Consider the following 141,975-nt stretch of genomic DNA (forward strand, 5'->3'; position numbering starts at 1 on the left):
AAACATATATGTAACACTTTTTGTCCCCTGGGTTATCTTCAGAATAGTTACCATGTGGTTCAGAGGAATAATTAATATTCAGTACGAGTTTTCATTTCCCTTTGAGGAGCTTTGTCAAGTAGATCTCCGGTGACGTCACAGCAACGTCACCGCGGCTCGCCGTGCAGCTGAGGATTCAGATGTTTTGATAAAAAATTTAACACGGTTGGGAGTTGGTTTTTCGTGCCAGAGATGAAACGCTGGGTATCTTTGCCTCTGCTCCTTTTCTCTCTACATTTTTTTTTTTTTTCTTTGAGTCGGTCTCTCACTGGTCCCTCTGATTACATCACTCAGACGTCAGAGATGAGATGATGATGAGATGAGATAGCCTTTGCCCATAACCGAGATGACAGACCTTGCCGACCGTACATACAATACACAAACATCGCATTGGGGAGACAGGTAGGTAGCGAGGAAAAAAAACATCGAAATGTGTAACACAAAAGGATAATACAGGAATGCACAGATATCAACACACCATAGCACAATAAACACAGACAAGCAACATAGGAAAGTGTTCCAGTGTGTGCATCTGATCTGGGACCGCTGCAATCTTCGACTGCACCTCCAGCTGACTCGATGTCCACATCAGAGGGGAGGTGGCGTTGGATCCGGGGTTAATGATGGAAATAAGCCTTTTGGTTCTCGGAGGTGCATCATTTTACTGTTTCATATAATGTGGTTCATTTCACTTTCAGTCAGTGTGAGTGAGTGTACTTCAGCGGTTACACACCCACACACACATTAACTGATAGTTTCAATATTGCATACAACAATTCCCATCATCCTGCTATAAATTCATCTCCTGTTCTTGAGTATAACCGGTGGTCTGCACCCTGTCATTCTTCCATTAATGAAGATGTCTGGTGATTATACACTGATAATGATACGCCTACTTCATCGAGAGTCTAGACTTGGTTAGATGTAAAGTTATTTCTCTTAACCATGGAAATAATTCTGTCATCATCCACTTCAGTCGTCCTCTGTGGTTTTTCAGGCCTTTCAATGTTGCTGAATTGTCCAGTGCGTCCATTCTTTTTACAAACATACACCAAACATCAAATTTATTTATTCAGATAATTAATGACAAAGAAAAATGTGATTCGTATAAACAATGTACACCAATCAACTTTTATTTGACCTGATTCGATTACATTTGATATTGTACATGTATAACAAAATTTACACATTTAATTTAAAGTGAGGATTTTGAGCTCTTTCTCTTTGAGCTCTTTTTTGCTCTCTCTCTCTCTGATGGGTTTATTTGATTTATTTTGGTCTTTCAGCTTAACGATGGCGTCCCTCATTTGTGCTCTCATTTGTTTGAACCTCACATTGAGAATTTAAGTGAACATTTACCAAATGCAAGCTTAAACCCTGAAATCAACTCTTATTTTGTCACTGAGTAATCAGGGAACCAAGATTATTATTGTGATCTAAAATTAAACTAAAACTAGATGTGAAAAGAGAAAACTGTCAAAAATTCTATACAGTGACCAAATTTCAGATTTTAAAGTGGTTTTAAGTGGATGAACAACTTGTATACTTTTAAGTAGAATAATACCATTTTTCACCTGTTTATTTTGCGCAGGCACATCGTAGATTTTTTAATCTGAAACCCTTTCTCAACCTTATGCAGTCGTAGATTTCATATCGCTGGATTCAGCACAGTTGGACCTCTTCATCAAACCCCGGCTGGTGTTTTTGTGATGGTCCCAACCAAATCTGCCTGCAAATAATTAAATTTTTTTTTATTAATGACAAATATGTTAATGCAATAACCAATTTCACATGTGGGAGAGAATATGAAATACTATGTTATGCTTTGTTACACTAGAGGCAAAGTCAGGTGTGTGTGTTTAAATCCATTGAGTAGTTGTGAAACTTTGGCAATAAAGGTTGTAATCGAATAAATAAAGTATGCTGCACCAGTGACACCCACACTGGAGCAGTTTTTCAGGGTGGCTCTTGCACTAAAGAGGATTTTTCTTTCTTTGGTGCACTCTTGGGCTCATGAAACATCACAATGGGACTTTTCACTGCTGCCCACTCCCAAACATGAGCTCTCACCCACACGAGTGTCTGGAGAGAAGGGAAATATACTCGAGGTGCAAGGTTGTGCTCTTTTACTCCAGCTCCCTGTGGCTCTGATGGTCACATGACTCCTCTTTGACTTTTAGAAGGGTCTTGTCATCCCGAGTGGGCTAAAAGGTCACGAACACAGACAGCGCTGTGCGTTAAGAGGTGAAAGTTAGGTCATGGAAATAATGGTGTGTCAAAAATAATAAAATATATTGATTAGTGTGCTGCAATAGCTCGCACAGCAGTAGGCAGGGAACCATCCTGCTCCTCTCAACCATCGTAGAGGATGAACCAGGAAATTTTGTAGAAATTGCTCCCTTTGTGCGACTGCAGAAGACATGGTGCTGCAAGCAGGACAAGGATAAATGTCTTTTGCATAATTCTCTATTCCCGTGATGGCATATTTGACATTGTTCCTGTGCCCTCTCTGGTGGAGAACAGGGGTTGGCCTCCCCAGGCGCTGTGGCTTCACATCGCCCAGTGGAAGACACGGGGAAGGATAACCTTGCATAATTAATGATGTAAAACAGGGAACGGGCTGAAAAAAAAAACATCCTGTTCTAATTGCACTTATCTTGTTGGTTGTTTTATTCCGTCCCTGGGGGGATTAATTAAGCAAGACAAAAATTATACTTAGTAAAACACACAGTGAGGTGCATCTCACTGCTTTTAGTGGCACTCTTCACTGTAACGCTAATGACTTACTCTGAGTGACTAACATCTGCAGTCAAACATGTAGGCTTGTTTCATATTCACTTAAGTGACTGTAAACGATGCCATTAAAGCTTCTTGAGCCATAGTGTAACAAAAACATGGGAGGAACACCTTCATACTGTGTGTAAATGAGTCGGGCTGACAAATGTGCTCAGCTGCAGTAAAGACAGCAAACCGATGACTGAAAAGTGAAAAAAAAATCTTATCAGAGATTTCAGTTTTAGTTGGTTTGATTTAGTCGTTGGATATTACACCACACTCCACTTTAAAGATTAAAGACTAAAAGTACTTTTAATTTGTCTTCAAATTCAGCAATACTCTTAATCCATGTCGGGGGAACTGGGTGTCTGCATGTGTCTACATGCTTACATATGTCGTCCTCATTAAATCTGCTCTACCCAGCAGCAAGAAGAAACCAGAAACACAGCAACATATAATATAATCATAGAGTACCGTGCAAACGTCTGGAGCCACCCCTCATTTCTGCATATTTTGCTGGGAAAATAGGAAACGGGTGCAGTGATTTATTGAAATGTGCAAACTTCCATAATGTTGAGGACCAGACTCTGGGGAGGCCAATCGATGACTGACAGTGTCCACTGTGTGTTTCCACTGTGTGGTATGGTTTTATTGGCTGAAAAATGAAGCTGTTTCCAATCAGACACTTCCCAGATGGTTTTGAATGCTGCATCAAAGTTTGATGGTACTTTTCTGCATTTATGATTTCATCAGTTTTGACAAGATCTCCAACAGTGCTGGCTCAAACTATGACAGTGCCTCCACTGTGTTTTACAGATGGCTGTAGACACTCACTGCTGCACTTCTTGTGATCTCCTTCGTACATATCAATATTGAATTGATCTAAAACATGTTGAAAGTTTAATATCTACATTCATCAAACCTGTTTCCACTAATTTTCAGCGTAATTCAGCATACCTCAGCCTTTTCTCCCTCTTTCCCTTCCTTAAGAATGGCTTCTTGACATCTGCCATAGATATTTTTGCCTACCACTTCTTCTTTTGTCCTCCAAGGTTTTTTAATTTTTGGACTTTGAAGTTTTGTTTATTTAAATAATCTATTTCATTTCTGGTTTGTTCAGTGTTTCCATTTACTTCATGGATTCTTCTTCAGAGTTTTTCTTCCTCTGTCTCGTCAGCTGTGATTTAGTCCACCTGTGTCTCGTCGTCCTCAGCTGTCTCCACTTCCCCTGATTGCTCTTCTGTATATTTATGGTCTCTATCTCTCCTTTTATTTATCAGAGTGACCTGACCCAGTGTTACTCTGTTTTTGGTTTAAGTAAATGTATAATGTTCTGTTTTTCTCATTTTGTACTGTGTGTGTTCAGTTGAATAAATGGCTTACTTTAGATCAGTCTTCACTTTCCTCCAAGCGTCTTCATTGAGGTCCTCACTGCATTCAGTCAGTAGCCTCCACTGACCATAACAGTTTCCTCAAATTTAGTATGAAGTATAAACTGTAAATCATGCCAAGATATGGTTTTCAGCTAATAGTGCTTTGGGAATCGTCTTCTTGTTCCAAAAATACTATTATATCCTATATATTATGTTATCATTAGAATTTTTAATTGATTCAACTAAAGAAATACAACAAAAATGGGTTTTTGTGACAGGTTGCTAGTAACACAGTGATTAAAGATATAATTTGAAATTGGTTCTTAGCTAAGTTGTCTGTTATTGTGTATAATCCCTTGAGTTAGGTGAATTTTTATCCTAGAATTATTCTTAGGTCAGTGTTACGTAGCTTAAAATAAGAAAATGGTCAGGTACAAGGACTGGAATGCAAATGAGTAAAAAAGCAGCCAATGTCCAAAGACAAACTTCTGAAAGCCTCCAGAAAGCCTGAAGAACTCCAGACTGCTTTTAAGAAATTAGGAAAAAGTGACTCCTTGGAAACAAAATATGAAGAAATGAGGGGTGACTCAAGACTTTTGTACAGTATTGCATGTAGCATCAATTATGTTAAGTTCCCCTTAAATATCAGAGCAGCCACAGTTACAGATGTGGATCTTATTAAGCTGTGTGACAAGGTGTAGCGTTTGGAAATCCCCCGGTATGATGATGTATGCGTCTGCCACATTTCTGTCTGCTCTTTCCCCCCCACAGCAGTTTCTCATTTTAGAGTGTGTTGTCATTTTTTATTTCATTCTTAGTACATAAATCACATACTGGCTGTGCGTCATAAGGGGCTGTTGGTTTAAGGCTATTACTCAGAAGACAGCAACACCGAATACTAATTTTAACTTGACTCAAAGTACATTATCTGATGAAAGTGAGCAGCGCTGTCTTTTTTAATAATCTGTGAAACGGCTTCAAACACGGGATTATGTACGGGAGTTAATAATCCTGACCAGGACTGTTAATGTAGTTAACTTCCAGCAGAAACGCTGACATTTATGATGACAGTGATGAAGAACCTGAATGTTATTTCAGTCATTCAAGTCTGGCAGTACAGACCTGCTTATTAAAGACAGGTCCCTACTGCTGATGCAGCCGTTCTTATGTGTTGCACCTCTGCATCAAAAGAACTGTGAATTTTGAAGACCATCTCTTACAGTGAATTTGCACAAAGGAAGGAATAACATAGGAATTGTTTTGGTGTTCACATGTGACATTATTGTGCATTTTTCAATAATATTCACATGCAGTCTAAATAAAGGATGCACTGGACTCCATAAAGATTGGACACCGGTCCAGGTTAAAGTGGACCATCTATGCTCATTTCGCAAGTCTTCTAGAGTAGCTTTGTATGATTTTAAGTATCACAAATAAGCTTCTTTGTCTTATGCTTGGCTTTGCTGCAGCACCTCAGGTCAATCACTGTCTGAAACAAGCTGTTTGAGCTCCTCTTTGCTTAAGCAGAACTGTCTTGTGGTTTGCTGCCGCTCACGAACAGAAGCTTTTACCAACAGGTGGGTGGGGTTTCTGTGCACACAGCTAGGGTTGTGCCTTCAACGATCACATTAAGGATATCCTCTTTCTTTGAAGTCAAACAGAGTCAAAAACAGAGCGCACACAAGGATTTCACATACAATGATCTCATTATTTGAAGCTCTTTCTCATGATGGTACACCTCTGTAACGGTGTGTATATGACACAATACGAGGTGGAAATAACTAATTACAGGGAAGAGATTATTATTTACAGCTCTGTGTAAAACTCTTGAGTCACCCCTCATTTCCTTGTATTTTGTTTCTAAGAAGTCAAACTTGTAATTTTTAAAATGGTCTTGAGCAATAGCTCTCCAGGCTTCTGAAGGTCTCTCAAAAATGTTCTTTGGACACTGAATGATTCATAGGTCAGCCCAAACACAAAACTCTTGACTGTTTTAGTACACATGGCACTTTGTAACAGGCTGCCAGTAACATACATATCATTTGTTTTAGTTATCTTTAGTCTTTAGACTTGAGAGATGCATCTGACCCTTCAGCTGATCTACTGTTTGTCTCTACTGACGCCTTGTCAGAATTGATCTCAGTGCTGGTGGCTGTCAAGAAGCTGTTCTTAGGGAAGGGACAAAAGGCTCAGGTATACCAAACTGCACCATAACTGGACTGAAAATCAGTGCCAGCAGGTCTTGCAGAGGGATGAATCCAATTTTGAACTTTTTTTCTTCAAATCATCATCAATATGTCAGGACACGGTGAAGGCTGTGTCATGGTTTGGGGCTGAATTTCAGCCTGTGGCGTTGGGGATCTTTTCAAAACAGATGGAATTACACTGTGTAAGACCATCTGGACAGAGTAACACTGATCTCAAACACACTGCCAATGCAGTAAAAGCATACAATGCTTAACAGGTTTATTAGACCCATTAGTAAATAACAAACGCATTCTTTACGTTTCTGTTGAGAAACATAAAGCATGTGCAAGCTCTTTACCTAAAATCATTTTCAAATTTTCCATTTTATCAGTCATGGATTGGCCTCCCCAGATCTCGGATGTCAACATTATTTAAGCGGTGTGAGATCATCCTGACAGAGGAGAGAACAAAAAGTCAGCCAACATCCAAAGAAGCGCTTTGAATGTCCTTTAAGCAGCCTGACAAACGACAAGAAAGCTTGTCTAAGAGAGTTCAGGGTGTGATGAAGTATAAAGGTGGTCATACCAAATATTGACATCCAATTTCCATTTATACAGAAATGAGGGTTGACTCAACACTCAACACAGAAGAGTACATTTATTCAGTCACTGCTCCCTACATAAATGACTCAGTGAACTGATTATAGAGCAGGGGAAAAGCAAACGCTGCTATCAGATCAATACTTGGTTTATTCAGATTCCATTGGCGGACTGGTCTGAGATATCAGGACAGGAAGAATCTCGTGCTGTACTTTGATTATTTTAACTTTAGCAGCTGCTACACGAGTTAGAGGTGCCCTGGTTTGGATCATTTGTGATGGTTTCTGGTTTCCAGTTTTTTGTTCTGCTTCCCAAACTCGAATCGGGTTTCCGAATATTCTGGTGTCTCTCAGATTTCTCCAAGTTGTGTACCAAATAGGATTTAAGTTTCCAAAAAGTGGGCCATGTGATTTAGAAGGGTTTAGAGGGAGCATATTAGCATCCAATCAGTCGGATTTAATATCAGGGTTATTTAAAGCAACTAATTGCATAAAATTTTACATAGTTCCCCGCTGCTTCGTGCTTAATTATAGGAGACAAATGATGATCTGATACCGAGGAGAAACCTGATACATGCTGACACATCACAGAGAAGAAAACCTTGCGAGTGTCCTTCTGACACTTCACATTCTGCGGTGAAGGCGCGAAGACCTCAGACCACCACTTCAGCAAGCTCCACATACATCTGCTGAACGGCTTAGTACGTATTTCAATATCTGCCATTGATCCCAGATGAGATGTATGAAAACAACTGCGAGGTGTCTGGCCCCAGGGTCCACTTAGTACTAAGTCCAATAACGGTTAGACAGGCTCTCGGCTAATGGAGAGACTTATCAATGCAGAAGACTGCTACTCTCTGTCTGTGAACTCAAGCTCCCCCCACTACTGTCCTCTTTATCCTTCGGATGTGTTTTTTCTTTTTGCTGCATACCCCTAATGAACAATCAGTGCTGGTCACATTATTGCACATATGAGATTAATTTACTCCCTGCAGTACACAGAGTGATGTTATTACAGGAAAATCAATGTCCCTCTTGTTGTTCTCTGGGGCTGGATGGGGTGTATGCACATCTGCTTTCATAATGCAATTGCTGACCTTGCTGTCAGAGAGCGAACCAGTGAGAGAGGCAGAGAGAGGCTGCGGCGAAACGTCCGACCGTGTTGTTTATCAAAGCTTTATCGAGCCTCTCTCACAGACGTGTGACATCAGATTGTGGGTCAGCCAGCCAGCCACGGTGCACTCCAGCTGAGAAAACGCCAGCATGTGTCGACAGAGGAAGATAACCTTCACAGATTCCTGCAGAAAACAGGACTTTTATAAATGATAGTGTGGATTCAGATTCAAGAGTATTTAAAGTTAATACAACATGGCCGTCTTTAAATTAGAAAATGTAACGTCTAAACATCCTCGTAGTCAGATTTCATTAACTCTCACAGTGCCTGGAAGGACAATGGTGCTCCCGAATGACCTCTTGACCTTTTTCAAAAGAAAGGGCCGTATTAAAAAGGGGGGGGGAGGGGAGCTTTGGGAGAGGAAACCACCCTTTTTACCCAGTGAGTTTGCCCTCTATTATCCCACCCCCTCTCTCTAGCTGTGTGTGTGTGTTTTCTACTGCAAACTTGATGGGAAGCCAGTGAGATAGATGAAGCAACTGGAGTGCCATTTCGTGCCAGGAAATATCAACTGAGGCCATGTCAATAACCACAAAAAGATCTAAGCCATAAATAATCAGACACATGAACTGATGTAAATGTAATTTTGGAAACTGATGACTTCTGCTTGTATCCGTTTTATATCCTTGTAAACTGAATATGTTTGAGTATTCTGGTGGGTGGCTGGATGGAAAAAGCAAGACATTTAAAGATGTCCGCACAGAATTTTTGAACTGATTTTCTACAGGAAAGTCATCCTGACAGGTTTTGGCTTTGCTACTCTTGACTTAAAGTTGTGGTAATGCTTGTTTAAATGTCCCGTAGTACGTGTGACCTCGATCAGATGCTTTCAGTTGCCATCAACAAGCTTCTGGGATAATTCCGGCTGGATATTTGACCACTCTTCTTGGCAGAATTGCTGGAATTCATTTAAATTTGTTGGCTTCCTGTAATCTTACAGTTGCTCTTACACGTAGTCAACAAATCTTCAATATGGTTGATGTTAAATTTGAGTCTCTTTCATCCATTTAAAAACTGGTGTTTATGTGTGTTTTAGATTATCGTCCTACTGGAACACCCAACTGTGTCCAAGTTTCAATTGTCTAGCTCAGAGGTGTCAAACATAAGGCTCGAGGGCCAGAACAGGCCTAGCAAAGACTCCAATCCGACATCCAATTATGGCTTTTACTTAAAGTTACATTTTATAATTACCTTCCATAAAATTTAATTAAGACTTTCACATCCAGGGGGCAGCGTTTTGCCACTTGGTGTGTTGAGATGTGTTTAGAGCTATCCTGCTGTTTACGTTTTGATATTCTTAGATACCCCCATATTTTCAAGAGGCATTGACATTTGAAAGCCAGAATTGAGTATTTCTTTCTATTCTGTTAAAAGAGGGTTTTTGCTTCCAACTGTCACCAAGTTTTTGGTTTTACATAGTAGTCCAGCACAGATCAGCTCATACATAGTATGAAACATGATTGTAGCGTTATAGCAAGCGGTAATGATCCCAAGTTCCAATTATATAGAAGTCTATGTGAAAATTGTCCTCAGGTCTTTTTGCTCTGAACTGTTGTAGACTGGTCATTTTTATTTTGAATTGTAAGTATGATTGTTGAGGATATGCTAATTAGCAAACGAGGGGGTGGTTTCACAGTTGCATCTACCCCTCTCTCACCACATCTAATTTCAAAGGAACAAGGTGGTGATGAAAATGCTGAACTCATAAACTCATAATGAAATTTCCCCAAATAGTGAGAGGCAGCAGAGTGACTATGTCCATCATTTATATACAGGCTATGCTTTCAGTCTACTTGGTGCAATATATGTAAGTCAAACCAGGGAACTGCAGAAAAAAAATCTTCCTTTAAATCCAAACATGGCAATCTATATAATTCAAGAAAAAAAATAAAAGAAAACCCTGTGTAATTTTTGAAGAAATAACAAACTAGCATGGCTTACATTATATAACAAATAAAGCTGACCCTTTAAAAAAATATATAAACTCCATCTCCAAAGGTTGACTCTGTTCATCTGGAAGTAGCGTTTTCACATTCAGATGAACAAAATCAGCCTTTGGAGATTTACTTACCTGGATGATTGAGAATGCATCAAGATATATAAACTCCAGTTTCCTTTTAAAAAAGTTTCCCATACCCTTTCAAATAGTTATAATAAGGCTTATAGTAAAATACAATAAAGAAATATGGATTAAAATAATTTCTCTTATTTAGTGTGTAACATTTTCTTCCTTTTCAAAATAATGGTATTATATTTTAGGCATTTAAAAGACTGAGGTTGCATTTATAGTCAATGGTAGCTACTTCATTGATGGCTTTGGATCATTTTAAATTATACAAAAAATACCTCAGAGGGTATAAATGCTCACCACAGTTATTCAAGTTATTCAGTACAAAAGGAACTCTTGTACAGCCTTGCCTTATATGTATTACATCTGTATCAGGCCACAGAGCTGCTCCATTGAGCTCTATTATTGTTATTAATATTAATAATAATACATAATAATACATTAGTTATTAAGACGATCTCAAGCTGCAGCAATAAAATGAAATGTGCATTAATTAATTAATATAGATGATTCAATATAATAACGTATATAATTCTGAAAATAAGTGCACTTGGTTTACGTAAGATGAGGTAACTCTTTATTGTCATTGCACAGTCATACATAGTACAGTAGTACAGTGAAATTGGAAAACTGCCCCATGTCAGGAAGACTTGGAAAAACAATTAAAAATATAAATAAATTACACATGGCGATAACATGGAGTTAAGATTAGTGCCATTTCTGATATGACCTCACAGTCTAAATACTTGTTTAGTCACTTTGTAAAACAGTTGTACATGTTTTTCTTTCTATTTTCCTTTTTTTAATACACTGAACAGACCTGTTATAATTCTTTAACAAAATGATGTATTTAACACATGTGTATGGGGGGTGTTTTTCAAGTTGTTTGTTAGATTTCCTGTGGCCCCCCCCCCCCCCCCCCCCGCCGGCTCTTACGCCCCCCGTTTAAAAAGCTGGGGCCGCCTCTGCAGCGTTACCTGTTCCTGAAGGAAACAAACCTCACAGACTGTGTGAGACAGACAGACACGCGAGCCGACAGACAGGAGGAGAGACAGGCGAGAGACACCCCCGCATAGTTTCCGTCAGCCGGGTGACGTCTCCGCCTCTCGGCCGTGTGCAGCGTGACGTTACGGCGCTGTAGTGGAGCCTCTAGCTGCATCTTGTTGACGCTCCGCCAGGCTTTTCCAGTACTGAGAGGACCCCGGGAGAGTGAGGACGGCCGATACACAGCGTCCAGGCAAGTGCTCGCTGTTTCAAAGGACGGAGCCGGTTAAACAGGCCCGTTAAGGAGGGACGGGGGGTTGGTTTGTTAGTAGCGAATCCGAGCCGGTGAGTAACGGTTATGGTTGAATTCCTGCGTTTGGCCGACAGTGAGTAGCGGAGTGAAGGGGGGCGAAGCTAATCTGCTTTAGCCTGCCGTATCGGTGTCTATCTGGGGTTAGCCAGTCGTCATGTTAACGCTTTCCTTGCTCTCGGTAAGCCTGCTTTATTAATCTCTGCGCGGGGTTAGCCTGCCTTAATATGGTGGCTGTTTATCCCCCCAACGGTCGCGGTCAATGCTTACAATGTATATGAGCGCTGAAGTCGGTTCTGCCTGCTTTACTCTGGTTGTTATTGCTGCTGGGGGAGGGAACTGGGCAAAAGTGAGCCCGTCTGTACTCAGGGGAGCTGGGTTAGCCTGCTTCACAGCCCTCTGAGCTGTTCAGACTGCTATACGAGCGGCTGTATCGGAGCAAGGCTGACTGGGGTGGTCGGGCTAGCTAGCGCTATGATGATTTAGTGTTAAAGGACCCGAGAGCTGCTTCTCAGCGGGTTTCCAGTCAAATGCGCACATTTTTTACACTCAGAACATATTCTTGTTTTAAGTAATCTAGCACTCATATTTTTAATATTAAACGCTTATTGCAAGTGTTTTGACCCTTGGTGACAAGTGCTCTACCTGTGTTTGGAGGGGATTGGAGAGGGGAGATTGCCACGGGTTTAAACCTCACCGAGCCCTCACCAAAATCGGCGTGTGCGCATAAATGCCCAACCGCGGTGCCTTCACCACACCACACCAGACTGTATCGCAGACAGTGAATGTCATTATCAGCACTGTCTGCATACCAGTGCCGAGCCAGCAGAGGAGGCGAGGTAGAGGCTGCAGACTGGAGGAGGAGGGGGATAGTTGGCGTTATACGCGGTGTCCTTGCACCAAAAAAAGGGTATTAAGAAGTAGTGCGGGTGACGTGAAGAAATAAGTCCAGCTCGGGCGAGAGGCTGCACGAGAAAAGACGGTGTGTGTCTTGGGGGAAGTAAACCGAGATAGATTTGTTTAAAAAAACACACGAGAAAAACCGGGGCAAACGCTCCTTTATGTCAGCCACTGATTTGAATTTTGCCGTGTTTATGGCTGTTTTGCCAATCGGCCCACGGTGGTATTTGCCATTATTACGCCCACAAACATCCACCCGTTTCAGAGGTTTTGCACCGCGACAGCTTTTTTTCTTCTTCTTGTCTGTCGGTGGAAAAAAAGAGAAAACACCGGGATGCTAAAATTTGCAGAAGCATGCAAAACCATGTCTTGTGGTTAATTAACCGAGTCTGCCTTTTTACCTTTTTGACAAGCCAAAATTTCCGTTTGGCGTGAGTGTGCGTGTCTCTCTCTCTATGCGTGTATATATAGAGAAAAAGCATTTCGTTACCACACCAGAAAGCGTATCATCAGAGCCGAAGTGCATGGAATCTGCTGTCTCTTACTGTCATATTGCAGCACCATAATGCAGCCATTACCAACTACAAGGCGTTTTAAATTCGGTAAAGCCGCTCGGTGTTTACCTTATTAGTAAAATCCGAGAGTAAAAAACAAAAAAGGGAGACGGAGGGGGAGGGACACATTGGTTTCCACAGTGATGAATGTCAAGCTGTGAGAGGATTGAGGGAAGGGGATGACTGCTGTTAACGCTTTTATCAGTTGTTTTTCACGGAGTTGATGGGGTCAGCGTGGGGTAAGCACACCTACGGGAGCGTACAATATGGCTGGGAAGGGCACTTTCATTTGCAAAGTGAAATGTTTTTGAGCATTGTGGATCAGCCGCTCATTAACAATGTAATGAGGGGGGGGGGGGGGGGCGTAAAGGTAGGGTGTTGGTGGTTGTGGTGGTGGAGGAGGATTTCTGTTTGTCTTGTGTGGTCAACTGGTTTGGCTTGTTAAAATTCTCACTCAGTGCTGAAAAGTTTTCTCGTTTGAACCTTTGGTGGATGCAAATTTCTTCCTCTGGGGTTCAATTACAAGAGCCAAAAGAAAACCCCCGTGTTTGTGTGAAGTATGGTAATGGCCATTTGGTATAGCGGCCAAGCTGACAGCTTATGACTTGTTCAACAACCCCGCAGGGACACCATAAAACCTGTAATGCTCCAGATATTTTTTCAGTTTGTTCATCTGTCTACAGGAAAGGTAGAAAAGACTGTGATTAATTTTTTATTTCTATTTTTTCCTTGTGTTTTCATGCTCAGGGAACAGATCAGACGATAGAAATCTTCAGTAACAATCATGCATGTGTCTCATCGCCAGAAGATTTGAGAAGAGTTAAGGAGGAAAAGAGACCCAGAGGAATACGAGAACTTGGTCAGCTCGCAGAAACGACAATAACCCTGTGCTTAGATATGGCCAGCACCCAGACCAGCCTGAAAACCCCTTTCAAAGACTTGACCTCATTCAAGGGCAACATGAAACGGCTGTACAGAGAGCGGCTGGAAGACGCGCCCATCAAGAAGCGCGTGATGGCGGAGATCAACCTGAAGCGTCGCAGCTTGGACTCCCTGCCCTCCTTCCCCAAAACTCCCAAGGTGAAGAGGGAGCAGACTGAGGACCCACGCCCCGACTGTGACATGGACATGGAAGGCCGGGCTGAACTGCACATTATGGGCTCTACTAAAGCCCTGGACCTGAGCCCTGGGCTTAAACACACACTGGCCCAGTTCACCCTCAGCAGTCAGAGCTCCCTCGGGGGCCCGGCCGCCTTCTCTGCGCGCACGGGCCACGAGCATTCCCAGGCCGGCATGCCCCCCCTGCCCTCCCCTCCTGTTTTGGGAGGGGGCCCTTTGCTGGTTCCTTGCGACAGCTCTACTGAACTCACCCACTCCCTGCTGGAGGGAGAGTCCATCTCCTGCTTTGTTGTTGGAGGCGAGAAGCGGCTCTGCCTGCCCCAGGTGCTCAACTCCGTGCTCCGCGACTTCTCACTGCAGCAGATCAACACCGTGTGCGACGAGCTGTACGTCTACTGCTCTCGCTGTGACGCCGAGCAGCTGCACATCCTAAAGGTGCTGGGCATTCTGCCGTTCAACGCGCCTTCCTGTGGCCTCATTACACTGACGGATGCACAGCGGCTCTGCAACGCTCTGCTGCGTCCTGGTGCAGCCCTGCCTGCTGACCCCAGCGGTAAGCTGTCAGCCCAGGGCCTCCTGAAGGAGAGTGAAGCCAGCTTCCAGGTGGAGCACCAGTGTCTGGGGAAGTGCCAGGGTCTCTTTGTGCCCCAGTTCTACACCCAGCCCGAGGTGCCCTGCATCCAGTGTGTGGAGTGCCAGTTGCTCTTTTCACCGCAGAAGTTTGTCATGCATTCGCACAAATCACCTGATAAGAGGACCTGCCACTGGGGCTTTGACTCAGCCAAGTGGCCCTGCTACCTGCAGCTTGCCAGAAAGTACCAGGGGACCCCGGAGGAGCCCAGACTCAAGCAGCTGCTGGACGAGGTCAAAGAGAAGTTCCACTATCAGCTCAAGAGGTCGCTAGACAAAGTAAGTGCACCTGTTAGTGATACCTGTGTAAGCTGAGTGTGTCTTTGCTTGCTATAAATCCTCATTCATCACCATTCTGCTGTTTGACCGGTGAAAGCTTTTCTGTTGAATTAAAGTCTCCATATTGTTTGTCTAGCTGACACGTCCTCTGTCCTGCCCTCTTCCAGACTTGTGTTTTGTGTGTTGGGCTTATTTGAATAAAATGGCTGGTGTTTTCTTAAACCAGTGTTGACCTAGTGTGTGTGTGTCTGAGGCCTGGGACAGGTGGTGACATCTGCCTGGCCAGGTCTGATCAGACGAAGTTAGGCCAGCTGGCCACAGCTGAAGGGGAAGTGCATCATTTGTCCCCCCGGGTCACCTGGAGGTCGGTGGGAATGTCACTGAACAAAAGGCCAATATGCGAGGCTCAGGAATCAACCCTGAAACTCTGGTACTGGAGTTATCTGTCAGCACCAAGGTTATTATAGCCAACAAAGACTTTTAAAGGAAAAAGAAAGAAAACTAAGTGACACAATATTACACTTACAACTAACTGTAGAGGAAATGTTTAGTTTGAATTATTGTTTAGTCAAATTTGGTATCGGAACCTACCTGTATGAGGGTACATGTCTATGGGACAGAGTCAGCTGCCTTCAAAAAGTGCTTTATTCATATTGTAATATCTAATCTGTACTTCTGAGAGAGATGCCCATGGCAAAAGCCCTCCATTTTATAAACCTAACTAGTAAAATGAATAAATCTAAACTGAAACCTAACATTTTCAACTATTAAAAACTAAACTGAAACAGGGAAGCCCACACTGGAAACTAACTGTAGCTAAACAGAGTTAAAAAGGAAATAAGCTGGTCCCTTTTTACTGACTAATAACTGGCCAGTTTACCCAGGTTTACTTCATCTCCATTCTTTCAGCACAGTCTGAGATAATGGCTGATGGAAAGGAAATCTCGTGCCGTTCACAGCTTAGGAGCTTTTTGGCTGGTTTAAAAAAATAAATGTTGGAACAGTCTACACGTACTGAAAGCCACACTTTCAGTAGTGGAACATAAACCGATGTTAGGCAGGGCTGTGCAGTTAATTGAAGCTTAGTTTCAGTTATAGTTTTGACTGGCAACATTTATTAAAAGAAATTTATCTTATTTTAACTTTCAGCAGACCGCTTAGCTTTATTTAGTCACTCCCAGTACATTGGAATGGGTTTATATTTGATTTGATTGTGATTTTTTTTTTTTTTAAATTTGTTTTACTGCTCCTATGTATTTTTTTTAAGTTGCTGTGTAGAAAAAAAAAAAAAATCATGCCAGTGCAATATAGAAGCCACAAGGGCAGCGATCCTATTGAAAGGTCAGTGTTTAGAAGAGGAGGAGGGGGAGAAACTCCAGCTCGTTTCACTCCTATTAACTGGTTTATGTCGTCTCATGACCTCTCTGTGACCACAGCGGACTACCCCGGTTTGCACTGTATTCTGGGTGAATGGCTGGTTAGCTCACACGCAAATCTATATGCATGTTTTTGGTGAAGTTAGCTGTCATTGTCAGGATTTATATGTCACTACTTGGCAGCTGGTTGCATGCAAGACTGAGCAGAGTTTGTGCAGAGTGTGAGGTTTGTACGGCTCAAGACACACAACTTATGTGTGCGAGACAGAGGAATTTTTTGCCTTTTGCGAATGCATCGGAAATAGCATCTACCGTCTCGCCCAGCGTCCTGACCACATTCCTGTCTCGTTTCTTCCCAGCCGGTATGCATGTTGGAAGCCACAGACGTTCTTTCTGAAAGCCAGAGACATTTTTGTAGCTCAGAGGGAAACTAGTGCACAAACTACTGCACCATGTACCTAATGTCGAGGGGGCTGATGAGTCCCGCAGTGTCGGTGGTGTGTGTGTTTATGTGTGAGACACATTGCCCCTGTGTGTGTGTGTGTGTGTGTGTGTGTGTGTGTGTAGGCCAGTATGACACATCTTTGTTTCTCTGTCTCACACACTCACACATTGCCAGGCCCTCTGGAGCATGTGTCTCACCACTGTTTCAGGTGCTGTCTCCTCTGTGAGGTGATGATTTTTAAATTTATTTTTTTCTCAATCAAAGTTTTTTTTTTTTTTTCCTCTCATTTTCTTCTTCTAGTTAAAACCCCACAAACACCATGTTCTGGTGTTTGTGGGGTTTTGGTTTCAGTGGAAATGGTTTTTGCAGGGTTAACAGCAGTGGTGAAATTTTATGTAACAGTTATGCTGGTGTTGACAGAGACAGACAAAGTCAAAAATGGCTAAAATTCCTGGAAAGATGTTTGCATGAGAGTGTCCAGGAAGCAGGTGACTTGATAGAGGATGCCAGTATAAACTTCACACCCCTCCCTCCTGAACAGATTTACGAGTGTGTGAAAGGTCAGTGACCGGAGGAACACGATGACCTCGTACTGAAGTCAGGACACAGGGGCTCTCCCTTCACGTTCAGCCACTCTCTGTTTGTGTATTCCTGTAATGAAAGTGTGCGTTAACTGAACAGGAAGTGAAACAGACGGACGTGTCTCTCACCCTGAACATCCTCCAGACTCTCTGTGTCCAGCCGCCTCCACCGCACTGGCTGCGTGACTCATAGTTTCCACATCCCAGTGGATGTTGGTGGACGGCCAGGCAAGCAAGCTCATAGTTGCGTATTCTTTTTAGAAAGATGGCTCACCTTCGTGCGTGTTGGTCTAACCCCAAATGTATACCGTTACCCAATGTCCCTTATTTACACACAGTGTCAATGTGCACATTTACAAGCAGTTTTAACAGAGATTTCTGGGACCTCATAGAAAACAAGAGGGGAGCTTTCTGGAATCCCCCCCCCCCCCCCCCACCCCCCCCCCCCCCCCCCCCCACCCCCCCCCCCCCCCCCCCCCCCCCCCCTTCCCAGTCCCAAATCCTGCTCGGACTGTTTGGTTTAAAAAGGTGCAGTTAAAAACTCCAGGACCTGCGCTCCATAAAGGCGCTTTGTGCCTGGAGGCAGTGCTAGCCTGTCTACTGATCCCTGCTGTGTAAACAGTTTACTAGACACAACCAACGCACACAGCAACAAGCTGAAACCTTATCACCGGAGTCACTTTAGTATTCGACAGACAATGATTTCATTTTGACCTCAGGGTTTGTTACAGACGCTCATTCTTTAGACTGAAAATGGTTCCTCATATTTTTAAAGCCATTTTCAAATGTATTGTGTAAATAAGCTCATGCTACTAAAAAGGTTTTTTACACTATAAGCGAGAGAGGAAAGAGCAGAAACAATCTGATTTGATATTTTGGGCTTGTTTCCTAACGCTAATGAGCAGCCCCAACATGGTGGGTGTAGCAGTTTGCTGCTTTTCTTTTTTGCCTCAGCCTTGTTTGTAGCGTTGCGCTGGCCCCGAGTCAGAAGTGTCAGACGGAGAGAACAGCCTTCCTCTGTCTGTCTCCCTGGCCGGGTTGACACAGTGGCTGCGGCACAGACGGCAGACAGCTGCATCTTTCTGGCTTCCTCTATTTGCTATTTGGAAACCAGTGACTTCATTACCGCAGACCGGTGCAGCTGCACTCTCTGGCTGTCTCCTGGGCTGCTTGTCTGTCTGCTTGTCAGTCTTTCTCTTGGGCGGTATCTAATTGGATTTTGGCGAGCATGCTAATCGTTCGCTGCGCCTGCCTTCTTCATCTACCTCCCCTCGACATTCAAACTGCCTGCCTTCTCTTGGATTCCTGCCCTCAGACCCGCAGTCTGGTCTTCACGCTGCCACCCATTGCTCACCATTACCCCTTTTCTCCCAACTCAGACGTTCTCACATGTATCCGTAAACAGTCAATGCCCCCTCTCTGGCCCCAATTGGCGAACAGTAGCAAAGTAGGCAGCCAAATGACCCGATAAGTCAATCGTTACATAAGCAATAAGACCACTTGTGCGCTTCTGCGAGGTGGATGGGGAAGAAAGGCCAGCACCTATTGATCGGGTCTCCTTGATGGATATGGCGAGTTGCCGGGTGACACGGACGCTGAATAGAGTGGGGGTGGGTGGCAGGGGAGGGTGCATCAAGAGGAGAGGGAGGAAGAAGGAAACAAGAAGAGTGAAAGGAGCAGACTCTTTTTTTTTTTTTTTTTTTTTTACAGAGGGCACAGCCAGTGTTACATAAGTTCCTGTCTGTGTTCAGACATGTGAATCAGTGTCCCAAGTTCACTTCTCTACTGCTTCTGCTGTCGCATGCATTCATTTGAAGCAGAATCGGGCAACACAGTATCTTTGACCGCCTGAGGGCAAGACACTTGAGCAAATAAGAGAAGTAAAGGCTATGAAAGGATGTGAGGTTAGAGCCAGGACACGTCGCCCTGAATATGGTTTACTCAAAACTGCTCCACTTTTTTTAAAATGTATTTATTTATTTGGGGTGGGGGTTTGGCCTCTGGCCTCAAATTTCCTTTCTTCCAACGTGAAATTAACCTCAACCTCAAATGTTGCTTGTAACAGCCCTCTTTATTGGCCAATCACATGCCTGCTAGCTTGTATTTCCCCAGCTAACAAGAAGGACACACATACACATATTTCTGTCTGTTTGTGCATTTTCCTTGGAACAATTGTCCCCTTATACTGAATACATGGCCGCTTTTTGGACACTGGCCCACACTAACCTACAGTCTATTAGGCCTGTATGTAGTTTGGTGTGGGAGACAGTCTGTGTATAACGAGCCATGCCTTGGCCCATGTTTGCAGCCTGTTGTAAAAGGCCTAAAAGGGGCCCCTCAAGGTAGGAGGGGCTTAGCTGAGGGGCCTCTGGTATGTCATCGTCAGGTCAGTGCCAGTATCATAGCTCTATAACAGAGTTGCAGCTCGCTGGAGGAGTGCCCAAACCATTACTTCCTAGTCTTTGTCTGAAATACATAAGAATCATCCTTTAAAGCTTTAGGTTTCACATGACCACAGGCCTCTGCCACAGTTCATCTTTGCTTTGCTGTTCACCACACCCCCACACTTAGAAATGTACCATCACTGGGCTGGAACAGCTGCTGCTCTTTATTTTCGATAATAAAGTGAAAATAAGAGGAAACTGTGCTGCTCCGGGCCTGACGTGAGCCTGCCGCAGCAGTGGGCAGAACAGACAGGTCTGTCCAGATACAGCGGAGCCTCTGCCACGTCTGCCAGCACTCACACAGACTAAACACACTTGCCAAGCCCCTCCCCGCTAAACGTCCTGCAGGCTTTTAAAAGAAGCCTCGACTGATGGCCTATTTGCATGTTCGCTGCGCTCTCGCTCGCTCCCCCTCAGGGCGCCAGACCAGTTTGCTGCTTCTGAGGAAAACGAGATTGAGAACAAAGTGAGAATAGTGGGGCTACGAGTTCAAACAAGATGCAAGAAGAGAGAGGTTTCTGGATCAAAACACGCCTGACTCGTTTGCTTAGTTGGCTTTAGAAGAAAACAGAATAATGAGGAGTTTTGGTATTAATTAATCGATCTGTTGATGAGAAGATTAACTGTCCACTGTCAGGTCTTCCTGAAAGACAGCTGGACAAGCAGGTTGTGCGTATTGTGTGCTGCTACGCTGGTGGGTATACGGTAAAAGGGCTGTGTGTGTGTTGTGTGCAAGCGGAGAGAATGCGTTTGCATTTGAAAGACTCCTCTGTGCGGCCTCCCGGTGGGAACGGTGATTAATGAAGATATAAATGGAGAACCCCGGAGACGCCGCTTTCCATAGGAGCACCATGTACACATCAGACAGTACACGCAGACGCCCGACATATAGGCAGTGTTATAGTTTCTCCCACAGCCCCAATCTCCGAGACAAGCAGATAAACAACGGATATCAAAGGCGTGTCGTTGAATCCCAATGGGCTGCTAACCGCAAGCCTGGCCAAAACGCATATCAGTCATGCGTACTGCAGTTCTGTGAAAAGCAGGGGGAAATACTGATTAATAAATCCCCATTTATTTCCCTGATGGGTAACGACTTGTTGTTTCCATACAAGTGTGTTCCTGCCTGTTTGATTTTCTCTCCATTTGCCTCTATCAAACTGAACCTAGTTGCGACCTTAAGCTTGGAGCCTCAAATTGAAGCACAGTGAACCGCTTGCTCTATAAGTCCTTCACTTTCAGGCGTCACCTTTGCTCCACTTACATCAAACACTTTCCAATGGTGTCTTTCCCTTTCAGTCTGTATACCCTGTAAATCCTCATCTCCAGGAGCCTGGGCGATGTTGCTCCGGGCAAATCTGTGAAGTTAACAACTGGGAAATGGACTGCATTAATAAGGATGGGGAAAAGGGACATTTTAAGCTTTGCCCAGTCTCCTCTCTTCCCATTTTCTCTTGATGTGTTTATCTCTCCGCTATTCCCACCTGCAGTGACGACACTCATGGGACTCATCCATCTCTGGGATGTTTCTTAAGCCACTAGACATGCAAACATGCAGTCTTCTTTGTACCATATCCTCCTGGGGTCCAAACCAGCTCATCTAGATACTGTAAATGGAGGACTCCTGGATCTGGATTTCCCTCTGGATCTCCAACAGCCCCACTACAACTCTTCACAACCTAAACTAAGTAGCAGACAGTCCTTGAGGTTGTTGACCTCCAGATGCAATTAATTACTTAACAGCATCCATAAAAGGTATAGTGTGGGTTTTTATTTGAGTATACTTAAGCTATGGGAGCATAATTAAGGGTTGCACGGGTTGGGGCTTTGGAGTGCACTTCAGCATCCTTGCACGCAAGCTAAGAGAAAAGTTTCTCCATCGCCACCGAGCAATAAAGTGGCGTGTCTACAAGGTTTGACACTTATTCTTTGCGTGTCCAGCTCTTCTTTTGGGCTTTCATGTAAAAAAAACAACAACTTTGTTATTAAAGGAGGCTCAACCTTCATGGAGACTTATTGCCCTTGACTTTATCTTCTGACGAGTTCCTTGTGGTTTACAGTCTGGCCACAGTTTAACCAATTCCTGTGACAAGTGCACTTTGTTATGCCAGAAATTTTCTCTGTCATCACTATCAAAATGTGCTGTCTGAAACGCATCCTGATTCCAGATGAGTCCGAAAGCAGAGCAGTTCTTCGTAAGAGTGACTCACGCTGAGTGAAGATTTCTAGCCTTAACAGTGTACCGATGGCAAATTTTTTTGGCAAGGTTGCCTTTTTCTGTCAGCTGCTCTGGCAGACATCCAATCTGCCTCATTTTCTATTCTGTAAAGCAGCAGAGGAGCGAAGGCTGACCCTGAAATTTCAAACCCCAAAACTCTCAAAGTTTGTGGCATCGGAGATGGATGACAGAAGCCTCGACACAGGCTTTGAATGTGTTTGCGTGATATCTTTTATTAGAGGGATGAAAGCACAGGCTAGTGTTTGGATGACACAGTGCGGAGTCTGTGATTTAAAGGAAGTCAAAGGGTCATACTCAGTCAGAGAAGCAGCCAGACTCTCACACACAAACCAAACCAGAAACCAGCCACTTCCTCCCCCTCACCACGCCAACCCTATCCTGCAGCGTGAGTCACGGCGCTCCATCCGTGCTGCGGTCTGCTCTCCACTCATCAGCGTCACTGTGGAGCCAGGACAAAGATTTATCACCGCCCTGGTCTCTCACTCAGTCTGTTTGATCTGCACCCAGGTGTGTTCACTTAGAGCTCTGACTCAACCGTAATAAGATTTGCCAATCCCAACTGTGCTTTTCTTGGGCTGCTGTCAGAGCTTGCATCAGACATTGAATGTGTCTTGTGTGTTAATGAAGGAAGTCTGGCGATCGAGTTCACCTGTCATAGGCTCTGGTACATGAAGCTCGGTGCAGACAGGGTGGAAATTAACAGCAGCCTTTGGCCAAATGTCGGGAGGATTTCTATATGCAGGTTTCATCTTTTCAGTGAACCACGTTCAGGAAGAACATTTAAATTTTGCAAAGGTCTTCGGAGGGTTATTTTGAAAGCCAGAGCTTGTGAGGAAAAATGGAGGAAGAGTGATGGGAGCTGATGGATTTGCATTATGGGAGCTGTGTTTGTATGAAGGGGAGAGGGAGAGATGGAGAGGGTGTCGAGCCTGAGGGGCCCAAACAGCAAAGCCAAGCTGCCCATGCAGAGAGGGAGCAGTGGAGGCTTCAAACAAGCTCCTGCATGTAATATGGATGAGACCGGAGCTCCCTGCAGAACAGTCAGAGGACCTAGGGCCAGTTTGGATTTAACTGTCTGCTTTTCCATGTGTCTGTGATAGATTTTACCCTGCGGGTCGTTTTGGCCAGGTGGAGCTTTCTGTTTGTAGCGACTGGGATAGCCTCCTTACTCCATGTCTCTCCACCCCCCTATCCTTCCCTCCCCCTTCCCACCCCCCTTCCTCTGGCCTTGTTGCAGACAACGATGGCCAGCCAAGCACTGACATTTACTGCAGTATTCCATGTTACAACTGAGCAAGAAGTAAACAAACCGCAGATCGATACGTACGCATACGAGGCCCAGTAAAAGAGGGTTTTAGTCAGGGGCGACTCCTGCAGTAAAACCTTTAAACCTCTTATTTAAACACCTACTTCACTGTCAGGCACTTGTGTTTGCTTCCCTCTTAAAAGGGCAAGTGTATTTGTTTCTATTTTCACCAGACTTTTCTTCAAATGACAATTTGGGATAAATTAATGCAGGATTGTTTCCTACTTAGCTATCGAACGGCTGTTCGAAGCAGTCTTCAGCATGCATTAGGAGGCCATTCACTGGGTGCTGTGTAATTCATTGCAAAGAAAAAGGGTCGGGCAGTGTCTCCATTTTGTTTTTTTGTCTCTCTCTGTCTCTCTCTCTGTAGTGATAGCAGTGCAATGCTGGCTTACTGACAGCCTCTCTCAGCTTTCAGTCTGCTTAGCAACACTCGTCCTCTCTGCAGCTCTCTCACTCCCCTCTATCTCCAAGCACTCCCGAGTTGTTTCATCCAATATGAATAGTAAGCCAAGTTCCCTTATATAGAAAACCAAGCAGCTGATTTGTGTTTTTTGATGGCAACAGCAGAATGTGTGCATCTTTGTCCCTAATTGCAGATTTGAACTAGTAACCTACCTCTGCACAGCATCATATGGTGGCACGTTTCTCTAGAGTTTCTCTTTTGGTTTTTAAAGATGTTAAATCTCTGCCACACACACACACAGAGGCCCAAGTAAAGCTCACGTGATGAGTACAGTCATCCACAGAGACGACAAGGGCCCACTGGCCTCATTCTCAGTCGCTGCGTCCTCCTGGGAGAACGAACTGTGTCTGCTCAAGTCTGCGTGCACATCGGTGCGCGACAGTTTGCTCGCAGAAACGACGTCATCCTCCTACGTTTTGCTGTTTGAAGGAGCTGCTGTTTGATCAGATGTCTGCTCACTCGCGTGTGTATATGTCTGTGGCTCTTGGCTTGGTTGACTCACATAGGTGAGCCCCCAACAGCTTTCATAATTAACGTACTGGGGTGGGGGTGGGTGTGGGCCCTGGAGAGGAAACGTGTCGCACTGAGCTGCTGTGCTAGTGATGGTGAGCTCACGCGCGTTCAGTTTACCCTCTGTGTTTGAGTCGGGTGAAGATTGAAAAAATAAATAAAAAATCACACCCTCATTTCCAGGATGAATGTTACTAGTTACTAGACACGTTCACTACAGGCCTATAATGCATCACGTTAATCTAATGACTTACCTTGAGTAGATGGGAGTCAGAACCATCACACTCGCATAATATTGCTCTGAACGTGACATGAACCTGGTTGGAGTTTTGTTTTTAACGTTTTTCTGTCTCTCTGCAGCAGGGAGAGCAACTAAATTACATTTCAGAGATCATAGATCTTCCTCCGAATGCTACAGCCAGTCTCTCTTTTACAAGGCTGAATCATATTTCCTTTCTAAAACAGCTGTGTGATTATGGCTAAAATTGTATTATTTAGCAACACACACTGTCTGTTCATCACTATTAATCACTGTAGTGCAGGCTGATGATTTCAAGTGTGACATAATGCAGTTGTACTTCTTGCCACTGATGCAATGTCTGTGGAGAACAACCACACAATACCTTTGAGTGTGTTTCATCATTTCTTCTGGGGACGCTAAGATTATATATGGCATACCGTGCCAGATTTCAAAGGGATTTCTTATATGTATTGCACCTTTTTCAAAGGTGAGAATTTGAAACCCAGCAAACATTTTTGTAGGTGTTTGACCTACGAGCCGTTTCCTTATTTTAGCTACTCTAGTGGAGTCCAAGAATAAAACTAGAGTTGAAAATGAGCAAAATAGAGCTGTCCTTTTTGCCCAAAACGTTGAGATATCACTTGTTTAAGGAAAGGTAGATATCTACAGGTTTATCTGTTTCTCAGGGTATTTTTTGATTATGGATTGGTCGATTAAACAGTTTTAGGTCGTTTGGGGTTATACAATTACAGAAAAATCCAGTTTTCTGTCAGTTATCACCCTCCCATTTTGACCCAGGAAAACTGGTATTATCCACAAAGTCAGTGGCAAATTAATCATTTTCACCAGAAGTATATTTTTCACCCTCTACAATAATATATACAGTGTCATAGGGGCTGTATGTATGTGAGGTGTGGGGGTGGGGATTACCTTAGTCTGTGCAGCCTACATAGTGTATTCCAGTCAGACAATTTGTCCATTCATGAGGTAACATCATTACAACCCTCCACATACACTGCTTTGAACACACACTGGAAGCTGCCGCCTGGGAGTTGACGGTGAAACATGAGAAACGGAGAAAGGAGGGGAGGGAGATGAATAGAAAAATTGATCGAGAGAGCTTCAAGAGGCGCCTTTTTGAGAAAAATTGTAACATTTTCCCAAGGATCCCAGAGAAATAGTGTTGCCGCTCTCCAAATTAAACCCCCGTCTGCCGTAAAGCTACAGTCGGTGGACAGTAGATTGTGCGTTTATTAGTGGGGAGAGATGGCTTTTATAACTCGCTTCATTTTCTGCCATAGACTGCCCATTAACCGTTTCTCCACTGGGTCCCATTTGTTCTCGCAATCAAGGCTGCAGTGTGTGGATTGTAAAATGGCTGACTGGAACTGTAGCTGTTAGAGGAAGGAGTTCAGCATGTTGTCAGGGAGAGGAAAAGCTGTGTGACGTGTGTGTGTGTGTGTGTGTGTGTGTGTGTGTGTTTGGCGTGCATGTGACTGTCTAGACAGAGTGCCTTTGTGGCGCAAAAATGTACTCAAGGCCCGAAGCCAAACGCAAGTTGGGAATGAACCTGTTCTTATCTGTGTGTGTGTGTGTGTGTCGAGCATGACTGGTCTGGCTTATCAGTGTGCTTGTCTGGCTTTAGTCTTACTCTTTGTGTTTGGAAAGAGGGAGGAACAGGTGTGTGCGTGTCTGGGGGAAGGCACAGACAGACGAGCAGTCACATGCTGTCGTTCTTTCTCCTCATTTGTCTCGGCTGCCCCCCTTTTTTTATTTCCTGTTTCCTTCTGTCATCTGTTTGTCTCAGCGTCCACCTGTCAGACCTGTCCTCATGCGTGCCCTGCTCTGTTTTCTTTCCCGCTTATCTGGCGTTGCAGTGCCAAAGTGAATGAAAAATTTAGTTGAGCAATTACCCGAGTATCTCAACTTAAAATGTAACTGACATTTGTCAGGAACCGAACAGCCAGACTTCAAAGTGATCTTATTTCACTATGGTGAGTTAATCACAGAGCCTCTACTAAAAGTGTATTCCTTTAATTGCCCCACTTTGCTGCCCGGTTCCCCTGTGGGCTGTTATTGATTTGGCTGCTGAAACAAAGTGTGGCTCCCAGTCCGTGGATAAATGGCTTACTGGATTAAGACCTCCATATAAAACCCTCCAGCGCCTGTGTCTATGTATGGGGGCCAGGTGGGACCACCAGAGCACCCAGTAAAACCCAAATCAAACCCAGAAGACCAGCGTACAGTTGTCTGATCTTAATTGCAGGCAAAGGGATAAGCGGCTAAACCACGGCGGAGGTCGACGGATATCAAAAATTGTGATTTGAGTGGGAGCTGCACAGAGAAAGTGGTGTTGCTGCAACCACAGATTATTTCTATATTTTCCCAAATGCACAGTATGTTGTTTGATCTATTAAAAACTATGGACGCACAGCTATCAGCCAACCCCGTGGCTGATAGTTATCTCTCATACAGCTGAAAGATTTTAATATATGTCAGTTATTTATTGTAAAGAACACATCTTTGTTTCCTTGGAACACAACAGGGAAATGAAATGAATAAAAACACTCGACAGTACTTTAAACATTGTTCCTACCTACTTAAAGGATCAAAAACAGTGGAAAAGTCTGGGCTGTTTGGTGATTTTTGAGTAAATAGTGACTTTACAGAGATAAATAAATGTGCCTTGTTTTTGCAGTTCAGCCAGGAAGTGTATATAAAACGATGTATCTCTTGCTCGATCTTTGACACAGTTGACGACTACAGCAGTACAGGATGTGGTCTAGAAACAGACAGGGTGTGACTGTCTCTCCGAGTGTGTCTGCGTACGTGTGTGTTCCTAGTCCTCTCTCACCGCCTAAAGAAACGCGCACACACACAATTTTCACTTCCTCCTCTGAGAGGGAAAAAGGAGAATAAGCAGCATCACTTTGTCGTCCTCCTCCTCCTGCTGCTGCTATCCGTTCACCATCTCCATTCCTCTCCAGAATGCCAGGCACATTAATAATTGGAGGATGGGGGTGCACTTACATTCCTGTCCCCTGAAATAGGTTGTGGTGTTCGTTGGGGTTTTCTTTCAGTTTTCATACCCAGCAACTGATGTCACGGTTTCAGCAGATGTGAAGAGAGTCGTTCCCAGCTCTGTGTGTGTGTGTGTGTGTGTGTGTGGGCACAGAAGGGTTTTTAATAACACGCAAACACACTGCTGCTGTGGGATGAAAGGTCAGATCAAGGCTTGCCCACTCTTTATTATGTCCTAGATAAGATTGGCCATCAGGCATGTCAAGACTTGCTGTTGTGTTTGTATGAGCTTTTTATATCCTGGGCAGGGTTTTAAAGTTTTAACACATCTGTAGTGTTTTCTCTGAACAAAGTGCAAAATATTTATAATGAAGGCAAAGAAGGGATTCAGTAATAAAATTGCAGCTAATGTTTATTTGTAATGCAAGTAATTGTTCTTTCCTAGAAAATGGTGAGAAATATTACTCAAAATGATGTAATGCATCTTTTTTTAAAAGCTTTTCAGTAACACAGAAAGGGACAGTTTACTTTAACCTCCTAGGACCTGGCGTCCACATATGTGGACATCACATTTATTATTATTTTATTTAGACCAAAATACTCAATTTTGCTCTACAAGGGCCTGATATCCACTTATGAGGACAATATACTGCTACTGTTCTATCAAAATTTTAAATAAATATGCAAAAATCAGGTAATTCTTTGTCTTTACATTCATCGGGTCCCAATCAGCCCAAATATCAAAGAGAAATTAAAAATGCATGCCGTGGAAGAGTTCAGGTCTTAGGAGGTTAAAGGTGAAACGTTACGCTTTTCTTATTTTCTTCTCTGTATATGCTGTTACAATGCTGGACACCCATATTAAACATGGTCAGACTTTGAAATAATGAGGTCAGCGTATGTGCACATAATCCCTACGAGCCTAAAGCTCAGGCTTCAGACTGCTCTAAACACTTGGTTTCAGGTAGGATTTTCTACTTTTGGCTCTGTATATTGTCAAACAGTGGGTATATTTTATTCCGTTGTCGTCACGCATTCACACGGCTTTTGCTGTGAGCACACAAGCCCAAATAAACCTTCTGTTTGCAGGAGGAGTTAATACAGCTTATTTCAGTGAGAGGCTCGTGATAAGATAAACAGAGATTATTTTGATCTGCGAGTTTTGCAGACCTACTCCAGTAGAGTTCACGGAGCTGGAAATGAGCTGTAACTTCTTTCCTGAGTTCCTGAAATGGTTTTCTGTCAGCTTATCGTGCAAGTTTGAGCTGAAGTAACCTGTGACTTTCCTGAGATTTGTTAACTAACAGAGACCGCAAGTGCCAGTTTGCTCCATCATATGTGTATGTGTTTGTTAGAGGGGTAAGCCTGGTGTGTGTTTTACTATGCGTGTATGGGGACCGGATGTGTATTTATAGCAAAGAGTAACTGCACGCGTGTGTTTATGTGCACTGAGACAGCAGTCATTTAGTGGGTCCACGTGACAGGAGTGGAGTGACGCTTGACCTCGGGCTTGTTTGCTGTGTGTGTGTGTGTGTGTGTGTGTGTGTGTCAGTCTGCGTTGGTTCATATGTGGTTCATATAAATTACACCAAGAGTAGGAAAAACAGACTCTTCTTGTTGTCTTGTCAGGATGAGCTTAAATGAAGTGCAGTCCTCAGGTATGAAGAAATTCACTGTCAACTTTTGTAGGTTGACAGCCTTCACCCCAGTCAGGCAGCAGCTCGTTGGCAACGTGGCGAGCTATGGAATCTACTTCATCTTGGTTCTAGCAAAAATGAACAAAAACCTCAACCAGCTGCAAAAATGCGCAAAGTTAGAGCATCTTTTATTTTTTCCCTGCTCACAGGAGAATGCCATGCTCCCATTGAAATGCTCCTTTGCTGTGTGGGCTATTGCTTAAATACATTTGCTCTGCCAGACTGTGCATGCTAATGTACCATTAAAGCGTCTGCTGCAGAAATGTCACGTATGCTGAAAAAATGGGTCACTGTGAGTTCACATGGCTGCGGCTACATCCAGCTACACAGTGGTGGGACAAGCCAGCGTGAAGCTGCAGCAGCAGGCAGACTGCTGGTGATTAGGATCAACAGGGCAGAGTTCAGCCGAGTGAGTGTGTGGAATGCTAATCCACATTGTCATAAGGCGAGCTTCAGCCTGACAAAGGGTTGGAGACATAAGGGGGTTAGGTGTGTGTTTGTGTGTCGCAGAGGCAGCCCAGATAAGAGAGGTACTTCGTTATTGCAGATTAGGACCCAGTAGCAGTTTGGTGTGTTTTTAATAAAGCAAGGTGGGGGTGGGAAGGTGAGGAAAATGGTAGTAGTGCCGAAATGTGCAAACGTTTGCACTGGCACATATTCATCAAGGAAGAGAGAGTGCAGAGCAGCAGGAATAATGAGCAGGGGTGTGTGCGTGAGTGGGTGGTGGGCGTTAAGCCGTCAGCTGTCAGGTATGCAGGATCACTGGGAGCGACAGGCAGCCATTAGTGTAGCACACACGTGCATGTTTGTTTGGTCTGTGTGTGGATACAGAAGTAATGGCCCACCTGCAGCCTTGTTCTTTTACTGTGTTTTCTGGGTGTTTCTCACATTTATACTAAAACCCAGACCCTGGGAGTTTCCTTTTGAAGGGTGACTATGCATGTAACCACCATTAGTCACACAGACTGTATATTAGTGATTGCCAAAGTGTGGCCTGCGGCCTCTCTGTGGGCACTAAAAGTACTGCAGGTAGACCTAAAGATTTGTATTAAATTCTTAAATCATTTTTGAATTCACACCTTCTAAACTTTTATGTGACTCGATCAAATCAAAGATTGAATCAAATTATAATCCTTTTGGTGTAATTCTTATGAGATTTTATAGGATAACATTTATTGGGATACTTTTTCGACTGCGGTTTAATAAGTAGTTTAAAATTAGAAAACAAAGCAAAACTAATGAAGCAAAGCCATGGGTTTAAATTTTATTATTTATTTATTTATTTCCTGGTGATTTTCCTTTGGTGGAATTTCCAGACTTTTTTAGTTGGCGTCAGATATGAGGGGAAAACCCTGGACCTTAATCTGTTCTCTGTCCTTAACCATAAAACCTACAGTCTTGAACCTCAAACAGCCCCAAAATGAGCGTTGACCAAAATGTCCTCGTTTTCCAGTAATGTCCTCGCTCTCAAGGTCTAATTGGTCCTTGCGAATACAGACACACACACATGCACACACAGACAAAGGAGGGTTCAGACCTAGCCTTTAATGAGCTGTCAGTCGTCTTAGCAGCCAAACATCTGTCGTTGTAGAGGTCAAGCAGATGAAAGACCTCTGTATGACCTGACGTTACTATCAGTTTGGCCCACGCGCTCCCTCTGTATGTGTTTGACACACACACACACACACACACACACACACACACACACACACACACACACACACACCAACCATTCTTTACATTGGACAGACCCAGCTCACCGCCACACCACTGCAGTGGTTACATCGTGGTTTCTGTCAGTCCTCCTTCTCTCTGTCTCTTCCCTGTCACCCCTCTCTCTTTCTGAGCTGTTCACTCTGTCCCTTCCCCCTCCTCCACTCAGTGCTGCAGTGCTGGAAGGGGGAAAAAGGGTAAAAAAAACAACAACAAAAAATCAAAAACACACCTACCATAAACATTCACAAATGATCGAGGTCCCGTCTGTATACACACAGACTAACAACCACACCTGGCTCACACATACGGCTCCAGCCTTTTAACACTTGCATGAACATGCTCATTCATGCATGGCCTTGTAAATAAGGGACTATCCCCCTACATACAGTTCAGAAAAACTCTCATGCAAATCACTACTACTAATTGTTTTTTTGTTTTCTTTTGCTGATGAATATAGAAGTTGTGATTTGAGGTGGAGGTACAGAGCATAAAGTCACAGGTCACATTCACTTGCGCTGAATTAATTGCTGTTAAAAATAGATGTTGGTATCAACTAGAGGTGGGAATCACCATACATCCCACGATACGATATTATCACAATACTTAACGCACGATACGATATTATTGCAATTTTTAAAAATATTTTGCGATATTCAGATTCTGTACATAAAGGTAAACTTTATCAATATTCATTTTATCTAATATCAAAGTCTCACACTCAGTCTTTCTCTCATTTCAGTTTTATTGTTGACAAACTGAACGGTTTGTATTACAGTCTAGTCCAACTTAACTGAACGCAACCATCTGGTACAATTATAGCTATTCTGAACTATGCAATTTATGACAACTATGCAGCCCATTCAGCAACTGAAGAATTTGAAAGTAAATTAAAACAAAATATAATTTTACATTAAATAAAAAAGTTTTAAACTTAATTAAAATAAAACATGTCTTAAATTAAAATAAGTAAACTGTCATGTTTATTGCTGCAAAAAAAAAGTTAAACACATTTGGACAGTGAAGGAATGTCAGGATTCTTGCTCAGAAAAAGGATCAACATGCTCTGAAGTCAGAGCAAAATATCGATTTCTGCTGTCCCTGTATCGATACATTATTGGCAAACAAAATATCACGATACTACACAGTATCGATTTTTTCCCCCACCCCTAGTATCGACTGTTATGTGCAAGTAAGATGGCATTGAGAGGTATCCGTGTGTCACATCAATTCTTCGAGGGCCACATGTATTCTTTTAAGAAAGACGCTGTGGCTTCTCTAGGTAGCGAAACAGAAGGAGAATAGATAAATAAAAAAGATCATGTGTGCTTCGTGGAATATGTAACAGGTGAATAATTGTGTTTTTTGTAAATAATACATGCTTAAGCTGCTGAATGAGGCTGCTGCTGGACCGGTATAAATGATAAGCGGCTAATGCGTGGCTGTCACAGTTATTTGCTGGCATTGTTCTGAGGCTGTTTAGCGCTGGTAATGACCCAAGCTCTTAGCCGGTACAGCACAGAGGAAAATCCTTTAGTCCAGCTGATGAAAAGCTGCCTGTTTATTACTCACTGAGAGCTTGTGTGTCTGCGTTTTGTGGATAAACGTTTTATAGCGGGCTTTAAAAGGGTACTAAGTCAATTATTGATGCTTTCACACTTTTCTCTTCCCCTTCTTCTTTCGTCTCCTTCCTCTTCTTACCATCTCTCTTCTCTCTGCATCTCCCTTCTCAATCTGTCGTCGCTGTGGCCTCCCTAACGGCTTGCATTGCGATGCTGTGCATTGTTGTTCCTCTGCTGTCTCTGTTACCTGTCAGTTAGGTAGACCGTGTTTGTGAAATGCATGGAGCATGTGTGTCAGGCCTGCCTGTCACAGATAAGCATCAGCTACATCAGCTTGTGGCCTCTCGCCGAGCATGGCCTGGATATATGCGCAAAAAAAAAAACTCAACCCAAAACGAAACGGTGAGATAGACAAAACTAGAGGGTGCAGGCAGTTTTTACTCAACATCCTCTGAGGGTATGACGCTGACACAGGAAACACAAACGTACATTTTCCTGTACAGCGCGTGTTTTGATTCCAGCTGCGTTGCATGTATGCCGATGTCTGACACGCTCAGATGCGTGTAGCAACAGGCCGCGTCGACTCACAGCTAGGCTTTTTTTCCTGTTTTAGTCACAGGCCTTCCTCTACGGGCTCATTCGGCTGCGACATTCGGCTTATCCATTTCCTCGTCGCCTTCGTTTTCCTCACAGCTGCATTATGGCCAGCTCAGGCTAGTTCACTCACTTCTGCACACATTTGTATCCATCCTTTACATCTTGAGTGTCATTTGTCTCCATTTCCTATCGTTTAAGTGCCGTTTGTCTCCATCTTTCCCCCTCTGCGTCTGCGCCTGGTGTAATTTCTCTCCTCTCCTCGTGCTTCCTCTCATTCTCACACCTCCTGACAGATATGCTCATTTTGAGTCGTTCAGACTATTCCAACAAATGTATTCGGTGCAGCACTACATCTGTGTCTACCTCTCGCTCTCTGCTGTATTTAACCTTGGGGTGTCTTTGCTCGTCTATTTAACCACCATCTCTCTCTCTCCTTCTGTTTTCAGAAGGTGGTGGAGGAGGAGAGCCAGGTGAGGAAACCCTCGTTAGATATCTGCTCCACCGGCGACAAGTTGGCTGATGCTGACCCAGCGAGAAAGGTCAGTTATCATTTCCCTCCCTGTGACACCTTCCCCCATTCCTTTCTTCCCCCTTCCTCCACGCTCAGGTACCCCCACCCCCCACTGATAGACACACCCCCTGCTCACTCATTCATAGCGGCACGCTTCTCCTCTGTTGTACCAAGCTGCTCTGCTCCTCGCCCCCTCCCCCGCCAACTTTACATGCAGGGAAGAAGCTTTATCATGATTATCTCTTTCTCTGACTCGTGCGCACACAAGCACGTGCCCAGTGTCTCAACTGATGCCTGATGGATGATCCCCCTTTCACATGTATGCATGCATATTAACTATATTATGGCTCCAAGAGCACCACGTGCAGCACATTTCTTTCTCCTCCCGCTGTCTTTCTCCACGTATTTGTGTGTGTGTGTATGTTCATGCATCTGATTGCTTTTGTAATAATTTCTCTAATGCGCTGTGAAGGCTGTGCACCAATCAATATATGAGGATGGAAGATGTGCAGTTTTTTTTTTGTTTTTGTTTTGTGCCACACTTACCTATTTGTTTGTGTTTCCAACAGGGGAAAGCATCTCCACCGACTCTTGTGTTCAACCGGCTTTTCTCAGAAATTAAGGAGGAGCCAGGACACCCCACCCTGGTCCATCCCAGGTACTACACCTTATTAACCCTAAGTCAGTTATTCCAGTAAAAGCTTTGAGGCTTGTAACTATCATATTTCTGATCTCCACTGCACCAAAGAGATCAAATTTCTCCAACAAAGATATAAATTGGAGTCGAGAAGCAGAGAGCGTGTGGCATTCTGGTTTAATAAATGATGATTATCAGAATATTTTCCTGTTAATAAACAGCATTAATTAACCATCTCAAACTTAGTGCCACTTTTATTTGGTGGTTTTAGAGATGTAGCAAGATGTAGAAGATTCTTCCCTTGATTAGTTGTTTCATCTCTGAAATTATAATAGCCTGCAGCAGGCCTACCGTGTGCTGCATAAATAAACATATTCTGTGTGTTTTCATATAAAAGAAAGAAAAGCAGGAAATCAACATGTGTGAAGAGTTTTCTGGTTATTAGAACATTTTTGGACTTTGTTCAAAAATTTGAAATGTCTGAAAGTATGAATATTAACTTGCATAATCAATGAATGGAGCAGTTGTTGCCCCTCACATTGTTTTATTTTTCCAGTGTAGAGAACTCTGTTAAATCTAGCTGAAGGAGACGAGTGGTATTCACTTTAAAGTTGGCTTTAGTTGGTTGTCCTAGACAAAATTAAAAGCTGCAGTTATTTAAGAACTTATCGATACCTGAATCTGTGCCAGATGGCCTGGTGTTATCTGTAAAAACACGGAGAAGAGATAAGACTCTCCTTGCCAGATATTGTAGGTGTATGTTTTTAAGTTTTGTGTTGGCTTCGGTTTCTTCCTCTTCTTTTAATTTCTTGTGACTGCACTCCCTCGTCTCCTTCTCCTCCTCTCCCTCACTTGCTCCTTCCTCATTTCGTTTCCAAGTCCTCTGCATCTCCCTCCGTCTCTCCATCCCCAGGGGACACCAGCTCTTGTTTAGATGTGGCTCACAGTAATCTGACCCAGATTAAAGCCATAGCTACATGTGACTGCCTTTGACTTACTGACTGCGTCGAGGCCTGCAGACTCCAGGCCAGACAAATTGGAGGGATTATAGCTCTGGTCACCTGTCAGCATCACATGACTGCTACACATACAAACCAGTCAAGACCAGTTTGCAGTGTGTCTTTTGCATCCCAGAGTTGGTAATAATGCAGCGCCCTAACAGTTGGATGTCGTGCCAGACATCCGCAGCACTTAAAGTCGAATCTGGATCGCCACAAACATCCATTAGTGCTACACTTGTCACATACAAGCCAGGCTTACATTATTCAGTTGCTTCTGAGCCGTTTCATGTAGAGGAGTGGTTTTCATTCAGGCAAGCAGACAGACCAAGCGTTGTGTGTCTGCTCTGGAAGAAAACGAAGCACAGAGTCCCACTGAGCTGCCATTCTTAACCTAGTTCACTGTTCCAGCCTCAGCCCTGTCTGGAGGGGGCCGCTGATGGGGGAGGGGTTCAAAGCTCCTCTCTTCTCCTCCTCTTTCTTTTTCTCCCTCTCTTTAACTTCCCTTCACACCATCATGAAACAGTGTTGGTTTAGTGGCCTGGGAGTATCTCACAGCACAATCTCTCTTTCTCCCAGTTGTATCCACTACCTGAACATTTGTGATACGCAAAAGATGTGTTTAGGCTGAGATCCTGTAAACATGTGGCAGAGATTTTTTTTTCCTGCAGCCTTCCCAGCGTCCATTTACTTTGGGCTAGAGCAAACGCCACATTAGTTAAAGTAGCTGCCGAGTCAATAATTTGTTGGTACAATCATCGCTTCAAAGACAAGATTATGTAAAAGGTGGCGCTAGTTCCTGTATGCCTAGAATAAAAGAGCAAAGAACAGATGCTTAATTCAGACTTTACATATTTAGAAACCAGACAAATGTTGGTGTTAATGAAGAAAATTGTGAATTGATTCAAAATTAGATGATGTTTATTTGAGTGCTTAAATGCCTTCTTTTTTTGTTTCTTCCAGTTACTACATGTACACATACGATAAGATGGTGGCTCCCAATGTGTCACTGCGAAGGGAGGCGGAGATGAGCCCCGAGATGCTGAGCGCACTGCTCAAACACCACTACAGTCGCAGAGTGCTGGGCCACGACGAGCCGCCAATGGGTCAGTAATAATACACCCAGCAGAGCTGAATTATTAACCAGCAAAGACGCGTGTAAAGCTTTTTAATGGCTAAACATACATGCTATAACCACTTAAACACACAATCTGGTCTTCAAATTAGGATTAGAAATAAATCAGTGACCATGTTATTGTTGCCTTCTGCCTGAGGGATTTGATGTTGGATAAGCAGAGCAGGAACATGTTTGTTGTCGTGTAAACGAGAAGAAAAATCTGATCAGAGATGATGCGACTTCCTCCGACACAAAGCTGCCAAGATAATCTGACTTCATCATGCTTTTTGGAAACCATACAAATCAGCCAAATAGAACAACAAATAAGATCATACCCGGTCTTACTTGACCTTCTTGTGAAATTAAAAGCAACAGCTGACGCTCTGTAATTATGTTCAAGTGAAAAGCTGAAAATGGCAGAGCCGATAATGGGCCAAAAGGCAGGAAATTGCTTCCAGTTTATCCATTTAATAACAGGCCTTAGATCTCCAGCAGTTAATAAGAGCTGCACATCTGCAGAGACACAGAGTCTAGCTGCAGAACCCAGCGTGAGTGGGCAGGTAGAGGAAGAGTTTCTGTACACAGATTGTCTTTCTTTAATTAACGGTGTCAGACATGAAGATGGAAAGTTACTTGGAGTTTGACTAATTAAAAAGCATAAAACTGACTGGAGACACACACACACACACACACACACACACACACACACACACACACACACACACACACACACACACACACACACACACACACACACACACACATTCAGACTGTTTTAACAGTGCAGATTTTTTGGCTATAACAAGACAAAAAAAACATTTACATGGAGTGTGATAATATTCATTTCTGACAAAGTTGTGTTCCACTATTTTCTAGCTGAAAGTTGTCAAACTAGAGCTCGTATAAACGCTTTCCACAAACACTCAGCACGAATGATATTTGGGTATTACAGTAGTTTTCAAACATTTTTGTGTCATCAAAATTGCCTGAAAAATGAGCCATATTCACAGCTGTGCAGTGTCATGTGACAAATTGGCAGTTCAGCTTTTATTTAGAGATGCATCTGTGGTGTCTGGACTGAGCATGCAGCTGCGCTCCACTAACATATAACTCGCTCACATGTTCAAACAGTCTTCTGCCACTGCTGGTGATCGGAGTAGGTTAGGTTTCTCTTAGAAAGGTGATGTTGGTTTCTGAGTACCATATTAGTGTTAGCCAGTTTCTTCTCTCTCTCAGGCTGGGAGCTATTGACATCCCAAGCCCATCCAGTCAGGGCCATAACATGTGCAACTTTCACCAGCAGTTTTCCTCTTGTCATTCAGGTGGTATGTCACACTCTTGGTTGCTGTGTGGTTTGATCCATTACTTGTGTAATAATTCCCACCATCCTGCAACTGCACGAATGGACTCGGTGTTCCCTTTCATACAAAGATTTGTAAATGAAAATTCAGGGGAAAGAACTGGTATCTGTACTGCTAAATGAGTGCAGACAAAGTCCTGACACAATATCCTGCAACAATAATCACACAGAGTCTCAAAGAACACAATTTGACAACAGCTGTCTCTCTACATATGAAGTGTTACAGTCTTGCATGTGCACATCATACAGAAACAAGGCTGACACATGCCTGCTAAAAATACATGACTCGTGTATATAGCAGGCATGAGCAGTGTGCATACATACAGCATGAGCAGAAGTGACATGCATGTTCATCATGTTCATGCAACACGCTCGGCAAGCCGACACGTGCTGCACTCAACAGTGGCGCACACAAGCATGAGCTGACCTTCACAGAAAGACTCTGGGGACACCTCGTGTTGGCGGGGTGGAAACAGCCGTGACCTCCTCGTGTGTGTTTTCATGTGCATGCTTTCATGTTTTTCCCGCATTAATGAGATGTGTGTGTGTGTACTGTATATTTTTATATAATCTCTGTCTATACAGAGAGAGAGAGAGGATGAATCACAGGAATGCTCTCTGTATGCCATTATTTCACCACGTCTGACTGCCAAGCTGTCGCCCTCCCTCTCTTTCATTCCTCTCAGGCATTTTCCTCTTTTTCTTCTCCGACCAGTCTGTCTCTCCTCCCTCTTTCTCTTCCCATCAGCTGTCTCCACATCCTCCTCTCTGAGCGGGTTCTCCGTTTGCTCCTGCACTTCCTTCTTCTGCCTCTTTCATCTCAAGCCTTCTACCCCTTCATCATTTTCTTTTTTAAACATTTTCTCCCCTCATTTAATGCCTTCCTCCCCCTGTTATATCTGTGCCGTTCACTCTTCCTTTTGTGGTTGTCTCTCTCTCTGCTCTGTTTATTTCCTTTTGATCTACCACCAAATGACTCACGCCTGTTATTTGTGCGCTTCAGAGCATGGATCTGGGTGTGTGTGCAGGCACACACATGCACTAGCCAGTTTGAGTCAGTAAATGATTGTCCTCTCTGGATCCAACATGCTGTGTACAGAGCATCCCGTTTCCTGTCACGCACATGCTGCATGATCATTACCCTCTGTTCTCCTGATGTCTTTGTCACCATTCACCATTTCGCCTTCTTCATCATTATCTTCTTCTTGTTCCCCACCTTCTTCTTCATCATCATTTTTGTCTGTCTGCGAGCTTATGGTTCAAACACACTGCCATACCTAACCTACATTTGTGCACTTGTTTTTGTGTGTCACTGTGCCAGTTGGATCTTGGATCTTGTATTTTGTGAGTGAAGCTAAGCCCAGCAGAGCAGCACACTAGGGCACTTTCCGCAAGTCTTGTTGGGCAAAGAAAACAACTCTATCTGTAGTCTGTGCCTTTGTGTTAAGTCTCCTCGTGGCTTATGGGATAGTAAGATTACTGCAGAGAGGCTGGAGAAAGGCTGCTTTTTTTTAAAAAATTCCACCTTAAAAACACTGTTTTGTTTTGTGAGAACTCCACAAATGAACAACCTTGACCTCAGTGGATAAATGAAGTGCAAACGATATTTGGAAGTACAGCAAGTCTTTGTTTCTATCACCAAGCCTGAGGGAGATTCAAAAAAATGAATTTCTAACTCCACAGCATCAAAAATGTAAGAGAATCATTAAGCGCCGGTGCTGTGGAAATTCTGAAACTCACACATCACATTTGAAAACACATTAAGCGTCACTGTTTAGCTTTATAGCTTCTTGATGCTTTTTGTTTTTTAATTCATACTGATGACTTTACACTTGATAGCACATTTTCCTCCAAGTTCTATTTCTTATTAGCCTACATAGTGGCTAAAGAGACATTGGGCACTAAACATCCATAGATGCCCAACACCTGATTCTTTTTTTTCCCACATCTCTCCAGCTCTCACATACATATCAATTTTAGCCATTATGAAACAAGTTATATTTCAAATTACATTTTCACGTCACAGTTGTCTCACAGGAAGCTGTCAGAGAGGTGCTTAAATAACTCTAACCTCACCCACATTACAACCAGGTCAGCTGGAACTGAACTAGAGATGAAACTAGTCTTCTCCTTCTCATTTAAGCGATTGGAATCAAATTAAATTACGATACTGCCAGAGATTACCACCCTACCCACTGTTTCCCATGATGCTCCTCCTCACAGGCCGCAGCGAGGGAACAAGCCAGGGTTTGAACAGTGGAGGAGCCCACACAGAGCAGCGCGGCTCCCACACACGGCCCTTTATTCCTCTCTATTCTGCATGCGTCTGAGGGCAAACACACAGAAAATTTGTGGGCGAGTGTTTGGTTCGTCGGCTGTTGCCGAGCCATACTTGTGCGCTGTGTGAGTGCACTGGTGCTGAGGAAGAAGTACAGGCGTTTATGAGGTTGTGCGAGGGTGTTACTAAGCGCGGGTGGCAGTGTGCATTAGCACGGCTCGCACTTCCTGTCTTTCACCCACCATTCTTCTTCTTCTTTTTCTTTTTTTTTATAAACTTCTTTCTTCATCTTCTTCATCTCCCTCCTTCCTCAGATCTTCACGCGTCGCCTGCTGTCGCTGCTGGCGCCGGGGAGGCCAAATCCCAATGTGCTGCTGCTGACTCGGCCACTGAGAGGGAATGCCAAACCCAGGCAGTTTCCATGGAGACGAGCAGCCCAGGCTACAAGAAAGCCACCCACATCACCGCCCACACCCCTCTTCCCCGTCCTCCTCTTGCGTCGCTGTTGTCATCGGTAACGGATGTAGCAGCTAAGGACGTGAGCTCTGCCACGAGCGGCGTTGTGGCGGCGGTGGGGGGGCTGGAGGACGACAAGGACAGGATTGTTGTGGAGATCATGCAGATGTACAGCAGGCAGCAGGAGAAGCTCAACTCCACCCTGCACAAGCAGCTGCAGCTGGAAATGGTGAGTCGGTGGTCGGAAAGATAAACGAGGCCGAGATCAACGAGCCGATAACTGTTTCCGCCCATTAGAAGTGTCCTTGATGTGGATGTGGAGGTGATCTTCACCTTCCACTAACCCCCTCTATTACTTCCTCCCATCACGTGGAACGTGTCAGTATCAGATTGTTCCACCAGTTTTTAACATAAGTCAGCAGAACAGTTCATATAAATCAGTGTTTCAGTCGTTTAGCGTATTATTAAAGCACTGGGTTTAATTTCAGTTTGGATGCATGGAAACGGAATTGAACTAGATTATGTTCTCCAATAATGGGATTTGGGGAAAATTGCATTTGTAATCTAAAATGAGATGCCACCATTAAAGAGTATTGGTGACAAAATGTCTGATGAAATAAAATGTAAGCAAACTGAAGCAAACAACCTCCTTGTGGAGCTTCTGTAATGTGGCGGTAGAGCAGGTAGTAGTTGGAAGGTTGCTGGGTGCTCTAGCCTGCATGTTAAAGTATCCTTGCAAGATCCTGGACCCCCAAATTTCATCAGAGTGTGAATATTAGATAGAAAGACTATCGGTCTCGGCGAATCGGTCCATTTACCATTTGCAGGAGTCACTGAAATGTGACTTTTTCTTTGTGCCCCCAGGAGCTGGAGACTTTGCGTGGTGGCGAAGCAGTGAGGCTACGGGAGCTGAGCGCCGAGCAGCATGAGCTGCGCAGCGAGCTGGAGGCGGTGCACAGCGAGCAGGCACGGCAGCTCAGCCAGGCCCGCCAGGAGCAGCTGGAGCTGGAAACCCGTCTGGAGCAGCTCCGACAGCAGGCCTGTGCCTGCGAGCCAGGGGCGCAGCGCCAGCAAGAGGCCCACTACACAGCACAGGTACGGGCTTACAGGGGAACACATGCATGCACAGACTTTTGCATCAGAGTGAATCTCCGTGACATAAAGTGTGTTCACTGGCTTGCATCACTTAACATATGGCGTTTTTATCTTAAAGACATTAAGATTGCAAAGCTCCAGTGGGACTCAAACAAAGCACACTTTAGCACAGCACTCTGCATATTAATATTAAAGTTGAGCTCGCTAAGCATTTACAATTAGTTCTCTTTTCATTTTCATCAGCATGTATGTACAAACATTTATCTTTGGATCTGTAGTTACTAGAGTCATGATTAAATCAGGTTTTTAGGTAAAACTATTTGGAGCTGCACTTATTAAACGTACCAGTCAAATAGAAAGAATTTACTGTGATGCTGTGTGAGTCTCTGTGCGGAGCACATACTCAGACGTCTGTTTGGGTTTCAGTAGACCTAATCTTAATCTCTGTTACATCGGCCTGAGCCCTTCCACCTCCTGCCCTTGGCATCAAGCTGTCCCTCTGTTAAGAGAACGGGTGTGTGTATTTCTGTGTGGCTCTGAGAGTTCAACATGGTTGTTTTTTTTTTTGTTTTTTTTAAAGGTTTGGTGCACATTTCTTTGTTTACTGCTAAAAGGGGAAAAATGGTTACTCTGATGGTTTAAGAGCTCTCAAAACACAACAGTAGTTATTCTGTCTGCACCACTTTGCAGTGTGTGTTGTAAAAGCCTCTGAGCCAGCTATGTCTAAATGCAGGGTCTCTGTTGGTTTGTTTTTGATGGTTAACACCTGCCTGATTATGGGGATTTTACTGCTTTTTGGCCTGTGGCCGGAACAAGCCACAGCAATTTGATGATGTCATGTTGGGCTTTAGTTAATTATTTGTTGGGAACATTTCTTTAAATATTTACGACCAAAGTAGTTTGCAGAGGAATGAACAGTTGCGGGCCTGCTAAGAAAAATCTGAATTGAAGACTGTTGACAGATTACTATTAGATGTGGAAATGTGTGAGAGTAATGTGGCTCTTGTCTCTGTGTCTCCTTTCAGTTGTCCGACCTGCGTCAGAGGCTGGAGCGGGCGGAGGCTGACCGGCAGGAGCTGCAGGAGGAGCTGCGCATGGAGCGGGAGGCGCGCGAGAAGCTGGAGCGCACGATCGCCCAACTGAAGCAGCAGATGGCCCAGTCTGGCACGATGGGAGGCAGCCCCTCTCCTCCTCCTACTCCCTCCACCGGACCCCCTAACGCCCACTCCCCACCCTGCTCAGAGGCCCCAGCGGCTGGCCAAAAGTAACTGCCGCCCCTCCGGGCGCCTCCCCTCCCTCCCCTCATTCCTTTCCTCATCCCCCGCCAAGTGTACAGACACAAAAAGATCAGCCCAAAGCTGAAAGGAGCGTCACGTCTCCTCAGGCTGATTTGAAGTTGTGCATTACGCTCCCCTTTTGCTTAGTGTAGGACTGACTTTTGTTTTTGTAATTCAATGATCATTTAAAAAAAGGGAAAAAAAAAAGTGTTTTTTTTTTTTTTTAAATTTTCAATTCCCTCTCTTTAAACAGTATTTAAAGGTTTTTGGGCATGTATGTTGGGTTTAATTTATAGTTTTTACTGAACAAATAGCTGCTTCACAGACTGGAGACTGGTCCACTGAAGACCAACTCAATCCTTCACTATAACCCACCCCGACCCTCCCCGTTCTCCAATCCATATTCTCCGATCCTCCCTTCCTGCTTACTGGTTTCTGGAGCTAATAATGACTTTGACTTTGAGATTTCAGATACAGATTCGCTGCTCCTTGTGGATGTCACATCACGCTACTACCTGGCACAGCGGCCAGTACTCCCGAACACATGGCGCTGCCTGACCCGTGCCCCTACTCTGTCTTTCTGTATGTAAAGCCCAAGTACCAGCGACCGCAGGAAACTGCACGGACATTTTATTACATTGTGTAACATGCGAAAACATCGAGTCTTTATGGGGGACAAAGACCTTTACTGTACAAAAAAAGAAAAAAGAAAAAAATGGACCTCATGAAAATATGCCAATAGTGATGCTGAACTTGAAATGAGTGTTTTTGGGTGTGATCTCTACAAGGTAGCTAGCTAGGGAGTAGTGTTTCCTGCACTACAGCTGCTCCTAGCGACAGACTGGTTTTCTCCTCTCTCTGCTGGGCCACCTGGGCTCTCCTGATGTAGACCAAACAGTCTGCTAGATGAACCGCCTCTGAAGAGCCCACACCTTCCATTGTCCTCTGCTCGGAAACTCTTTAACACGGTGTATTTTTATGTTTTTATTTTTTCACCTCTAGTCTGTCTATCTTCAAGCTAGAAAGGAAACACTGCTGTTTTCAGGCTCGGCTTGAAGAAGCTCACTAACAGTGTTGTGCACTCCTTGCGCCCTCCCCTTCAGATCCCTCTGGGAAAGGAATGCGTCTGGACATGGGGGCCATGCCGAGCCGAAAGAAGAAAGGCAGAGCCCTCGCGCGTGGTAGCCGTGCCGTGTTACTATACTTCGTGCAACATCCTTACGGGCCTGCACACACTCGATCGCGTCGGTGCAGTGCAGGCATTCAGGCAGAACAATAGCCCCAGAGTTCCCAGCAGATGATCAAAGCTGTAGTCTGCCCCTCTGCTTTCAGGCTTCTTTATTGTTAGCAGACCGTTGTATCCCCACCCTGCTTGCATGTGAGAAGTGGGTCGCAGGTGAAGGCAGTTAGTCCAGGGTGGTTTGGGTCCTGCTTTCCGTTATTCTGCCTGACTGAACAAACAGGACTGGGCAGGCAGGGAGAAGAGCGGGAAGGATTGAGGGCCCAGAAGACTAGCGCACTCTCCCCCCACCTCACCCCTGCGGCAGGCTGGGTGGCCCGTTTGCTGGCGGTACCGAGGGAGGCTTTTTTCTTTCTTTCTTTCTTCTTTTTTTTTGTGCCGTCAGAATCGGGGGCAGCTGCTGTTGTCTGAGGCCCTCTGCCCACCCCCGAGCCAGACTGTACTGGATCTCCCAGCCAGCGCCTCCCTCTCTGCCCCCTCTCCCACAGTCACTCGCTCACACAGCCCGTGCATCCGCCTCCTGCGTCAGATCAGCTGGGGGTGTGCGGCGTTTTTTTGTTTTTGCTTTTTTTGTTTTTTTTTGTCAGAGCCCAGGAGAGCTTACAGACGTCCAGCCAGAGGAAGAGAAAACTTTTGTGTCAGTTGCCAGGCAAAGGAGCTTTTTATTGCCACTAAGAAGAAGATCCCGGTTAAGCGAGCGGTGTGTGTGTGTGCGTGTAAATAATCGTGGGGGGGGGGGGAGGTGGTTTGCCTCGTATAACTCTGAGCGTTTTTTCTTTTTCTTAATGCATCTGCCATTAATGCAAATTGATAGACATTCCACTGTGCTCCATCCTGTTTTCTCACACAGCTTCCCTTTACGATGACAGAGCTGAAGAAGCGGGCAGTTGTGGTTTGTTGACAGTCAGAAAAGCAGGTGCAGGTGCACAAACCAGTAAAAATCAACCCCCATGCCACAAATGTACACTCTACTGTTGTTCCATTTAAACCTTTATTGAAATTATGAAAGAAAATATTTAACGTATTAACTAAAAGATTTATATTCACTTTGTAAATACAGTAGTCATTAATATATTAACTGTTCTTATAAATAATCTTAAAAGGTTATAATATTTGGATCAGAACCGAGGCTTCAGTCTGCCCCAGTGTTTGTTTATTTTTCTTTTTTGCTTTCTTCATGAAAACTGATGTGAGAACTTGACTTTGTGTGGATGTGGGGGAGTGAAACACGTGGTTTACTGAGATGCGATGCAGGACAACGGCAAAAAATAGGAAAATATTACTTTGTTACACACTCCCCTTTCTTCTTTATGAACTGATGGAAGTACTTTTTTGTGGATTTCATCACAATGGACTGTTTACTGTGTAATGTAAGCTGTTTTCCCTTCCGTCTCCTCTGAGCAAAATTGAAAATGCTTTGTGGATAAAATGAAAACTTTTCTTTTCTTTTCTTTGCATGGTTTACTGCCCCTTTACTTTTTGTATCTGTGGGCCACTATCGGTCTGTTTAATGTACAAAAAAAAACAAAAAAAGAGAAAAAGATTTCCCTGCGCATAACACACAGATTATTGAGTTGGCTCATATGCATGAATATTGAACGTGTGCAAGTTTTATATCGCGAGTGGATCAGAGGCTAGCGGAATATAAAGTCAGAGTCAGATCATGAAGAGTATAACCTGTAGCCTAATTTGTTTAGAAAGTGTGTGTGTCTGTGTGTGTGTGTGTGTGTGTGTGTGTGTGTGTGTGTGTGTGTGTGTCTGTGGGCAGGCCTCCAATGTCTGACTGAAGCACAGCAGCTTTGAAAAGGGAAACGGGAGAAACTTGCTCATGTAGCTCTGGATGTGCGATTGTGTCCTAATTTAAGATCATATATTATCCTCGTCATTTCTCACTTAGAATATAATCAGTATTAGTTCACTTAATTACCTCTTCAGCTGAAAAATATATCAATACATATATATAAATAAATATATATATATATATATAAAAATTCAACACACGAGCAGATATCTAAGGGAGGTCTGTACTTTCTGAGTAGTTTGCATTTTATACACATGGGGGCGCTGTTTAACTTTTTTAAACTACATCACAATGATTAAAAAAAGGACTAAAGAATAATGGGGCGTGCTGGGCCTTTTTGCATTTTGCCTGTTATGAGAACTTGGATCTAGTTTGTACAGTTTTTACAGGTGTGAACTTTGCCCAACTGACTTAAAAAAAAAAAAGGAAAAAAAAGTGGAGGTAGCTGTGTTTTATTTACCACATGAACAGATTTGAATGCAAGATTTGCATAACCATTCGCCTATGTGACGAGAACTTGTAAATGGCTACAAGTTGACCTTTGAAGTGTTTGAAGGTGGTTTGATTTGTAGTTGGGTGTGTGATTTCTTTGTTTTCTCTTTTCTTTTCTTCAGGCTGTAATTAGCCTTTTAAGTAGAGCTGATCACACTGATGGCCGGTCACTAAAAAGAATACCCTGATTTCGTTGATACACATCCTGTAATAGATGGAAAAAAGACAAACCTTTTTTTCCCCCCTTGATGCTGTTCTGAAACATGAAACAGTGTCTGTGTATGACCATTGCATACTATGTTGCCAATACTACAGTGTGATGAGACTTTTGTTCTTGCATGAATTGAGACACTGTTCTCCTACCTCATGTTGTGATATATATATAAAAAAAGATTTTTTTAAGCAGAAGACACTGCATCTCTGTTTATCATCATAGATATTTACTAGAAAGATTACATACCTGTAAATGCTTTTAGCTAATACCTCAGTTGTATCTAGTGTTTGTTTTTTTCTGTTTTTGCCCTTTCCTGATTTCAGATCTTGTAAATAAAACCCTGTATAGACAATGAACTTGGATCAAATTCAAGTAAAGTTCTGTAGTGTCAAAATCAGTCATGTCTTTTTTCTAGACCGCCTTTAAGTATAGAGCTCACCAACATTTACGGTCCTGTACATCCTTACACATAACAGTCCGGTGCTGATAATCAGATCCACTTGATCAACTGATGAGCAGTAACTCTGTGCTCTTCTGTAAAAGCAGGTCAGTGTGTTAACTCAGTGCCAAGGAAAAAAAAGAGGGTTATAAGGCCAGACAAGTCCATCATTCATATGTGGACATCTCAGCAAATTCACCCAAGGTCAGATTGTGCAATGTTCAGAGAAACTGCAAATCACCCAAGAGCTATATGTCAGGCTCTACAGGCCTCAGTTCACATGTTAAATGTTAAAGTTCATGACAGTATATTTAGAAAAGTACTGAACAAGTATGACTTGTTGGAAAGGGCTGCCTGGGGAAAGCCTCTTCTCTCTAAAAAGAACATGGCAGCATGGCTTCATCTGAACAAATTTCATTTGGGCAGATGAGAGCAAAGTGGAGATGTTTGCCAAAAACTAAACACAGCACATCAGCACAAACACCTCATACCAACTGTCAAGCACGGTGGTGGAGGGGTGATGAGTAGGCCTAGTCTTACAGCCACAGTCATTGAGTCGACCATAAACTCCTCTGTATTCTAAAGTCAAATGTGAGGTCATCTGTCTGACAGCTAAAGCTTGGGTCAAACTGGGACAGGACAACAAACGGCAACAAATCTACAGCAGAATTGCTGAAAAATGTAAGTGGTCCAGTCAAAGTCTAGACCTCAATCTGATTGAAATGTTGTGGAGAGATCTTAACAGAGCTGTGCATAAACGGGCCAGAATTCTTCCACTATGATGTGACAGACTGATAGAGTCATACAGAAAACAGTTATTTCCAGTTATCAATGCTAAAATAAACCTGTCGCCACTTTAGAACACCAGGAGTGACATACGTGTCCAGCAGCTATTTTTGGACCTCAACCCTGCTGAAAAATGTGCAGCTTATCTAAATTATTTCTACACTGCTACATCTTAAAGATGATCTTAAAGAATGTTCTACCTTTTTATACTTGTTGGTGTTGTACCTGCATAATGTCACCAATGTTTTTGAGTTCAAACTGGTGCTACATAAAAGTCAGGGAGTTACCAAAATCATCGAGGTCCTCTGGAGATCTGGGATATGATAATCAATTCAGCTAAGCTATTGTGATCAAAGTTTTAAGCCAACAGATAGTACCTCTCTGTAGTTTGTTACAGGGAAATCCACATTATTCCAATAAATATGTTTGTTTTTTATTTATTATAATGTAGGTTCTTTAGTAAAATGCTTTGTGCAGTCATGTTTTGTCCTCTGCAGCCAGGCTAAAATTAAATCTCCAACCACAGAAGCTGTCAGGAGGAACTGCAGCCAAGGCAAGGCTGGGCAGACGCTATCAGAAGGCTGTTGAGGAAACGCAGCCAGACCCCGTTCAGATCCAGGTATGAGGGTATTCCTGCGGGTAGAAGGAAGAGAACAGCCAGAAAAACCAGGGAGGGTGTCCAAGTGTTGAGAAATATACACAGAGCTTGGTTGACAAAATTCCTCCCAGACTGAGTGCAAATTTATTCTGTAGTTTGGGGTTTCAAAGGAGGATAATTCAGATATATGTATGTAGCAGCTAATCTCAAGAGGATGGCGAGCACGCAGTGCAGCACAGAGTCAGGACAAGCAGCATGGCAATATGCAGGACCTGAGAGGTGTGAAAAACTCAGCACCTGTGCATGTGGTGGTGGGAAACAGGCAGTGGGAAGATGGAAAGAACAGTCTACCAGCAGGTGGATGCCAGTAGGCTAACTAATAAATAGATGAATCATTTTGGCTTGAAGGTGGAAGCTTGTAACCTTTGAGTCATGATGTAAAAATGAGCCCAACCAGCCATGAGTGCAGTGGGCCATTGCAGTGCTCTGTATGCTACTCTGAGGATTTTAACCAACAAACAAACACCTTGTCATCATTGGGTGAGGTGATGATGAGGTGTCTAGGCAGAAAATAGAGTGAAAGATAACTTAACACAGATGGAGCAGGGAGTGTACACAATGATAGGGCAAGAGAGGGAAAAGTGACTTAAAGGTTTTGTGGGGATGAAAGAACTGAATAAATTCTATGGGAGGATCACACTTCAACGCATCTGAATTAGGGAACGGCTTAAGCCTGACAAGCAATTGATTGCAGCACTCAATGTTTTAGAAAGATCAATATTGGAAAAGCAGCCAGACCTGATGGATTAACTGGTAGTGTGGAGGGAAGAAGTGGGTTCCCAGAACCTGGAAACCATCATCAATAGCTCCTGCTTCAAAAACGTCACAACCACGGGTTTCAAATGATTATTGTCCAGTAGCATTAACTTTTGAGAGAATGGTGTTCTCAATGACATGCAAGAAAAAAACTGGACCCACAAGAAGGAAGAGTACATGGTGCATGTAATACACTGTCATCTGAACCAAAACAAAAACATATGTATGTGCTCTGTTTATGGACTTTCCATCTGGATTTCATAATGAAAGACCACTGTAAGACCACACAATGCAAAGGTGGTCACAGAAAAAGGTCAACAGCACAGCCATCATAAGGGTTGAGTCCTTTTTCAATGATAGATCATTGAGTGATAAATAAGATAAGTATCACCCACCATTAGCACCGACACTGGAGCCCCACAAGGGAATGTTAAATCTTTAGTCTTATTTACTCATACTAATGAATGCTGGCCTGGCTCATCTGATGTCTTCAATGTTGGCTTTGCTGATGATACAGAGATTGTTGGTTTGTTAGTTGGTGTAAACACCAAGAAAACTAAATAAGTTATTTTTGCGCAAGCAGGAAGACACATCAACAGATACCCAGGAAAAACTCCTGTGAGAGCCAACAGAAGGTAGCTGTGGATGAAATGTGAGGCAAACTCACACTTATCTCACGTGGGATCACAGACTGGTTTCTTAAACCTGTGATGATCACTTTATTTAAATGTCTTCCATAGTCTCCACCGAAACACGTTAGGGATTTGGTGGAAGAGGAAATTCACATCATGGATTTGAAGCCATCAAATCTGCAGGAGCTGTGTGATGCTGTCATGTCAACATGGACCAAAATCTGTAATGAATATTTTGAGACGTCGAAGACTTCAGGCAGCTCTGAACGAAAAAGGGAATCCAACCCTGTACTATCAAAGTGTAGCCAATAAAGTGTCCGGTGAGTGTATTTTTAGTGTGCATTATGAGGGTGTAGTACTGTCTTTGACCATCAGAGGCAGGCTTGGCGCTGTGGCTTTAAGCACACTCAGAGAGCGGGGGTTGTAGCGCTGTCTGACAAACGGTGACGTCACCTCCCCGGTCACGCGCCGTTCTGTAACGAGCCAGCTTGTACTCTTTGACAGCAGCGCTTTCGTTTTTAAAATACACCCTCGGTACCGTCTAAATATTCCCGAGCCGTGGTGAATTAGTAACGACATGTGGGCGTTCGCGTGTTTGTGACACAGTAAGGCTTCGCTTTGTTAAGTTTCACTGCCGGTCGGACCCGTTAGCCGGTTAGCCGGTTAGCCATTGCTAGGTAACGGTAGCTGTCAACAGATCAACGGCTCCAAAGCCGTTAGTCACGGCAGGTACTGAGGTGTTTGTGTGTCTATGTGTGTCTATGTGTGTGTCTGTTAGTTTAATTTCTGCGAGTGCAATGTGTTATAAACGGACGGTTGTCTCAGCCGAACTGGGCCCAAAGCCACTGCTGGAAAATAAGGGCTGAACAGAAAGTTGTACAGCTGTGTTTTCTTGACGTATATTTCACCGGTTAGGATGGAGAAGTCCATATGATTGAAATGATCAGTCATTATTTTTCTAATTAACCTGCAGTTGAACAGAGACGATTTATCAGTCAAGTAAAAATGTTTTATTTGTGATTTGTTAGGATCATTTAGAGGTTTCAACCTCTCAGGTTGAAGGATTAGCTGCTCACTAAATACATACATATACTGGTTTACTTTATCAGGCACATTTAAAAACAATTACGTCGTGGGACTCTTGAGCTTTATAATTTATCATCATTATTATTATTATTTGGCCTTTATATGTCTGTCTGTCTGGTATAGGCGTTGCTGTATAGGGTAGAGAATGGCACTAACAATAAGACAGGAGGCAGAGCTGACCAGGATGGACAGGATTAAAAAAAGAGTACATCAGAGGGACAGCTTAGGTTAAGTGGTTTAGAGACAAAGAGGTGAGGCTGAGATGGTTTGGACATGTGCAGAAGAGTGATAGTGGATATACTGGCCAAATTATGTTGAATGTGGAGCTGAACAGCGGAAGACCTCAGAGAAGATTCTGAGGACAGAGAAGGAAGACATAGAAAGGGCTGATGTGACAGAGGAGGATGCTAGGGACAGGGTGAGATGGAGGCTGATTATCTGCTGTGGTGACCTCTAAAGGGAGCAGCTGAAAGAAGAAGTCTGGTATAGGCAAAGCTTCCTGTGGTCTGTTCAACATGTCACAATCCTAGGACATGAAATGTATAATTTTATAAAACAATAAAAAGCAGCAAATCCTCCTCTTTGAGAAGCTGGAACCAAGTAATAAATAATGTAACAAAGCATTGGGTAATTTTTATTTCAAATAGTCAGGCATTGTCATTGTTTCCTTTTTTTGGGGGGTGGTGGTGGTGGTGGTGGTGGTGGGGGGGGTTGTTGGCTCTTAAGTATTTCAGTGCCTCAACTCAATGAGTGCCTCCCACCTGAGTGCCTCAGTCAGATTTCTTTGTTTATAAACCTTTAATATATTTAACAAAGCTGTGCAAAATTTTACCTTCGTGCTATGAATAGCTTAAGAATTACAGATGAAGTGCACAGGGATTTGGTAGACATTGGGAATTACTATATTTGAAAAAGTATTTAAACTTAGGAGATCATGACTAGAAGATGAGCATGTATTGAAATGTTGGTAAAAATTAGACATTCCTTATGATATAATATGAGGACTCAAAAATGCCTGAAAAATTGATGTAATTTAAAATGTACTCCAAGATCTTGTGACTTGGAAGATTTTCATAGCATGAGGGTAAAACTTTGAATGGCTTATTGTACCAAAACCAGTCACCTGATTCCTGTGTTGTCAGATGTGAACTTTACTCAAGTTTGACTGATTTTATAAGAAATCATCCAAACCCAGTATTTATGTTCCTTGATTGCAGGATGGAAAATTCAGAGACCGGTCCTCCATCGAGGCCCCTGGCAGTGCCGGACAGAGCCATGTTGCGACCCTCCGCCCCGCTTGGTCAGATGTCAGAGTCACCCAGGGCCTCTAAGCACAGGGAGCACTCGTCCAAGTCACCAAGGAAACGACGGGATGGGAAGAGGTCGCAGCGACGGGGGGGCGATCATGAACAGCTGCTGTGGGAGATAGAGCGCCGGAGGTTGCCAGGCCAACACGAGCATTTGGAGCCCTGCAGTTCAGCAAGCGACACAGCGGAAAGTTCTCCTAAGAGGTTTGCACTGCAGGTTGCCAGCTGGTCCTTCGTGCCACTGGCACAGCTCTGCTGCTTGGGACGTGAAGTGATGTTCTCTTGACTCCACTGTCTTTCCTTGTCACAGAAGAGCCCACTTTCTACATGGACCGTATCCAGCCACTCACTTCGGACCCAAAGCCTGCATTCTTCCCAACCCAACTTCAGTCATGTAAGCATGAGGGTGCTGAGTGAGTCGGACTTTGTGTTTGTTAGGACATTGACACAGATGAGTTTGTGTAACTGAATGAGATAAGATAAATTTAGAATGCTGTGATTGGATATTACCTGAGATGGGAAGGCTTACAAAGTGGGCTACAGATAGTGATCGTCACCTGATCGTAAAGAGTTTCTTTGGCCTTGATTTGTGAACACGCATACAGACAGATTTACCTGCACAATGCCTGTTATCCGCCACACAAAGAAGAAGGGAGATAAAAGGTAAAGGGACGAGGAAAAGAGCATTTTATTTATTCTTGTGTTTGGAATTTGACCCCAGCCTGTACAGACATGACCTCAAGGTGTCATCACGGTTAATGAATGACTCGGCTCCTTCAGAATATTGAATCATGTTTATTTAATTGAGAAGACATGGTATCAGTCGGATTTACTGACCTAAACTATCAGTACAATGTGGTAAGGTTACGTTAAACTCATTTAAATATATTATATGTTATCATTTCTTCTTTTTTTGTGTGTGTTTTATAACCTGCCGCAGAGAGACGGCATTTGTAGTTTTAGGTGTTTGTTTATTCACTTGTTTCTCTATGTCTGTGTCCGTGTCCCAGGCACATCCAAGACCCGGCCAGCCAAAGGCTCACCTGGAACAAACCTCCAGTGAATGTGCTCGTCATCAGGAAAATCAGAGATGAGAGCCTGGCTGAACCTTTCAAAGAGCTCTGCAGGTTTCTAGTAGAGGTACAGGACCCAGCGTTTATAGTGTCGTATAGTTGATAATGTACTGCACTCCCATTTTCCACAACAATAAAACTACTGACACCGATTATGTTATTACCGTGTCTGCTGTTAAGAGTATGTTAGTCAGACAGCGATCAGATAGTTTTCAAAGTTCATGTGTCAGCGAGATAAAAGCTTCGATGCTAGGCTGCTGAGTTAGAGCATCCCCAAAATGGCAGGTGTTTTGTGGCAGTTTGAGTTAAGGGTCTACAGGTGACCTGGGGCAAAAAGGACAAAGGCACCCGAAGCTTACTGATGTTTGTGGTCAGGGAAAGCTTGCCTGCATGGTCCAGCCCTACATAAGAGCTGCTAAAGAACAAATTAATACTGACGGATCACACAGGGCGGCACAGACTGCTCTGAGTGCCACGAAAGAAGGTGGCCTGGTCTGATTAAATTATCTTTTATATCCAGTGGACATTACCATGTGTCTGTGTTTTACCAGGACAACAGACTGTGTTTGTTTGTTTTTCTTTCAGAGAAGACAGACTTTTTTTTTTTTAACAACAAGTATCTCCAAAATTGGGCAACATACATAAATTAATAACAAAAAATAGGCCAGAACAAAAGTAGAGTTTGGGCTGAGCCGTCTCTTTAAAGGTGATTTCACTTCAGTTTTGTCTGTTGGCGGGTTGTAAACTTCACCCATGTACCTACTGAGAAACATGGCAAAGAACCAAGTGTACACTGACACACTTGTAGACCTTAAGAGCAACATTCTTCATAAAGAAGAATGCAGGAAAGAGTCCAGACATGTAAGTTATAGTCTGGTTTCAAGCAGTTACAACACCTTGTGACCAGATGTTTGTTTTAAAAAAAAAAACAAGCTGTACTTTGTGAAACCAGACGGTCTGTGTTGGACAGTGAATCCACATATTTGCATTCCATACAAATGCTATCACTAAGCTAGCTACATGTGTTTGGCACATGTTTAACGTTACTTTGTAAGGCTTACACTTAAGAGATGTCTGTGTGTGTTTTGGCTGTTGTTGTGCGTTTTTGTGTCAGGAGAAGCAGATGATGGTGTACGTGGAGCGCAGGGTCGCAGATGACGCCACGCTGTCGAAGGATGAGGCGTTCGGCTCCATCCGTAATCAGCTCTGCACCTTCAGAGAGGGTGAGACCCAAAGCAACACAAAACTTGACCATTAGAAGACCAGATATTTGTGTTTAGTAAAAGGTGCAATCTTTTGATGTTTATTCTTCAGTAAAAGTGTAAAAATGGCAAAGATGAAGTGTTAAATTGTTGATTATGTTACCCTAAGCCCTATTCTATTTCTACTCTTAAGATGACCACATCAGCAATGCAAAGAACTTGCTGAACTTACAGTTTTCCTTTCAGAATGATTACGAAAGTCAGTGTTGGGTTTTTCTGTTTATTTGTGCTTTGCATCTTTTCGTTCCCATAGCTCTTTAGTGTCATTGTCCCTACTTCATGTAGGTTTTTATCTGAAAGACCTGCCCAGGGTGTACCCCACCTCTTGCCCTGTGACATCTATGATAGGCTCCAGTGCTTGGATCTTATATTATTATTATTATTATATTATTATATTATAGTACTTTAAAGGATGTGTCGTTGTTTGTTAAATAAGCGTGTTCAGTTTGAAGAGTTGCTATCAGAGAGAGGATGTTGCATGTTTGAACCACTGCTCTGCTTTCCTAGTTAATGTTGTGTTGGATCAGTACCTCCCTACATATGGTGGCTGTTTCCTTGTCATTCATGTTATTGGATGCTCCCATGCAGCATTTTTTCCAATGTGTTTTTCTATTAAAAACACTTAAACTGCCATTAATGAAATATTCTGACAATTTGTGTTGTGACTGTTATAAAGTAGTGCAAAAGGTGAAACTTTAATAAGGGATCCTGAGTATTGAGTAAATATGATGAAAGATGTTGGCAGTGTCTGATGAGGGGGAAATCTTTTAATGGCTCGTGCTTGAAGTAACATTGTTGTGTTTTTTTAAGCACTTACTTTGTTTGACGTCAGGTTACGATGATATATCTGACTGCATCGATCTCATCATTTGTCTGGGTGGCGACGGGACTTTGCTTTACGCCTCTTCACTCTTCCAGGTATTGTGATTTTTTTTTTTTTTTTTTTTTTTTTTTTTTTAAATGTCAGAAAACCTTATTGACGTTAGCCAAGACCTTTGTAGCGGTGACATAAAAGAAAAAAAAGCGAGTTTTACATTTTCCACTGTTTCTATTTTAATGTAGCGTTTTTAACCCTGGTGAGTAATTTATGACTGTTGCTCCTTCATGTTACAGACTCAGAATAGCAAAATGAATCACATCAAAGACACGCTGTGTTTTAGAAGTTGCCGTGTGTGTAATATTATAACAGATGTTCATTTTGCATTGTAATTGCATTATAACCATAACAAATCTTTCAGATTCCTTCTCTTCTGAATTAATGTTTGTTTAAAATATAAAAAGAAATGCTTGGACTTGAATATTTAATTACAGTTTCCCTGTCGATGAGCTTTTCAAAGTATAGGTTGGATCATTTCTATTGTTCTGAGTTGGTTTTAATTTTTACATAATGGCACGCCTTCTCTTTTCCGTAGGGAAGTGTCCCTCCAGTCATGGCATTCCACCTTGGCTCTCTGGGCTTTCTGACACCGTTCAAGTTTGAGTCATACAAGACTGAAGTAGCCAAAGTGTTTGAAGGTAAACTGCAGCTCTTACTGGATAATAATAGTTTCATTGGAAACTTTTTATCTGATCGGCAATTTTTGGGGGACTTTCAGGCAATGCAGCAATCACTCTGCGCAGTCGTCTGAAGGTGAAGGTGGTGAAGGACATGCTTCAGAGAACAGGAGAGCAGCCGTACAGCGGAGGGCCACAGCAACAGCCGGAGCACAATGGACTCCTTCCTCATGGACACACCAACACAGATGCTGGCAAGGTCACCCTGCAGCTACAGGTTTGTTAAAATGGTCAGTGAGAATATCAGCTGCTGGACTGTTTACGCCCCAAAAATAAGCTTGTTGGCTTTTGTGTTCTTGTTTAGAAGCTGAGGTGGATTGTACGTCATTCTGATGATCAGATCATCAGATTAATGGTTGGACAATTCTCAAGATAAACATAAATGTAGATTACAGGCTGGAACTTTTTCATGATTTGGAAGAATAATTTTAGGAATTTAGTAGGTGGATAGAATAGAGATTGAAAATGTGACGTCATTCAAGGGTAAAACCGCAAAGAATTCTGGGAACTCGTGGCAAGAGGTAGTAGCGCACGCAGGCTTTCAATTGAAATCAGTTACACAGCGATAAAAAGAAACACAAAAAACTGTCAAGAAGCGGTTGTATTATTAACTGCAATAGCCGGTCGCATGACAGCCATGAAGCCGACGGGTAAAGAGATCGTTTTTCTTTTATCGATTACGTCGTTGAAGAGAAATTATTCGAGCCATGTTTCTGAAGTAAAAAGAGGCGACGGATGGCCTGGATTGCAGCCATTCAAAGACCAAATATAACGTCCCAGAACATCCAGCTCACAGGTTAGTCTGCTCCAAGCATTTCCACAAAGGTCAGTGTTTTGTAGTAGTTAATACGTCATTTTTCTTAACATAATTGGTGATATAGGTTACAAGCAAGTCTGGCGCTGAACAGAAATTGTGGCGCTATGCTATCACTAATTGCCCAGTACGATTACAGCATACAATATTATTGTCACTGCTACATTTCTGTAATGAACCAGAAATTATTTCCACTACTAATTAATTACCGTTGAGCTCAAAGGTCCTATTAATAAACGGTTAACGAATGTGTATTTATGAAGACGATTTGTGAGACTGGTAAACTTATGATACTACGATGGTCTTTCGTTCTACACGGTGCATTTCATGGTCCTGTACCCATCCGTCGGTAAACTGTACCTGGGCTTGATGCAGTGACCTGAAGTTACTAAACTTCATGAGTGTATGCACTCACTCCAAGAACCGTATTATTATAAATATGAGCGTGGTGAAAGTTGGGCAGCACGCTAACGTATTTTGTCCACTCTGTGTGCTCGTAAGGGTCTAACCCTTTCACTCCTTTGATTTTTTCCTCGTATCTTTTCTTTGACTTTTCATCAAGTCTGTCTTTGTACGGTCCGGCATTGTTCTCCTTCGTTTTGTACATAACTTTTTTGGGGGGCAAAGAAAAAGCAAGAAGGTATTGGAACCGGAGAATGAACGTTTTGCGGTGCTGCAAATGCTTGCATTTGATGCGGTACTTGGATTGTTTTGCCACGAGTTACCGGCATGCAATGCGCGAAAGTCACGTGGTCTGTCAATCTCTATGAGCTTTTCTGTTCTTATGAAGCACTCAGTTCCTACACTACAGGTCACATTTACCCATTCACAGTCAACCCTTCTGGGGTTTCTGGTGTGAAGAAAGTGTGCAGCTGTCAGGCAACAGATGAAACTCTTGTGGCTAGCTTGAAGACGCATGGCTGATGCAAACTTTTATTCACGCGGTTATCAGTGCCACTAAATGATAAATTAGAATATTATAATGAGGGCAAGGGTTACAAACCTTCATTGAACGACCTAACAGTTTGATTTCAAAGAGAGTGAAAAAAACAGTGTCAAGCCAGGAGAGAAGCATCTGTTAATTAGCTGATTGCTTCGTTGCGTCCCTCAGCTGTTTGTGCATTTTGGAGACAGATGCGCTGAGTTTTCAGTTTACTTTTTCACAGTCATGGCTCCTTTGAATTTATCAGGGTGTCTGTGAGTCTCAAAATGTCTTAAATATACAATTACCAGTAAAAGGCCCTTAAATGTATTTCCAGTATGCTGTTTACACACTTTTATCACTCAGTGTGACTGCATCTTTACTGCTGCGCTTGATAGTTTGACTAACCTTTTCAGGCAGGTTTTACCTGTGTAAAAGGCTGATAAAATACTTTATCTAACTGAACACACACTTAAAAGAAATCTTAAAACACAAAAACCACCAAGGTTTTTGTGGGAAACCCTGAAGATGATGATGATAGGGTTACCAGCCAATCAGCCTGCAAAAATACAACAGTATGTTGAAGGATTTCAAAATTAGGACTTCTGAAAATGTGAGACTATGTATGAAAATGAATTCTTAAACAGTACTTTTGTTAAACCTTTTAAGTTAAAGCTGAAAGTCTACATTCCAGTCACAACCTGATTATTTGATTTAAAATCCAGTTAACTCTCTAAAAGCCCTAGATTTAACTTTTGTACCTGAGATCATTGAGATGCCAAGGAAAGCACCACAACCATATTGCTGTTTCCCTGCGGGTCTCTAAAATGCAGTCCTTTTTAAATCTATCATATGATTAATCTCTCTGATGTCCTTTAGATTCAGCAGCTGGGACCTCTTAGTTCCCAGTTAAGTTCCTGTGGTTCCTTAGTTCCTGTAAATATTTGGGCTCATGGGACTGCAGTTTGGCCTCCTTGTTAATTCCCGATCACACTCCTGCACGCCATTAAGATGATGGAACCTGACTGTGTGTGTATGTGTGTGTAGTCTAGGGCTCAGTGAGGGATCATCAGCTTGGTTGCCATGGCAACAGTCATAATAAAGCTGCTCGGGAGAGAAATTCGGATGTTATGAATGTTTGTTGAGCCAGTTTCCAAGGATACTGTGGCGTCAACAGTGGAGTCAGTGCCGAATGGATATTTAATGATTCCTGACGTTCTCGGTTTGACACACTGTGTAACTAACGAACACGACACACACACACACACACACAGCCTCTGTCTCTAAGCACAGCCCTCTCCTTAGTCCTCTCACCCCCCTGGAGTTTTTAGGCTCATCGATAAAAGACAGTGACGGATTGTTCTGATCCCTGTACTTCAGTTTGACCTCACATTACATCATGTCTGCTTGCGCCCAGCAGGATGTTTGCGTTGTGCTCAGCTGACGTCAGTATATCTGCCAGACATCACAGCATGGCGCTGCAGCAGGCTGTGAGACTCACTGAAGTGTGGAACATGATTTGTTTGCAGTCAGTCTGCTTGTACTTTCTTTCTTTCTGTAATGTACTAGTTTATTGTTTTATGGAGTACACTGAGCAGATTTAAGGCTGTCTTCAGGGAACACATGGATATGTTATTCTGTGTTTTACTGCTCTATGGGTGTGGAGTTTCTCTACAATTTACATGACAACCAGTTTGTTTATTAGACCTTCATCTCCAACCAGAGGCTTCCTTTTCATTAGATTTGCTTGTTTGAGTGTTTGGTGGAAAAATCAACCAGATATTTTGCCGAAATTTTAGTGCCAACTTAAAAGGACAAACTGATTTAATTTTGTTGTAAATAGCACCACCATGTGGATATTAACAGCATGACACACTGACGAGTTGATACAATCTTTTCTGCTGTCTTATTGAGACCATACAGTTTCCTTGATCTGTAAAATCAAAACCATTCCTACTGTTTTATTTTTCAACTGTGTTTTAGTGATCCTGAGCTAAATACATTTATTTGCTTTTTCATTTTACTGCACTAAATTCACATTTATAGATAACTGCTCATATTAAGTATGTGTCATTTGGCCAAAAGATGGCACTGCAGTTGCATATTTTGGGTCTTCAGTATTCGGAGAGAGGATTTATATCCTTTCTAAGAACATGGCAGAGATCCCTAGGCCTTCTGATCTTATCTATGGTGTGTGTGTGTGTGTGTGTGTGTGTGTGTGTGTGTACGTACTTGTGCAGGTGTTGAATGAGGTGGTGGTGGATCGAGGACCCTCCTCCTACCTGTCCAATGTGGACTTGTACCTTGACGGACGACTCATCACCTCAGTGCAGGGAGACGGTGGGTCTGTGCTTCTTTGAGAGCACTGATTCGGTTTCTACTAGAGCTGAAACAAAGTGTTTGTGTACAAATAAACTCAAAGGCAAATGTGTTAAACTGCCTCCATCTCTCTCTGTTCTCCAGGTTTGATTGTGTCCACACCTACAGGCAGCACGGCATACGCGGCTGCAGCAGGAGCTTCTATGATCCATCCCAATGTCCCCGCCATCATGGTCACTCCCATTTGCCCCCACTCGCTCTCTTTCAGGCCCATCGTGGTTCCTGCTGGGGTGGAGCTCATGGTAAGGAGGAAGTTGGAAACATCTTTATTGTGTTTTGTATATATTAAATTTTCTCTCAGTGCTGACTGTGCATGGAAGGAAAAAACTAAATCATATTTAAATATTGCCAAACAACAATTATGAATCTAACACAATCTATAGAAGTCCATATTGCTAGAAATCCAGCATCTTTTTTCCCCCCCACACAACAGTGCGCTTTCACACCACATTAATAGCCCAAACTCACTCACTGTGTTCACCTTGAGCCAAAATAACGCGAATAGAGCCATCAACACGATCTGCCAACACAGTATAAATGATGCAACTGCCATGGGATCAGCCACTGGTTAGTGAAGTCCCGTTTTGAAGCCTCTATTTTAGTGTTTTCACCATTGCTACCTTGGCTTAAAATAAACAAAACCAAAAAATGAACAGAGGAATGGGTGCATCTGACTGTGCAGCTGTTCGCACATACGCTAATGACATGTCAGTCACAAGTCACTAGCCAATGAGTGTACTACAGATAATCCTCCTCTCTGAAACATGGTATCACCAAAATTTACAAATTAGACCTTTGGGCAAGATGACGACCCCAAGTTGCTCTCTGATTCGACCAGAGAGTGAGTGTGTGAAAGGAGGAAAAAAAAAAGGAAAAAAAGTGCTTCTATGAATGGGGGAATGAGGCATGGTTTATAAACAAGTACAGTAGAAAAAAGCTATAAAAGAACCAGTCCATGTACCATTTAGTGGCTGCCCCCCCAACCCAGCTCAGACTGTGTCTTATGGGCACAACAAATGTGCGTGTCTAACCTTACTGCACAAGATCTGTTCCAAACGTGTGCCACCATTCTACACAACTTAATTAGTTCCAATTGGATTTTGTCTCAACAGAGTATCTTCAGCTCATTCATAAAAGTGTCGGTACATTTCATCATAGCTTTTGTCCTCGTGCATTAGTTTTTATTTAGCTATTGTTTTGTTTTTGTCAGAAAATAAGGCCATTGATGAAAACTGTGATGAAATGTATTGGTCAGTTACATTAACTCTGGTCTGGAGGCATCTACAAACAAACACCAGGTAACCTAACATGCAAGTCTTTGGACTGTTAGAGAAAACCAACAGTCCTCCGGGTACCAGGTCAGGCGGTTCGAACGAGGAAGCTTCTTGCTGTGAGGCTGGTGGTCTGTCCATCACGTTATTACAGGCTTAAATATCTTAATTAAATTTTCACCCCACCGTTGTGGAATAACTCTAGTAACCCTCTTACTTATACTAGCTGTAACAAGGGTTTGAATGAGAAATATTGGATATATTTCATGAAATTGTTCCTGTCAGCTGCTCTGAATTACAGTCACTTTGTTATCTGGTAACAACAGCAGTTTTTGCATTGGTGCTTTGGTTCATGGCCAGATGCTCACAAAATGAGTGACGTGCCCTTTGTTCTCATCCGTAAGTTTGTCAGTGCTGGTTAGAAAATGCTTTAAAAGTAAAATGGAGCTGCTCGCCTGGCTGATGTTGTTTTAACTCTAACACTGACAGTCTGTCCTCGCCTTCCCTGAAACAGATCACGTTGTCCCCTGATGCCAGGAACACTGCCTGGGTGTCGTTTGATGGCAGGAAGAGGCAGGAGATCCAGCACGGAGACTGGTAAGCACAAGTGTCAACGTCTGTAACAGATTCACTACAAATACTTTTTTCCTCAGTTTTAAGATGATTCTTCCATCTGTTCTTCTACCCACAGTATTAAGATCACGACCTCCTGTTACCCGGTGCCGTCGATCTGTTGTCACGACCTGGTGTATGACTGGTTTGAAAGTCTGGCTCAGTGTTTGCACTGGAACGTACGCAAGAGGCAGGCCCGACTTGCAGACACCTCTGACTCGTCAGACACAGAAAACTGACTGGTATGTTTGGGGTTCAAAGACATTCAGCTGAAGCTCTCTGCAGCAGCCTGGAGAGAACGAAGGGATCAGGTTTGTTCAGAGACGAACTGAGGAATTGTCTGCAACCAAATCAGAGTCAAATCAGCGGTGCACAGTGATCATTTGCACCCCAAGTCATCAATGCATTACAGTCCAGTGAATACACACTGTAGTTTATGTGTAGCTTCCAGAAAGAAAGCATGTTTCATCTGGGAAAAAAAAGATCTTAACAATTGCATGATGATGACCACCCAAAGCTCCTCATGAGTACTAAACAATCATCGATGATAAGTGTAAGAGTGCTAGATGTTAGCGACATAAACGTAGAGATACACTGAAAGCTGAAATGAAGCAAGCATACTCTTTGTACTCAACCTTTAAATGTAAATTTGTAAATACAAGAATCTAGGATTAATTTATTTAATGTCATATTTATGTAATATCTGAATATTTTTAGGACAGGAGTTTGAAGCAAGTTTAAGAAAACAGTCGACTTAAAATAAAATTTATATCACGGAGTAAGCCAAAGACGACTGTATGTGATTGTTTTCTACTTTATGAACATCTTGTGGAGTTCACGGCCTACTTTCTGTTCTCACTGTAAAACACTTCATGTTTCAGCTGCCTTACAAACTTCTCAGCCTGAGTTATAATGTAAGTCAGATTGCTGTGTCGACTGTGAAATAATTAAAAGATGTAGCAGGAGCCAAACTTAAAAATAAAGAAAAAACAAACTTTTTTCTTCTTTCATCTTTGTGTGAACCCAAACTCTCCCTTCATCAAATCAGTTTTTTTAAGCTCTTATGAGGTCAAATGATTGTTGGGTTTTTCTCTGTATCTATGAAGCGCCTTGAGGCGACTTTTGTTGTGATTTGGCACTATATTGAATTGAATGTTTGTGGCACTGAAATAGAAATTTCAGTTTATCTTAAAATTTTGACTTGTTCTGTAGGTAAGTTCAAATTTGGTATACCTCAAAATTTCAACTTTGTTCTGCCTATTTAAAGGCAGAAACAAGCTTTCATACAAATCTGATGATTGGGTGAAGATTTGGTGTGGTGTGGCCAAAAACACCTTGTATTCTTTTAATGTGCTAGAGCGTGCTGGCACGTACAATCAGATTAGGTCCTTTCAGTTCTCTCTTAGAAGATTCATGGCAGGACCGAAGAAGTTTGATCCTCGGGAATGCAGTCCCTCTTTGGTTTTGGAAATTCTGGAATCTGTGAAAAAAGCCATTCTGTCCCTGATTTGTAGTGCTCACTTGCTCCAATGATACTTGACACAAAGGTCAAGTAGTTTGAGGGACAAGTTGAGTTGGAGTCACACATTCAAACGAGTGGCCAGAGCAGGACATTGAAGAAATAATCCCACAACAATCCCCCACTGCCCTATAATCTGTCCAGAAGTCAAAAGGTCTTGAAGAGGAGAAGAGACGGGCTAAACTAAAACATTTTAAATTAATCAGTGCCTTTGCTACATGTGACGAAATGTGAGGCGTTAATTGTAGTTTAAAAAATAAAATTAATTTGTTTTTGGTGGTCACAGATCTAATATTAGAAACAAAATCACAGTGCTCATTGTGCTTTCTATATTTTTATTGCAATGATAAGATACAGATATATTTCCAGACATCCAATTTTATTAAATTATACTCCAATATTGCAGGAGACAGTCTTGAGAATGATATCAATCCAAATGTGGACAACTAGGTGATCAAAAAACACATTTTTTTTGTTTTGACCACAGATAAAACATGGAGGTTTTACAGTTTTTTTCCACTTTCATTATTTCTCCCGGAAATGCGTGATGAGAAGCAGCAGCAGCATAGAGTAATACTACAATATACAACAGACCGATACTGTGCAACAGTCAAGAACAACTGGGAGAATCTTTTTTCCCCTGCTCTCTCTTTTGTGAAATATTTATGCCAATATTCCAAGAACAGCCACTGAGACACTGGCAACTCAGGAAGGGGAAAAAAAAAGACACTACCCCTTCTGGGGAAGAAAAAAAAAACACATAAACAAGACGACATCGTGGTCATTAGAGAGCTAAATGGAAGTACAGCAGACAAAGCAACAAACTACAAAGGCTAGAGAAGAAACTAAAAGAGTTGTAGAGAAAGCTGTGTGGATTATTTTAAAATATTACTTCATCAGAGTGTGTGGGGAACTGGCAGGTCACTGTTAGTGTTACGCAAACCTCAAGTTAATGACTGACCACTGTTTGTGAGACACATGGCACCACACAACTAACCCGCCGTGTCACATGCTCAACAGTTTTGTGGCAAATGTATAAAAAAAAAAGACAAATGCTGATATCTAATAGACTCCCACTGTTGTTACCTTTAAATAATGAGTACACTTTATGATCATATTAAAAACAAAAATAGATACTCTGGGGATTAAAGTTACACCTCCTAAAGAAAAGCAGGGGCAAACTTTGATTCTTAGACTGAGTAAATGCATATATCTGATATATCAATAGAATCCATTTATAAATGATACATTTCTATTTTATGTTCTGCAATAGAATCCTCGCTATGACTAAAAACAGCATCTAAGACATTTCTAGCCAGAAGATAACGTGAAAGAACAGCTTGGACCACGGTTAGCGACGCCCGCCAACTGCTTTGTGGCGGCTTGTGCGAGACGAGACGGGGACCGACATGGTTGGAGTCTAGTGCAAATGCCTTTAAACGGTTTCATTGAGACCAACAAGTCTTTGTTTAGCTGCACACTAACGACAACCGTGCTGTGCTTTTTTCTCTGCGAAAGTTGTGTTGAGTTTGACACGGCAGTAACAAAACTAATTGACCCGAACGCGCCTCGCGCTCAGCTCTCCATCTTAAAGCATGCGTCGTCGTGAGCTGTGTTTGGCACTAGAGTTTGCGTAACATTATCTGGTTCTGTTTGCAAATGAATGAGCCGACTCTCCCTCTCCTTGCTTTAGTTGTACAGCAAATGTCGCAATTTTTGTTTTCAGTGAAGTAGGCCCTGCATCCCAGTTGCTCACACTAACTGTTAAAGATGAGTCCCACATTATTAAACATGAACTAGAAGTACTTCACACAGTGTGTACAGGATTGCACTATGATAATAAGCCGTTAAAAAAAAAACACAAAAAAAACCAAAACTGAAAATAGCAAGTACCTCAAAGAGCTGAATGCTCTGCTGTCCAGAAGCTCCATCCAGCCACATTATAGTTGATTTGTTTATTTTTTTCTTTTGAGTAAACTACAGGTTTTGGTCCATCTGGTGAGGTTCAGGTTTCAAAGCTGACCCGCTGGTCATTTTGCTGCCTGAGAAAGCTATCAGACTCGCCGCTCCTGGCACAGCTGGCTTGCTAAATTACCACAAAATGTGAGAGAACAATGGCTTCCTGGCTTTCTCCAGAACTACCGTGGATTATACCGACAATACAGAGCTCCTATGACAAAAAGGTGGCCAAAAAACAGAACGTGTTTTATTTACTGGTCAGTTTAACACCATCGTTCTTTAAACTCATACCTAGGCTCTAGATCTGACCTCACATACAAAACATCCAAATGAATCCATTGATGGGATATAAATAAGAGACACTGGTTTGAACTGACACAAAGAAAAAAGTGGAGGTGGTCTGGTCTGATGGATTCCTCAGGCAAATGTGTCCGGTGGCAGTTTCATTTATACATAAATAACATTTGGGTGGGAGGAAATGGATCCACCGTAAGGCTTCTTTTTAAACATTGTTTCCCCATTGTCGTGGGTGTTAACTTTTCAGTGTTGCGTCTATCTCGGTACTTTAGTGGAAGATCTCAACAACAAGAGATGGAACCTCTCTGCGGCCTCAGAGAGGCCGGACCAGCAGGTCCTGGGATCATAGCAGGGAGGGAGGGAAGGACAGAGAGAAGTAGAGAGTGATGGGATTGGAAGAAGTTTATGTTTGAGCAGTCTGAGGTTTAGTCTCACTCACAAACCGTTCTTTCCTTTCTTGTGTCTCTTCATCTTCCTCTTCCTCCTCCTCCTCCGTGTGCTGCTCCAGCTCCTCCCTGGTGATCATCTCAAAGTCGTTTCCGTTGCTGTGCTGTGAGCCTTCATCCTCTCGGCGGTCGCTGTCTGTGTCTGACTGGCGTTCCTCTGTTCCCTCCCCTTCCGCTTCCTTACTCTCCTCCTGCCCTACCTCTTTACTCTCCTCTTCATCCTCCTCCTCTTCCTCGTAGCCATCCTTCTTTTCGCTGTCCGACTTCTCGTCGCTGTCTGACTTCTGAGCCTTGCTGGAAGTGCCGCTGTCCTTCTCGTCTGACTTGTCTGTGCCCTTCTTCTCGCTGCCTCGAGGTCCCTTGTATTCATGGGTGTAGAGCGGCCTGAACGAGTCGATGAAACCAACGTCTGCTGTCAGGTTGGGCAGGAACCAGAAGTGATGGCGCCCGCCAGTCACCAGCCAGATAATGAGGAAGAGAATGCAGCGAGCTGAGGAGACAGGAACCAAGCAGTGAGATAAACTTAACACAAAAGTGGAGGAGAAAGAGAGACCATATTTCTCCCACATTAGCTTCTCATCACTGGCTCCCTGTTAAAACCACAATTTAAAGTCCTTCTCCTCATACAGTCCTGAATGATCAGGCCTGATCTTATCTTAAAGACCTCACAATATCATATTAACCTAATGAGGAACTGTTCTCAGACTGCAGGTTTAAGCTGTGTCCACACTGAAAGCTGACAGCTGGTTGCTTGCAGACACCAGGCTACGGTTGCCTAGGCAACCCTATATTCTATTTACTAACAGGCTATATGACCATTTACAGTATCCTGCGCTCTCATTGGTAGTTGCCTCAATCGGTCTCCTGGAAGCTAAGAAAGGTTTATTATCAGGTTCCGCCCGCTTTTGGTCCCCATGGGTTATTTTGTGAATCCCTTTCAATCCTCTGCTGCAGTTTCTAAAATTAGAATGGGAGGCAGAGCCTTTAGCTTTCAGACCCCTCCGTCGGTGGAACCAGCTCCCAGTCTAGATTTGGGAGAACCTTCTACTTTTAAGATTAAACTTCAAACCTTCCTTTTTGATAAAACTTATAGTTGCTGGATCAGCTGACCCTGAACCATCCTCTACTTATCTCAGCAGAAATCCAACTTAAAATTGTTCATGTGTTGCCTTAATTTTTCATAGAATATCTTTTACATTGCAAAAGTGGAGAAAAAGGGTGGGAACTGCGGAGATTTCCCTCTGACATATGGCACAGTTTTCACTAAATAAATACAGAACACAGTCTTCAGCTGTGGAAATGCGTCTCATCAACAACATGTATTGGCACAAATTTCATCACATCCCTGCCTGGACCGATGATTTTATTACTGTTTGCACTTACCGACAGCTAGAAGCAGGATGCTGGCCACAAAGCAGCCAGCTGCAACACTTAGATAATACACTCCAACACGCATTTCAGCTGGCCACAATGGAAACAGTGTGGCCGCTATCACCGCAATAACTGAAAGACAAAAACCAGGAAAATTTGTGTCAGATAACTCTTTCATTCTGTTTTTGATGGTCGAGGAGAAGAACTCCACTGACTTACCGAGAATCAGACCCATCGCAAACGTCTTGAAGTGGACGGGATCATAAATCCACACGTACACCTGCAGGAGAGAGGCACGCTTTGAGTACTTCACAAGCACTTCCTGTGTAGATTTAACAATCCTGCAAACGTACTCGCCTCTGTCAGTGCGCCCCAGGGCAGCTGTGGCTACAATGTAGCTTGCCATTACCAGTGTGTGAATGTGTGTGTGAATGGGTGAATGTAGTGTAAAGTGCTTTGGGGTCCTTACAGACTAAGTAAAGCTCTATACAAATACAGGCCATTTACCATTTACATACTCACCTCATTTCCATCCAGGAACAGCTGATCTTCGTGAGGCTCCAATTTAAACTTCTTCTTCACCTCTTTCTTCTTTTTGGGGGTCCCAGGACTGTCATCCTGTCCGATCAAATCAAAATTACGTTTAAAAAATCTACTTTATTTGAACCGTTATAAGTTAATTTAAACTGTGGAGTTTAAATTGTCAGGGTATGTTCTTAACATTCAGCTTAGTCATGCTTTCTCTTTGCCGACATAGACCAGACACCATGTAAATATGACTTTGAACTGGGCGTCTTTCCAGGGCGTCTACAGATTTGTCTCTATGCGCACTTTAAACTCTCAGAGTCAACATATCTGCCCATTTACTGTCAGGTTAGGATGATCCCATCAGCTGGGTCAAGGTAACTCGAAACAAACATGCAACTTTGGTTCCACCTGGGAACAAGCAGCTGAAGGTAAACTGTTATTATCCCAGTGAATAAGGCACATTTCATTTTGTATTCAGAGGGTCACATACACTTTTCTCTTTCTTAGTTTCAACTGCCTCGGGTTCTTTCTTCTTCTCTTTGTCCTTCTTCCCCTTTTTCTCCTCTTCTTTGCTGCTGTCACTCTTGGGCTTTTCCTTCTCCTTTTCTTTCTTGGTGTCCTTCTCTGTTTTTTTCTTCATCACCTTGAGAGCTCGGTGGAAGAACTGTTTCTTTAGAAGCCTACAAATAGAGAAAGAGGACATCAGATAATGAAGGGCTGTAAATACCGATGTGCGTAATTCACTGACAAGTAAAACGACTGGTGAGTTTACAAGAGTTGATAGCATTCAAATAATTCTGTAAAACGTTTATTCAGGTTCCAGCTTCTCAGATTTAAGTATTTGCTGGTGTTTTTAACTTTCTAACATATTAGACAAAATAAAGAAATCATCATCAATGATGAAACAAATACAGGAAATAAACACTACTTAAACTTGTTAGTCCTTTGCACTGGTATTTGTATTCACTGAGCTCTTCTTTACTGTATGGGGTTATTTCCATCTTGTCTATATGTATAGTAAGGGTTAGCTGCAACCCCACATGTTAGTAACTCTACTGCCAGTGCTAGAAGCAAAAATACACTGTTATGTGATAAAAACCTAGCTTGTGTGGTAGGATGTGTTCCACGGGGCAGCTACCTATTGCAGTAATCCACCGCTGACTCCCTGGTGGTGAACAGAGCCTCCTCTCCCTTCTTGGCTTTGGCCCACTTGGAGTCCAGCAGACAGTCCACAGCTTTGGAGGCTAAATGAGGAGATGCAACAAACACACACCACTCAAGGTGTACTGAAATGACAAAACACTCTGTGGACTGTTCAACGTATTAATAAACACAATACGAGACAGAACAGTAGGCACATCAACAACAACATGCATCAGTGATGTGGACGGCCTTTAACATGAAATAGTACATAGATTTTTATTTTTCACACTCCAAAGCCTTAAACAGTCTTAACTTCTGCTTCCAAGCTATTGATCAACACAATATGAAGCACAGCAGGAGGCACTCGAGAAGAAGTCCAACGTAATCATCACTAAAAACTTCTGAATGCTGAGTTTTTTTGGTCACTTTGAGACAGTAACTTGAAAGAAGCTGCAGATTCAGATGATAAATCCCTTTTCTATTTTTAAAAAAATAAGTGATGTGTAATTATATTGGCTCCTGTTCATCATTCTATCTATCTATCTATCTATCTATCTATCTATCTATCTATCTATCAAACAAACAGCTTGGAAAAAAACTATGAAGATGTTAAAAAGGGGATACAGAACCAGGCAAATGTTCAGTCTTACTATAGTTTTACCTGTTCACCTGATATCCATGCACTCATGACTCCTAATGAGAACAGATGTGAGGTCATACATCTATATATTAATTTGCCCAAAACATCTTTGTTTTTGTCCTTCCTCTAACAACAGAAGTGAAAGCTGAGCTAATCTGGTTTGAGTCATACCTACTTTTCCCCTTGTTTTGCAAAACGATTGTTGGGGTTTTCGCTTTACCTTAAAATATGAAGCACTGTGAGGTGACTGTTGTTGTGATTTGGTGCTTTATAAGTAAAATTGGACTGAAGTGAACAGAAATGCACAAAGAAATGTAAAAACACAGAAATAAATAGGTAGAGTAATAAACTGAGGCAAACACAAAAAAAACAAGTGCAATATTAAACTGCACTGAATGTTGTACACTGTTGTGGCCACCGAGTCCAAACCTTCCATGTGACTCTGCAGATTTTGGCCTAGTAGAAAATTAGATGACATTTAGTAATGACAGTGACTGTGAGCTATAGGCCACACTGTTATTTCAAACATGTTCATTTGGCCCTGGAGCTACTGTAGCCCACAGCAAAGGTAAGAACTGGTAAGGTCATGAGATAGAAGGAAAAGCTGACCTCAGCAGTCACAACCTGCACAACCTACAACTACTGAGTCAACAGTACTTCCCAAAACTGACAAAAAGTTTCACCTGTGCTACAAAAACAAATCAAACATAAACACTGTGTGGGACAGTCAGGTCTGTGAGTGAAACTGCAACAGAAACATGTGGAAAATCTCACAGCTCTTTACCAACGTGACACACAAATACTGCTACATCCAACATGGCGCTGCTTTGTATTAATTGTGACGGAGACTCTGCTCCATCTGTGTGTTCTGCAGACAGAGGCCACAGACCTCAGGCCAGAACTAACCGATGAAGTAGTCGACTCGGTGGCCCATCATGTTTGTCGACTTGGTGGGGCAGTTAAACCGAAGGTACTTGGCCACTGCCTTCTCCTCCTTGGTGGGCTCGCTCACCTCCTGCAAGAGCAGAGGGGAAAAAAAGTGTCACATGCAGTCTTCCCATCTGGTGAAATGAGGAATTGGCACAGAAATGCAGACAAGCGACCAAGAGGAAAACATCCTTATCCTAATTTATTGTAATTATGAATTTCACATATTTTGTGAAATTCAGCTGAGAATAGATACACTGGCATCAAATGAATCTGTTCAGTCTCCCAACTCACCGACTACGAGTCAGTAAAAGCAATGCACGCATATAACACAAATCCTGTGATCTAGATTTCTAGCTAACAAGAAAATGTAATTTCCCATCTGTATTTCCCATCAAGTATGGTCAGCTCAGTTTTAGAGGTGGTGGAGGTCCGTGTCCCTCACTGTTATAGAAGTCATCATTTGAAGTTGGCTGTAGGATTCTACTCAAATCATTTTTCATACAGTAAGGTTAACTGGGCTACTGCCACCAATCTATAGACTCATCAGGTGTGACAAAGTCGTATTTATCAGGACTTAAACCAACTCTGTCTGCCAGAATGACAAACCATTGATGAGAAGGTCAAACACAACCTCTGGTGCTAACATCTGTGGCTATGCTCTCTGTCCCAAGCTCACACACCAGTAAGCAGTGTGTCTGGGATCAAGCTGCACTAAAAGCTAGATTCCTTGTAATCATATATGACAGGTAACTAAAAGCGAGGCAGAAGCTCTCTCCACTTCTAGAGCTTCTGTCTGATTTTAGTGCGATTTTCATAAACTGCAGACAATCTGTCAGAGCATCCAGACCCTCCTCCAACTCATCACAACATCTGCACTGTCTGCTCAGCACTGAAAAACACGCCAGTGGTACTCAGCTCTGCTTCACTCGAGTCTGCTCCGGTTCACAACGTGAAGAGGAAAAGAAGCCATCAAACAAGCCTTTGTTTGGAGAAGCAGGTATCCATCACACACAGCTCAGTTACCTGAGACTGCTACACAGGAAGCCCCTGCGTCACCGTCTATATGATCTACCTGGCTTGATCACTGGAGTATCAGCCGTTCTCTGTTAACCATGTGAACTGAACCGCTCTCAGTATGTAAACACTAACTGCTAGTGTGCCACACCAAGAATAAAACACAGGCACTTTGTGCTGTAAAGCTGTGAAACCATAAAGTCAAGAACAAAGCAGACCATCTGCTACCTGTTTTTTTTTTTTTTTTAAAACACAGGTGAGTCACACACTTCAGCTTTTTTTTGGCTGCTGGTTTTGCATTAAGGGCCACATTTGTCCAGACATCTCTTTGACTGGAGATTTGTCTTCATTGCACTGTCATCTGATTTCGAGGAAAGCCAGCCAAATGTGTCCTTTACAGGCTCCACTATGTTCTTGGTCATCCACCCTGCCTGTTCCTTTGTACTTCTGCAGAAAATCTGGAAGGGACTGCTGATACACTCTGAGAGACCTTAAAATTGCAGCATGGCTTACAGGAGCACGTATGCACTGGGGAGTTTAAATTATTTTTAGGACAAAAGCTACGACTCTTAAGTTTCCTAAAGTTCTTCATTATCCCGCTGCTCCGGTTTGCTGTTTTTAAAAATAATAATAAAAATAGTAAAAAGCTTTTAGCTGTTCAGCTTCTAACCCACACCTTTGTGTCCACTAAGATGAGTCTATGCTCTCCCTGTCGCCCTCCTCTCTCCTGTGCTGTTCTGTCTGAGCTATCCCATAATTTGTGGTTAACACTGTAATGGGTGAATAGGACTACTTAAATTGAGTGCAAAATTTTACTGAACATCTGAACGGAGCTCAGTTGTTTCCCGACAACAATTACCTGTTGCTCTGCTGTTTTAACAGACTACAGATGTCTCACTTGGATACTAACAAACGTCTAGAAATCTAAAATAAGATATTTGATTTTGATTTTTGCAGAAGAACTAAAATGCTAATTTTTTTGCCTAAACATTTTGCACAGTACTTAAAATCACTTTACATTTTAAGCCCCATATTTATACATTTAACAACATTAAAACACAATGGGCATGCCATTTGAATAATTAAAAAAAGAAAAGCGATAACTACAGCATCATCTGGTTGTTGCCCCACATGTGTGTGAATAATGTTTCACCAGGTAATGTATGTCTTAAGTTACTCTGTAACTGGAAACTCATTTTAACCCAACACTGTAACCTTCTACGTAGCCTGACGTGCACCTCCCGAGAATTGCAACTACAAGTGTGGCTGATGCATACCACAACAACTCGAATGGTGTGGAAGGTTGCGGTGTAGACATTTAAGGGGTTTCCGGTTACTACGCAAGTTAGAAGTCTAAATCAAGGTATAAGGGAGGAAACAGCACTCCAGTATACGGACATAATAGTCTTGGCTTCAGGACATTCTGACTGTTGAAAGCTGTAAAATAAAAAGCAGGCTGGCAGGCTCGTAAATGAGATAACAGGATGTGCTGTAATAGAGCTGTTGGCTGAAACACATGGAGTGTTATCGGGTAGGATGGACCTGTTCAAGACTGTAAACTGATTCCCGTGGTCACTGATGAAAATAATCTAAGTATTAGACACATATCACTATAATCCAATGCAGTCCACTTTCTAATCCAGGCCAGGGGGACTGCAGTTTAAGCACAGGTAGCCACACTGCTTTCTCTACAGACACCTCTTCCGGGGCAAGGCAGCCAAGAGACTCAAGCTCCAGTGTCCTGGATCTTCCCCTGGGGTCTCGAATCTGGCTGGACATACCCTAAAAAGCTCACCCAGGAGGTGGCTGGAGACATCCTGCTTGAACCACCTCAGGGGGCATCCTATTGATATGGAGGAGTAGTGTGACAACCTCTAGAAAGACAAAGCTTATCTGGGAGGGGCTCCTCTTTGGAGGACACTCTTTTGTTGTTTGTATCTACAATGTCTTCTTTCAGTCACTACCCAGAACTCAAGCCATGGGTGGGGGTGTGAATGGAGAATGAACCAGCAAATCTACATTGTTGATTTCTCACGCAGCTCTGTCAGACCACATTACTGCAGACGCTGCACCAATCCATCAGTCAGTCGCCTGCTCCTTACTTCTCTCCCTGGTAAACCAGTCCCAGAGGGATCTGACCCTCAAATATTTATATTACTGAGGGAAAACAGTTCACCGCACTACTTTTTGCTGTGTCCAAGTTCTACACCGACAGTCAGTGGAGCAACAGCTTCTCCAACAGACTGATTCAGCTCCACCGCCATAAGGACTGATAGAGGAAGTCTTTCATAACTTATGTAAGAGCTCTTTACATTGCAACATATTCCAACAGATTATCATATGCACTCTCATTTTAACATGCTCTCTTCCACTTTTAACATATTTAACCATATATGCTAAGCCGCTTTAAATTCAGCAGCAGTGGAAATACTTGCAGGAGTCGATGTGGTTTACGCTGCAGGACAAAAATGCTACAGCCAACCAAAGAAAAACTGTTTTCCTCATTTATAGTTGTGAGCCTGCTTGCCAGTTCCTTTGTGAAGCAAACTGCAGGACAACAGAATTAAACTTTTCTTTTTTTTTAACCTTAAAGAAATGGACCTTTTCTTTGTATGAACTTTATTTCAACTTGGACAAAGCTAGTTAATATTCTTTTTTTAAATTATTAGTATGACCATACAATTGTACCAAATCAAAACCAACTCTAAGTAGCGATTATGCACATCTGGATCTCATGTACCTCTATCCAGCTTAGATAAGAGCCTCATTGTGTTCTTTTCAGGTGATTTTGTCCCCACCCCCGTCTGCCCATTCTCCTGTTTCCTACTGAGTAACTGTTACTGATCCCGCTAACCTACCAAGAGCTTATTATCATCTTCTGTTTGTCAATGCAAATCTTCTCCCGACCCGCCGCCTGTCCACACTGCGCAGGACCTTTCTTCCGTTTCAAAGGACTGTTTTACCTCCCCACTGCCTCAAAGTGTGGCTCAAATAGGGTTGCTGTGTTAACTTTAATATATAAATCGCAGTGAAATGACTCGTTTTAATGTTTAGGAGTTTTATAAATAAATCTGAACTGAGAAGTTTTGGTTTAGGGCACGAAAAACAGACCAACAATGACCTCAGGCGTATTTCAAGTGATGCAAACGTGACCTGTAACGTCTCTAAACTGTTGCTCCTGGAGCCAATCTAATTTGCAGTCTGCTGCACAGTCAGTTATGTGGAGATGCGCTGCATAGACTCATTAATTAAGTTCCCACACGTTATGTAAACACGCTTGGTTAAAGCTGACGCAGCTTAGCCAGCCAACGTTTGCAGCCAGCCAGTTCAATCCAAGATAAAATGAAAACCGACCCCAGGAACCACTAAGCAGACGCTACAACGACCTAATCGTGAAGTCTAGACAAACACATGATTGCTACTGGGAGCGCACACAAGAACCAGCTTGGAAAGGTCGCGTTAAAATACAAATCCCATCGTTTGTTTTCGCTAGCCTGCTAACGCTAGCTACCGTTTCCATCCTCTGGCTTCATCTGGCGCCTGCTCGCAGCATCCCGCGCTGACGCTGCCGTCAACAAAGATCGAGCAGTGGGTCATAAACCGGCGCCCGCTTTCACCCACAAGAACCGGTTTTTTTTATGAATTAAATTGATGTTACCTGGATCCGCTTCTTGTGCCTCCTGCGCTCCGCCATGATCCTCCAACTCAACTCATCCGTGCTCGAGGCTGCGCACGCGCATGGAGAACGTAGTATCGCGAGACTAGCCTAACGTTCGTTTCCCATTGATAAAAATTCAAGATCTAATTTAATACATTAAATATTTTAATAATATATACTTGTAATACAGTATTAGATATATTACCGATAAGGATAATTCTATTACATAGAACTATTGTGTTTTTATTAAGAATTTGGATACAAACAATACATGGTATGACCTGCTATGATGTATTGTTTGGAGACGATGGCACTGACAGAAAGAGACAATTTTATTAGAATTTAGCATATCAGAGGGAAAGTCAGGTTGAACGGTTTGGACATTTGCAGAGGAGACAGTGGATAAACTGTATGGCGAATGTTGGAATTGCCAGGAAGCAAGAGAAGAGGAAGACGACAGAGTAAATTCATGGATGTAGTGAAGGAGGACATGCAGAGTAATGGTGTGACAGAGGAGTTTGCTAGGGCCAGGGTGAGATGGAGGTAGATGGGCTGGTGTGAGGGTTTCTAAAGAAAGCTGCCAAAAAAGGAGAAGATAATAGAATAATGTGAATGTAGTCCCGGCAAACTGGGAAAAGTATAGTGCCCCAGAGTGGAACACAAACACTGTCGCCAGCTAAAGCTTTTTCTCTAAAGCCTTCTCATTTCCATTCACAAAAAACACAACACATGACTTTTTTCAGCTTGAAAATGATTGAGCAGATAATCGCCTTGACTGTTGCAGCAACTATTTGCATCCACCAGACAATAGATGATGGAGTTATATGATTGTATAGTCATCCAGGTCATGACTCATGAAACACTAAAGAAGTTGAATTAAAGGCAAATGTCCTTCCTGTTTGATCCTAAAAACATTTAATCTCTCATTCCAGAAGCTTCGTCAGTTCTAAAAGCTGCCTCTACACGCCAGGACATGTTTGTGTGTGCTCCCCTGACTCAGTAGCTCTGGGGTGTTACAGGAGCCAGTTCTTGTTTTTAAACAAGTCATTATAACTGAAAAAAAGAGATCAAAGAAAAAGCCCCAAACTAACATATTAAATTAATACTCATGACGAATGTATGCAAACTTCACACAGTATTCTCATTGAGCCCAACCTATTGATTCCATGTGATGACAAGAAGATGCAGATTCCTGTGTAGAAAAAAACCCACTTTATTTACAGTATAAGAAATGCAAAAAAAAAAAAGTATCAAGCATCAAAATCCAGAATATTTAAATATGTCATTATTTTGTTTATAAAATATTTCCAAAATATGATTACTATGCTCTGCACGTCAGCCTACAGGAGCGTTTAGCAGCTTGCAAGAATAATTCAAGAAGCTATAATCAGACTAGCGAAGAAAAGTGATGTAGGACCTTATAAGCGTCTGATACTGTAACTTAAAATCCGCATCACTTTCACTCCACTGCAGCTGCTGCTGTTAAATGTATAAAACGTTCAACAGGAACCTGAAATGTGGATCTTCAGTCCAGTTCAGCACAGTGTAAACAAATCCACCACAGAGGCAGCAGCAGCTCACCAAAGCGTGCTGTTGTACCCTGCTTTGGTTTACATTTTTCCACTGGTCAGGCAGTCTCACTGCTGGCAGATGGAGGCGAGTTGTTTTCTGCATCGTGGAGGTGGTCAGCGGATTTTATGACATCGGGATCTCTTGGACTTGCCACCATCTCCTCACTGTTGCAGTTAATGGGGGAACCGATCTCTGATGAGCGCTCCCCGGGCTTCTCAGGGGTGGCCTGCAGTGGGGCGGTGGAGAGTGGCAGATTCATCATGTACAACATGTTACCAAGACGTCTGGACACCTGTAGAAGAAGAAGAGCAAGGGGGAAGGAGCACATAGATGTTAACTGAAATAATTTGTGCTATAACTGAGACATTAGCGTATAAGAATGAATGAAATACAATTAGTGAATAAACTTTTTCACAGTAGACATTTTAGTTCTCATAGTAAAGAAAAAACTGGGGTTTTTAATAGGGGCTGTACTCCACTAAGGACATGTTTGGTTAAACAAACTTTACTTTATCCCTTTAATAAAGTGAGGTAACTTCAGTTCAAATCTATGGAAGCTTGTTTCTGCAACAACAACAACAACAACAACAACAACAAAATGTTAGCCAAAACTCAAAATTTCAGGTTATTATCTTCAAAATTGGACTTACTGACTCAAACTTCTTAGACAATTTGAAATTTCTAGTTATTGAGTCAGAATTTTAGGATAATAGCACAAAGCAAAAATGGTCTTTTGTCACTGGTGGAAATAAGCTTCCACACAAAGCCCATAAAACACTCAGCAAGGATATTTATAAAACCTCCTCACATGGAGTTGTATAAATAAGCGGTCATGTAAATAAACCTTTATTCAAGATTTATCCTCGTACATCAGATAATGCCTTCAAATCCTGTCTTTGGTGGCTCGGGATTGCATTTCCAGTCAGAATCTGTGTTTTTGTACCTGTGAGCGGATCTTAAGAGCTGGCCCCAGCTTCAGTCCCAGTGTATCCAATAAATGCTCCTCTGATAGGAGGGGCAGCGTCTCTCCGTCAATCATGTGGTCCTTGAAAGTCTATTAAAAATAACCCAACATTAGAAAGTCACAACAGAATGAATTTAGAGGCGGCAACTACAAAAATGTGAGGCTACTAACCTGGGCATACTCTGAACACGTGGGAATACTGTTAATAAAGTTGTACACATCATTCACTGTCCACTTCCTGATGTCTTCGGGTACCTCCTCACCATTGAGAAAGAGATTTGGTGGGCCTTAAAAGACAAAAAATGCAAGTATATTAAATAACTGGCAGCAGAACATTTCACGGTTTTAGGCACAAGTGTTATTATTTAATATTTCTTAACTCACCAGGAGGAAGGAAACCATTTCCAGGGACCGGGAACATGTAAGGGATTCCTGTTAGAGTTCCTCCAGTGGAAGGATACATGAATTTCTCCTGGAACGTCGAACATTGGCTAGATATGTCTTTATCATTTGTTCCACTGTTGGCTGCATCTGAACTCCCATCTTGGCTGTTCACGCAGGCTTTCCGGAGGCCTGGCTCCCCATCTTTGTAGTTCTTCCTGCTTCCGGTGGCCAGTTCAGGGTCAACTTTGGCCTGATGATGTGTCTTACTGGTGGCACACTCCTCTCCCATGTCCCCTTTTGGCTCAAGCTCCTTCTCCTCCCCCGATGCGGCCCCTGGGCTCTGCTCTACACTTTTATCTTCAGTCTGGCCCTTCACGTTGGACACATGGCTCTCCATACTCTTGTGAACAGTTGGCCTCCGACCTGCTCTGCGCCCCCGCTCTCTGTGCAGCGTGCTTATTGCTGGATATGGGTTGGCTGACATAAGAATATTGTTGGAGTGCAGTTCATCCAGGGTGGGCCGGTGGACGAAGACATCGTGGCTGTCTGGCATGCGCTGACGACCTCTAAACACCATAGGGTTGGAAGGGTATGACATGGGATTTTCAATTCCCATCAAGCCTTTCTGGTGCGCGTTCTCCAGCTCCTTCTGATGCAGGATGGCATTCATTTCCATTCTGAAAAGAAGTGCATACAAATATTTTAGACATATTTGTGCAGCAGTGGTGATGGAGCCATGATATAAAACCCTTGCTGCAGCATGGGTGGGGGGGATCAAGTCTCAGTTGTATTCAGTAAAAACAGTGACGCAAAGCGTGTGGGTGGAATACTTTCTGTGAGATGATGATGGTGATGATGATATTCGGCACGCAATACCTGGCTATATTTTGCTTGTGAATGAGCTCTTGTCGCCGGGCAACAGTTTCCATGGGCTCTGAGGGTAAGAAGCCATACCCAGCTGAGAAACAGGAAGAAACAGACAGGCTGTCAATGCCTATCACCGCGCATTAAAACGAGACAGGCTGTCTGGGAATTATCTCAGGCGATATTTCTGTGGCGCTCACCTGGTGCAGGGAAACCTCTTCCAGGCAGGACGTTGGCATGAGGAGGCAGAGGTGGACCGAGGTGAGGGCCCATGTGCATCTGCCTGGCTTCAGACGGGACCATCTCGGTAGGTGGAACTAACTCCCTGATAAGAGGAATAAACAAAGAAGAAAACTTATGAACTGGAAAACACTTTAAAAAGCATATATTTGTAGGATCAAAATGTGGGGGACCAAAGTGGCCAAAAACAAAGTGTGTATTACTCTATTTATGTTTTCTTTTTAAAATTTATATATTTGTATTTATGAATTACTGTTTTCATATTTATTTCCCCTTAATTATTTATTATTTTATTTTCTCTGACATTTTTTTTATGCATTTCTGTTTCACATACATTTAGTTTTAACTGAGATATTTTCAAAATGCCTCTTGAAGGAGGGGAATAAATTAGGCACATAAATTAATGTATACATAATCATTTTGGCAATTTTGGAACTCCATATAAAAACAGCTGGTTTGCGAGGTCTATTTTAGCCTTATAAACATTTTAATTGTCCAAAAGAACAGAAAAGAGCAGCAGAGTTTTCACACGGACACCTCTTGCAGCATTTTCTTCTACTCGTTTTCTTGTGGTTGCCCTTTTTCAGACAACTATTGTTGTAAGTTTAGGAGAGAATTCAGCTACAGACCTCTCCATGAACCGAGGTTCGAACTGTGCGGGGACCCCCTGTAACCTCTGCTGACCCTGGGCAAGGATCTGCGGTGCCATAGCCATCTGGTTCCTCATTATCAGCTCCTGCCTCTGCCTCAGCTCTGCAAGAAGTGAAAAAGCACCACAGGTCACCGGGAGGCCGTTTTAGCTGCTTCACCTGGAGCATGCACTGACTGTTAAAGCTGGAGCCTGCAGGTGCTACTGAGCAATCCACCAATGTGCAAAAACGGCGTGAGGGAAGGTGAGGGAAAACAGGCTTGATCACCAAATACAAATACAGAATCCAAATTGCCAAATACAGAATCAACTCTGTCTATAAATAAAACCTGAAAAGTTAAATAATATTTTCTTGGTTTATGTTGTTACGCTGCTCATCCTCCTCACCTCCAGCAGACATCCCATTGACGAGTCGGTACCAGTGCTTCTCATCCAAAGACCCCTGCTCCCCTAGCGCTGTCATCTTCCTCAGCTGCTCCCGTGGGGTCATGACACACTCACGACCTTTGACCTCCACCTGAATGCTGTTAAGAAAGAGAGCCAATTGAAGGATTTCTAGAAACTAGACAGTTTACTTGACACATTGATCCTATAACGCTTCGCATGGCAGGTAAAATAAAATCACGCAAGATTATTTCTCACAGTAGCTGAAACTGAGCCAACTACAAACCCCTCAGTGCTGGGTGCGTTTTTGTAATTCCCTCACATCACCGCTAGAGAGCAGCAGTTCTCTATCTCACGTTGATTACTGAACATTGCAGGTAAATTCTGCCTAGTGTCTGTTATTACATACTTTATGACTGCAAAGATGCAGCAGTGATTTCAGCAGCATGTAAATTTGTAAACAGCCTGCAAGCGACCTTTTTAACTACAGCTAAGTATAACTCTTACCTCACCTTTTCCACAGACCTGGCCTTAAGTATTAATCTTAAACCTACCTTAACGCTAATACCTCGCCGTAAGGCAATGAATCCCGAACCGTTAAATCCAAATCCTAACCCCGTACGAAGGCCAGAACAAACAACTGGACGATTTCCTCTCATCTTTTCTGTCCTTGCAAATGCTGCTGGTCCTCCTGTACAGGGATAGAGGCGCACTCACATGTGCGCTCACCCCAGATACCCGCATTGTTCTCGGCTGAACCAGCAGCTTGTGCAGATAAGTGCAATCGACTTAGAGACCTCCAATTAGCCTTCCACACTGCAGAAATCCCATTACAAAATATGATACTGTAAACGACAGTAATCCAGCGCTGCTAATCCAGGGCCGGTGTGCATCTGGAGACATGAATATGGATGCTCACCCCGCAGAACCACCTCTTCATATGAGGTTTGCTGATTGAACTGATGAGCCTGCCAGTGCAGGGACACGTGTAAGCTGTGCACATGCACTTGGACATATTATTTCTGTTGTAACACCCTCCCCCTAGTCAAATGCTGCCATTAGATTTGCCCCCAGGCCTTGTGCATTACCCACAGTCTCTCAAATTCCCTGTGAAGCCCATCTAATCTGACGACTTTAATCCCCCAGTTAGTTCTGCAACAGTCTGCCACCTACATCTGCTGACCTGCCTACTGTCCGCCCTACTGCCCCATCCAACCCCCGTCGCCACCTTCACAGGCCCCTGCTACCCTCAGGATCCTATTAGCTAAGTCCTGGCTATACAGCACTTTAAAGGGATGTGTTGGAGGTAATCCGCACGTTTAGAGTTTTACCCTCAGCAAACCTTGCCTGTAAGGATCCCGGACAATACACCCTAAGTGCTAAGCCTATTAGTCTCCATTAGCTCCCAGGATGTCCCAAAAACACCTTGGGGATAAATCTGGGGATGCAATCGGTTTATGTGGAGCTATGTGGCGGGAACACATGCCCCCTTCACCTCCCTCTCTGCCAATGTCACCGCAGCCATCAGCAAATAAGAAGAAATGTATTTACACGGCATTAATGTCCGTGTAAATCCCGAGTGGGCACTGAGCTCCGAGCCTCGCCTGGAGTGTCATCGCCTTTACACACAGCCAATATTTACACTTTCATCAGAAAGGAAGTAAACTGCAGAATTTATTTAAAGACTAATTGTTTTTCAGAGTGTGGATAAACACCTAACATAGTTTATATCAGTCAACATGTCAACGAAGGAACAGAAGTCTGATTCCAATGAGCCTGTACCTAAATACAGGTTCACTCTCAGCAGCAACACCTGTGTTTACCTGCGATCCAGTTTTTAAACAGCTGCACAGATAAATACGGTGTGACGAAGATCTAAAATTCCTTAAAACTGCGCATAATAGTTTTTTTATTGCAAATTTAAATATCTCCTGGTAAATTGAGAAATATTCATTATTATTTTAAACAACAGCATCATTATCACAGTAAGCACTTTTCCTCATTTAAGTCAATTTATTACTTCAACTCACATTTCTGCACACACAGCATGTGACACCCTGTCTCCTTCAGTTTAACAGATTAATTCACATCAAGCATCATAAACAGAAAATCTACTTTAGGTACCTAAATGTACCTGAAGTGTGTGAGGTTTGCTGTTGATATAACATTTTAAATGTGGGTTCAACCTGTGCACAGACTATGCCTAACTTCCTGCTGTGCATTTGCACTTTCTTTCTTTTCTTTCTTTCCTTTTGAGCTGACGTATAAATAAGTCTGCTAGGATTCTCAGCAGAACAGCACAAAGTGTTTTTAAACAGTGAGTCTGATATTGACTGAAATTAATCCTTTGCTCTTTAAATGTGATGCATCAGAGGCAGAAACTGGAGTGTCTGTGAACTTGAGCCATTTAGAGGAATCCTTTATAAGGCCTGTTGGAAACAGCTAACACTCTGATCACGTTAAGTCTCTTAAGTGAATTCGTTGCCTGAGACTGAGTTTACTGCAGTAACAAATCTTCAAAACTGGCTTCTTTTGAAGTGAGACATGCAAATTTGAAGTGGTCGCAGTGTTTTTCCAAGTGAAACTTTAGTCAAAGGTGAGCTACGGAAACTCTTGTCATATTTTCTTGACGAGCAGAGGCCACACCGCAGCTGCCAAATCCGGGGATTGGACTCCTTGGATTTACTGTTGCCTGGTTAATCTCATTACAAGCATGAATTAAAGGGAAAAATTGCTGACAACTTAGATGGAGCCCTGAGGAGGTCATATCAGACAAGACAGAAGTATTGTCTAGCCTTTCCTAATCCCCTCACAAAACACACATGAGCTAAAGCCATGCAAATACTGTCAGTTGCATGAAGCAGATTAGATTTCGTGACAATAAGTGCCGAGTTGCAGATATCACTAGTTTAAGAAATGCTTGTGGTCATAAACTCACAAGACAAAGTGTTGATTGAAAGGATGAGTGTTAATTTATATGTGCAAATGCAAAAAATATGCAAGAAGCCAATCCGGAAATACTCAGGTAGCGCTATATGCAGAATCTGGGCTAGTTATCATGTTAATTATTCGGATTTCAAGGTTGTCCTTTAATCATATTGGCCTTTAGATTATCTACATACGGAAAAAAAATGATGCATGACAATATTTAGCATAAAAAGTTTTGCAGTTTTGTATTTTTTGTGGGTTTTGTGGGTAACAGTAACTTTAATCATATATGACACTTTTACAAAATGCATTGGCAGAAAAGCAAAAGCAGAACGGCAAATTCCAATAGAAAGCTGGACATTAAAAACAGGATAAAACTAAACATAAGACAGGACGTCCTATAACATCACTGAGTTTGTGACAATTAAAGACATAAAACTGTACAGAGAAAATCAAAGAGTGTAAAATACTGAAAGAGGATGTTTTCATCCACCTACCTTTAGGTTCACACTGCTGAGCAGAGATTGAAGATGCCGGTGTCTCAATTCCAGAAAAATGAAAAAGCCAATAAACTAAAATCAAGTTAAAAATGTTCCCCAAAAAGTTTTTGGCGAGCTCACAGATCTTCGTCTTTCCCTCTTTCACGTCCAACTAAATGGCCTCCTAGGACTTCTGGCCAAGTGGTTTGAGTTCAGTCTGCTGCCAGCTAACTGCCTTAACTAAAAAAGACCTGTTAAATACTGATTCATTTCATCTCCATTAGCTGGCCTTATCTCCTGTTTTAAGCCCTCCCTGCCCTGACATCACTATGATCTCCCATCCAACTGCTTGCTGCACCTTGCAACTGATGTGTAATTACTGAAGCAGCACTGGCCCTAAGCATGGAGTGCTAAACCTCTTTCAACGTTCACCTCACTAATCCCTTGTTAGCACTTTAGGCCATAGTTAAGACACCTAAATGCTTAGCTTCCTTTTCCAGTAGTTAAGTGACCAACCCGTCCTTAGCTGCTCTGTGGCCACCTGCAGGGAGCTGCATGGCGCAGGTTGCAGACCTCCTACTGCTCTAGTTTTTGTTGTTTGTTCACATGTCTAGTTTGAATGTCAGAAGTATTGCTCTCCACAGGGTGCCAAAGGGCTGACCCAAACATGCTTGGTGGTAATTTGGCAGAAATCCGACTAAATGTTGGCCAGATCATCCTCTCAGACCTCTTAATCTGACAGTTTGTGCTCACCAGCCGCTTACAGCATAGAGCTGCACTTCTAGGAATGATGTTTTCCTTAATGCCTGGGGTTTGTGGGGGGTGGAGGGACACAGGTGGTGGGTTGGTAGGACATTTTAAATGGAGTGGGACAGTTTGGTGTGTCTGTATCTCTTTGCAAGGAAGCAATGAGCCTCCAGAGAGCTGAGCACTCTGACTGCTCATCATATACATGCCAAATACATCAGTTAAAGGGGTAAAGGGAAAAGTAGAGACTTTTAACTATTTATTTTTATATACAGTGGACCAAATATATTAGAATCCACCACCAATGAGATGTTACTAATTTGTTAGGTTTTTATTTTTTTAATGTAAACTCACATTTAACGGTGCTAAATCAACCAAATTCCCATGAAATACTGCAGAGGTCACATCAGTGTAAGTGCTTCTCAGAAGTGATTGCACTGCACTATAAAGCCTGATTGTAACTGCATTACAAGTTTTTAAAAAAAAATACAATTTAAGTGATTTAACATCAGTTTAACATGTGACAATTCTTCATTTTCCTTGTAAAGGAAGGTTTCTTCCAGAGAATTTACTTCATCCTACCATAGGCGTGACCAACAATCTCAGCCGTGGGCAAAAGATGGCACCCAGTTTTATTTACACGGTGCATCAGTGGTTCTGTGTCACTCCACAACAGCAGTACTAGCTATCTCCTACAGTCCAAAGATATGCGTGTTACATCAGCTGGTTATTCTAAATTAACGGTGTAAATGTGAGCATGCATAATTATCTGAGTATTGTTATCTGAGCTCTGCAATAGACTCGTGAATCTGTCCTGGGTGTATCGCACCTTTCTTTCAGGGTTAGCCAGAGTTCTCAGGGTTGTCTTTAAACTTTTTTTTTATCTGCTTTAAATACTATAATATGGACTAGCCCATTGTTTTTATGCAGATGACACCCAAATTTATTTTTTATTTATTGTTTTTATTGTTTTCCTGCTTTGTACAGCACTTTGTCAAACCCTGTTGTTTTTTAAAAGGACCATATAAATACAATTAGATTCAATAAAATATTTAAAAAATAAAAACATGCAACATATTGTTTTATACGTCATTTTAGGTGATAAAATACACTAAACTAAGAGTATCAGATGAACCAGCTGAAGTAACATTATTTAGTATTCCTATGTTTTTTTTTTTATTGGTTCAGCATATTTCTTGTGTGTTTAAGCAGTGATTTGGGAGACAACTAAGTTTTTTTTTTAAATAAAAACAACAGCATTAATAAAGGACTTAAGAATTAAGAGAACAAAGCATTAGGACATCTAAACCGCCAATTGAGGAATGTCCTGGGGGTAAGCTTTTTATAAGGGATTTCTGTCCAAGTTGCTTGCACCCAGTATTATGGAGTCACAGTGAGGCAAAGGGATCAGAGCAGGTTTAACCTCAAGAAAGGGGTCTGGCTATAAATTCACTGGGTCAGTACAGACACCATCCATCTTCTAATTACAGCAACAATCTGGTGTCCAGATCACCTGTATTTCCTGCCTTCTTCTCCACACCAAATGACGACTGTACCGAAGCCGTAATCCCTCTAAGTTGGAAGCATTACGTCTTTTGTGGCTGGTGGAAATCTTGTTTAGGTCTTGATTACTGTGAGATAATGGATATTAGGATTCTTCAGGATCAAGATTCCCTGAAATAACAGTTTGTGTTGGAGTTCCTGAACAAAAACTGTGAAGATGTGCTGATTTTATACAGTTTAACTTAAACACTGAATCCAAAAAAAGATATTGTTGTGTGTCTGACTGGAGGAAACATGAAAAAGGTTTAAATTATTTTAGCTTATCTGGAGGTTAAAGTTAGTTTTGTGTGTGACACATCAGGTATGTTGTGTCAAGGCTATCGGCAAAAATAGGTCTCTTCACATGTACACTAGAAAACTGTGTTGTTCTGCTATGACAAATTACATGAAGTTAAAAAAATCGGTAGATTTAAAAAATAAAAATAAAACCGATTCGTGGTTTTGTGTTAATAGAACCTGACAAATAACAGATTTCTAAGACTGAAACCAACACCGATATTTAACAATCCGATATATTGGCCTTTTTTATTTCTTTCAGAGATCCGAAACATAAAACGATTTCCATAAAATTTGTTGCATGCAATTATACCACAAGTCATGGATTACCCATAATGCTCTACCAGACTGCTCAGATCAGCTGATTGTTGTAGTTTGTGGAATTTCAAAAGCAGGAAAGTTGCACAGCGCCCTCTGGTGGACCAACTTTGCGACACTGACATTCCTAACATGGCTGAAGGGTGTTTCTCCTGTCTCTTCTTTACTTTTTCAGTTTTTCATTTATTGGTCATTATAAATATCGATACCTATGTATCAGCTGATATATCACTGCCAGCAACATATTTGTGGGCTTCTTCTGCTATAAACTGTGGGCAGTAAATGTTAAAGAGATCATCAGGATAATTCCTTTTAAGTTACGTACTTGTAACTCAGTGGGACGCTCCTTCTCACTTGGGAAAGCCACTGCTCCGAAGAATTCTGTTCACAAATGAAATTATCACAAGTGATTTTTTTCTCTGAAAATGTTTTAGCAGTTAAGATGTATTTATGAATATCTTTGTTGTTATTGCATTGAAAAAAGGTTTTGTATTATATAATAATGATGAATGATGACTTGTTATCATTAAGTTATGATTAATCAGTAAGAGCACCTGCTGTTTTCAGACAATCCTTTGCAGTCCTCTTATCTCCTCTGCACACCAGTTCCAGCCACTAGATGGGGCACACTCAAGCAAAGGAAACCATCTTATTTTATACATAATCGCCTTTGGTTCCCACTATATTTTTCTTTAAATGTTATTCAACAGTCAAGTTCTGCATAGTTATCTAACTGTCACACGAAACTAATCTCTTTCTGTCTGAGGCCCCAATTCTGGAGTAGATGAGAATGAGACCAGCTGCTGAGCATCTCATACCTGCTTCCTCAAAATAACCTCACATGCTAATGGGAAGGCGGGGCTGATGACAGGTGTATAATCACTGAAAGAAAACACAGAGCGTCACTACTACCCAGTAAAACAGGCAAGTGAGTAACACCCGCATGTACCCCCTGTTCTTTATGCTTTATCTTTAAAAGCTGACAAACTTTTTTCGTTGTTCTTTACAGGTTGTGGGGAAAAATGAATGCCATCCAGGTGATTTCCCTCACTTTGCTGTCCATTGTGGCAGCCGGTGCTCAGTCTATAAAACCAGGGAGATGCCCCGTGCCTGCCGTCCAGGAGAAATTTGATGCTGCAAGGGTGAATACCAAACTCCTCACTCTGAGCTGTATTTTAATTTATCTTCATTAAGGTAAACTGGAATGTCCAGTGTGCACATCTGCCTCACAAACAAAACCAATTCAACTCCCTTTACAGTATCTTGGTAAATGGCATGAGATCCAGAAACTGTCGAACAGCTTCCAGAAGGGCCAGTGCAGCACTGCCACCTACAGCCTGCAAAGCCCAGGAGTCGTTGGTGTCCTCAACAAGGAGCTGCTGTGAGTACTTCAGTGCCTGAGAGCACTCAGGCACAGAGCTGAGTCTGTTAGTTTGCTCTGCTTTGCTTACTGATCCGTTATCCGAATAATGTTTGTACAAGTCAGAGTCTTTGTCCTGCACCATTTCTCTGGAATACATGTAAAAGATATAGATATGGATATATCCATGGTGCTGTGTGTGGTGCTGGAAGAGCAGACAGATTTGTTATTGGAACTGTGTCCTCTCAGTCCTGCTCTTCAGTCTCTTCTGGGATTTAAAATATCATTCACAATAAATGGTTATTCCTCAAACCTCAGACTGCATCTGAAAAATATTTTAGGTGAGACACAGTTTAGGTTTTACCATAATGTATAACCAGTAAATGAATAAGTCTATAGAGAAGATGGATTCATCCTAAAATTAATCCAATCCATAAAAGTTTACCACTCAAGCTCAGTTTAAATGACTCTGTGGAGTCAGTGGTGTTTAATCAAGCCTTCTGCTTTTTTTCAGTTCTGTTTTAACACGATTCTCTCTTGATATTGTGTTTTAATTGTTGTGCAGTGCTTTGCGACTTTCATGTCTGTGAAAAGCGCTACATAAATTAACTTAATAAAGAAACCCCCCCAGCCTAGTCTGATTGTTAATGGCTGTGGTGTTCTCTGACTACCAGCCCACCCTTTAAGGAAATGACAAATCACCTGCTGACTTGAGACCTGAGAACTTGAATTTTACAAACAAATAATACTAAATGTTGCTTTGACTCTGAACAGTCTGAATATAAAAAGTATTTTTCTAACGTTTAACTGTTTATCTGCTTAAGTCCTGACGGTACCATTGACAGCATCAACGGCACTGCCAAGGCCGCAAGTTCATCTGAGCCTGCCAAGCTGCTGGTCACCTTCTTTGAGAGTATGGACCCTTGTTTTTTGTTTTTACACACATATTAAACATTTTAAACTGGAGAGCTGAATTGTACAAAAATCCCTTTTACACAATTCCAGACACTCCCCCTTCCCCGTACTGGATTCTCTCCACCGACTACGACAACTTCGCCCTGGTCTACAGCTGTACTGAAATCGAATCGTTACATGGGGAGTTCATCTGGATCCTGAGCAGAAATCCCAGCCTTCCTAAGGAAACCCTGGAGGAGCTGCAGAGCATCCTGTCCTCTTTTGGAGCCAGTGTGGAGAAGCTGCTTGACACCAATCAGGACAGAGATTACTGCAGAGTCATGCACGAGTAAACATGTGCTGTGGTTATCAGTGAATGTCTCCATGATAGGTCAATGCAAAAAAAATAAAAAAATAAAAAAATAAAATTGGGCCTACTGTCAGATATAATACAAGATTAATTAATATGCTAATATAATGTCTGCTTTAACTCAATATTTATATTGTTGCACCAATAAAAGTGGACCATTCTCATTGCATTCCTTTTGTTTACTGTCTCAATATACAGCTGCTGACACTGACACACAACTGAACCAACACACATCTTTAAGGACAGCTGCATTAGAGTGAATTAACTTTATTTGGGGTAACTTTATTTCACCTAATAAATACATTCATTTAAGGCAATTTTCTATTTTTAAAGTTGTGCTTTAGTGAAGCTGGGATCAAACTGGGGTACATTTGTGCCTGTGAGCCGGGGTGGAGTCAGTGACACACATCAAGAATGACAAAAAGGGATAAAAAGGATTTTAAGCGGTGGTCAGGGTGGAATTCTTACACATTATCAATGAAGTATTTAAAATTGGGCTTTAAGTGACTTTTCTCTCATTTTTTGGTTTCCTTCACCTTGTTCCATAGAATAGGTTTTTGCTTTTTTATGTCTAAATCTTTTAACTGGAGCTGCTCATTTGTTAGGTTTCATCCTCATCCTCTTTGCCTTCACTGTTGCTTAATGGAGATGGAATTGGGCTTTTAAAAAAAAAGTCTGTTTTCCTTCATGGAGCACTTTGTTTTTTAAGTGGCAATAAAAATAAAGTGTATCATTAAGTTTTATTAGGAAAAAAAGACAAAAATCCCAACAAAAACGTCATGTGACTGACAGCTAACTTTGCAACTCTGAAATTAATCAGTGAAAGGAAGAAGGCTAAAAACATGCTTTTAAGAAGGAGTCTAGCCCCATCAGCAGTAAGTAAAGTTGAAAAGAAAAGTGCTGAAGGTGAAAGAGAAATTGGGACTTTTGTCTTCTGGGCATTGTTGGAATTTAAATCCTAGTTTTAGATTTTAAAAGGTGCAGATTGTGTTTGCAATGTCAAAATGGACAACATGAAATTTCTTTACACAGCTTTATTGTTGCATTGTCTTTGCATGCAATCATTGTGCCCCCTGCCTCACAGTCCTGTGGGCTGAAGTAGGAGCGTACATTAACTGGTTCACTGGTTAACTGGGCTGCAGTAAGTCTCGTCCTGGTTGGTGGGGACCATGTTTTCCACACTGACTCCGACAGAGTACAGGATGCCTTGGAGCTTCTCGAGAGTCTCCTTAGAGAGGGTGGGCTTCCTGCTCAGGATCCAGGACAGCTCCACACGGAACAGGCCGTAGTTGGTGCAGCCGTAGACCAGAGAGTGACCGTCATAGTCGGTGGACAGAACCCAGTAGGGGCCGGGAGGAGAGTCTGCAGGAGAGGTGAAAACAGCAGGGATATGTGGCTCACTTGAATCTGTCACGACTGAAATTGAAAGTCATTTATGACAACTTACTGTTGAAGGAGACCTCAAGCTTGGAAGGCTCAGCGGGGTTCTTGACTTTGGCAGAGCCGACAATGGCGTTAACGGTTCCATTATCGCTAATAAAATGAAACATGAAATAGAAATTAATTCTACTCGTGTACTTTCCTTCAATTATATATTTTTTTCTACAAAATGCTCTCTTTGTGTAACTCTGGAACAGTACAAAGGTTCAGCCAGTGACCCTGCGTTCATGAGGCATGAGTTTTGTTCAGGGACGTTGAAAACATCTGAAGCAAAAACGTCTAGAACGAGGATTTAAAAAGCAGAAGCAAGCGGTTGTACGGTAATGCTGTTTTTAGTAGAATGAAGCGGTGGTGTGAAGAATAGAAAGCCCTCCGATTATTACAATTATGTCAAGGACCATGTGTCCTTCTGAGTTTATGCAGAAGTTTTCTTAAAAATTAAAACATTTTCAAAATGTCAAATCTAAATGGAAATATTTACAGAATACTCACAGAAGCTCAGTGTTCAGGACCTCGATGACTCCAGGACTCAGCAGGGTGTAGTTAGCAGTGGCACACTGGCCTTTCTGGAAGCTTGTGGGCAACTTATGGATCTCAAACCATTTTCCAATGTACTGCAGAGGAAGCACGAGATTCAGAGAGCCCATAATTAATATTTTGTGTTTGTAGGAAAAGCAGGTGTATAGATATCATCTGTATGTCCCACAACATAAACAGTAGAAGAGGAAAAAATTTAGTGTTCACCCTGTTGGCGTCAAAGTTGGCCTGAACAGCAGGCTGGGGACATTTGCCCAACCTCAAGACCTGAGCGCCGATCGCAACAACAGACAGTAGAGTCAATGCAACCACCTGTGCAGGCTTCATCTTCTCACCTCAACCTGCAGAGAATAAAAAACAAACAGCAAGAGTTCATGCTGGAGTTCAGTGAACAAAACATGATGTGAGTGTCAGTTAGTGACAGAAAGAGCCTGAGATGTGAAAAGAATGAATAAATGTAGAGAAGAAACATGAAGAATCACGGCCACTGACTGTTTATTTGCAGGTAATCAGCTGTGTGAAAGAACTCAGCCTCTGAGGTTATTTTAAAGATTCAAATGCTTGCATCACTTCATTATCGATCATGGGTCCCACCTCTGTGTCATGATAGGGGGGCAGTGTGAGAGCTGGCACCTGTTCAAATAAATACTCAGTACAGGTTACAGTAACAGGTTGGTCATGTAATCACATCGCTGTGTTTGTCGGATCTCTTGGATCACTGCTCCCTCCTTCACATGTATTTTTTCCTGAAAGACAGACAACAAATATGAAGATAAACATCAAAATTGCTGCTTATTTGCACCTATAAATATTTTTAAAAAATTGATTCCCCAAAATGTGATCATAAAACCTAATTTCCTGCACATTTTACAGAAACAGAGACAAGACAAGGCTGGACTTTAAACTGAGCCGTTATTTTAAACTTGATTTTACTTAACATGGTTTCATTTTTAAGTTCCTCAAATATATATATTTTTCATATTTTTCTGCCTTCCTAATCTGTGAGGCACTTTAAAGATACTAACCTGCATGAAACTTCGTGCATATTTAGTAATGGAGGAAAGGACCCCAAATGCTGACTCACAGGTAGGCGTCAAAAGAAAACAAGCTTTTATTCAAGTCGAAGGAATAAACGTGGGGGAGCTGGGAGGTAGGGAACAAAGGATCCCTGACACAGGGTGACACACGGGGCAAACGGGTGGCAGACACAATGGGAACAAATCAGGGATAATGAGAAACAGGAAAGTAAAATTAAATAGAAAAAGCACGAGACCAAGGCTACAAAAATAAAACAGGAAGTGACTAAACAGGGGAACATCCTTGACTGAGTCTTGACAATACATGGGGAACACCAAGGAGGCGAGGTAAACTGAAAGAAGGAATATTATAAACAATAAACTTAGCAGCAACGGGAACAAAAACTAAACACAGCAACTAAGAAACAAGCTCAAGACAAAACAGTGATGAAGCGTGTCAAATTAAAGTGTTAATTTTCACTTTAATTAAATCCAGACAAAAAGAGGCACAACCCTGTGGCTTGGTATGGAAAAGATCATGTCTGTGGAATTATTGTTTCTGACAGCAAACTGATGATAAACTTCTCCAGTTGAGGAGGAAACAGGCAGCCTGGCACTAAAAAACGAAAAAATGAAAAGAAAAAGAGAAAACTGATATCCAGGAAGTCATACTTGCGAACTGCAGCCCTGCACAACTGCAAATGTATTATTATGAGGGTGGCAGACAAAGGCATGGACCAGCAACAGCTCGAAAGGTCATAAATGAGGAGACCGAGTGTGGGAACATGCAACAAGGAGAAGAAACACAATGAAGATTTGTATGAAAAGAACCAGTGATTCAAATTTATTTACACCCTTAAAGCGGAGCTAAAGGTTTAGTAATAGAGTGGCTCTGTCCAGGCAGACATTTGTTTCATCTACTGAACTACATCTGACAGAGATGTTATAAAACACATATCATCCTACTGAAACATGAAATGACCCAGACTCTAAAGAGGCTATTTTCAGGGAACCTGAGATGACGTGTAAGATGAAGAGTGTCTGTGTCCTCATCCTACATCAAACAGATTTTGCAGCCAGCGTCAGTCTTTCCACCTTCAGACAAAAGTGCAGCATGAGGTCGGTGCTTACTACATCTCCTCTCGCCAAGCACACACAGGTGTGTGAAAAACACGACCCGAGCTCAGGTGTCCCCGCTTTTCTGGACGCTTTGCTCCCACTGCAGCTCTCTCTGCTTCTGGACTCACTTTTCATCTCTTTAACAAAGGGCTTTGAGAGCCTTGAAATGCACTGAAACAGGAAGTGGGTTGAGGCTGACGTAGCTTTTGCGGGTTTGTCATAAAAGGGATTTACATAAAAGAATCAGACAGGGAGCAGCAGGGCTTGAAAAACTAATTAAAAACATTTAAAATTTAGAGATCATTGCATGAGGCAGAAGAATGATTGAAAACAGCAGTGTATCGTGATAAATTGCTGCACTCATTTCCGAATATTAAATGATTAATTATTACTTTTATCTGCAGTCTGCTTTGTGATTGGTCTGGTAGAAAATAAAACTGTTGTCTCGAGATAATCCAAGTCTCATTTCAGACAGAAAAATTGCATCACATCTCTGGAGAAAGTGTTTTGCAAACCGCCGTCCGAAGCATTTTACAGCAGAGCTGCACTTTGATTCAGAGCTGTTCATTTAAATTGTCTGAGACTGAAAGATCAAACTGTTAGACTTTTATTCTTTGCAATCCAACCAGAGACAAGAGTCCAAAAGCTGGTGATGCTCTGCACAGTGTTTCTCTCAGCTAAGTGCTAATACCAGCAGGCACGTTTAAGATGTTCTTGTCCTGGAGGAAACTTGACCTGATTATGAAGAATAAAGTCACCTGTGTTATTAACATCTACTGTCATGACAGTCGGACTTGAGAGGGAGGTGAATATTAGAGTATTTTACACAAGAGTTGAAAAAATATTCTCCAAAGTCAGAGCAAACTGGGGCTCATCTTTTTTAGTTTTCTGGAAATGTTATAAAACAGGTGGATTAATTACACACTTGCACCACAAAACACGATGATATTCTTCCATAAAGTAATAAAAGAAACACAGTTTAACTGATTTACCTTATCTTTAATAAAAAAAAAGAAGTTTTCATTTAGTTAAGTTAAGCTCGATCCTGTGATGCTTTTTTCTGTATAACCTGTAAACATGTATTAGTTTGTGTTTTGGCAGAGAGTGGAACTCATCATCATCATCATCATCTCAGCCATGTTTGAAATGTTAAAGACTCACCACCATCATGAAGGTGGCACGGATGCCCCTCCGGTGGTCCTCCTTGGGCTCTTGCACTCTGGGGCCTCTGGATGTCTGGGGCCTGGATCTCCTCCATGCCTGCTTCATGCCCTGGGGGACAGGGCTATGGCTCTCTACATCCTCTTGCAGACCATTACATGGGGAAACCATTTGAATACAAGCACGCCGATCCACACAGGTGTGCACACGGGTGTTCACTGTTCGTAGACTTAAATCACACCTTTCTTGGCTGCTACTTCAAAGCACATTGTGCGCTGTCTGTCCTGCGTGCTGCACAACAACATTCAATATTTAGTATTTACTGCTGTTTACACTTAGCTAGATTAATGCGATGGTATTGTTTAGTATGTTGCTTTGTTTTGTTATTTTGCTTGTTTTCCATTCTTTTTCTCTCATCAGGTGATCCCGGAGATATTTTTTCCCCCCCTTTCTCACTGTCCCTCTCCCCTTCTGTTTTTCTTTTCCTTCCTCTTTCTTTCTCCCTTTCCTATCCCTCACTCATGTCTGTCCCGTCTGTAACAACTGAAAATAAAATAAAATAAATAATAAAAACAAAGGTCGATCAAATGGACCAATACGGCAATGCCATGATGATCCATTTGGCAAAATAAATCCATTGGGTATCCTTGTTGGTCCTCAGACAACAATTCTGATGGCTAAAGAACCAAATGGGACAGGCAAAAAAAAAAAAAAAAGACTCACCACATACTGTATAAGCTTAACCAAACACTCCCCAGTCTCAAATAAGCTGTTTTCAAACATGTCAACACTGCACATAAAGTATATCAGAAAAAAGGAAAAATGAACATTTGATGATTTAGGTTTTCCATATTTGAATAAAAGTGGGAAGCAGTGCACAGTTAATTAATCCCACTTCATCTCCACAGGTCATCAGCTGTTATTTCTCCAGCTTCTTTATTGACGTGAATCTGAATAACAACAGGCTACATATTTCTAATTTGTTCCCTATTTGAAACACAAAACATTATCATTTATAGGCTTTACAGCTCCACAATTTCACTTCCACATAACAAAGACAAATTCCTCCAATTCTGGAGTGTCGATTGCAGTGAACAACACATTTGTTTAATAAATGCATAAAGGCAAAAATAACCATAAGTGCTGGTAAAATCCTGTTTTTCATCTGAATAAATACATAAAAATAAGGGTGCTTTGCTATTTTTCTTATATCACATATTAAGTTTTTTTATCACTTGGCTCCGAGGTGTTTGTGTTTAATTTAATTTAGCCGTGAATGCTCCATTCGGTCATTTTTCATGAAAGGAATCTGCTTCATGACACTTAAAAAAAAGGAGAAAAGTCTTTTTAAGGCCAATTAAATCCCTGAAATGACGAGCCTGTTTTAATTTTCCTTAACATGAAGAAACATGCAGATTTCTTAATTAGCCGACGGCAACGGGAAGCAGCCACTTTCATTTTTAAATTATTGTTCAGGAAGATTTGAGATCATGTTCTGTGACCGTATTCTAATTATTTCATGAAATTAATGATAGAGAAAAAGTGTCGGACACAATAATGATAACAGACAATTTACAGCAGCAGAACAGACGCCCAACAGCAAAGGAATATTTGGTGTGTCTGACAGATTTTGTTGTGGTTTGTTCTGCTGTTGCTCGAGGTTTTGGACTGAGCTGCCATTAAAACTCTGATTAATTCACAACCCACTCACACACAGTCGTATTCGGTCACACGTATACAGAACTGAATTTGTGTTTCTTTATGGTTGTTTTCTATCATTCAACTGATTTTCAGACTAGAAGAGTGAAGTCAAAGCACACAAAGGCTCTGAATGCAGGGCCCTGAGGCATGAGATAAATCCCACACCAAACTCTCCTGGAGGCTGACAGTGTTTTAGTCTTCCCTGAATGTGAATGTCACACCATATAATTGTTCTCTATTAGACAAACTCAGTCAATTAAAGCAAAGAAAATGGCTTTGAAAGATTTCAGTTTTGTGTTCCCTCACTATATTGTCCCCTCTCAATAAATACTCTTTCTGTTAGACCAAAAGTCCCCAGTCATGTTGATGTGTTGCCAAACTTAAAAACAAAGTCTCTTTTGAATACAGCACTGGCTTCACAGCAGTGAAAGTTTGCACGTGAATTTGTGAGCTTTGTTGTTCTTCAGCAGAAGGACATTTTCTCAAGCTCTATGTATAGTGCATATGTACATTGCACTATTTATAGAGCAGTGTGTTCTCTTCCACATGTTTAACCCACAGCATGCTTGTGTGCACAGCTGCGGGAGCCCCAGCGTGACATGAAATGCACATAACTGCGTAATGTCACACAATGCTGACAGATCATATTAATGTAGCTTCTGGTAAAGCTTCGTCAGAAGCAACATGCGGTACAAATTATAATTTTTTATTAGCTTATAATTTCTGGGCTGAATATATTTATTTGTGAGCAGTTTGAAGATGACGCTTACGCATTTGCAGAAGCACATTTCTCTGCAATGAACAAAAGTAATGCTGTCACTCATGACATTAGAAGAAAAAGAGGCAAAAAAAAAGCAGTCGTGTTGGATTTCTTTTCTTATATTTTATACTGTCGGAAATTCACTTTTGTAATGGTAAGATCTGCACAAAAGGCATCACAACAAATGCCTTTCAAAATAAAAGACACAATTCTTATAAAACAAGTCTACTGCTCAGCTTTTTAACACATTAAAAGCACTGAACACTCATGAGCTTGAGCACATTTCTGATGCGTCCTCAGATGTAAGCCAGTATTTCATGTGACCATGGCCACACATTACATCACCATCCAGCTCTGTAGTCAGTGCTGTGTATAAACCCAGCTGTTTGTTTACTATGGCTCCTCGTGCTGCCCCCAAGTGGCCAAAAATATCAATCAGAGAAGGTTCAGGAATAGTATTGGCCCCAAATCTACCATAATTATCATCAAAGCAGTAGTGTACAAAAAAAAAAAAAAAAAAAAAGCAGGAATCTCTGCTTGGCTTCTGACATCAGTGTGAGTCCAACTGCAACTTTAGCAAAACTAGTGCCAATTACATTTCACAGTTAAAAACAGCAGTTTACCTTTTCAAATATTAACTTGGGGTTCAGTATCATGCCCAAGGATATAGGATAGGCATGCAGATGGGAGATTGTGTGGCTAAATCTGTCAGCTACTAATTGGTAAGCTGGTGGTTCAGTATGTGGCTGCTCCAAGGTAATGAGCACAGGGGACAACAGGTGAAAGACATAGTGGGAACAAATTAGAGATGATGAGACAGTGTATGTTCAACTAGATCCACAGAGCAAGAGACAAAAGACCGCCAAAGAAAGGCATGGAGTAACTAAACAGAAGACAGAATCACACATGTGACCTAGAGATGGAAAGACAGAAGGAAACAAACTATCACCATCTAAAGTGCAGGACTAATGGTAAAATTAATAAAGAGATTTAATTGCAGCAGGGAATATGAAATCTTAAACAGATGAGGATAAATCCTTCTCTCAACCCACAAAAGAAATGATAAACCCACAAAACTCAAAACTGAGTCTAAGATGCTTGTTTTAACTACATGTGTAAAATATCATAAAATGTATTTTATTGGTTTAAAGTTTATTTTTTGAATTTGAGCTTTAGCAGCAACTTTTTTACCATGCAGTTTTACAGTGTCAGGAACATGCTTCAATTCCCGCTGAACTATAAGACCCGTGTGTGGGATGATAGGTGCTGAAGTGGAGGTGGGTGTTTCCACAGAGGTGGTGAGTTTGTCTCCACCTTTAAGCGGCTGGTTAAGGTGCATGTGTTAGGATGAGTAAACAGTGAAAAGTGAAAAGGGAGAGAAAAAACGTCAAGACAGTCCAGTTTACTCAAGACAGAAAATAGAAACTGGATTATCCTCCACAGATTATCAGAACAAAAACTTTAAATCACGTGCACCCAGTCAAATCCAGAACGTCCTGTCCCTTTGCAGCGTTTACATTCTGCATCTTTAATGCACCCTTTTGAAGCGTTCCCTCTCTGTCTTGCTGCTAGTTTGCCAGTGAGGCTGATTCTTTGCCTTGATCTTCTGACCAGTCGAGCTTATTGCCTTGATCCTGGGAAAACAGGCTTTGATGCATCTGAGTGCAGCTAACAAGTCATTCCTCTCTGAAGTGTATTAGCTGGAAATTGAGCCTTTTGATCTTTTCCTTTTTTTAATTTAACCTTGTTGGTTGGCAGAAGGCTTTGTCTGGGAGCCTTCCGTCGTCAGATGTAACTGTCAGCTTTTGGTTTAAGCTATTTTGAATTTTAAACAGAATATTGCAGCATTTTAAATATTTAGATGTCGGGGTATAACCAGAGATACTCACGATAAACTCTTTTTGCTTTCGTCGTGTTTTAAGCATAAAGAAGAAGCCCTACCAAGTCCGCATAGATGCTTGTGTATATTAAAATCAATTGACTGGATTGGCAGAGGCTTGGCGCTCACTGTCAAGATGCATTATTTACTTTATCAGCACATGTGAGAAAATAAATCCTTTTCAGAAAGTCAGAACAATAACAGCAATACCAGTTTTTTAGGTGTGTGTGTATGTTTGATCTTTTGTTACAAAGTCAAACTCAGAAGGATTTAAGTTTTTAAGTTGTTTGTCAATGTTACCAAGAAAATGCAAAAACTACACGAGTTAATTTAAGCTGTCAAAACACGTTCTAACAGATTTTAGCTCGACGGTCCACTCCTCCTTAGACGCTGCAGGCTACATGCTTGTGACTCATCAACACTGCTGTCTGAAAATTATGCTCTTCATCAGTGTCCTGCAGGACCAACTTCTGAATCCTGCTTCTGTTTTCAGCTGCGACGGGACTGACAGGATGAGAATTACAACGGCTGAACAGAAACCGGAAGAAAGCAAAAGAGATGGCAGTCGATATTCACAGACTTTTTCCATTGTTTTTTCCCCCCTTTTAATTAGGGGTCTCCCTAATGATGACATCATCATGAGGTCATGCTTGAGGTCTAGTAGTTCCAACTTTTCCAACCCACACATCTCAGTTTGAGCAAATCAGAACCAAGATAGAGACAAGATGTTTTATAGATAAAATATGAAAGGAATAACAGAAATAACACCAAACTGATAATTTGGTAATCCATTCAGTACATTGAGATATTTCAGTTTAAACCAGGGATGTCAAACATAGGGGGAAAGAACCAACCCACCAAAGCGTGAAATCTGGCCCACCTGGAGGCTGTGAGCAGAGGTGGGCACTTAATCTTCCCAAGGAGCCACATGAGAAACGGGGACTATTGTGCACCAGCTGCACCAGTGAGCATATAGAGAGATAAAATTAATATTGAAGTCAATGAAATGAAAATGATTCCAGGTTTTTATAAAGTAGGTGCACAAATGCAACATAAAAGGGTCATTTTACCCCACTGCTGGTGGTTGCTAGGCAACATGATGATACTATATGTAATTCAGCTTTGGTGGAGAAGTTACTGTCATGAAATAAAAATCATTCAGTGCTTTTTGGAAGGTGTTGCAGGTGCATAGGTGCCAAAAACAGGTCATTTTAGCCCGTTGTTAAGTGTTTGCTGGTGGGATGAACCCGTGTGTCAAGTGTGTCTGCTGAGTTCCTGCATGCACAAGGAATGAAAGGCAAAGATTTGGTTGAAAGGCCGTCTCAGTAACAACAACATAAAACACCTCAGAGAGTAAAACGGAAACGTTCTTGTTTGAATCAACAGAAAATGTTGGCCTTTTAGTAAGAGAATAAAAGCTGGAAATAAGCAACTTTTCTGTAATATTTCTTTTTTGTGTACATCCTAAGAGCCGTGCTGACGGCAGTAGCATTTCTTAGTGCAGAAGAAATGAAGATGAATTACACTCGGGGTATTCATCATCAGTTTTATAAATAAATGGTTTATAAAATGCGTACTTAAATTTTTTAACACTAAAAGAAAGTGATCAGGCTCACTTAAGACCAAAATCAGGCTGAATGTAACCCACAAATTACAGTGATTTTGACACCCTTGGTGTAAACCATGAATGCTGTTATATGCTGTTGGTGCTACAGAGAAACAGAGGGTCATTAAAGAGCAGGAAATGTAAATATGTAGACCATCGACCATTTGTGAGGCCATGCAGCAAATCTGAAGGTTTCTGTCCTGCCAGACAAGATATTATTAAATCAGATCAAATCTAATCATTTTGTACATTTTCTTCATATAAACACACATGAGTATAGCACGCTTGCGTTTTGTGGATCAACATTTCTGTCTAAAAGTACTTGTGTGTCTGTGTACAAAATCATGTAACCTTGGAACTTGTCATTTAAAGCAATCCTCTGATAAAAAACAAAACAAAATATATACTTTTGTGTCCATCTGGGGCAGGAGGGCATCCAGATTATTTTATTACATTCATTACGTTTCTCCTGGTATGTCCCCCATGACTCCAATTTGCTAATAGCTTACTTCATGTCTGAAATAAAGCTGGCTCTAAACAAAGACGCCCATTGAGGACGCAGAACTGCAAAACCTCGCAGAGAGCTACGTCTCCGACTCAAACAGCAGAGTCGGTAAAGACAGAGCACATATCTGAACCACTGGGACACAGAGGTAAGAGAAATCTGTGGAGATACATGCGAAGGATTAAACTATAAATTAGTTAATATTAGAATATTTCTGCCAAGAAAAATGTTGCTTGAGTTGATGTAGCAGTAATTTTGTTTGCGTTGGCCATGTTTCTTTTTGGTTTGTGTTACCTTACCTGCTTTTCTTTCTACTCTCTTTAGGTAATAAAGCCACATCTTTACCATGAAGCTACCTTTGGCTCTGGTGTTTGCACTCACCCTCCCCATCATCAGGGCTCAGGTTCCTCACTGGGGCCCGTGTCCAGAGCCTCCTGTTCAACCCGCCTTCAGCCTTAAACAGGTACCAGTGACGGTGCAGACTGTGCAGAATACGCTGAACACATTAGGCGTGAATGTCATGAGATCCTTCTTCTCTCGCACAGTTTGAAAAGGAAAAAGCTGACACCACAAACATTATCAGAGATTTCTGTTTAAATATTTTCACATGTCAAAGATTGGCTGACTGTTTATGATACATTCTTATTAAGTAGCAAAACGTACATGTTTAGTAATTGCTGGCATTTGTGATATAGATCAGAATAGTGTGTGGTGGAAGCAGATAGGAGTGTTTGTCATCATATGTGTCTCTGTATCGTGTGGGCACCAAAAAGTCGAGGCTGGTAGACACATGCATATGGACATAATTAAATACAACTACTACTAATTATAATTACACCACAGTTAAACAAGAATTCATTAATATAAATATTGTTTTCATGTGAAAAAAATATAATTTAATCTATTAAAAGTACTTTATATATATATATATATATATATATATATATATATATATTCAGCATTTCAGCATAATCTTTGTTGTAAGTCAACTCAGTACCCAAAGTATTGTGTAAGTAAAGATTTTCAGTACCTTTAATAGCATAGAAATGTGCATACATTAGTACAATAACTGAATAAATGAAGACAGACTTTTTCTCAGAAGGGAAACTTGGCAAAACATTGTGTTTAATTACTTCCTCAGCTGGTGTAGAGTAGGTTTTTATAAAACACATACCATATATCAGAGTATGTAGATTTATTCATAGTCTGCACTCACATTTCTCTGAGTTGTCTTTGAACCCGTGCGTGTTTCTGCCCTCACAGTTCATGGGGAGATGGTTTGAAATTGCCAAACTGCCAGCCCAGTTTGAGAAAGGCCGCTGCATTGAAACCAATTTCACTTTGACGACGAGCAACTCCATTCGAGTGGTCAGCTCTGAAATACTGTGAGTCCCATTGAATTTATCTGTGCAAATGTGGAGCCAGGAGGTAATGTCTGCATGTCGTGCAGCCGTTTTAGTCTAACATGAAGTTTGTCTGTGTGGAATAAAACAGAAAAGGAGAGGTGAAGAAAATCGAAGGGATCGGGGTCGTAGAGGATATAAAGAATCCAGCCAAGCTGGGAATAAGTTATTCCTACGGTGAGCAACATCTGGTGACAACACTGAGAATGACTGGCTGTGTTGTAAGTTGTTAAGAATGACGTGGAAATGTAATGAGTTAATCAGCCTCTATAAGCCACATATTAGATATACGACATTCTCTCGGTATGTGTAGCTTCAGGATAAAATACTGTGATACTTTTGTCTCTTCACTCTTACAACTTTTGTCTTGATCACAGTCCTTCCCTACTCCCCTTATTGGATCCTGTCTACTGACTACGTGAACTCGGCCTTGGTGTATTCATGCACTGACATCCTCAGGCTCTTCCACGTCGACTTCGCCTGGATCCTGGGGCGAACACGCACCCTGCCAGAATCCACCATCGAGAAAGCCAAAGAGATCTTTGCAAACAACAACATCGACATGAGCAGGATGATCCCCAGTAGGCAGGTGGGCTGTGAAAAAACGATGTGAGCAGCGACACGGCAACACAAATGCAACACAGCATAACGTTGCTGTCGACAGAAGGGGGTAAATTATCCGAGTGTTTGTTTGCCTCGATGAATCCACGATTAATAATTTACGGTGATTGTTTCCAGCAGGATAAACTCAACTAGTTTCTCTGTTTTCTCCCGTTTTTACTTTGCACAACACCGACTGTGACGGTACAAGTTGAGAGGAATACTTTCCGTGTTAAGAGAAATGTTTTATTCGCTGCGAGCAGATGATTCTGAGTAATCTGAACACAAACTCAAAACATGAAGGATCTAATTAGGGTCAAAAAAAGTTAGTGAATCTCATTTCATGTGATCTTTACTGTGTTTTTAATGAAATCGTCAGCGTGCTGCACTGAAGCCTTCAATACACACAGAAACTGATTTGAAAGTTGAAAAGTGTCTTGCTTTATCTGTAAAACGACGACAACTAAAGGTTACGTATGTAAAATAGCGTCGATGTTTGAAGTTTACCATCTGTTTATGCTTTCTAAGTGTTTTAACTGTTATTTACGCTCATATTCTGTATATTGTATATTGTATACTGTATATTTATAATAGCAGTTTTATTGCTACTTTTATTTGAAAAGCAGAAATAAAACTGCTATTATTTAGTAAAACATGAAATTCATCTAGAAATAAACCTTCAAAATGTCCAAGTTTTAAAGATTCCTATTGGCAGACATTGGAGGGTTTTTTTCAGGCTAAACATGAGAATAAAGGCCTGGGAATTCAAAGTATTTGCATCAAGATGTTCTTAAAAGTTTTAAACCCTGGTGATTCAGGTGACCTTGACAGGAGTTAAAGTATCTTCACAACATAAAGCACCACATCCAGGTGTCCATTAAAAAGACTGAAGACTGTTGATTTTTGTGTGTTTGTCCTCATTTATCTTGGGTTTTGTGTGTTTCACTGAGGTGAGTTTTGCCCTCTTAAAAGAGATTCTAGTGAACTGAAAGGTAGGTAGAGTTTTTTGAAGTCAATAGAAAATATAAAACGATTAATGATGTAATAGAAGGTGACCAATGTCTCGATCTGTAGCTGGTGTCACATATAATAAACAGGAGCAGGACACCTATCAATATACCTTATGTATACATATCTATCTATCTATCTATCTATATCTATATATATATATATATATATATATATATATATATATAAAAGACATAATTTGAAATACATGGATATTTTTACTACTCTATTTTCCGCACTATAAGGCGCTCTTAAAAAGTCCTTTAATTATCTCAAAAATCAACAGTGCGCCTTATAATCCGGTGCGTCCTTATGTATGAACTCTGGTTGTGCTTACTGACCTTGAAGCAATTTTATGTGGTACACGGTGCTTGAAAAGTATTTTAGTAGGACTTTTGTAAGCTACGAAGCTGCACTGCTTGATGGATTGTCAGAGCACTAAAGCTACCGTAGTCAAGAGCCTCGCGGAGTAATCTGGGTCCAAAGGTCCCAAAGTCAAATGATCACTGCGGCATCACTGAGAGTTAAAAACTGTCTAAATTCTTTCATCTTTAATAAAATGATCAGGGTTGCTGCTTTACCAGGTGCAACAATTAAGTTTAACATCCAGGCATCCATGAAAACAGAATTGATTAAATTTAATGGAGTTAGAAGTTAGCAGAAAGTTAGCTCAGAGAGATTTCTTGCGCTTGCGCTGGAATTAAAACGGTCTGCATCAGTCCAGCGTGGTTTACCCTGCTGTGTCTGTGAGTTCAAAGGGTCTTACTTTCTTAAGTGTAGTGAAGGACCGAAAGTTTTACATTGTAGTGCAAGTCCTTTAAATTAATACTGCTTTATTTCTGTACAGAACTTTTTCATTTCGTTGCACACAAATATACAATGTGTGCAAAATCCAACTGATCCACAGACTCTTTCAGTTACCATAAGAACATGCCTGTCACATGCTACAACAATTTAACTTCACTGGGCTTGGGGAGGCATTCATGTACTCCACCACGCAAAGGCTGGATTCAAATTGAGCTTTTTTTTTTTTTTTTTAGGTCTAATCTACATTTGGGGAATAATTATTGCTCACATAGAAAGAAATGAACAGTCTCTAAATTTTATGGTTTATTCATTTTTTATGGAGGCAACAAAAATCCAGAATAAAAACATCACCTTAAAGTCAGAAATTGATTTTGGCATCATTGAGTGAAATAAGTACTGGATCCCCAACCATCCACCCATAGATTACAGGTGATTACAATCAAGCAATAAGTCAGTCAGTTACAGATACGTGCTTTATGTATAAAGTACACTTAACATAATCAGTTTCTTTGATGTCTCCACCTCATGCGCTATATCAAAGAGCCATCAAAGGATGTCTGGGTTAGAAGTTAGCAGGAAGTTAGCTCGCTACTTTCCACCTAAACATGATATACCATGTTCTGACTGAGAGATTTCTGAAAAAATTTAAACGTACAGCTCTGCCATCTCTTCCAACATAAATGAAGACAGAAAACTAAACAGCAGTGACTTTTGTAGGGTTACTGAAGTTGGACTAGCTGGTATATAATGATGTGCTATGTGATTGTTAGCGACACAGCTATGTTAGCATAACATAAACACAGTGAAGCTGGAGTATGAATGCCAACTTTTTTTCACTCGATAAAAGTAAACGTGAAGGTTCCTGATGGTTAGGGACAAATGCAATTGCATGTCGGGATGCTGGAAATGGATCAAGGTTAAGTCAGGAGAACAACTGAGATCATCCATCCACAATATGAGGTTAGTCATTAATATACTGCAACAACATGGGAATAGAGCAGCTGCGAGAGAATTCAACATTAATGAATCAATGGTACGGACGTGGAGGAAGCAAGAAGAATGAGTTGAGTAAAATTTGACGTATTTGACTGTTTTGTTTCCCTTAGTGCGCCTTATAATCTGGTGTGTATTATGTATGAAAACAGACCTGTTGAGCGACAGTGTGCCTTATGGTCTGAAAAATATGGTAATAATTATTGACAATAAGGGTGGGGTAGAGGTTAATTTGGAATAAAAAACAAAATACAACATAAAAGATAAAGAAAATACAAACTACAAAGTCCTTAATCATACCCCAAATCTCAAGACCCAGGATCCAAGTGAGGATGACTTTACTCCAAAAACATTCATGAAAAGGATTATTTTTGCTTGGAGGCACTCACATGGATATGTAAACACTGCGGATTAGTGCAGTTTTTTCAAGCCAGCTTCGAGACTTGAAAAAACTGCCTGAAGCATGCATGTGTACTTACTGCACTCTACTGCAGCATTTCAGTTCAATTCAATTTTATTTATACAGCACCAAAGCAGTTGCCCCGAGGTGCTTTATTTTGTAAGGTAAAGACCCTACAGTAACACAAAAAAAACAGAGAAAACCCAAGCGACTATGACTCTCTTTGAGCAAGTGCTGTGGCGACAGTGGGAAGGAAAAACTCCCTTTTAACAGGAAGAAACCTTCAGCAGGATCAGGCTCAGGGAGGGGCGGCCATCTGCTTCGACCGGTTGGAGGTGCCGTGAGGAAGACCGGACAAAAGACATGCTGTGGAAGAAAAGCAGAGATTAATAATGAGTAATAAATAAACACATAATGGGTGGTAAGCAGTAATCCTGCAGTGTGAGAGCAAAGTGCTCTCACACTGCAGTGCAGTGTGCTATAAGGTCATTAAGATAAGACAGGCTTGATTATTCAAGACCTCATATGCTCTTTTCTGTCTCTCTTTTTATCATTGTCATGTTTTTTTTCCATGCAGCTACGATTTACCCACTAAACCACTGAAAACTTTTGTCTGTTCTTGGTTTGTTCCCAGTCTCTCTGTGTTCCTCTTTTCTGTTTTCCCCCCGCCCATCACCCCCAACCAATCGAGGCAGATGGCACTCCTCCTGGTTCTGCCAAAGGACTTTTCCTGTTATAGAGGACTGTGTGATGGTTGGGCTCCTCTAATACTGTACAATCATCTCAAGCCCCTTGAGATGATTGTACTGTGAACTGCCAGTATATAAACAAAGTAGCTCTGAATTCTTGGCACAAGAGACGCCAGCCTGGAGAACTCAACGTGACCAGAGTCACCACATTTATTGTGCACCAGATAAAACTGTTAGTTATGTTCACTGTTTGTGGATCTATGTAGCTGCCAAGAAGCTGTTTGATAAACCTTTGATATAATTTTAAAACTGAAACGCATCCACACTGAAATCATAAAAACACTGGACACAAACAAATCTGTGTGCAAACTGTGTGTAAGAGCTTTTTATTAGGACAGCTCTGTCAGCAACATTTTTCTTACCTGAAAATTAGTTCACACCCACAGTCTTGAGACACAAAGTCCTAGCAGTCTTAGAAACACACACAAAGAAAGTTAAAATGCTTAGAATTTGAACTAAACACTTTTGGGATGTTTTGGTGCTCCACCTCCTTGTCACGCTAGGCTTGGTTGGGTTGAGCAGCCATGCTCCATCTATGGGTGTTGTCCTGTGCTCCTGCTCTTCAGCAAGTTCACCTGCTCCACATCTGCCTCATCAACATTGTCTGCATCACCAGAGTGGTAAACAGGCTCTGCTGATCCCTCAATGTGGCTCACCTGTGGTCTTTAAGCTCCTGAGTTTAATGTCCTTGTCTCTCCACTTTACAATGTTCTCACCGTGGCTGAGGAGCGGCTCAATCCTCAGATCCATTTCCCTGTCCTTGATGAGCTGGTCCATTCCTTCTGGAATCCCTCATTGAAAAACGCACAACCTCCGCTTGCCCACCCAGCAACCCATGACCTCAGCTGCAGTCACAAAGCAAACAACTGGCCCTGCCACAGCCTCCCCCCCGCGCATAGTGAGTAAACTTACCTGGATTAATCTACCTCTCGCCCAGTGACTCGTCTCTCTGCCGCCTGCTCTGTCCGTCTGAGCCCTCCTCGCAGACATCTGCTCCTGAGTTAATAAACGAGCTGAACTGTGAAGCGGTCTCTCCTGGGTCTTGCTTAAGAGACTGCCTTTTAATATCGCCACTTTCACATTTCACATGATCATTTATCACAAATAACTTCTACCATTCTGTTTTTTTCTTATAGTCTCTCAGTCTTCTTTTGCTTGAGCCACACTGAGCATCTCAGGGAAAACAATATTCAGCTATTTCAGTTTCTTCAGTTGGATTTTCTCCTGCTTTTTGGGCTTAGGATTGGAGGCTACAAGTCAATGTGTTTTTCCTAGAGTACATATAGAAATAGGTGTGTGGTTTTATGAAAATTGCAGGCACCCGACACAACCTGTGAATTCAGAACCATTTTAAATCATTAGCATGCAAATTTATGATGTACAGCGTAGAATAGCGCTATAAAAGACAGGTAAGAACAAAACAGGCCAGTGTGCACGTTTAAGGAATTAAACTGTGATTTTTAGTGTCCATGCTGTGGAAGTCAGCTGCCTCTGTGTACTATTATTTCTTCCACTTTCATTAAATATCAGAAAATCTATTTTAGTTTCAATGGTCAGTTTATTTTCCCACACCAGTTCACTTATTTTTTTGAGCAGGGTAAGAACAGGCTGTGTTAGTATAAGCCCAACAAGGGCTGAAAACAATGACCATAAACTCTCTGTGAAGCATGCTCCATACTGGAACTATGTTAAACGGCAGTGTCCCTTTTTAAAAAAATAGGAAATAGTTAATGAGGCCTAGTGTGTTTGTGTCACATGGAAAATTTCAGTGTAAGTTATCCAAATGTTGCCTTAGAAAATCATGAAAATAGCATAGCAATGAGCGATACGAGTTGTTTATAGCAGGCATTTCTTTATATTGAATTTAATTGAATTTGATTAATTTCTGTAAATATCTACCTTTTTTATTTTAAGTAAAAAGTGCTTGATGTGCTGACCTGACATGAGTTAGCTTAATATAACTGAACTGTTTCACTGTGGCGTTTACGCAGAGGGTCCATGAGAGCCTGAGCGCTGCAGAAAATGAAGATCATAACCAGATTTCTGTGGTAACCTTCTACCATTTGAATACATTTAATGCAACAGATTATAGCACCAAGGAGACAATAGAATTAAAACATAATCTGCAAAGCTTTTTGTAATTGTTACTAAACCATTTACCCCATTGTCAGATTTACAGATTAACAAACCCTGAAGCCCATTTTAGTTAAAAAAAAATCTGAGGAGAAAACTGCAGAAGGTCTAAACTGTGAGTGAAAGATGTGTTTATAAATTTCCCCGTGGTCTCATTCTCAGTGCTTGAAGTGCTTCCTCACAAAATATACATTTCCTCCTCTGTCATGCTTATGGGGTCAGACACTGCAGCGGCTTTCATTTGAATCGCTGCAGTAACATCATGCACACACTTAAAACCTTGAGAAGAACATAGAAATATTTGACTTCAGAGTGAAAGAGAGAACAAAAATGCTTTTAAATGTGAAAAGTGTCGCACAGGCATGTCAGAGAATTTGTAAAGGGCAACTTCTTCAAAGGTGAAGAGCCTCCTTTGACAAGGTGTTGCTGCTTCTTCCTGAACCAGGGCCGAAGGAACCTCATGAGATTAGCAGTGATGTGCAAAAGAAGTATGAAAGTTTTCTACTGAACAGTAGCAGAAATTCTGGTTTTTATTTTAATCATTAAAAATGAGAAGAATTGAAGAAGTTGTTGGCTGTTTTCTTCGTCTTATAACTGAGGAAATAAAGACATTAAAATGAGTATTCCCTGTTGTTAAAGATCAGGGACTTATGTTGACAGAGGGGGTGTCTTTCTCCTCCCTGTGCGAGGAGGACATCTACATTTTTGATACCATGAATCAAACTACGCAGTCACTGTCATTCTTTTTCCTGTGTTTGTGCTGTGTCTTGATAACTAATAGAGGCCTCTGGCTCCCTGTTAACGATTTCCTCCCTAAAGAACTCGGTCTTTTGCTCAATATACATTAAAGACTGAGTCGAAGTGGAAACTAAGAAAATAAAGATGTCACAAGGTACAGGGAGGGACAGCAGTGTGTTGCATTAGTTTCAAGCTCTTTATTACAGTCATTCGGCTGTGAAGAGTGAAAGAACAACACTTGTACAGTCCTTAAAGAACGAAGGACATGAGACGATCTCTGCCCACAGCACGAGATGAACCCTCTTCTCACCCTTGATCCATTCTGATTCAGTTCCAGCCTTCAACTTAAAAAGCTAAAAAAGCTGCTCTGCCAAACAATATCAGAGCCAGAAAGAAAAAAGAGCTGTACTAACAAAAATTGGAAATTAATTTGGAAGACGTGGCAGGCAAAAAGTTTGGTTCTGTCACTCGAACTAGTAGAGCTGAAGCTTAGCAGACTGAAAACCGATATACAGGTGTTAATCAAACACAGAACTGTTGACAGAAATTAATTTTTAGAAGCATCAAACTGTGTTTAGTCAAATGCTCTAGTGCGACCATTATGCCAACATTGTCTGGGAGTTGGCTGTCTGTGCACTGTGGCATCAAAATGTAGCTGCTGGTCACTGTGGCTAATTATCAGCCAGCCGTGTGTGAACAGGCAGCTAGCTTGGCTAATGCTAACTACTAATCAAAGCTTTGTGATGACTGCTTAATGCTCGATGAACAATCCATCCCTGTGAGTCCTAATAAAGTTAGAAAAGCAACTGTTTTCATTGAAACTCTGTGCTGTACTGAGTGTGATGAAAACTAAAGAAATACAGCAACGACATTCAACAAAGCTTTGTTAGTTTGCTCCTCATCACACATAAAAGAAGCTAAAAGAAAGGACTGCGCTGGCAGATTTTTACCACAGTAGAATTATAAAGACAACATTAGCTAAACACTTTGTTAGCGTTAGCGGCTGCCCAGCTGGTGAGCTGCTGGCTGACTTTGTGCCTCTGAGCTGCATGTTTGCTGTCTGGCAGGCTGGGGGAACCACAGGACTGCTGATGGACCTGGCTGCCAATAAAGAGGCAGTTCATGCTTCCAGTGGGCTTTTGTGTACACACACACACACACACACACACACACACACACACACACACACACACACGCACACACAAACCTTTGCTTATATTGGAATCAAAAGATAAAATGATGCACTCTGTTCCTGGTGGACTGGAGGGTATGAATCATCTCCTCCAGGCCAGTGAGATGTGTGGTTGACAAACTGAATTCATACCACCAGATACTGAGGAGGTCTTTTGCCCTTCATGCTGTACTATGATATCAGTCAAAGAACTGGAAATATGCATAGTTTAAGTTTGATTTATTTGTTATATCGAGCATACACCCATTTATAGAATTCTAAAATATGGATATTTCACAACACTCTTCCAGTCGCACATGTTGTGGGTGGAAGGAACAGACTACAGTTTATCAATATTAAATGTTTTTTTATCTCCTGTCTCCCAACCAACTTGCTCATTTAAATGGTTCATATGTCAACAGTTAGCTGTGTCTGTGCGCATCACCCATACAACATTTACAAAATCAATATGCTGTTTTTCTTCTTCTAGATAAAGTACTGTGCTACTCCCAGAGGATGAGGAAGAGGACAATAGAAAACAAAGAACTTATTCTCTGTATCAGAAAGTGCAGCAAACAAATCTGATTTTAATGTGCACTTCAATATTAAGTGGTAAAATAACACAATATGAAATAAATGAAATGCAGACTGGTTCTTCTCTGTACCAGAAACTACATTTTTGTTAGTGGCTAAGGGAAGATTCACAGAAAGGCACGTCAGGCTTCAGCGTCACACAGACCTTGATGCTTTACTTTCCCCAGCCATTCTGTTGTTGATTCGCTGGTCTGATCGGGATCATTGTCCTGTTGCATGACATAATTTCAGCCAAGCTTTGTCTGTCAGACAGATGGCCTCACATTTGACTCTGGAATCCTTTGGTTTACAGAGGAGTTTATGGTCGACTCAATGACTGTAAGGTGCCGAGGCCCCGCGGCTGCAAAACAAGCCTGAATAATTACCCCTCCACCCCAGACAGTTGGTGTTTATCCTGATATACTGTGTTTGGCTTTTGCTAAATGTGGTGCTGTGCATTATGGCCAAACATCTCCATTCTGGCCTCATCTGTATAAAGGAACTTACTCAGATGCAGCTTTGCAAATCAAAGCTGTGCTGCTGTCTTCTTTCTCCTGACCACCTGTCCAAACAAATCATACTTGTTTAGTCTTTTTCTAATGGTACTGTCCCAGACTTTAACCTGCTAAATGAGATCTATAGAATCTAAGATGTAGCTCTTGAATTTTGTGCAGTTTTTCTGATTAGTGCATGGTCTGATCTTACGGAGAATTTGTTAGGGTGAACCTCTGACTACAGTATTGATTATCCAAAACGGTTTAATTAGTCTGGAGTTCTGGAAAAATATATTAGATAACCTTCTAGTGTAACGATTCCCAGAAAATTGTTTGCATTTGCCAGTCATGTAATTTAAAGAGAACTGAGGAGGAGCACGTCAGTCAGGGCCGACTGAATCTGGCAGCGCATGATGTTCGTTCACCTCTGGGCATCAAGAGTGCTGCTCTTTCCACAGCAGGAAATCTCTTTACTGGCCTCAAAACATTCCTTGTCCCCCGCCTTCCCCTTTTACAAACTGTGTCTTATAATTTAACGTGAACTCTGTCCCGGGGCGCTGCTACATCAAACAGCCACGACTTCGTGCCATATGCGACACAGATTCCACGCAGACTTCGCAGCAGGAGCTCTGTGGATGTGCTTTGCATGAGGCTCATTTCGTGTGGCGGTCTTTATTCCTCTCTCATAGAGACGCGTTCCACTTAACTGTCTCCAGGCCCATTGAAGCAGCTCCCAATCCGCAGCCTACATTTATAAAGGGATTTTAAATGTTCATTAATTTGAACAATCAGTGTCACACTGGCTCCATTCTTTCACATTCATAGAAATAAAACTGCTTTGACAGTTTGTGCTAATTTGCCAGGAAATATCCAGGCTACAGGGGCTCCGTGGAAAAATAACTCAATTGTGCTGTAGTTTTATGAGTATGGCTGTAAAGCTTTAAAGTTGTTGTTTTTTTCAAGAAGCTTTTATTTATTTGAGAAATTAAAAAAACAGCAGTATCGAAGATTTCTTTGAGGAAAAGAAATCTAGTTTGACAGCAACATTCTCGCGTGTTTAATCCTGCATGATTAAATTGTGTTGGCAACTTTAAAATTGAATTAGACAAGTTGGAGAAATGAATAGAATTTTGTTGTTGCCGCTCGTGTTAATCCGTTAAGAAAAAGGTTGATACAGACTGACAGTGTACAGCTGCTTCTGCCTGTGGCTGTTTTCATGGTTTGGGTGATTCCCTTTAGTTCCAGTTAAGGTGAAAAGTTTGCAGAGCTATTTTGCACAATATAGCGTATGAAGTTATTTTGAAAAAGGAAAAGACTCAAGGTATAGTAGTAAAATTTGTCTACATATCTTTGGGCAAGTAGTGCAACTGGTGCATTGGCAATGGGAAAACAGGAACATTGTCATCTGTCTCTTGTTGTAGGCCATTTGTTTTGTCTATATTATGATGGCTGTGATTTAGCTTAACAATGCTTTCCATCTTATTCTAAGATTTCAGTGTTTGTGTCTGTTTGATGAGATGCTTGAAAACAGCAAATTGTTCAGGTCTGTGTTGACAAAACACAATGCCTCAAAAACTCAGGTAATCAAACTTTCTTTATCTTTAAGTCGGAAAAAAGGCCAAAAAAGGTAGTAAATCTGTGGTATTCTTATTTTTACATCAGAAAAATTCACTATTATGAATGGTAGGAACCAAATGTAAGACTCTCAAGGCAGAAATTAAAAAAGAAGAAACTCAGTCCATCAAAAATCTAAACACAGAAATTGAAGAGCAGAATTAAAAAGTGTTTCTGAGCATTCAAGACAAAATAAACAGAGAATAAAGAGAGACGCACGAAGGCAATCAAGGCAGCGTGGACACACCTGAGCAACAAGACACAGAGCAACTAAATCTGATAATCAGACACAGGAAAGTAAACGCAAGGCACATGAGACAAAACACAACGATGTACAACAGGTAGGAACATAAAACAGAAACACATAACACAACAATGAAGACTACTCAAGAAGATACAAGCATCAATGAGGAAATGTGGAATAAACTAAAGCACAGATTTATAAATACAAGCTGTGACTCCATAAGTCAAAATTTCAGGTTACTAACTCAACATTTTAAAGTCAGGTGTCTCAGAATTTCAACTTACACAAACTTGAAGCTGGGCATCTGCCCGTGAGCTTGGTTGGTTCACAGCAGTTCAAAACTTTGTAAAGTAAAGTTTATTTATAAATTACCTTTCACAAGCAGGGGTATTGGGTCACTTGGGTCAAGAGAAAAAAACAAAAACAATAAAACAGGTAAATGAGCAAGGTCATGAAGAAGGTCTGACTCAGATTATTCAAATGCCTGTCTGAATAGAAATGCCTTTAAACGTTTTTTTAAAAGCTACCTCTGAAGCAATAAAATGCCGAAATGAGGGCAAGTCATTCCAGAGTTTTGAAGCCACCGCTCAAAAGGCCTGATGTCCATGTGTTTTAAAGCGAGTATGAGGCGCCAGCAGAAATCTCTGCTCTGAAGACCTCAGGGACCAGTTAGAAGAGGTAGTATGTAAATTAAAGTTCAGAAATACACTAGAGCCCATTGCCATTCAAAGCTTTAAACGTTAAGACAAGACAGGTAAACATGGAGCTGCAATATTCCAAGTGAGAAAAAAAGAATCAACGCTTGCATCAATTGACCTTAAAAATAACACTGAAGTCCTCCTTATATATGAAAAACTGAGGAATGAGTCAGCTTAAAGAAGAGGAGAGTCAGTCTAAAGACAGAACTGTCCAGGATAATGATGCAAGCTAGATTTAAGGAGCCTAGAGACCCAAAGCATTGTTTTCACTATCTGGAGCAATGATGATCTCTGCGTTGTCAGAATTTAACTGTAGGGAATTAGCATTTAACAAAGACTTGATGGCAGTCATGAGGTATTTGAATAAGAAAGCCTAGAAAGCTACCCTCAAAGAAGGGTAGTTTCAGTCAAGTGCAGTTCATGAAATAAACTTAAAACTCAAGGGCCCACATATGGACAGCTATAACCACGAGTGGGACTCAAATAGGTACACCAAAACTAAGAAGGCTTGAGAAGATAAACATAAACAACAACCAAGAACAACTGCTGAGAGAATATAAAACTCAAAATACCTCAAACACAAGAGTTCTAAATACAAAACTCAAACCCAAGCACAAATCCCCAGGATTCATGACAGATTTAGCATTACCTGCATTAACTGCTAACCACTAAACAGCACCTGGGTTCTAGTGAGTGTTGAATATAAGGCTGGCTGGCCTGCAGAAATCAAGGATGCACGAATATTGCTGTTCTTGCTCATTCAGTTCTCCTGCCGACCTCTGCCCTCACAAACTATCAGATCCACCAGAAGGCAACTTTGTATATGACCTAAGAGATCCTTCACTTTTATCACCCTGAAGTCCTTCAAACCAACATCAATCTGCAAGATCGCTTCATGGAACCGGGCTGATAAAGAGACATGTTATGTTCTGTAATTTCATGAGAGACTACAGATTCCAAAGAAGCAATAGATAATATTTTCACTGTTTTATCCCCGCAAACCAACCATTTACAGTCAAATGACATATAATTTCCCTCCATATTTCTCTTAGTTTCAGGTTTCCTTATACCCCTCACCACCCTACCTCCAGATGTTGTGAAATTCTTAACATTGCAGAGTTATGGTATGTTAAAATTATGAGCTTCTATGTTGTTCATGCCTTTCACAGCTTCTGAGCTGGATTGCAGGTTTCATTGCACTTGAGAACACCTGTTAGAGGTGTAATTACACAGCACCTATACAAGGAAACGGCACCAATCGCTGTTACCCATAAACATGTTGCAGATGGCATGTAATAAATGATGAGCTGCTCAAAATGCCTTAAATGATTTAAATGACAGTGTGTCGTCATCATCACATTCTGTTCTTGTTTTAAATCTGTCTCCTATTGTCTGCAGTTGTTTTAGTGTAACACGGTCAAAAACCTCTAAAGTAGAACTTTAGTCATACAAACCAGTATATACATCAGCGTATGCGATTAACTTTGTAGCAGTACTGATTGTGCCTTTCTAGATGCTTAAAGTGCTGAAAAAAATGAAAACATGCTTTCTTGCAGTATTATGTTTAAAGGTTATGTTTGAAGGTTTTCTCAATTTCACAGCTTTTACAGCCCATGTGTGAATGGCTTGTAATGTAAGTTTAAAAAGAAAGCCTTAACTTTCTATGAAAATTCAAATGATGTGACGTTTGTGCTCACTCCAGAGCTCATTTTGTGTCTTCTGCTAACGTAATCACAATGCAGTACATCTCTTAAGCACTTATCACAACAAAGACCCACAACATGTACTCCACATTAGGGCAAAAAATAAAACTGGATTTGACTTTAGGTGGTAGTTTTGTATTGATAATGTAAACAGGTGTACCAGCTAACTGCCAGCCTGGTTTATGAACAACATGAACTGGTGAAGTAACGCTAGGTCCAGCATAAGTGAAAAACAACAGTCAACATCAGCAGGGCATTTGATGCAAAGCTTTGTTTGTTTAATCAAAAACAACCCTGGGATTTCTTTCTTTGCACTGATGGCACACTTGGCATTTTTAACAGACGCACATTTAAAGTATTCACTGTCACAAGTTGGATTGTTAGTACAATACATGTAGTAGAATGCCGACTTTCAAGGATAGCTAATACAGGAATGTGCAGGCTTGCGCCCCTCATTTCTTCTATGAAAACAGGAAAAACAGTTGCAGCGGTTTACTGAAACATGTGCAAACACTCATGAAAATACAGTTTATAAGGAAAACAGAGTTTGTACAGTTCTATGTCCAAGAATCATTGTCTAGACCTCTTGAAGGATATCCCAAAGCATCTTTCTGGCCATTGGCACCCACTGTTAACCTTCTCCATACATACTGACATCATTTTACCCAGAGATGTTACTGTGTAAGTGCATCCCAGTACATGGCAAACTAAAAAGCTTTGAGTGCACATTTTACCAGTAACATTTAAAAAGTACCTTCCTGAGCTCTGCTTGGATTGCTCTGAGATCTGAGCAAACAATGTCTAATAGCATCCAGCGCCGTCTTGCTTTGTAGTGACATTTAGAAAAATCTGTTTTGATTGATGGCTTCAATACTTTCAGCCAGACACTACATCAGCTGCAGATAACAGTTATTTTTGGCTTCACAGGAAAAGGTGAGCTGTTGATATGAACGATCAAAATGAATGTTCGAGCATGTAGCAAGCTGTTTCATTCCAGCAGTGGCACTAATCTGCAAGCTAAACAGTTTATTCATGTAAGACACCTCATTTTTTTCCACATTTGGTGAAGCTCTCACATCAGACATCCCCTCTCCTAATGACTGTTGGTCAAAGAAGAGAATATTAACAGGACTCAACAGGAACAGTCTGTGCCGTCAGATGTTAACATCAACTTACATAGTGTGAGCTTGTAATTTTGAAATTAATCCAGCAACCAAAAGCATACTCTGGCAATGAATTACCTTCAACGTCATGCCTTTGAGCATGAAAGCTCTGGGACTCTTGCATCATCAAGTGCCTCTATTATTAATTAATAAAGACACCAAATTTACTAAATGGACTTAATTGAGGTTTTTCACTAATCTAAGGAGACTGGAGCTTGAGGCAAAGTTCACACCAATAAAGACACAGAGATATGATATCATCTGGAGAAGCACTTACATGCATACTTATGTACACACACAGACTGCTGTGTGTGTACATACAGTCTTTCTAGAGAAGATGAGAGAGACTGGAGAAATTACTGCAATGCAACAGAGAACAGAGCAGTTATTATTCTCAGTGTGGATGTCATGTGGATTTTATCATTTCCAAAATTAGCTGTATAAAGAGAGACTACCTCAATATAAGCATGGATGAGAATGCTGATCTGAAGGTCACCTACTGTATGCTTTCAGTGGTGGGCAGCAGCATGATGTGGTTTTATTACTATTCAGCACAAGTTGGAGACTGATAAGAAGCTTCTGAAGAACACAAAATGCAAACTGCAGGTTTTTAAAAGCTGGCTGCACAGATTCAGAAAAACAGAGAAGTGTGCTGTCAGCAGAGGGATGTCCAATAGTTATATAAAAGACACTGGTAATTGTGCATTAAGCAGCAAAATACATCAAGCTTGAAGAAGTTTCCAATGAAATGAAATGAAACACAGGCTTAAGGGGCAGAGCCACTAACAAAAGTCTCAGAATGAAATCATGAGCTTTATTAAAACACCTTTGCACATTTGTGATTATCCTGCCCACTCACTGCAAAATATACACATTTAGGAATTTCAGAGTGTGCAGGATGATGTAGACCGAAAGGTCATATTTTAATGTATATTACATTCAATAGTTGAGAGTCCACAGCTCCCTCTGAAGCCTTCTTTCCACATTTGTGCCTGGAGCCGAAGGTTAACCAAACCAAAAAATGAAGGGGCTCATCTATGTTTTTCCTCATCCAGTAAAGGAATGTTTGTGCAAGATTTCACAGTTATAGTTACTAAGATACTTTAGGCTGAAATTACATGTTAGCAGTAAATCATAGATTTGAAGCAAAAAGAAATGTTCTAATCGGACATAATGCCTGTTAAAGGTTTCACCGAAAACTGCTTCAAGAGTTTCATTCGATTTAAACGCCGACTCCTTTGAGCTATAACTTTAAAACAGCTGAAGCTGTTGGTATCATCTCATCCATTAATGTGCTTCTTTCTTGTGCTGCATGCACTTATGAACTCTGTTTGAAATGTGGTAATAACCATGGCAAAAATTTGCTGTTGTTCTTTAAGTGTGACGAGTAACTCAAAGCACAGCTAAAGTATTGTAAAAACGTCTGACAGGCATCATCATTAACATGGATCTATGTTTTTTAATGAGCTTTTTCTTCACAAGAAGCACTTTCTGGGCTCCCCACCCCCCTAATTTCTCTTAAGTTGCTGTATATTTTCCACACAGACACAGAGATTGACTTGTTGTGATGGCAGATCTGTTTTAAAATGAAGAGGACAGCAATTTGCCTCCCACTGTGACAAACCTGGTAATTCAGAAATGTGCAAATTGCATGGATCATAGCCAAGGCTGAGTCACTGTCAGTCATGCGAGATGGTCACATGTCCTTGAGAACAAACTGTGCGAATGCAGAAAATATTTAGAAAATAAATGGCAACCTAGTAATTTGATTTAGTCTCGGTCTGTCTCTCTGTCAACATATATTTATGTATGTATATATAATCACAGGCTACTTTATTAAGTATGCCTAATCAATTGCTTCAACACAAATATCAAGTAGCGAATATCTAATCACATGGTGGAAAATCATAGCACTTCAGAATGTATATATGATGTCAGAATGAGTAAGAAAAACGATTTAGGTGACTTTAATCTGAGTGTCAAATTCTGCTGTCACGTTTGGATGGTAGGGTCAGAACTGAATGTCAAAGGCATGGCAGCATGGATTGATCCCACCGTGCATCCACGGGTTTTTCTTGGTACACCTTGGGACTGTTAGTACTGCTTGAGCATCATTTAAACACCACAGCCTACCTTAGTATTGCTGCAGATCATGTCCATTCCTGTATGACCACAGTGCACCCATCCATCTTCTAATGGCCGCTTCCAGCAGGATAACACAGCAGCAACCAGATTGCAAATCCAGTAGAGCACCTGAGTGATGTGTTGGAATGGAAGATGGTCACAGTTTTTAAGGGTTAGCTAAATGATTGAAGTAAAGGGCCTAAAGTCATGGATACACACACATTATTTAAAAAGCTTTTTAAAAAGTACAATTAAGTACACTGAGTTCAATGAGTTGTTTTGTTTTTTAGCTTCCTATGTTGTTTGACTCTTTTAAGCTCAGTTATCCCGTTTTCATGGCTCCCAAATCCAGTATATATATATTCCACTGACACAGGCTGCAGGCTGTGCCGGCTACGTGGCATGATCCAAGCATCAGGATCATGTAGCAAACAGTGCTGCTGGCATGCTGGCCCTGATGGCTCTGTCTCCACAGATGAAGCAGATTACTTCATTAGCAGCTCTCTGTATGAGACCTGCCTGTCCTAATGGCTTATATCTCCTCTGTGCTGTTTCAGAGCAGAAAATATGCCTGTGCAACAAAAGCAAGCATTTTTAATCATCTAAAAGATGCGTATTTAACATATGAAACCACCCTTTTTACATCACTCTGGTTGGTAGGATTTAAAATCTCCATTCAGAGTTGGCTGAAGGAATTTGGCTCTGGGTTTTTTTTCTCTCTCCAGCAGCAGATTTCACATCCAGTATAAAACAGCTGACTGGCTGCAGACTTTTGACAGCACAGACTCACGGGAGGTTCACAAAGATTATCAAATGAGCTGCAACTGTTGCTGTTTGGAGGTTGCATTGCATCACTGAGGTGAAATGAGTCATGTTCTGTCATCCTGCAAATATTGCCCACACATTAGTCAATACACTGACGCAACAGAGTAGAAATATTTTTTTATTTGCAGTCGATTTTCTGCAGGAAAAGCTGTTCCTGGGGAGAGAAAGCTTGAAAAGAAAGCACAGGAGACTCATTCCCTTAGTTGTGGAGGATGATTTTATCTACTAGTTCCAGAGTATATTTGGGAAGTACCAGGAAAACCAGGAGTACCTCATGCTCTAAAGTCTCTTTAAGGTTTACCTCTGTGAGTGCCCCACTTACACTACCTTTCACATTCACACCTTCCCATTTATTTTATTTTAAAATAAAATAAATTCCAAACCTGTGAGGAAAGAAGCTCTAAATGGTACCTTGCAGTTATACTGTCATACTTCTCACCTTTCATAATTACAGGACCCCTATTGGTTGGATGGGTGGCAACACAGGAGCCAATCCTGGAGCGGGCAAACTGTATCACATGCCTTTTTGTTTTTAATGATCGAGAGAGCGCCTTTAAAATGTTTTCGTGTGTGTCCGGCCCATACAGAGAGCAAAGAGGTAGAAGGTTTAGACAGCTCAGATAACCAGTGTGCAGAGAGCCCCCTCCCCTTTCCCGAGACAGCTGCTGGACCAAGAGGCCACAACTTCAACACCTTTTGCAGGTAAGGGCCAATAATAACCCCTGGAGTTCATAATTCTGGAGTGGTCGCTTGTAGTATCATCTGCCTTGTCTTTGTTAGAAAAGTGAGGTTGTCCAACTTTTAGAAGCCATCTGTCTTTTTGAGAACAACAGATGTAATTAAGCAGCTCTCCACGCATCGATCCAAGAGGACATCTCAAGCTTTTGGCTGTTTGAATTGTTGAGTTCAGTTGCTTCATTTGATATTCTGATATTCAGAAGTGACATCTTATTTCTCTCGTTAATCTCTGAAAAGCTCTATTACAGCATGTCCTCAATCCTCTCCATTGTCTTGGCATCAGAAAGTTAAATAAAAGCGCTCTCTTTGTTCCAAGTGCATTATCTTCTCAAGGATTTCCATATCTATCAGTTACATGAAAAATTGCCTTAAAAAAGACAAAAAAAACCTCCCAAAAATAATAAAATTCTTATAAGACTCTCGTCGCATTGAAATAATAGACTATGCCTCCAGAAGTTCAGCCTGCAAACACTCTGAATATTGTTAACTGCCTTTTCCCCCAGGAAGCACAAAGAAACAACAGAAAATGGCACGTGTTGGGCGACCGTCGCTTTCCCTGATCCGCACAGGATTCCTGTTAGCAGCTGTTTTATTACCAGGTGAGAGTTTTCATAAATTTCATCTATGATATTAGGAAATATAAACATCAGTTTTTGTTTTGTTGTTTTTTTAATTTTGAGATTTCAGATACAACATTTTTAAATTAGACCAGTGAAGGTGAACTAGATGCCCTTTAAACTCCTAAAGCTTGATGTCATCTTTATTACATACTGAACGTCTGACACATGTAGTAAAACACAACTAAAAGACCAACAGTACAATGCTCTTTTAACATCAGCATATCAATAACTATTTATCACACTGACAGTCTATTGACGTATATAACGATACTTTTACTTTTGATACTGTAAGTATGTTTTGGTTTAAATAAATTACATTTTCCGATTTCCTCTGTGTCTTTACTTCAATTAAAGACCTGAGTACTGATTTTTTTTCTCCTTATTTTTGGTTTAAACAAAAATACTTTAGAAGCATTTTGACCTGGTAGTGTAGTCCAACCCCGGGCACGTTAATCTCTGCCACAGAGTCATAAGAACACCATTACCCTTCTCTCTTTAGCAGTAAAATGGCTTGTCATGATGATGCCCTTTAGTACTACAAAACCTTTCTGCGGTCATAAAAAACACATCTATCACTGCCTCCCCTTTGGAAGATTTTCCACATTACTAGATGAAAGTTTCAGGGATAATCAGCTGACTTGGCTGTTTTCTTGTAGTTGTAAACCTCAGCAGGAGCAGAAGAGACCCGGAGACGTCCTTCCCCTCCCACCAGACATTTTTACAGTGTATCTGTAATTAGTTTGTGTGAGGCCTGACTTTGTAGTTTTACAGGTAAACTTTAAGAAGGCCCCCAGTACCTGCATTAATTTCACTGGGCTGGTTCAAAGATATACGATACAAGTTAGGGGCTGGGTGGGGGCTTGGTGTTGGGGGGGATTTAATCTGCAGGATGTTGCCTGGCGCTCCAGCACCTGCCGTGTTTCACCCGGGGGCTTATTAGTGGGTCAGCGTTTTCCCTGATGTTTTGGTAAAGCGGAACATCTGTTCCTAATCAGTGAACGTCTCTGCTGCTGCTAATGTGGCTGCTGCTTGTGTTTTACAGATTTTCTGGGGGCCGTTCCAGTGGAGCAGCACAAGCAGGAGGAAGGTGAGGACTTATGATGTGGCAACGTGGGGCAAAACAACCTCATCAACCTAAAAACCAACTGCAGAAACCTTAAACGCTGCTATTTATAGGGAGATAAATGCTCCACGTAGCTACCTTTTCTTTCCATTCTGCCAATTAGCACCAAATAACTCACATGTTGGTTCACAGTAAAACACAAAGTCTGAGGAGATCTAGTTTGGAGCTAAAACAATTAGTCAACAGAAACAGGATTGTGATAATGGATTAAAGTAAGAAGCTAAAGTGCTCTATGAGAACTACGTCAGCCTATGATACACGATAATTACCAAGAGATTAAGAGATTAATCTACTTATAATAGAAATAGTTGGGCCACTTAAAATTATGACATTTTTTTGTTGATGAAAATTTCTCCTTTGAGATAAAGTTTGATGAACCTGATTTAACAACAATATGATGAAATTCACACATTTAAATTAAATATAAAAGAGCTTCTAGGCTATCTTATGGAGGTGCAGCCAGTCACAGCAGCAGCCTTCTATAGCGATGTATTTCTGGTGGCTGTAAAAGCCAGCCCATGCTTTCCCAGATTAAAGCTTCAGTGTGAAGTTCAAGCAGTAGAAAATGATGTTTGGTTTGCTTTAAACTTAACACAGCTTATATATATATTACGATAAAAATGCTTCACCTGGTCTGTACCAGTGGAAAGGGACCTGCTCACTGTTACTTGTGTGAGGGCCTATATAGTAGTATATATAATTACGTTCTATAGGAACATAATTAAAATTAGTGAAGGTCCTTCTAATATATTCTGCCCTGTTGGGGCATTGGCATCTCTGTGGGTCTCCTGTGCTGTCTGGCACCGGGACACTGAGTGCATTCTTTGGTACTTGGACAGCACCTTAATCCAAAGACAGACGTTTATAACGATGGTTTCAGAAATAATAACTGTGTTTAGTGTATTTTAAACTTTTGGAGCTTTTAAACACAATCACTGTCACTGTGTTGTTCTTGAAATGACTATTTAAAACAAAGTGTGAAAAAGCTCTGCCCACTCTCTGCACAATAGATTCACAACTCAAGCTCTCCTTCACCTACAGCTAAGGGGAGCAGGGTGATCTCTCTTTGTCACCCATCTATGGACTCTGCCTCTTAACTATAACAAACTGCATCCTTTGCTGCCAACAGGATTTACCGTTCCAATTATAGATGCAGTTTAATGAAGGTCAACAGTCAGTTCATCAGACTTTTGTGCACTGTGTCCTCTGCAAATACAGATTTGGCGTTTTTATTTTACATTAAACATTCCTGTGGCTCTAGTTTGATATCAATGAGTTCTACTGTCCTGTAATTGGTTTATAACATCTCCACTGGACCTAAAGTCTCTAATTCAGCCTACTTAACAAACAAAACTGTCTATATATATCTATATACATTGATAGATATATAGATATATATCTATCTATACATATATATATACATATATATCTATACATACTATACATATACACACACACACACACACACACACACACATATATATATATATATATATATATATATATATATATATATACCTATGTATATGTGTGTGTGTGTGTGTGTGTGTTAATAATTAAAAAAAAAAATAAAATTCTTCATAATAAGCAGTAAATGATATATATAGTTTAACTACAGCCCTGTATGTTTTCTCTTCTTCCTTCCCTTCAGTGGCCGCCGTGTCTGATGATGTGAAAGCCGAGGCAATGACCAGCCTAAAAAAGCTGGTTCGTGACAGAAGGAACGTCCCCGTCGTGGCTGTGCCCCAGTTCAAACGCGTGCCTGACTTCTGGGGATGGTACAAATACTTCATGGACAGCCACAACCAGGAGGGAGTGAGTGGAGCTTGTTTCACATTAATTATTCAGATTCTCCCAGTCACGATTATGAAACTGTGCTTGTTTTCCCTTTAAAAATTGAGGCAACAATTTGCGTCACTACTCTGCACTTTGAGGAGAGCTTTTCTCTCCTTTTTAAAATTAAATATGCCACGTTTAATGCAGGAAACAGAAAGGTTCAGCCACCTTTTTAGTTTTAACAGATTCCTTATTTATGCAGTTCAGAGAACTAAATTTGCCCAGATATTTTTACAGAACAGTTTTTAAATAAGCTATTAACCTCTTAATGTGTTCAGTGTGTAGTACCCGTGAAAGCTCTGTGGTTTACACAAAAGTGAAAAAGTAACTGTTTTTCTCAACAGAGGATTTGTGCAAATTTATCTTTGGAGTTCCTCTTTGTTTTACTTTTACTCTCTATGGCCTCTGCATCATTTGATTTGATTTTTGGATTTGAGGAGGTTAACTTGTTTTTCCCCTTTCCAAATATCTTCAGGTTGAGGACCTGGATCGTCTGTATGTGGCCTACCTGCAGAACAAGCACAGGTCAGAGGAGGGACCGACTTTTAACCACTACCTCAACCACCTCAGCGAAATCTACAAGACCTGTGCCCAGTCTGAAGATCCGGAGTGCATCGCCGAGTTAACTAGCAAACCAAAGGCGGCCGTGGCGATGCCTGCCCCCATCAAGTCTGCTGATGTCAGGCTATGCAACCCCTATACGGACCCCTACTGCATGTTCCCTGTTACCAGCAAATCTGCAGCCCCTGAGCCACCTTCAGCTCCAGCCAAAGTGCCAGCGCCTATCTATACTCCGGTGCCAATGAAGAGCCAAACTGGTTTCTACTACTACGCTCCTGTCCTGGAGCCCTTCCTGGGTGCTGAGCAGAGGGCTGAATTGCTCAGAATCTGCCAACCTGAAGATGTAGAGTGTCTGCAGTATCACCTGAGAGCAGCCTATGGGTACAGTCCAGCCCAAGGTCCAGCTCCATCTTATGCTGCCCTCAAATGCAACCCAAAGGATCCCTACTGCATGGCTTCCCTGGTCCAGAAATCTCCTACTGGCTTCTACCACTTGATGCAACCCGCTCCTCTGGCTGCTAAAGAGCAACACTGCAACCCCCTGTTTGATGCAAGCTGCAACCCCCTGACTACTACCAGGCTGGCCAGCCTGACCAAGCCTGTGGTGGAGTATGCCCCCATAAATCAGCCTGCACATCCTGCTGCTCCTCTGTCCTGCGACCCTCGCTACGACCCATACTGCATACTGGCAGCTGCTGCCGCTCTGCGCAAGCCGCCTCCACAGCTACCAGAGCACCAGGTCTGAATCTGAAGTCCTGTAAATAGGCTTGAATTTTTCTGTCACTTCATCTAATCTAGTGTAATCCTTCTGACTGAATAATTCTTTAATTCATCTTTTCTTTAACATTTGGTCTGTTTAATAATGTAGTAAAATGATATTGATGTTGAATAATGCTTTCACGGTCTGCTTTGCATCTGTTCTGATCCAAAAACATATGAATCAATCAATTAATCAACCAGGTACGCTACAAACTTGGTGTCCGTGGCAAGACCAAGGAGGGCTACGACTGCTATGTGCATTATGACAGAGACTGCATCCCAGTCGAGAGTAGTCGTGAGGCTAAGGCTGAGGTCATGGCTCCAGCCAAGCTCTTCTGCCATCCATTTGACCCCAACTGTCACAAGTTTGCTCCACCCTCTGGTGCCAAGGCCATGAAATCAAGTGAGGATGGCATAATCCTGCCTGATCCAGACTGCGATCCTGAATACGACTACAACTGCCGCCTGCGTCGTGCTAAGCCCGCCGCCGCAGCCGCCGCTGCAGATGAGCCGGCCAAGGAGGCTGCTGGTCCACAGCTTGCTGTTCCACGCTTCGAAGATTTCCTCAGGGGCGTCATGAACCAGTACAAATAGATTTTAAAATAAATCAGTCTCAGAACCAACACCTGCCAGGCAATGCAGCTCACTCTGCAGTCTGTAATTTTCCTCGACCACAACCTTCGACAGAAACCTCAAGGCCTCACAAAGCTTCAGATCAATCATAAAACAATGCAGCTTTTAAATAATCCATCTCACTCTCTCAAACAAGGTGAAGGCTTCCTAGTTTTAGTCTGGTCTTATAAAGTAGGAACAAGAAAAGAGTGCCATGCCACGTATAGCATCGTGTGTTATGTTTGTATGTTTGTCGAAAAGGTGTTTGTATAGATGTGTGGTAGAGTTAGGTTACTTTGAATTTAAATTAGTGGGCAGGATTTTCTCTCTGTTGTACATTCCCTTTTACCTCAGAGTATTTAAAGTTAGTTTCAGTGGTTTTCTGTAACTTTGATCCTCACAGAACTTCATTTGTTTAGATTTTGTAAAGTTCTAAATAAAGAAAAAAAATCACTTGAATTTAATTTCTAGATAATTGTTGTTTACACTGCGGTCACAGACACATCTGCTTGGCAGCTAAACATAGAAAAAGAGAAGAAGCAAAACACAGAGTCAATCTATTCCAAATACTGTGATGCTTACTCCGTGATTATACACATCATTTCCATGCATCAGTCCCCAGCTGTTGCAGTGAACATGCAGGGGTGTATTGTGCCAGCTGGCAAACAGTGTTAGGCTTTCACCGGTTTGTGCCCATTATAGAAACAGCTTATTGCTGCAACATGTGCAACAATAAGCTGTTTATTTCCAAATACAATTACCATAAATATATATTTATATTTATATTTATAATATATAAATATAAATATATATTTTGAAAGGTAGTAAGCAACCCTGCAAGACCCCTGATGAATGTTTTTGAGGTTAAAGGCAGTGTTTTTCTTTTCATTTTGCTTCTACTGTCAGAGAAACACGAATGCAAACAGGAAATGATGAGGCTAATCATGGCAAACCCTTCCACTTCCTGTGACACCTATAGTATAGAAACTAGCTGCACCTGAGCTAGCCATCATGGATGGAGTTAATGGAGCTAACTGCCAACACTGTTTCTTAGTTTGGGCAAGTAGAATATCCATAATATGTCTGAGTTAATCACAAATGCCCTGTTTTTCTTACAGGAAAGGTAAGTCCTTTGAAATGCTAGCATTCTGCTAATGCATGAAGATGATGGGCCAGGTAACAATTTAGGCCTGGACATGCTCACTTGATTGAACCCAATTCCAAACAACAGCTAAAACAGACATCGTTAAGTATCATTAAATCAGAGGTGGGTGAAGGTGTTTGCTGCTAGAAATTCTTCAGTTCATTCAAGTCCAAATTGCACAAGCTCTGAATGAGCTCATGCTGCGGTGACATCCCATAAACTTACAGAAATATAATTAGCAATGATTAAAACCTAGTGACTGCTTTAAGGTTAGGCTTACCCCACAAAATATATATTTTTAGGTTACAGCTCCATGGTGACCAATTCATTCATCTGAAGCACAACCTGCTGTGTAGCTGGAAGTCCAGAGTATGGAGCTAAAAGCTTAAAGGACCAGTTATGCCAATAATGCTACTCAATGCATTAGAGCATGGATGTCATATTCATTTTAGATTGCCCACTTTTGTGTTCTGGACCAGTGAAACCCTCCTTTCTGCCAGTGTAAAGAAGTTTAACTCTGCATTTCACTCGCTGGGCCCACGTCCTTAGTTGAGGTTTGACAGCGTTTTAGTAGATAGAGGTGAATGGCTTGGACATGAATTGAGCTGCGGTTTGGGGAAGGCCTCAAAGGAGACTGGTGGTGGCTCCCGGGCTTGGCAGATCCCCATGTACTAAATAGAAGTGAAGAAGTTAATGAATTGAAAAGGGGAGGAAAGGTGGGGCACGTAAACAAGAACGGACAGCATGTAGAGCTGGGGGAACTTATATAGATGAGAACCGAAAGGAGCATGTTCAGTTCTCATGGTCCGAACTCATGGTCCCGCTCCCGAAATTCAGATACTTTATCTCCAATTAATCTGTTAGAGATCTAAATATATGAAAAAAAGTGCAATTTCAACAGCATATTTAAAGAAAAATTGATGTAGTAAATAACATATCTGTCAGCACAACTCTTTGGGTTTAAATTATAAGAAATAAATGTGTCAAATATTGTGTGTCCTGTAATTATAAAACAGAAAGTTTTTGTTAATTAACAGAAAATGTCCTATTTTTAATTGTTTATTTTAGTGGGGACAAACTGTTCGAAGAATCAAAACACATTTCTATGTGTCTAACTGTTGTGTCATTTAATTATTTATCTTTTACTATATTACTTTGGTGTAGTATGAATGACCTCGGGGGAGGTCTCTATCAGCAGGAAAAACTTTAAAATCTATGAAAATACAATACTGGAGTCTTTGCCGTGCTGATTCTGGACACCTAATCAGATAAATCTTGATGGTACACATGATTTGAGATATTTCAAAGATTTCTAAACTGGATGTCACGTCATTTGTTCAGTTTATCACTAGACATGTAAAGAATCTCAGTGTGATCAAGTAACGAGAAACAGGAAATGAAACTGCTAGTGTAGTTGTTTTAGGATTGGTTATTCTGGCAATATTAATCAATGCAGGCTTTCTAGCTTGTACGCAGCTGCAAACTGGCATTTTTGCTGTTACTGTACAAACCCCCACATTCATTGTAAATCAAGCATATCCTAACTCAGGATGTCTGGGAGACTCCTGCAACTTCTTGAGTTTCTGTTTTCAGGTTTTATAAAGTTTTCAATGTTTTGAGCACAATTTAATCCCCAGAAGAAGACAAATGTTAGCAGTTGCTTATCTCGTTCTATTTTAAATAGAGTTTGTGTGCCTGTGCTTGTCTGGTTGTAACAGGGCTGTTGAGTTTTAAAATCTGCAATTTTTTTCCTTGCATTTTTATTAAATAATAGCTGTACATGTTAATATATTCAGCTTCCTGTAGACCATAAAAAGTAATATGTGTACTTCAGCACATAGATGGGGTAATTTTATAAATTTCTTTATGGGTTCATACAGCTCTTTCCACACATAACAGAATCAGAGAGTCTACCAGCTGATCGCAACAAAAATGAGACCCAACATTCACTTTGGATGATGAATGAAGGCATTTTTCTCAATCTTTATTTAAGAAGTAGGTGGTGTTGCCGTTTGGTGCTGTTTTTCCCTCAAAACCTGAAACTCCACATTTCAGAAATGGTTTGCAGCTGTCAGATACAAGGACTGCTTTTCAATAACAAACGTTTCAGCAGCTGAAGCACACAACAGTCACCTGGAGCAGGCAAAGGCTGTGGGCGATGACAGTTTTAAAGGCAGACAATACACGGCTGGGTCCTGTAATGACTACCTGCATGCAACATGTGTGCAAGAAAGCGTTGCGTGTGGCTAATTGTAGCTGTTGTCCTGTAAAGTTTGGACTTGTGCTGAGCTCTTGTGCTTGTGCTGCATCAGACCAGCGTGGTTTACCCTGCTGTGTCTGTGAGTTCAAAGGGTCTTACTTTCTTAAGTGTAGTGAAGGACCGAAGGTTATACATTGTAGTGCAAGTCCTTTAAATGAATACTGCTTTATTTCTGTACAGAACTTTTAAATTTTAATATACAATATACAATGTGTGCAAGATCCAACTAATCCACAGACTCTTTCAGTTACCATAGGAACATGCCTATCACATGCTGTTACAACAATTTAACTTCACTGGGCTTGGGGAGGCATTCATGTACTCCACCATGCAAAGGCTGGATTCAAATTGGGGGGGGTCTAATCTACATTTGGGGAATAATTATTGCTCACTTACAAAGAAATGAACAGTCTCTAAATTGTATGGTTCATTCATTTTATATGGAGGCAACAAAAATCCAGAATAAAAACATTACATTAAAGTCAGAAATTGATTTGGAGTAAGAACATTATATATATAGTATATACATTAGGTGAATGTGCAGTAGTAACAGCAGTAGCAAGGTGGAAAGGTGGTGGATCAGCCCAAAACCACAAGGGAGGAGCTTGTTGATGATCTAAAGGAATTTGGAACCACAGTCACTAATACACCATTGGGAATAGGTTGAAATCTTGCAGCCCCTACAATGTCCCCCTTCTCAAAAAAACATGTGAACAGCTCTATCTAAAGTTTGCCAGAGAAGGTCTGACAGAGAAGGGTTGAGAAAAATCTTTATTTACTGTTACAACAAGTTGTAGATTACTCATTTATGATCTGCACAACTCAGGTCAGCTGGTTGTTGTTTGTGGCTTTCCAAACATGTGCTGCCAACAGGGAAGCTGCATAGTGCACTCTGGTTGAAGACTGTTTGTCCCATTACTACTGTACTTTTAAAATTTAGATTTACTACTCAATATTGCGAGGGCCGATATATTGGTTGGGCTCTACATAGAAGGCATAAGTACCTAAAGACAGACCGGGAAATGCTGGGGAACTGGAACTACGACCAAAACACAGAAGCTCATCAGAGAAACCACAAAGTAAAACAAGGATCCACGGATGCAATGGTATCACAATCAGATTATCAAGTTGGAATATCCACTCCAATCATGGCCTGTTCACCCTGATAACATATCATACATGGTGCAAATTAAATTAATCTTAAAATGTGAATCTTGATATTTCTCTTTATTATTAGGTAAAAAAATTACCTTAAAATAAATTCTAGGGGTGTTCTGTCACACGGAGAGTGTTACTCTTTTACATGACATGGTAACATCGGTCCTGGACTGTAGTTGTAACTTGTTTGTTATAAACACATCTTGCTAAAATCTACTGTGTGAATTCTTTTACTGGCTGAAATACAACTCTTGCTTTTATCAGATCTCATCGTGCCCTTTAGTCCTGACTGTGAAGCCGTTTCACTCAGATCATTTTAGCACAAATGAAATTTTTAAAGGTGACCTACTAATTAAATTCTCAAAATTTAATTTGCTTCATTTAAGCCTCAATCCAATAAACCATTTCCTGTGTAAATGTGTTTAACTGAGATAAAGAAGACAAAGTACAACATTTCAGAGGCGCTTTCACCTCATTTTGGGGTGTTAGGCTTCATGTTTCCATGTCACCTCCAGCAGGGGGGGCTGACCTCTCAGAGCTCATTGCTTCAGCTGCTTCAGGTTATCCAGCTGTCTGACAGAGTCAGTCTCCATCTCAGTGTGCGTGTCAGGCCTGCCTTAATAAAGCCTTCATTATCAATAAAAGTCCTTTCTCTTAATTAATCAGTTTATCCAGCATCGGTTATGTCAGCAGTCCAACCCCTCGCTGATACAAGTGAAAACATTTTAAAATCCGAGCTGTACGAAACACTTCATCAGAGATCAAACTTTGATATCTTTCGGTGTGAGACGTGTGAGAGCGGCATAAAGTGTCAAAGCTCAAAATTGAATTTCATTAAAGGTTGTCTCGGGGGAGCAAAGATCAAACCGTGTGAGGAGGAGAAAAAGAAAATGTTTGGAATCAATTTCACGCCTCCGTGAAGAATAATTACTGTGGATTTTAAACATTATGATATTAAGATAAGCGCCTTTCAGCCTGTCACAGCGGAACGCATTTAGTCTACTGGTTTATCACGCCTGCCTGTTTTGTGTTAATTACTAAATTACTGATGAGTTTATCTGCCATGAAAACCCTTTTTTCCCCTCCTACTCCTGCCTGTGATTTACCTAGATAGATAGATAGATAGATAGATAGATAGACAGATATGGCACTAAATGCACATAAATTCCCTTGAGATTTGTCTCTGAATTATTCACATCTAAAAATCTATATCCATGTGCAACACACCTACATGTATTATCCCTACAGGGTCCACAGCCAGCTTCAGTATTGGTGGTTAGATTTTGTTTTTTTGTTTTTTAAAAAAAGGAGCTTTAACTTGCAGGTTTTCTTATGCTCGCCATTTCCAAAGCAGCCATTTTTATCCAGAGTCCATCCTTTATTTAGAGGCAGGATGACAAAACTAATGGAAACGATATTTATTAATAACTCAAAGGCACAAACATGCTGCATTTGGTCAGAACTAAAGTGAAAGGTGGATATCTGAGCTTTAGTGGCTCTGCGATTAGTCTGCGCTGTTTCTGGTTGAGGTTAGTGGGATTTTGAGTTGACTAAAACCTCCCCACCAATAAACTAACTGAGTCTAAAGTAGCAATTTGAAGACAGGATTTCATTTTCTTTGCTTTGTCCACGGGATTGCTTTTTTATATGAGTGAAGCAATAAAGTGAAAAGGTAGACTATAGCCATAAATTGACAAGGCCTCGACTGTAGCGGCCCGTAGGGAGCCCCGCGCTCGTGCTACAGATGATAATTATGTTTTTTTGGACCACTCTGTGCACTCTGCATTATCTTACTGTTTCAGAGGTGATGGGAAATGCTAATGGTTAGCAGTGTGGGAGAGTAAAAGTTGTGCGAGAAAGCAAGTGTGACAAGCAGAGTGGGTGAGTCATTTGAAAGGTCAGCACTGTATTAGCTCTCTGTGTGCTTTTGAATTAAGTAATCTGATGAACTTTCTGCATATCGATGTGTTTTTTTTCTTTTTTTGCTGTGACTGAAGTAAAGCAGATGCTACACGATTGGTTTTAGTGCGAGTGCGAAAATTCAGCTTTTTGTTTTTGTTTTATGTTATTTTATTTTTCAATTTATTTTGGTAGGGAAATTAAAAGAATAAGCCGATTGTGTTTTTAATTTCTAATTCTGTGTGTCTCCTGTTAAATGAAAACGTATCACCTGATTCTCCCTTAAACATTTTTGTGTTTCAAGCCAGCGGTAGATGACAGAAAAAAGCACAAACATAAAGAGAAACCCCGCAGAGATTCTCAGCTGTACTGCTTCTTTTCTTAAAATGTATTTTCCTACATAAACATTCGTCCTAATATATCTAGCCTCTTTTATTGTCACACAGAAAAGAGCCCGCAGCTGCAGGGGAGTAATTGCACCAAGATATTTCAGTGCTATTTCTTCCCTGCCAAGGCTGTTTGAGCCTGTTTCATTTCTGAATTAAAATACAGAGGTAATTTTTGTTTTCTCCGATGAATTAAAGTTTTATTACTCTTTATGCAGTTGTGCCTTTGGTCTACCATGTTTGCTGAGGGACCAGAGGGAGGGAACGGTAAGCTGTCGGCAGCTGCTGTACGAAACGCTCAAAGACTTTTTAATAATTTCTGTCTGCATGTGAAGCTGAAACCTGTCAGTTACTCCTAAAGTTAGAATACTCAAGTTTTTCTACTATAATCAATGAATGCTAACCTGCTCATTTCTGGTGAATTTTTATTGTGTAAACACAGATTTGGGCTTTAGTTAAGTCTTGTAATTACTTCCAGGACTAGGCTATCTGGAACAGGCTCTGACCAGTAACATAACATGAAAACATTTTTAGCCAGGTGACCACCTGCAGATTTCAGACTCCCGACAGTTAACTGTAGTTTACAGACTGTAAAGCACTACATGCAAAAAGTTGCCAGAAATTGACAGCTAGCTGGGCGACTGTTGCTGTATTAAGGAGGCCGATTTAGTGGAAAATGTAAATATTGCAGTCTACTTTAAAACAAGATTCATAATGCCTCTGACCTTACATTCATTTGGTTGTAAAAAGCAACCTTTGTGATGCTAATCTAATCTTGTTCAGCAATAATTAGATTAAAATGATTTCCTGACTGGCAGTATGGATAGATGGGCAGGTTTTACTAAAACAAACAAACAAACAAAATATCAGATGGCTCAGAGCATTTTGTAAAAAATGAAAGTGAATGCACATGAAACATGATGATTTTTTTTAATTTTTTTTTTATTTGACTATTTCCAGTTGCCTAGAGAGTGACTTTGCTTCCACACCTCCCAAACTCCCAGTAGCTCTTTGTGGATTTACACAACTGAATTCAACAAGATGCACAAAGTTTGACCAGCTATCACGGCTGATGTCCATCTCCTACACTGACACTACACTGTTTAAACTGTCTTTACATTAAACAGTATACAGTTGGTATAAAGGTTGAATTCAGTGAATGAATGCAAATTGCAAATTTGTCTCTGCTTCGCTTGATGTAACCGAAATCTGACCATGAGCACCACAGTCACTGTGTACCAGTCCAACACAGAGCTTTACACCACGTTAATGCAAGCTAAACTGTTCATCCGTAGTTTGTTTTGCAGGCTGTTTCACAATAATTTATCAAAGCACATCATATACAGATCCAATATGTGATTAAAATGATGACATTATTTGCATAAAATTTGCAGTTTATCGAGCGTCACTGAGCAGTAAATCTAACCTCTCTTCTTCCTCTCGAGTCCTGTTTGTCTTCCTACATTTTTCTTCACCTCAGAGTGAAGTTAGCTTGCACTCTTTTCTCTCCCTGTGACATACAGCAGCAACACGCTGTGTGACAAACTGCACACAAGCAGTTTGTGTGTTTGTGTCTGACCTGACTTGTATTATCATACAATGCGGACTGTTCCATAAATAAACACAGTCTGAAGCAATGCTGGATTATGTAAAAACTTCCCTGACAATTCAGTCCAGTCATACTATCAGTCTTCTTGATAATGAACACAAAACAGCTTTCTTTAGTAGTATTTATTAATGAGTTATTAACGTGATAGAGCGGCTTTTTGTGAATGCAAGATGAAGTACTTGAGCATAATGAAATAATGTAAAGTACAAATAGTTACTGTACTTAAGTAGAATTTTCAGGTATCTGTACTTTATGTGAGTATTTAGTTTTCTTGTTACTTTTACTCCCTACATTTTTAAACAAATATCTGTACTTTCTACTTCTTACATTTTCAAAAGAGGCTGGTTACCTCAGGTTTAACAGTAATCATTTAGCGTTTCTGATGGCACAAAGTTCTGCCCATATACGTAAGCTGTGGTTGCGTCTAGCTAGCACTACAGAAGAGGAGGAAGCATGAAGGGAGTCATGTTTTGTTTAAGTAGTTACAAATGCAATGTTTCTATCAGCTCAACAAACCTTTGTTTTCATGCATTTAGCTTCAGAAGCTCGGTATAGAGCCACTGAAATCAGTTTATTTCAGTACAAGAGGACAATCCACTTGATGTGACTGAAGAGTCTGTATACTGAACCTTGTGTTGTCATTTTTTACCGTGCTTGTTTTTCTAAGGCCATGAATGAATCTGCAAGCTCAAAAAGTAACTTCATTTTCTCTCTTTCTTCAATCTGAAAGCGAAGCCATGAAACAAAATAAAAACTGAGCCTGTTCAGCATTGCCATAAAACAGACATCCATTACGTCTCTCAACAACTGCTCTTTCCTTCCATAAACCCCATAAAAAGGGAGATATTGATGGTTGTCAGCTGATCTGATCAATGTTGGCTGGCCACTTCTTTAATTCATTAACCACATGGTGCATGGGCTTTCAGATGCAATCTATCCTTGAATAACAGTGAGCTGCCCTGACAGGCTTTGTCATCGATCTGCCGCAGCTCGGCGGCTCCGCCAGCAGAGATCAAACCCGCTGGTAAACCTGGGGACGCCGGCTGTTTGTCACCGTCGACTCACACCAACAGGAACAAGGACGGGAGCGGGAAGATGAGGGAGGCAGGAGGAGACGGAGTGGGAATAAGGGACAGCTGTGGTTTTTGCTGGATATTTGCACGAAGATACAGTAAGCACAGAGAGTGGAAACTAGAGATGGAGACAGACAAACACACATGGACAGATGGAGACTTAGAGAAAAGCTGACAGGGGGAGCGAAAGAAAAAAAATGAGGGATGGAAGTTGACAGATGCACAGATAAACAAACTGTGGGAGTTGGGGGTAAAGGAGCTGGAGGCACCCTGGGGTGTTCAGTGATCAAAAACCAGTAAAGTACATTGTTGTTATTCAGTTGGCATTTCTTCATGTTTTGCAGGTGGTGATTTTTAGCTGACTTGCTACAAAGCTTCTTGGCCTTGGAGGCTGCGAGGGAGACCTGGGCAGAGTGGGAGTTTCACTGGTGCTTGAATCAGCACGGCGGAGGTTTGTGCTGACAGTGCCTCAGCGAGGCCTCGGCACCCTCTCTTCCAAAGAGCAGGAGGGATATCATTACGTCCAATCAAACCTGCAGTCCATGAATGGCAATGAAGAGAATAAGAATAAGAAAGAGACAGTGCAGGTGAATAAGCTAACTGAAATTATCTCCCCTGTACATTTATTACACCCTCAGCACAGCAGTGCCAAACCGTTGCACTGCCTGAGTCTGTGAGCCACACTTTAGATTCAGGACACGAAGAGCATCTGCAGTCTGTTCATCAAAAGTTTAAAATGAAAAGCTTCAGTATGAGCGCTGCTGTTTCAAAGCTATGTTTTCAAATATCCACCCTGTCTGTATGTAACTTAGAGAATTGACTGCATTTTTTTTTTACTGTTTAGATGAGGATCACTGCAGATAAAATCTGCAAATATTGCATAAAGACATTCACCAAAGACGACAAACAGACTATTTGCAATGTATGCAGCGCTGCATTTGATGCACTGCTTGTCGAGAGAGCCACAGTCAACAGCTCAGAGCTTGTTTGTTGGCAGAGCTGGAACAATAGATGTCACACGGCTTGTAAATTTACAAAGTTGCTCTCATTTCGTGCCACTAAATTCATGTTAGAGTATGACAAAGAGCTTAGAACTGTTTCTCGTCTCGGGAGGACTGTCAGTGTTTTTTGGGGGGAAATATTCCCTCAGCAAACCAGCTGCTTTAGATTTAAACCAAAGTAAAGATGACTATCATGGTTTGATGGGAATTTGGCATACAAGTATGTTGAACGCTTTATGTTTTTTAATTTGGTGGATACAAACTTTTTTGTGTGTGTGTTCAAAGGCAACGAGGCTGTCAAAGCGCTTCTCTGCTTCAGGGTTTAAGGGTTTAAGGGTTTAAGTATAGTTTAAGATTTTAATAAGATAAGATGTCTGTGAAGATGTTTGTTTTTTTTTTTTTCCCACCACAGCTAATTTACTTTAATGTTACTATTCTTTAAATACTTACAGAGGCTACTGATTTAAAAAAAAAAAAAAGATATTTAAAGTGAATTTGCTAAAACAGATGTACAATCTCTTACTTTAAATTCAGAAGAGAAATTCAGACTCAAAGCGTCATAGAGTTCAATGATATTGACCATATTATGAATGGAAAACCACACTCACTCACACACAGATACACACTCACACCCCACAAACATCCACACAATTTGACACACACTGTTAAGCATTTGCTTTGAAGCATCTGCAATCCAGAATATTCCTCTCAGCATGAATTTCCCATGGTTGCTACATCTTAAACTCTTGTGCTCTGGCTGCGGGTTGGAACGACACTTCACAGGTCAGGCTCGAAATCTCTTTGACCCAAATACTCTCAGGTTCCTGTCACAAATTGAAACAATCATCTGGGCTTTAAGGGTTTAAACCAAAGCAACATCCTTGTTATAATCTCAGGCATAGACTATGCTCTATATGAAGGAACATAAGCTTTTTCTTTTTTTTTTTTGCCTTGGGTGGTTCTTTTATATAACAAAATTAAATTAAAATAAAAAAAGATAAATGAAAAGAAATCGGTTTTTATAGAAGGAAAGGAGTCCCAGCTTTGTCAGGTTCACATAATATTTACTGAAGGTCAGTTTGCTGCAGCTGAGCGGAAGAGAAAGGAGAGGAGAGACAAGATGACACATCTTTTGTCTGTGAAAGCAACACACCACCGTCTTTGTGAAACAAGGATAACTGGCAGAACCATCTTGTTTTGCCTTCTGCTGCAATCTTGGAAGAACAGACTCCCAGCGAGTGTTTTTATTCTGTTTTGCTCGCAGCTGGATGGCTTATTCTATCCCCCCAAGGTACACACATATCACGTATCTCGCCTTTTGTTCTTTGCTGATGAAACACTCCTCTGTAACGCCAACATATTCCACAACAGTAAATGTGATCAAATGGAAGACTAGCCTTTTTTTTTGTCCACGTGCCTGATCAAATAAAAGTTTTAGTTGATGATAAGTGTGGTTGTGTGTTTCAGGAATAGTTTTAGGAGCTGAGAAGACTGTCAGTGAAATATTAAATATGTATTATAGCCAAGAGCCAGTTAGCATAGCTCAGTATAGCACAAAAACCAAAGTGTAGAAATCTCAGTGTTTGGACAAGTAGCTTAAATAAATTTATTTTGGGGGTTGTTCTGTTGTTTTCATATAGCCACTGTTGTATAAGGTACACCATACAAATGTTTCACATTAAACTCGCTCGTCTTCGTATTATATTGTCCTGGAAGGGTGCATCAGGGAAGTTAAAGCTGGTGCACTTCAGCTACAAAGCCTTTCGCATTGTGTGATCATGAGTTGTTCTGTACCATATTTTGTGTTACGTGTTAGATGAAGATGTGTCACCATGAGACTAGCTGGTTGCTGTGCTGTTGTGTTCCTGTGGTCCTAAGTCATCACAGGGAGGTTTGAATAGGCTTTCGCTTCTCGTTAATATAAAGAGCCGTGCAGAGGCAAACCAGCTGATTGGTGTTCTCTCTTGATTTCAGTAACTTCAGTACAACATACAAGAAAAAGGTCAACATGAGGTAAAAAAATATAGATCACAGGTGGGGAGTAACAAAGTACAAATACTTAAATTGAATTTTCAGGTATCTCCACTTGAGTAATTTGTTCAGTTCAGTTCAATTTATATAATAATAATGGATTGCATTTATATAGCGCTTTTCGAGACCCTCAAAGTGCGTTACAATTCCACTATTCATTCACTCTCACATTCACACACTGGTGGAGGCAAGCTACAGTTGTAGCCACAGACGCCCTGGGGCAGACTGAGAGAAGCAAGGCTGCCTTATGTTACGACCCGGCTCAAAAGCCGCAACATAAAAAAGGAGATGAATACCAGAGTATGGGTGAGAAGAGGTTTTATCTTAAAATGGCTAAAATAGCTGATGCCACCAAGGCAAAGACAAGTGAGCTCCCTGGGAAGCTTGCCTCAGGTATGCTTTTATCCACACCTGACTAGGTGTGGCCAATTAGCACCAGCTGAACACACTGAGCAGATTAGAGGCTGCAGAGGGACGTAACACCTTCTCCCTTAAAAGGGTTCCTCTAGGACCCCTAAATTTATTAAAAGCCCCTCTGAAGCCTTCAGGTCCTTGACCCACAAACCTGGAATAAAAGTGCAGTAATCATCAGTAATCAAGGAGATTTAAGCCCAGGGAAAGGTGAGTTCTGGGCCAGAGTGCCATTAGTGTGGTTGCAGCTAGCAAGCTGTGCGTTTGGTGATAGCGGCTTGTCTGTCTCTTTTAGTTGAGCTACTTTAATAAAACTATTTAATTTAACCCTTTTGCCTCCTTGACTCCTTTTCCTGACCTGGACACTTTTTGTTACTTCCCCGTCACCGCCTAGACCCCCCAGGGGAACGTAACACTGCCATATTGCGCCATCGGCCCCTCTGGCGAACACCAGTAGGTGGTAGGTGAAGTGCCTTGCCAAAGGACACAACGACCGAGACTATCCGAGCCGGGGGTCGAACCAGCAACCGTCCGATTATAAGACGAACTGCCAACTCTTGAGCCACGACCGCCCCAATTCACATCAGCAGACACCTCACGGAGCATTATAATGCAAGGTAAAGAGCTAAAAAGACCCCAACAATGTGAGGGCCTTCCATGAACAAGCACTTGGCAACAGTGGGGAGAAAAAACTCCCTTTTAACAGAAGGAAATGTTCTGCAGAACCAGGCTCAGGGAGCGGCCTGACCATTTGGGTGTGAGAAGGAGGAAAATAGGGCAAAGAGAGACAAGGGTGAACTACAGGAGAGCGAGTCTGAGTTTTATAATGGCAAATAACAATAATAAATATAATAATAAAATGTAATAAAGAATTTTATTTTTTAATATTTTTTTTATAAAAATAAGTTATCACTAAATGTGAATAAAAAACATGTTTAAAGCAAATTAACAACATTTCAGTGATGACTGTTCTCTTATTATACCTTATTTAAGTGAACATAAGGCACAGTGAGAAATTACATGTAAAATGTCATTATAATCACAGTATATTCTGCAAAAAAAAGAGCCACAAGAATTGTAGATAATGTCAGAAACACTGAACACAGAAACTCTCTTTTCTTACAGTCAAAACTGTTAAAATTCTTTGACCTTGTAGAATTCAAAACAGCAAAAACAACGCATCAAGCGAGGAACAATCTGTTGCCAGTAGATATTCAGACATGTGAATGTGTGGGGGCTGCAATTTAAGGGGCGCGTCACGTTTAAAGACGCACAGCATTCAGATGACGAGGAGATTTTGTGTATAATGTGGAGGAAAAATGTGGAGCAGACTAAGTGTGGATCTAAAGCAGTGTCCATACATGAAAAAGTTTAAAAATCAAAATAATTATATGATTGTCATCAGGTACAGGGATATAGAAGCGAGGTTAGGTATAATAATATAGATCGTTGTGATATATATATATATATATATATATATATATACATATATATGTGTGTGTGCAGACTTGTGTTTTTTTTCTTTACATGTAAATGTGCGTATGTGATTACACAAATCAATATTGAGCTGATAGTTATCAAACAGATTAAATAAGTTCACTCTTCCTATCCTACTCCTTTTTAAACATGTAAAGTGAGCAACATAGTGATGTGGGAGACAACATTGTGTCCTTTTTCCTTAGTTTACCATTTTTGTGGCTTATTTTGATTGTTATTGTTATTTTCCATATTAATTATTGTGTGAAATCAATCAATTAACATCCACTCGAAATTCAGTGAAGGGATATACATTTTCCCATAGCAACCTTTGGTTTCCAGGGACGTCACTAACTGATCTCTACACCTGCATGACTGTGGCTGTAGCATTAAATTCATAGA

The 141,975-nt window shown here is 41.5% G+C and overlaps 8 protein-coding genes and 1 pseudogene across 16 annotated transcripts; 5 read left to right on the top strand and 4 right to left on the bottom strand.

Moving 5' to 3' along the window:
• Positions 1-11,211: 11,211 nt before the first annotated feature.
• Positions 11,212-46,149, top strand: skila (SKI-like proto-oncogene a). 5 transcript variants are annotated; one of them, XR_014870903.1, is made up of 9 exons: positions 11,458-11,689; positions 13,710-14,990; positions 33,635-33,727; positions 34,269-34,357; positions 36,298-36,440; positions 40,404-40,774; positions 41,410-41,640; positions 42,666-45,893; positions 45,926-46,149. XR_014870903.1 is itself a non-coding variant. In XM_085141611.1 (8 exons), the coding sequence occupies exons 2-8, from the start codon at positions 13,860-13,862 to the stop codon at positions 42,906-42,908; spliced, it is 2,301 nt and encodes a 766-aa protein (XP_084997737.1). In that variant the 5' UTR covers positions 11,212-11,543; positions 13,710-13,859; the 3' UTR covers positions 42,909-46,149. The 5 variants fall into 5 exon arrangements, 4 of the variants coding, with proteins under 4 accessions (XP_084997737.1, XP_084997736.1, XP_084997733.1 ...); XM_085141611.1 differs by having other exon boundaries at positions 11,212-11,543; positions 42,666-46,149; XM_085141610.1 differs by lacking the exon at positions 11,458-11,689 and adding an exon at positions 11,212-11,451 and having other exon boundaries at positions 42,666-46,149.
• Positions 46,150-46,290: 141 nt separating this feature from the next.
• LOC146497484 (uncharacterized) lies at positions 46,291-49,017 on the bottom strand (annotated as a pseudogene).
• Positions 49,018-50,353: 1,336 nt separating this feature from the next.
• Positions 50,354-64,787, top strand: nadkb (NAD kinase b). Of its 2 annotated transcripts, none has more exons than XM_085141618.1 (12): positions 50,354-50,664; positions 52,239-52,532; positions 52,639-52,722; positions 53,339-53,468; positions 54,516-54,624; positions 55,496-55,581; positions 56,076-56,178; positions 56,259-56,434; positions 60,194-60,293; positions 60,417-60,574; positions 62,118-62,200; positions 62,295-64,787. In XM_085141618.1, the coding sequence occupies exons 2-12, from the start codon at positions 52,240-52,242 to the stop codon at positions 62,452-62,454; spliced, it is 1,482 nt and encodes a 493-aa protein (XP_084997744.1). In that variant the 5' UTR covers positions 50,354-50,664; position 52,239; the 3' UTR covers positions 62,455-64,787. The 2 variants fall into 2 exon arrangements, with proteins under 2 accessions (XP_084997744.1, XP_084997745.1); XM_085141619.1 differs by having other exon boundaries at positions 50,354-50,540.
• Positions 63,475-75,840, bottom strand: sec62 (SEC62 homolog, preprotein translocation factor). Of its 2 annotated transcripts, none has more exons than XM_085141624.1 (8): positions 75,721-75,840; positions 71,025-71,133; positions 69,474-69,579; positions 68,826-69,015; positions 68,330-68,425; positions 68,027-68,087; positions 67,820-67,939; positions 63,475-66,926 (listed from the first exon to the last, which is right to left on the bottom strand). In XM_085141624.1, the coding sequence occupies exons 1-8, from the start codon at positions 75,754-75,756 to the stop codon at positions 66,394-66,396; spliced, it is 1,251 nt and encodes a 416-aa protein (XP_084997750.1). In that variant the 5' UTR covers positions 75,757-75,840; the 3' UTR covers positions 63,475-66,393. The 2 variants fall into 2 exon arrangements, with proteins under 2 accessions (XP_084997750.1, XP_084997751.1); XM_085141625.1 differs by lacking the exon at positions 75,721-75,840 and adding an exon at positions 75,496-75,676.
• A 94-nt stretch (positions 75,841-75,934) lies between these two features.
• Positions 75,935-84,633, bottom strand: samd7 (sterile alpha motif domain containing 7). 3 transcript variants are annotated; one of them, XM_085141617.1, is made up of 9 exons: positions 81,697-84,196; positions 80,781-80,917; positions 80,374-80,497; positions 79,705-79,829; positions 79,517-79,598; positions 78,641-79,317; positions 78,428-78,543; positions 78,236-78,346; positions 75,935-77,584 (listed from the first exon to the last, which is right to left on the bottom strand). In XM_085141617.1, exons 2-9 carry the CDS (start codon positions 80,881-80,883, stop codon positions 77,348-77,350), a joined length of 1,575 nt encoding a protein of 524 aa, XP_084997743.1. In that variant the 5' UTR covers positions 80,884-80,917; positions 81,697-84,196; the 3' UTR covers positions 75,935-77,347. The 3 variants fall into 3 exon arrangements, with proteins under 3 accessions (XP_084997743.1, XP_084997742.1, XP_084997741.1); XM_085141616.1 differs by lacking the exon at positions 81,697-84,196 and adding an exon at positions 81,332-81,690; XM_085141615.1 differs by lacking the exon at positions 81,697-84,196 and adding an exon at positions 84,203-84,633 and having other exon boundaries at positions 75,936-77,584.
• A 3,077-nt stretch (positions 84,634-87,710) lies between these two features.
• LOC146497488 (apolipoprotein D-like) lies at positions 87,711-89,899 on the top strand. The gene is made up of 5 exons (XM_085141641.1): positions 87,711-88,016; positions 88,098-88,230; positions 88,348-88,469; positions 89,273-89,361; positions 89,454-89,899. The coding sequence occupies exons 2-5, from the start codon at positions 88,111-88,113 to the stop codon at positions 89,693-89,695; spliced, it is 573 nt and encodes a 190-aa protein (XP_084997767.1). The 5' UTR covers positions 87,711-88,016; positions 88,098-88,110; the 3' UTR covers positions 89,696-89,899.
• A 551-nt stretch (positions 89,900-90,450) lies between these two features.
• LOC146497489 (apolipoprotein D-like) lies at positions 90,451-92,451 on the bottom strand. Its single transcript, XM_085141642.1, has 5 exons — positions 92,182-92,451; positions 91,897-92,030; positions 91,645-91,766; positions 91,160-91,245; positions 90,451-91,074 (listed from the first exon to the last, which is right to left on the bottom strand). The coding sequence occupies exons 2-5, from the start codon at positions 92,014-92,016 to the stop codon at positions 90,833-90,835; spliced, it is 570 nt and encodes a 189-aa protein (XP_084997768.1). The 5' UTR covers positions 92,017-92,030; positions 92,182-92,451; the 3' UTR covers positions 90,451-90,832.
• Positions 92,452-101,459: 9,008 nt separating this feature from the next.
• On the top strand, positions 101,460-104,021 carry apoda.1 (apolipoprotein Da, duplicate 1). The gene is made up of 5 exons (XM_085139279.1): positions 101,460-101,584; positions 101,761-101,899; positions 102,700-102,821; positions 102,931-103,016; positions 103,217-104,021. The coding sequence occupies exons 2-5, from the start codon at positions 101,783-101,785 to the stop codon at positions 103,450-103,452; spliced, it is 561 nt and encodes a 186-aa protein (XP_084995405.1). The 5' UTR covers positions 101,460-101,584; positions 101,761-101,782; the 3' UTR covers positions 103,453-104,021.
• Positions 104,022-121,514: 17,493 nt separating this feature from the next.
• On the top strand, positions 121,515-127,816 carry and2 (actinodin2). The gene is made up of 6 exons (XM_085139647.1): positions 121,515-121,578; positions 122,118-122,213; positions 123,277-123,321; positions 125,009-125,172; positions 125,669-126,493; positions 126,715-127,816. Exons 2-6 carry the CDS (start codon positions 122,141-122,143, stop codon positions 127,105-127,107), a joined length of 1,500 nt encoding a protein of 499 aa, XP_084995773.1. The 5' UTR covers positions 121,515-121,578; positions 122,118-122,140; the 3' UTR covers positions 127,108-127,816.
• The last annotated feature ends 14,159 nt before the right edge of the window (positions 127,817-141,975 follow it).

This window comes from Neolamprologus multifasciatus, chromosome 18 (assembly GCF_963576455.1).
Source record: "Neolamprologus multifasciatus chromosome 18, fNeoMul1.2, whole genome shotgun sequence".
NCBI classification, from domain to species: domain Eukaryota; kingdom Metazoa; phylum Chordata; class Actinopteri; order Cichliformes; family Cichlidae; genus Neolamprologus; species Neolamprologus multifasciatus.

Bases quoted from the DNA above. Each gene is read 5' to 3' on its own strand.
- skila (XM_085141607.1), top strand. From the start codon at position 11,666: ATGTTAACGCTTTCCTTGCTCTCG. The intron at 33,728-34,268 runs GTCAGTTATCAT...TGTTTCCAACAG, and splicing joins ATGCTGACCCAGCGAGAAAG to GGGAAAGCATCTCCACCGAC. The intron at 40,775-41,409 runs GTGAGTCGGTGG...TTGTGCCCCCAG, and splicing joins AGCAGCTGCAGCTGGAAATG to GAGCTGGAGACTTTGCGTGG.
- nadkb (XM_085141618.1), top strand. From the start codon at position 52,240: ATGGAAAATTCAGAGACCGGTCCTCCATCGAGGCCCCTGGCAGTGCCG. The intron at 52,533-52,638 runs GTTTGCACTGCA...TCCTTGTCACAG, and splicing joins GCGGAAAGTTCTCCTAAGAG to AAGAGCCCACTTTCTACATG. The intron at 55,582-56,075 runs GTATTGTGATTT...TCTTTTCCGTAG, and splicing joins ACGCCTCTTCACTCTTCCAG to GGAAGTGTCCCTCCAGTCAT.
- sec62 (XM_085141625.1), bottom strand. From the start codon at position 75,582: ATGGAAACGGTAGCTAGCGTTAGCAGGCTAGCGAAAACAAACGATGGG. The intron at 68,426-68,825 runs GTATGTGACCCT...TTGATCGGACAG, and splicing joins AAACTAAGAAAGAGAAAAGT to GATGACAGTCCTGGGACCCC. The intron at 66,927-67,819 runs GTAAGTGCAAAC...CTGTCTCCTCAG, and splicing joins CATCCTGCTTCTAGCTGTCG to CTCGCTGCATTCTCTTCCTC.
- samd7 (XM_085141617.1), bottom strand. From the start codon at position 80,883: ATGACCCCACGGGAGCAGCTGAGGAAGATGACAGCGCTAGGGGAGCAG. The intron at 80,498-80,780 runs GTGAGGAGGATG...CACTTCTTGCAG, and splicing joins CAATGGGATGTCTGCTGGAG to AGCTGAGGCAGAGGCAGGAG. The intron at 79,318-79,516 runs GTATTGCGTGCC...ACTTCTTTTCAG, and splicing joins CACAAGCAAAATATAGCCAG to AATGGAAATGAATGCCATCC.
- LOC146497488 (XM_085141641.1), top strand. From the start codon at position 88,111: ATGAATGCCATCCAGGTGATTTCCCTCACTTTGCTGTCCATTGTGGCA. The intron at 88,231-88,347 runs GTGAATACCAAA...CTCCCTTTACAG, and splicing joins AGAAATTTGATGCTGCAAGG to TATCTTGGTAAATGGCATGA. The intron at 88,470-89,272 runs GTGAGTACTTCA...TATCTGCTTAAG, and splicing joins GTCCTCAACAAGGAGCTGCT to TCCTGACGGTACCATTGACA.
- LOC146497489 (XM_085141642.1), bottom strand. From the start codon at position 92,016: ATGAAGCCTGCACAGGTGGTTGCATTGACTCTACTGTCTGTTGTTGCG. The intron at 91,246-91,644 runs GTGAGTATTCTG...TCATTTTATTAG, and splicing joins GTCCTGAACACTGAGCTTCT to CGATAATGGAACCGTTAACG. The intron at 91,075-91,159 runs GTAAGTTGTCAT...CCTCTCCTGCAG, and splicing joins GCTTGAGGTCTCCTTCAACA to ACTCTCCTCCCGGCCCCTAC.
- apoda.1 (XM_085139279.1), top strand. From the start codon at position 101,783: ATGAAGCTACCTTTGGCTCTGGTGTTTGCACTCACCCTCCCCATCATC. The intron at 101,900-102,699 runs GTACCAGTGACG...CTGCCCTCACAG, and splicing joins CCGCCTTCAGCCTTAAACAG to TTCATGGGGAGATGGTTTGA. The intron at 103,017-103,216 runs GTGAGCAACATC...TCTTGATCACAG, and splicing joins GGGAATAAGTTATTCCTACG to TCCTTCCCTACTCCCCTTAT.
- and2 (XM_085139647.1), top strand. From the start codon at position 122,141: ATGGCACGTGTTGGGCGACCGTCGCTTTCCCTGATCCGCACAGGATTC. The intron at 125,173-125,668 runs GTGAGTGGAGCT...AAATATCTTCAG, and splicing joins ACAGCCACAACCAGGAGGGA to GTTGAGGACCTGGATCGTCT. The intron at 126,494-126,714 runs GTCTGAATCTGA...TTAATCAACCAG, and splicing joins CACAGCTACCAGAGCACCAG to GTACGCTACAAACTTGGTGT.